General features: G+C 42.4%; 2 protein-coding genes across 2 annotated transcripts; both read left to right on the forward strand.

The window, feature by feature from the left end:
- The first annotated feature begins 45,673 nt into the window (after positions 1 to 45,673).
- CPEB4 (cytoplasmic polyadenylation element binding protein 4) lies at positions 45,674 to 88,854 on the forward strand. The gene is made up of 8 exons (XM_017822905.1): positions 45,674 to 48,367; positions 58,248 to 58,329; positions 77,098 to 77,271; positions 79,600 to 79,689; positions 80,184 to 80,302; positions 81,165 to 81,279; positions 81,469 to 81,650; positions 84,446 to 88,854. The coding sequence occupies exons 1-8, from the start codon at positions 47,246 to 47,248 to the stop codon at positions 84,671 to 84,673; spliced, it is 2,112 nt and encodes a 703-aa protein (XP_017678394.1). The 5' UTR covers positions 45,674 to 47,245; the 3' UTR covers positions 84,674 to 88,854.
- Positions 88,855 to 97,531: 8,677 nt separating this feature from the next.
- Positions 97,532 to 104,007, forward strand: CUNH5orf47 (chromosome unknown C5orf47 homolog). Its single transcript, XM_017823014.1, has 5 exons — positions 97,532 to 97,851; positions 98,541 to 98,632; positions 100,075 to 100,177; positions 102,370 to 102,416; positions 102,789 to 104,007. The coding sequence occupies exons 1-5, from the start codon at positions 97,623 to 97,625 to the stop codon at positions 102,813 to 102,815; spliced, it is 498 nt and encodes a 165-aa protein (XP_017678503.1). The 5' UTR covers positions 97,532 to 97,622; the 3' UTR covers positions 102,816 to 104,007.
- The last annotated feature ends 8,730 nt before the right edge of the window (positions 104,008 to 112,737 follow it).

Raw genomic sequence — 112,737 nt, forward strand, 5'->3', positions numbered from 1 at the left:
GAGGTAGGGGCAGGAGCAGTCTCCAGTCAGGTTCAGAATTAGAGCAGAGATGGTTTTCTTATGTCTTTTTAATTGCCCCTACTTCCCTGTCTCAAGTTAAAGCCTGTAGAAGGCACAGCTGACATTGCCTCTGTTTGCAATTTTCAGGCACCCGCTGCTTTTATGCTGTTCTTTTAATCCACCATTCCAACCTAAGTTCACAGAATTTCAGTATCAAGTATCTGATCTGATGTTGGTGTTTTCATAGGCCTGGACAGAGTCATGGCTTTGGAGTCAGGCTGGGGCTAGAACTGCAAACCTTATGCCCCATCCAGGTGTCCGAGACTCACAGAGGTGAAAATGCAAACTTGTGGGTTAAGAAATTATCCCCACAGTTCCCCCTCTGGTAAGAGGACTCTCTTGCTGCAGTCCAAGGCAGCAGAATTCTTAAATAGTGAAAATACCTCTGGATAGTCACTTTGGAAGCACAGCCTTATGAGAACACCTCAGACTCGTGGTAACATTGGACATAATCATGTGTTCTCTTTTAGACCCGAGCATGAATTCATTTGTAATGTAATTTTGTTATGAAGGTCTCAAAAATCAGCAAACCATCATCTCTGACCCAGCTCCAGACAAAACCTGTGAGAGCCAGGGTTTCGTGTGGTGCTGTTGTAACCCAGTGGAGCAGAGGGAGGACAATGGGGTAGGACTGAGCAAGCCACTGAGTGCAGCTCCTGAGAGAAAAAGAAAACTTCAGCTCTACTAAGAGATTTACATAATGTCAGGAAAAGCGATTTAAATGCAAATAGCCTGGTAAGATTGTTAGAAATTTTCCAGTGGCTCTGGCAGCCAGGTGTAGCATAAAGAGAATAAGAGCTAAACAAATATTTCCTTCCTCTGTGAGTTCATTTATTTACAACCCAGGTTCATTTCTTTGGCAGGTGTATTTTCTCCTTCATCTTAAAAAAGCCAAACAAAATAAAAACTTACAAGAAGGCCGGCTAACCCCTCTGTCCTAAACACAACACACAGCCCAACACGCACCTATCTGCAGACAGAAAATAACCTCTCCAGGTGCTATGTAATACATATATTTATTGAATTTGACATCAAGTTCCATGAGGTGAGGCAGACCCTAGTGTTTTAAAACAAAATCCCTTCTCCCTCTCTTCTTGTATCATAGAATCACAGAATGGTTTGGGTTGAAAGGGACCTTAAATATCATCTCGTTCCAACCTCCTGCCATGGACAGGCCACCTTCCACTAGACCAGGTTCCTCAGAGCTCCATCCAACCTGTCCTTGAACAATTCCAGAGTTAGGGTATCCACAACCTCTCTGGACAACCTTTGCCAGGGCTTCACCATCCTCACAGGGAAGAATTTCTTCTGTAAGTAAAAGATTTCTTCCAGATGACCTGAGGTGACACTGCTGATGTTGTATCTGCAGCTTTGTGGTGGTCACAGGTTCACTCTGTTAAGACTTGAGAAGGTCATTTAAAACTCCTAAGGGTAAACCTTGGCTGCACTGAGATCCAAAGGTCTTTCTGGCATTGATTAGAGTCAGTTAAAATCTCGGTGTCTCAGTTTCCCCCACTGTACAATGAAGATACAAACTCTTGCTAGAATTCTGTAAGGGCCTGTTTGCTGCTGGTACAAATGTCATCTGAGGACCTATTCTTAAAAAACCAGGAAAGATAATTATACAATTTGTATTAATTAGCTACCATTCAGTGTCAAAACAGTGCTCAGTGTTGTAGCCTTCCCACTTCAGTTGCTGTAGAGAACACATGCATTGGAATAATTGCAATGGAATTGCTGGTGTGAATCCCTCCACAGCAAACATTTCACCTGCAGGATCACTCTCTTCGTGACACTGCAAATGTATTTGTTCTATTAGAGATGCATTTAGAAATTTGCTGGGCCTCCTCTACATCTGACAGTATGTCCTCCAGAAGTAAATTATGAACAATTTCTAAATGAAAAGAATAAGCTGGAGAAAGGATCTATTTCACTTTGCTTGTCTCACAATACCTGAGCAAATTTAAAGTACCGTATCCATCAGGCAAAGAGGAAATATAAACATCTTCAGAGCTAAAATCATGTAGCATCTGTTCCAACTTCTGTCAGTAGAAACACTCTGTGTTTCCCAGAAAGGCTAGCTGATTTGTTCAGAATAGCCTTTATCAAGATCAAAAGCAGCCTAAATTTGTAGTATGGAATATTTTGGGACTTAGGAAGGACTCCACAGTCGGTCTGTCTGTCTCGCTGGCCACGTGTCACCAGTGCAAGGGCTGGTGGGGATGGAGTGGGAGTGAGCATACTTGGAACATCTCCCTGTGCCGATAGGGATTCACACTAATGGGTGGCAGACTTCTCATGCAATTTCAAAAAACATTTGTTAAGCAGAGAGTTGCATCCCAACTTCCTGGATAGACTGAATATAGGCTTGAAGACAGGCTTGGGCTTGTGCTGAGAACATTTGTTCCCTATTGCAGACCTACCCACGAGCCCGACCTGTGGCAGTAGCCAAAAGTGGCCAAAAGTCTGGTGTGTCTCTAGAGAAGTGAAGTTTGGTTTTTGAAAAAACCCTCCCTGCTAGGAATTTTTTTCAGCTTGGCCAAGAAGCCAGTTAGTGCCCTGGCTGTGCTTGCTGTGCTCAGGGTCCCTGCAGAGGCAGCGAGGCAGCTTTCCCAAGGCTGTTCTGGTCATTACTGGTCCTGACTGGGTTTGAAAGACCTCCAGGTGCTGTGATGTTTCCATGCCATAGGACTGTTCTGGCACAGTGAGGTTTTCTGGTGTTTGTTTTGAGATTTTTCATAGAATTGTTTCCCCCATGTGAACTTTTTCTTTCTCCAGACTCTGCATTTTGCTTGTTGACCTTTCAGTCAACTGGCTCCAGTCAGAGTCACTTGGCTCAGAAAAGCATGTGAAGGTGTTAAGATAAGGAGTTAAACCTCCACCTCACTGCTGACTGTATTTACCCTTTAACAGTCTTTGCAGTCATCCATCCCTTTCCCTCACCGTAGATCTCAGCAAGACCTTTCCCAGTCCACCCTACTACACCCATACGACTGGAAAAAAACATCCATGAGATCTGCAATATAATATATGTGAGCATTAATCTAACCTAGCAGTTATCGCCACTCGTGAGGGCAGATGAGATTACTCATAATGAGAAAGGTCATAACGACAGAGATCATCTATCATGTGGTGTTTGCACACGCTGATTGTTGGTTTATTGCGAGATACTGAGACACAGGAGGAGGGGTTATCACCAAGCTGATGTGATCATAGGTATCTGCCTATTGTAATTGGATTTATCCTGTTAACAGAAGAATGTTTTTTGCAAAGGAATCCACATTTGACGGTGCACTTTTGCATGTTCCATCTAGTCATGTACTTGCTTTCATCTCCAAAGAAACTGTGGCATTAGGAGCAGTAGTTTGCCCTTTGTTAGCTCTCGGATTTTAAAAATGGTCAATTAATGTTCTAATATAAAATCATGAGGCAACAAGATCATAAAATCTTGCAGAAAGGTCTTATTTATCCTATTTTTAAGCATTGTCATAGTTTTTCTCAGATGCTCAATAGGATTTTGTAGTATTTTTTTGTTTTATTTTTGTTGGAGTTTTTTTGTGTGTGGCTGGATCTGTTCCCTCAGTGAGGGAGAAGGGGGGAGAGAGGCTTACTTTTCTTGGTAATAATCTTTATAATTTTTATATGTTTAAATCCACACAAATAGCCAAGAGATTATCAAGCAAACTCTCAAACTCCAGACCACATACTGGAGGATAATCTTGTGTTTAAAAAAAGAAAAGGACACAAATAAAATTTAGTCAGGAGCAAATCACTGAAGAGATAAATTACCCTCCTAGGAGAAAGGTCTTTGTACCATGCTGAATGGATTTCTATAGGTACAGTGTTGCTGGCTGAGAATAAATAAAAATATAGTATCTTTACAAAGCAACAGCCACTCACTCATAATAAAATACGTTCTGCTACTTCTAACCCAGATTTTGCTGTCAAATACGCTCTAAGGCTTTGCTTGGTTTCATTTTTTTCTCTCTAATTCATTGTTGCTTCCTTCAGACAGGTTAATCAATACTCTGAAGGCTATTTTTAGATTCAGTGACAAGCTGACTACATCCTCAAAGGAAAGGATTTTCAGGATTTTCAGAAGGAAAAGTTTTCAGGTCTCTCTCAGCCCTTGGTGGATTTTCAGAAGAGCTTGGTAGGAGAGGGAAAGCGAGACTTTCCAACAGCACAACATGTTTAACCCCAGTTTGTTACTAACAGGCTCAGATTTTCACTAATGGTGGATAAACGTGATTGAAACTGCCATTATACTGGAGGGAACAGTTTTAAACCTTGTTCTCCTGATTTTCAGTGGTTCTGATGTAGGTGTTGTTTTCCAGCTGCAGTAATCTCTGAGTTGAGTATCTCAGGGAGCCCTTAGGCCCCTCACCCCAATCATATCCCTGCCCTGCATTCCATCCAAGCTTCCAATGCCTACAGACACCCAGATCCAATCCAGCCTTGGTGCCCAGCCGTGGCCCCTGGACTGAGCAGCCCTTGGCTTCCCACCCAACCTGTTCTGCAGCTCCAGTTGCCCACTGGCTGCTCCTCCTGGCCCCAGACTCCTCTGGGCTCTCCAGGCCATCCAGGGGGCCTGCTGTGAATCCAGGTCTGACCAGGACAGGACAAGAGCTGCACAGGACACCCCAACACTCCCACGATGTGCCTGAGAGTGTTGTCCAAATGCTCCTTGAGCTCTGGCAGCCTTGGGGCCATGACCACTGCCCTGGGGAGCCTTTTCAGTGCCCAACCACCCTCTGGGGGAAGAACCTTTTCCTAATATCCAACCTAACCCTCTCCTGGCACAGCTCCAGCTGTTCCCTCGGGTTCTCTCACTGGTCACACAGAGCAGAGATTGGAACTGCCCTTCTGTTGCCCCTCATGAGGAAGTTGTAGACAGCTGTGAGGTGTCCCCTCAGTGTCCCCTTCTCCAGGCTGAACAAACCAAGAGATGATAGGACACAGGTCCAAAGTTTCATGTCCTAAAGGACAGGGGCTCAGCATGTGGCCATGCTGTGCCTGCTCAGCCTCTGCAGCAACTCTGCAGCTCCTTTTGTCTTTAACCTCTACCTGTTTGCTTAGCTGGGATTTGAACAGATCACTGCATCCTTGTGCTAATTACAGTTTAATAATTAGTGCCTATCAAAACACTGCCTTTCAACTGCCATTCATTTTGCTCTTTGCTTGCCAAGTAACCTCACCTTCCCTCGCTGCAGACACTGTGTTCAAGGGTGACAGTTTGCATTTCTTAATTACACATCCAGTTCCTTCTCTGTCCTGTACTTTACCCCCTCAGTGTTTTCAGTTTTACTTCCCAAGATAAAAGATACAAATCACTCTCAACATGCAGAAAACACGCTGCGAATAAACTGAGCCCACAGTTTCTTGCACAGATGCAGAGCTGATCCTCCAGCAGAACAAAAGCAAAAGAGGTGGCAGTCAGGCTTGTCAGGGCCATTTTAGGTTGGGGAGATTCATTCAGGTTTAAAGTGTTTTTGCAGGAATTACAGTGAGTTAAACGTACAAGAGGCTAAAGGGAGCCAGTTCTCTATTCCCAGGATTTTAGATGCACTGAGATGGAAGAAAGTGGCTGAAGTCAGAGGAAAGTGACTTCCTGACCTTTAGCCCGGTGATCAGATTTGTTGGCAAAACCAAGAAGTATTTGGAACCTATGCTAGTGGTCTGATGACTTTGAAGCCTGGGTAACTGTCCCTTCCCATCTCTTTGTGTGTCAATAGCCAGCATCCTACGTCGCTGCCTCTGCAGCAAAATGCGGTTGCTGCTGAACGACTGTGAGTGTGTTGGGGAGTGACTGTGCACCACCAGCAGCTGGAGAGAAAATGGATTTTGCTTGCAGTGTAAATCATGGACCAGAAAGAAGCTGAAACTTGATTTGAACAGTTTTCAAGGATTTCTGTGCTACATCTCATTAGTGTTAATTGCAAGCTTACGCCGGTGATTAAGCAAACATTAGAAATGCTGCAGACCACGATTTACATTATGTGAGCTTTGAACACTTTCATCACTTCTTGCTGGGGGATATTTGATCAGTTCCTCTTCGTTTTATTTTGTTTTAATCAGCACAATCAGCCTGTCACTGACAGTAATGTTGTAAAGCCCCTTTATACTTCCACTGGTGGATCAATAAATGTTCTCTTCCTGCTGGCTGCCCATTCACACATTTGTCCTCCAGAAGTGGAGGTGTCAGGACTTCACCCCAGGGCTGCTGAAGTTGCAGCAGCCCAGAGTCGTGTCTGCCCTGTCATCCAGAAGAGCTTCAAATAGTTACTGAGCTGTCACTTTCTGTACAGTTCTAAGGTTAAAAAAAGATTAGAAAGGTGTTCCAGCAGTCATTAAAAAAAACACCAAACGACCAAAAAAAACCCCAACAGAAACCTGATTAACACTGTTGCAGTAGTAAAGTGGATATGTTAGACACAAAGCTGAGGACTGAGGGGCTGACAGCCTGACCCTCCCTCCACTGACCCCATGGGGAAATGGGACTAACCTTCAGATCTGTCTGTCATCAGCACTTGAAGCTACAGAGCTCACCCACCGTGGTGCCGCTCACAGCAGAACGTCACTGGGCACAGTGAGGCTGGGAACCAAAGTTGGATGGACCAGGCTTTCTTGTGGCTGCAAGACAGCTCAGGAGATAGATGTGGAAGGGACTGGTGATCAAGCCAAGCTTTGATACATCTCCTTCCTATCGGAGGAAGGGAGCTGTATAAATTACTGATAGATCCACCTCTGGGGCATTGTTCTGACTTACATCCAGTACATTTCAGAAGCAAATAAAATTTCCTACTGAAACAGCTATAGTTTGGCTTAAAAACTTAATGCCTCCTCAAAAGGTTCATACCTCTGAAATACATATGCTAATCTGCTCTTTTCAACCACCATTATGTACACAGGAAACTTAAAAAAAACCCAATTGAGTGAAGATGTATTCAGATCTTAGTTTGAGACAGAGCATTAACCAATTCATGGCCTGCTTTTATCACCAAGGGATTGCCCAGCTCCTGCTGTCCTGAACACAGACTTGAATGGAGAAAGGGAAGACCTAACAAAATACAAATGATAAAAATCTAAATTATCACACTAGTAAATACTAAGCTGATAGTGTAAGAATCTCCCTGCTTCCTGGAGATACTGAACTGCACTAACGGAGCAGGACAGATAAGGGCTGTTCAAGGAAGCAAGATGTGGGTTCTACCCACATCAGCTCAGCAGCTGTGACATCCAGCACAACCTGACCCAGCTCCTTCTCCTTCCCTCCTGCTCCAGTGGGGCTCCCTTCTGTCTCAGACACTGGAGACCATGGAGGGGCAGAGAGTAAAGAGTCCATGGCAAACCCAGGCTGTTCCCCAGAAGGGAACAGATTTGGGGGCAACACACATGTACTTTCATAATCCTAATTTTTTCTGCAATGTTTGTTCTCACATTAGCATCAACAAACAGGCTCTGACCTTGCCTGTTGGTGCTTTAAATGCCTTGTTACACAGCAAGCATGGGAATGAGTTAGTCACATGGAAAGTACTTAGTCTCACATGGGCTGTTCATGTGCAGAGAGGAAAAAAAAATCCAGTCTCACAAATACAATAATCTCTGCAGGAATCTCTCGCTCTCCCCCCCACCTCTATAATGATGAAATACAGTCTGGATTTTTGCTATAAGGCAGAATCATATCACAGTTTCAAGTTATTTCGAAAACACAGACAAATCAATACTTTATTCTTCTTAACAACCATGGCATTAACTTTGTCACAAAGGCCACAAACTGTCCTAACAGACAGTTAAGAACCCAGCTTTTTAACACACAATGCTTATGTACCTCAGCTCAGGGCAGGGCAAGAGTCTAAAAAATGAAAGCCCAAAAACCTCTGAAGGCAGACATGGGTAGAAAACAGCCCAACATATTTCTCCTCCTGGCTGGCTGCTCCCAGGCCAGAGGTGAGCTGCCAATGCATCTGGAATTCGTGGAAATGCAAGAAAGAGGTGGGTTTTTTGGCTGCAATGTCTCATTCCCAGAAACACACACTCAGCACAGACCCAAGCCAAAGCCACTGCAGTGTGCTGTGATATGCTCCCAGACCCTTTCCTGACTCTCTTTACCAAACAGACACGAATTTTAACCACACTTAAACAATTAATCTGCTTTAACCATAAAAATCTGCATGAAGCAGCAGATTTGGGGTAGGTTGCATGGGCACTGTTGGTGCATAGATCAGTCTGGAAAGCTCCATCAGTTCTTAAGGATTTCACTCCTGTGTGACGACTCTGCCAGGCAGAGAATTTACTGGTGACACCCAAAAAATTCTTTCCATATTTTGGGGAAACGACAGCAGGTGCACGGACAACATAACCTTTCCTCAGCTGGGAAACCTTCCTAAACAACTGCAGAGGTATTTATTTGGATGGTGAGAGGATACTCTGTTGTTCCAGCTCCCAGAATTGCCTCTGGCAGCAGGGCTTGGCAGCTGAGGCTCACGTGTGGCGATATCCCTGCAGGACACTGTGCCTGGGGGTCAGAGCCAAGCCAGACATCCGTGGGCCCACCTGGGGCCTCACTGCTGGTCTTGTTCCTTCACCTCTGCATGTTCCTGGCTGAGCAAAGCCACGAGGCCGAATTAGCCTTGGTCTGGTAACGACCCCTGTGCGTAGGGTCTGTCACAGCACCTCAGCTGCTGCTCTATGTCCTGGTGCTTCTGAGTTCCAAGAGTCCCACGTTGCTTATTCCTCCGGCTGTGTGGCTGTTTTAGGCAAGGTAGACTATATCACAACAAAGTTAACCAGTGGATTGCTGCTACAGTAGAAGAGTCACTGACACATCTGGTAAAACTTGGAAAAGTATACAAGTACATCATTACCTGTGTGGGTCACAGAGGAATGGAACTGATCTTCACACAGCAAGCTCATGCTTCTGGGACATCGCAGCTGATGGAACCTGCACAAGTGAAAAGGGAAAACTGAACAATGCTGCATTGTCCATGTGTTTGCTGTTGCTATTATCCTGTAGCTGACTGGAAGATAAATACAAGCAACCCTGAAACCTTTAGAAAAAAAATCATCCAAACATATGGCTAAATATTTCAAATTATTTTTTGTTTCTGCATGAGGAGCACACAGCAGTTCTCTACAGAGAGCATACAGTCTAAGCCAGTTCTCATAGATTAGTTATCTGAAAGATAGCAAAAAAAATTTAAATATGTATGTATCTATCTAAACAGAAAGTTTTAGCAATTTAAATATTCAGAAGTATGTTAATGAGAAGATGCCACAAAGACCAATACAATTTATGTCAAACTTATATCAAAGATATTTTATTCAAGAGGAACAACACACATCAAATCAAAGGAAACGTGGCTGCAGCCCTTCTGATGGTGACAGATTAGTTGGCCAATCTTCCCCACCCAGGTCAGAGCCCATAACTCCGATCCAGGCTCCACTGGTGTTCCCTCTCTTGCGGCCAAGTGCCAACATCAGTCGTCCCTGTGGGATTTCGTGGTAACCCTTCCTTTGGCTGCTGTCTCCATTCCTCATTTCTGCTGCCAGTGGGGCTTCTATTTATGACTCCAGCTGCCTCTTCCCTCTGCCTTTCCCAGTCCTGCACCTCTCTGAAAGCACAAGCACTCTCTGCACCCACCGCTCCCAGGAAACTGGGCAGGAGGATGGAAAGAGCAAATCCAGTGTTCATCTCTGTTTGGCTAGAGCATTTCCTAAATCTCCCCAATGTGTGTCCTTGCAATGACTTCATCTCTTAAATCCCTGAAAGAGTAACTTCCTTGGAAATTTGTAGTTTGAAAGTGTCTTTACCTGTGATGCTTGGTGCTGATGGCTCTTTCTGGAACAGAGGAGCCAAAAAGCCGCGTTAGCAGCGCAGCGGCTGCCACGATTCTGTGCTGCAGTGCATCAGGGAACTGGCAATTGCTCTTGCTTTCCCATCCTGCCTAATGCCAGCTGGCCTGTAATATTGATTTTTTTTTCTTCTGGTGTTAGAATATGTATTTATGTGACTGCAGGGCTTGCTCCTGCTCCGTGGTGCAGATCCTCATTGCAGGATTGATGGGGTTTGTGGACAGCAGGGTTTGGCTCTGTACTGGTTGGGCTCATGTGGAAGGCAGGAGAGCTGTGACACCATTATCTGCCAGAGGAGTCTGTAGAGAGGTTGTACTTTTTTTGGAGCTGCTGGGCCACAATGTCAGCCTTGCCTCCACAAGCATTTATTCAGAAATTGTCTCTTTTCACTCTAGCCCTTGAACTGCTTATATCATGCAGCAGAACTGAGGCCTGATCACTTTTGACAGTCCTCTAAAAGTGGCTCTGGCTGTAATTTCCCTTAGCAAAGGGTTCTCCCCTACACAGGCTCCTTCAAAGAGACAGATGGGTTTGAAAAATGAAAAGGGAAATCTAATCAATTTTTAGTAACGATCCTCAAGAGTGATGTGCAACTCCTCTTCCTCAACAGGTATTTACATAAACAATGGAGCAAAACTGAAAATACACCTCGGAACTCATGAGGAAACATGACAATAGTTGTTCATGGCGTTCACCTATTCCCACTATATTTACCATTCAAGCAGAGAGAATCCAAAGGGTACCTCCTACCATTTTTTTTTAATATGTCATTTTAGTACAATTGCTGTATAATCAGACTATGCATTTTGTCTACTGAACTTGCTGGGTACCACAAAATAAGTTCTTGAAAGACCTCATATAAATGCAAAGCCTTTCCCACACAGCGTTCTAAGCACTCAGAAAGGGGAATATCAATGTTAACATAAACAATATTCTATCGAATTGGAAGAAGGCTCTTCTTACTCTGGGAACATACAAGTGCCAATATACATCACAATGAAAGAAAAAAATTGACTTTTCACAGGAGATGGAACTGTTTTCTGATTACACACTGCAACTGAACCCAATTTCTGACCCTCTGCCTGTTGTATGGAATCCATAGACAGCACTGTGTTGTTTCTGGTTATTTATTGTTCAGGGCAGAGGGTGCTGCTTTCTGTATAATTACTGATGAGCACAAGGTGAAGCTGTGCATGGCTTTCCCTGCTCACAGGCTGCAGAAGTGGCACAGTCCTGTTCACGTGTACTGTGCTGCAATGGCTCAGTTGCTTTTAGCCAGTCTTGACATTTAGCGTCGCCTTGGTGATTTTCTGGGTTCTGTGAAGTTAGCCTGAGCTTATAAAACATTGTCTTGGATGTGGAAAAAATTAATTTTATGAAAAAAACTATGTGCTAAATCAACCTTTATCCCTTCTTGCTGCTCTCTCCTGAGCCAAATATGCTTTGCAGATTCAGCTGATAGGCAGAGGAGTTTGCTGAATACCAGCAAATATATTTTAGCCTCTGAATTGTTTGCAAATTGGGTGCTTTGATGATCTGTGGTGGGCGATGGGCTGCCAGAATCTCAGTGCTACTAACAGGGAAAGCATCTAAAAAAACCGCTTTAAACTGGAGAATGTTATTGGACTATAACAGATGACTCGTGCAAAGAATAATTCTCTTATGTACTTTAAAGGTATTGGATTTTGATAATTATTTGAGTTGTATCTTATTCTAGATTAGGTCTCAACAAGCACAGAGGCTGGACTTTTTATTGGCACTGTAGCCAAAGATAACAAGTGTTTTGGAGAAGCAGTCTGAAGTGGAGGATTTGCTAAGAGTATGGAAAGGTGCAGCCCGAGAACTATGGTACCTTAAACTTCCCCAAAAAGTTGGCAACTAACTGTTTGACAGTAAATGATAGAAAGCTGTTCTAGAGGAGCAAAGGCTCTGTGCTGTTTGACCCAGTCCTGAGGAAGCTGGACAAGCCCCTGTGCAGCCAGCCGGTCCTTGTCTGACTGCTGCCCATCACAGGGAGCACCAGGAGGTAAAAGAGCTTCCTTTGGACCTTCACTTTTTCTCCTCAACTCCTCCAACCCGTTGTGTCTGATTCTCAAGACCCCTCATTATGTGGACCCTCCACTTGGGCTGCTCTGAGCAGCATTACAGCCCCGGAGGGCCACACCAGACCCCTGCAATGAGCTGCAGTGTCAGGTCGTGGGGAAGATTTGCCCACTGTGGTCAGGCCTCAGCTCTGCAGAGCAAAGTCTGGTGACTTGTCACATGGAAAAAATATATATAATATCTCTTTGTCTTTTAAATAATATTATTAAGAAGCTTTTGCTAATGAAATCGCCATCCCCATAATCCAGTGCTCTGTGCCTTGCCCCCCACCAGGCAGACCTCCCCAACTTGGACTGTGCTTAATTTCCCAGGGAACTTTTTGTGCACATCCTAATCACATGCATTAGTGGAAGAATAAAAACTGCTGTTAGCTTGTTTCAGGACTGTTGGTGTCCAGAGCAAACTCCCCACTGTGCTGCAGAATAAACAACAGGGCCCCCAGTAACACTGATGTGATTCTCTGGTTGTTCAGGGGAATCTTGCCTCCACAGGACCATTCATATGCTGTCTCCCAGTCATGTTTACCTTAAGTGACTGTCCCTCCTGTCCCCTCATACCTCCTTGGAGTATCTTATTCACTCATTAGGCTTTTCACTTGGAGCCATTGAACCTTGCTGCTTTGATTTTGTAACAGGACAAACTCCAAGTCCTAGCAGGATAAACAAGATTGCATGGCTAATGATTTGTGAGCTTTGCCTGAATGCAATTTACTGCAGAAATTCCAGCCTATGAGACTTTGTGACCTGCTAATAAAGCACTTTTGGCAGAGGCTGTACAAATACAAAAGGGTTTCGTGGCCTCTGATTCCGGGTTCATATCACTCTCCCAACTTGCTGAAATGCTGGTTTAATGTACAGTTTAAAAACCTAGTGACAACTGTTGGAGTGAGGCAGGGTTTCATCCCAATTTGATTTCACTTACGAGGTGTAAGGGATGCTCATTTTTTTATTTTACAAACTGTCTGCTTGTAGCAGAGTCACAGAATCACAGAATATGCCGAGTTGGAAGGGACTCACAAGGATCATCAATTCCAACTCCTGGCCCTGCACAGGACCATCCCCAAAAGTCGCACCATGTGCTCAAGAGTATTGTCCAAACACTTCTTGGACTCTGTCAGGCTTGTGCTGTGACCACTCCCAAGCAAAATGGGATCCTGTCCTTATCAAGCACTAAGCAATAATAAGCATCATTACATACTAATGCCAGACTAATGGATGTCAGGAACTGTGACTCAGCTTTATCTCAGTTTGGTTCCCTGGGTAGGGAACACGGGGCAGTAGTGCAGTGTGTCACATGAGGGTAACCTGCTGGGGCAGTCCCTTGGATTAGGCATTTCCTCAACAGTCTGGATATGTAACTGTGGCTCTGTTCCTTCAGATTTGACCTTGGGCATGGCAGTATGCTTGGAAAGAGGAGACAGTAATTCTTCTTTGTGAAAAGAAGAGCCTTGAGAGTCTCACAGTCATTATTTTAAGTGGTGGTCCCTCTCCTGACCTCCTGGTCTGGTGAAGTTCCCACAGGCGCCAGGAGAAAAAAGAGGATCTACAGCCAAACACTGAAAATCATCAGCCTGTCTTCTCTTCTTTATACTGCTGAAAACCTGAGGGCTGACCTGGGATCATGGTTTTGTTTATTTGCTGAGATTCCGAGGCCAGCTTCATTTTATTGATTGCAGAGTCTCTCCTCTCATTCATGGATGCTGTTCACTCCCAGGTTTTTAGATGGGATGATGAGGAAATGTCTGGTTATCCATTTCTTTGTCAGAGTCAGAAACCTCTTCCAAACACAGCATTAGCTGACACAGGCAGACTGCTAGCTAGACAAACACTGGTCTGCATGTTGTGTTCGAGTAAATACCTGCATTTGATTCCAAAGGGCTCCATTGATTAAAACCAGCTCCCCCCGCAGACCCGGGGAACAATCGTTACAATGGGACACTGAGCCATTAAACATTACTACACAAAAATGCTGCTGGATCCTTTCATGTTTGTTGCTGTTCTTATTATTGTTGAGATCTGGAAAATTACCCATCAATCACTCCTTAAGCTGCTCGTGGAAGTTTTGCTGAACGCAGGGTCTGAGTTTGCTGCTGAATTTGTTAATCCTTGCTCCTGAAAAAGAAATAAAGCCATGGGAAGCACATTGCACTTCCATTAGGTTGTCTCAATAGCTGTAATTTCCAGCCTGTTGCAAATGCACTGATACTGCCACATGAGATAAGGCACATGATTTCAGATTCTTTATTATAGCATTTCCTACAGATGTAATTTTTTCAGCACTTTGGGTACATTTCCACGATATCCATACCAACCAGCTTTCCAGCCTTTTGTTGCTAGGCCATAGAGCAAAAGCTTTCATAAAAGCCTAAGAACAGAATGCAGTTTGCCTGAGAGCAGGTGTTCATCTAGCCCAGTTTCTTCTCTTCAGCAGTGTTTCAAAGTTGATGTAATGTATGGAGAAAAGTATAAGAACAAGCCCAACAGCCAGTGATACCTCCTTGGTACATTCTTTTAGCCTCAAGCAAATTGTGGCATAAGCATAAATCCCCTGCAGTTGATTTTGGTCTATAAAACTGAAAACCAGAATAAAGAGGAAAGCCATCAAGCCATGGAGTAATAGAATCACAGAATCATTAAGGTTGGAAAAGACCTTCAAAACCATCAAGTCCAGCTTTTGACTGATCTCCACCTTGTCAACCAGACCAGAGCACATCCGGTCATTTCTTGAACATTTCCAGGGATGGTGACTCTACCACTTCCCTGGGCAGCCCATTCCAGGCTTTAAAAACTTTTATTTATCCTTTGGCATGCATAGCCTGTAACACATGGAATTTAGCAGAAAAGTAGTCATGAACCCTATCTGGCAAACAAAATGCTTTTGGGATAAGGTGGATAACGTAGGAGTTGGATCTAAGGCTCTTTAGTGTTGATTTTTTAGGACTCCATCTTGCAGTGGGAGGTAGGTAGGACAATTATTGGGATTGATAGGTAATACTAGAGGAGAGTCCACCTGCTAATTGCAGAATGATAAACTGGGACTGCAGTCCCTGCAGGCATACAAAACTCAGGGAGGCTATTTCGGAGAGCCAGGAAGGGAGGGTTTGGCCACACAAGGAAGACACTCATGCTTGGGAGTGGCTTAGGCCAGAGATGTATGAAACTGGCTTGAAGGAGCTAAAAGTGATTGAAGGCAATAGAGAGAACATGGCAGGAGAGCCAGCATTTGTTTTCCCAGGCAGTTTTATGCACTCACAGTGAGCTGGATAGTGTTGGAGTGGCTGAAGAGCTGAACTGGAGGTGGAGAAAACCCCCCCGTGGTTGGAGTTTGGATCAGAGGGAGACATTTGCTGTAGAGTCTTGAGATTTGATTTTCTCACTTCTGAGTTCAATCCCAAAGCAGAAACTGTTTGTTTCCTTGTTTACATGTGGCAAAAGCCTCATGGCAACAGCCAGTCCTGCAGGATGTGATATATGATACTGTGGAACTTATGAGAGCGGTGACTTGTGAGATTTCCAACATTTTGTGGCAGGATCTCTGAGATCAACTTTTATGATAATAACAGCATTGAATATGAACTTGAATTTTAGGCTAGATTTGGTTCCAGATCTTTCAGTCATTCTAAAATTAACTCTCCTTTTCAGCTCACATATATGTGCAGGGAGGAAAACAGAGGAATAAAAAGCTATCATGAAATGTTTGCTAATAAGGGAACGAAGCACCTGTGATCTCACATGCATTATTTCTATTTTCAAAGACAAATGCAAAGTCCATTGGGTGGAATTTAAACCGCTGTCACTGAGCTAACTGCAGGAACACGGCGTTACTATGGAAAATTCCTGATTAAAGTCTGCAAAGAATTTCCTATGCAGAGGCTGTTTATTAATAGGTACCTCAGCCTCGCATCTGACATTGACAATTCTGCCCTTTAAACGCATCATTTTGCAAGCAGTGTGATAAAATGCTGCACTACTTTTTTTTTGTAGGAAGAGAGAGCCTGTCCCAGCCCTCCCCCTCAGGCCTCTGCCAGCTCTGACCGCTACAGTTTGCTTTGCTAAGCACAGGAACAAAAACTGCAACCATGAAATTATTTTAACAAGACCATGAAAAAAGAAAAAGGACAGCGACAACAACAACAATTTGCCCAAGTGATGCTTGAAAAAAAAAAATAAATTCCTCTCTCTAAACTAATTAAACTGTACTATGTGTCCTTGTGCAGTTCCTGGCGTTTTTCTGGTTCACTCAGTTTCAATAGATGCACAAGGACCGGAGCCAGAGCTCCTGAGTGACTAGTTCAGAACAAAAGCAGGTCTCCTGAGTATTCTTGAGCAGCCAGCAAATTGAGGGAAAGTTATTTTGGGTTAATCAATGTACTTCAGTTGCAATCACATTTAGCTTCTAACAGAGGAGCCTGCAAACAAGGAATTACTGTTCTGAGCTCAGCAATGGATGGGACTGGAAAGTGTTACTGGCTAGACTGTGCTCTTCTCAATGCCTTTTTTCTTTTCTTCCTCCTTTTTTCTTTCGCGCCCTGAATTTGGTTTGGCAGTTTTACGTGTCCTCTCCATTTGCATTTCCCCCTCGTTTATTTATTTATTTATTACTGGCACCGGGAGCATGGGAAATTATTGGCAGTTGCTTAAAAGTCCCCGCAGGGGAGAATTCTTGCCATGTTCTAGCCAGGCCTACTGTATGGAGCTAGAGCAGTTGGGATCTGTGCTCAGCTTCCTGGCAATAGATCCCTGGTCTATGTGGGTGTACGTTTACGTAGGCTGGCAACTGGAATTGCTGAGGTGTGGCAAGGCAGGGGGAAGGGTGCTTCCAGCATCCCAGAGGACAGGCAGGGTGGGTAAGGCTCCCAGGTGTGCTTAACAGCTTAGGTGTGTAATTATAAAATGGCTTTCAACTGACAGAGAGTGGGCTTAGATTAGATGTTAGAAAAAATTTCTCCGTGTCCAGGTGGTGAGGCCCTGGCACAGGTTGCCCAGAGAAGCTGTGGCTGCCCCATCCCTGCACGTGTCCAAGGCCAGTTTGGACAGGGCTTGGAGCAACCTGGTCTAGTGAAAGGTGTCCCTGATCATGGCAGGGGGTGGAACTGGATGATCTTTAAGGTCCCTTCCTACCCAAACCATTCTGGGATTCTATGCAAATTATCTCTTTTGACAATTGCTTCTCCTCTTGAGGATCTCGAATGTTGGAAAAGGCGCCTTCCTTCCCCCACATTCCTTTGCTAATCTGCCACTGTGAATAAGGTATGAGTGCTCACAGGGACCACCTAGGTGGGGGTCCCAGATGAGACTGCATGGTGCTGCAGTCTTGTCTGCCTCCTGCACCAGTTTTGAAGCACCAAAACTGTGCTGCTGCAGTGCCTGGACCAGCCTGACCAAGGCTTTCTGGCCATGTGACCAGAAGATTTCATAGGTATTTACAGCCCTGAAAGCCATCGTGTCTTAAATGGACTCCTAAATTATTGCTCCTGCTGCAGTGTTTTATTCAGTCAGCCACTCCTTGTCACTCATGTACGTGCTGTTACACTACAAAAACGCCAGTCGTCCGGGCACTCAGGCTGTGCTGGAAGAACCAGTTCAATAGATCCATATCTACCAGTTCAAGCACAGCACTGCTCTCAGTGCAATCCCCAAATCCAACTCCTCCATCCTTTTGGATTGCAGACTCTCCTGCCCCCAGTGAAGGTCTTGCCTGTTCACATTCCAGTAAGCCCCCAATACTGATGTTTCATTCAGCTGTTCAGAACTTGGTTGGTTAAGAGGTTGAGATGCCCAGACCCCACTAATTCATGCAGGAGTTTGGGGTACCTGAAACACAGGCAAAGGGTGTGTATGTTACCTAATCTCTTGCAATTAAAGGTTTATACGGACAGACAAAAATCCAGGCAGCTTCCCAGACAAGTTTGGATGTTCTACATCCCATCTGTCCTCTTCATAATATATATAACACCAGTATATATCACCTGTAAGTTTTCACTTCATGAGACTGCTCTTCAGGTCAATAGAATACTGTTACTGGGGACCTTTCTTGAATGAAAAAACATGTTTTCTTTCTGGTTTGCACAAGAGCCCCAGTGCAGGGCTATTGTGCAACAGTGTTCAGACACTGCCTGTGCCTCCTCCCCGACCTATGCCTCCTCAGACAGGTCAGTGGGCTACACAACAATGGTCCAGCTCTCCCTGAATGGTAGAGGTGGCCCGAACTGTGATTTCAGCGCCAGATATCAGTGAACTCTGGATCTAAACCCCTGTTTTGCAGCTTTATGTACCAGGATGACTTAAGCACAGTAGGCAGGGCCCCGCTGCCCCCCACCCTCATCAGGACAGCATCCCCCATTAGGCACATGGCCCTACAGAACACCTTGAATCTGACTCACAGTGGGGTTTAAGTGATGAACTGTATAACAACCATAGGTCTGGGAGCATGGCAGCACCCAGCCCAAGTGGTTAAACCTCCAAATCTGTGTGTTGAGGCTCCCAGTCTCACCGAGGTAAGTGAACACGAGCACATCCAGATCTACAAACGCTGCTTTTGTTGTTGCTCGTACTCTAAGGATGGGTAGAAACTTCTGTGGGTGAGACCTTCTGTTTCAGAGACTTACAGTCCATCTGCTCTGGAACTACATGTGAACATTTTCTAGTTCAGCTCCTTCTGTTAATTTTTGTTTTGAGGGGCTGTTTAAAAATGTCTTTATCTGAGCTTGCTTGTGCCATGCTTGTAGGATTCTTGGGTGGAAGCCATGTCTTGGAATCCCATAACTTTCTGTGGCATGTTTTTCAGTGCTTACCATACTCTGCTGCTGTTATTTTCTTGCCTTTGAAATGAGTATTTTTATCCTTTCCCCATCCTTTTCCTTTAGCATCAAAAAGCACTTTTCTCCTATCTTCCTTGATTAAATGTATATTCAGACATCCTGTTTTCTGGAGTTGCATCTGAACCAAGAGTATAGACATGAGTGCTAAGCATTAGGCTGAGACAAAACACTGCTTTGTCTTTGGCACCCACATTTTCTGAGACTGTTTTGTTGAGACCACATCAAAATGCAAAACAGAGATCTGGACCTGTAAGTGTGAAAACTTGCTTACTTAATTGCAGGTGGTTTTGAAGGGCTGTTTATAAACACTTGAAAACTGAGTGTTACAAGAGTTGCTCTGATTTGCTGTGCCAAGTAACAGTTAAACTTTGAAAAGTCTCAGTGATTGAGAGAAACTAAAGGTTTTGGCATGGAAACCAAGCTTTAGTACCTCTAGGCAATTGTATAAGACCAAATCTGTTTGGCCTCCAGTTCATCTCCTCGGTTTCAGGGTTTTACACTCTGCACACAGAAATCCTTGGTCTGCCAAAGCAGTGTCAAGCCCTTCATGGTATGTTGACGACACCAGCCCGAACCTCTAACACAGCAAGAAATTTGCACAACCAAGTCCAAATACTCTACACATGAATCTGAAAGCAGGAAAACTTGAGTCTAATTTGGGAGATGAGAGGACTGACAGCCAAGAGCGATTGCACGTGCTCACGCGCTGCCTCCTAAAGCCCGTGCACGTCGTGCTGGCTGGAGCAAGGAGGTGCCAGGTCAGGCAGGATCTGCTCCCAAGGGCTCCCTGGGTGACCGTGGGACAAGTCACTTCACCTCTTTGAGCTACAGCTTTTCTATCTATACTGTGCTAGCATGAGCCTTAAATAATCAATGCCAGCAAAGCTCTCCTAAAGCCTTGATGAAAAATGCTTCCCGAGCGTGGGGTGTTACTGCTGCTGTGCTGGCACAGTCCAGAAGGCAGGAACAGCAAACAGAGGTGCCTGTCCTGCCTCTGACCTTGCAGTTTCTCACTTTTGGCAATTTAGGTCATGTCCCTCTTTTCCTCTTCCTCACATTATCCTCACACAGTTGTCTGTGACTCTTACTACAACAGGCATCTGTTTTATTACAATAAGTAGCTCTAATTAAATTAAGCTGCTTCTATGACCAACAGGTCAAATTTCTCAACTACAATTGACATTTACATTCTTACTATGTCTTCCTTATTGGATTAAGTCTTGATCAAGGAAAATCATTTACTGGGGCAGCATCCAGAGGGACAGAACAACATTCTGTAGCCTGTTCACTGCTTGTGTGGTTTGAGAGGCACCACAGACTGTAGGGTGATACAGAGCTGTTTTCCATAGCTGTTTGCTGACTTGCTGGCGAGTGGTCAACTACAATTTTTCTTGACTGAAAGCTGTTAGCATTCAGGTATATTTATTTATAGGCTTGTATGTTCTGACTGCATCATGGATGTTTATCATTTTAGCTCCTCTGTTCTCTCCAAGAATGTCCCATATTCCATCGGCAGTTTTCACAAAGGCCAAGGGGAGAACATGCCTTGACAATAAATTCTCTGTCAGAAACTAGGAGGGACTTGCAAGGTCAGACCTGAAATATATATTATGTATATTGTATTATGTTTATGTTTGATACTTCTATATATTCTGAATGTTAGTTCTGCAGCCCCCAGCTTCTCCCACAATAACAAAAACCATCTTGTTAAAAAATGTCATAAGCTCTTGCTTCTCTCTCTCTCTTTTTTTTTTCTTTAATAGGGATGTTTGGGCTGAGTTTAAAAAAGAAATTATTTAACTTCTGATTTATGAGGCTTAAGGGTCATGGTTTTAAGCTTTTCTTTGCAGTCATGAGACCTAGGAAAAAATGAAAGCTAAGACTTTCAGTTAATGAGAATAGTCCAGGAGTTTAGACTTTATGAAAAATACTGAATTCCACAAGGCTTGCAGGAAACTTGCTGGTGTTGTGAACTCCAGCCATCCCCTGGGGAGGGTGTGAGGAAACCCTGACTGGGCTTCTACTCCTATTAAGTGAGGATCTTGTAGGGGAACAAAGAGAAAGGCTCTGTACCTCCAGGGCAGTGGTACACCCCAAACCTTTCTGTCTCACTGTAAATGAGGCTGCATTAGTCATTGTAGCCCATCCTAAGGAGAACACAGGTTGTCACCTCCACCACAGGCTGGCACAGATCCACAGGCAAACCTTCAAGGCCAGGTTGGATGGAGCTCTGAGAAACCTGGTCTAGTGGAAGGTATCCTTGCCCATGGCAGGCAGGTCAGAACTGGATAATCTTTAAGGTTCTTTCCAACCCAAACCATTCTGTGTACAACTTCCCCTCCTCCACCTGCAGCAAATCATTCTATGATTCTATGATACCAAATGAGGAATGTAAAGCTCTTGGCCCTACTCTGCACATCCTCTGCCTGACAAGGTGTTCAGCTGTCTGTCTCCCACCAGCCTCCTCTATCCCTGGCTCCGTGGCAGGAAGCAGGGCTGGTGCTCCAGACCCAGCTCCAAAGCCTGTTTCCTGGATGGCACCAGAGACAGCACTTCTGCTCCTTCAGCAGAACTTCTCTGGCCATTATCAGAGTTCAGTATCAGTTCTCCCAAGTGGCACCAGGAAGGATTGCTGAGCAGCTGAACACCTGCACACCCAAAGGCACCACCACCCTCACACAGCCCCGGGGCTGAGGCAGCACCCCGTGGCAGGGATGCTGATGTGACAAACGATGTCTGCTCAGGCAGCTCTTTATTTCTATGGTAACGCTGTTCCTCCTCCTGTTTATGTTCATCCGCATGTGCACGCACAAGTCTGGCTTGTTTATCCCCATCCACACCGATGATTACACCATTCTCAGCCCTTCACCAGTTGGCCCAAGGAATTAAAAGCGTTCCTTCTCTTGTCACATTTTACTGTCCTGTAACAAAGAGGAAACACGAACACTCAGGCCATGGGATTTCTCTGAATTATTAATCATGGGAACAAAGGAGCAAGAGGTTTTCTTGCCAGGAGTAGGGCAAGCGGAACACGACTTCTCCTTGGGACTATGCAGGAGGAAAAAAAGGTGATGGCTCTGCTACTAATGGACTGGTTTAGCCAGCTTTTGATTGTTTTGGATACATTCAGAGATGCTGCAATGACTCAGACAAAATTGCTGCTTTGTCTGAGAGACACGTTTTCTTCTCAGGGTAATGAGTTGATCTCCGCTCTGATTAGATTTCACTGCAGTGCTCCTTACCAGTGGGTGTTGGCAGAAATGGGAGTGGTGGAAGGTTTAACTCAAAGAGAGGAACCTGCTCTGCAAAGAGATCTTAAAATAAATAAATAAATAAAAGCATTAATTGCAGCCTGAGCTGATCATACATAATGGCACCTCTTCCCACCTTCACTCAGCTTCTTCTGCTTGAAGCAGACTGATCTCTGTCAGCTCTGGAGATCAGCAGGAAGCAAACGTGATTTACAGTCCTATCAACACCACATTCTGCCCTCCCACCACAGCTGTGCCTGGCAGACTCATGGGTCCTACTAGGGTGGTGAAATCACTGGTGTAGAGGGTGCAGAGAGGTTCTCCCCACAGCTCGTGCCCTGGGAATGTGGTGTGGGGGCTGTCTCTGAGCAGGCAAGGACTTTGGGAAGCTTGAGACAAGTCAAGTTGAAGCACATCCAGCTGCAGCTGGGAGAGAAGCCTGGTGGAGCTCCAGCTGCCGAAAGCCCTGGTGAATGTCAGTGCTGCTGTGTATTCATCTTAAATATTATGATTCATTACAGTACATGGGAGAACTTTGTCTCAGGCAAACATGACATAAGAGTACAGCTGGGTGAATAATACCGGTGACATTTTCTACAGCAATTAATTAAAACCGAAATTCCAGTTTGATCCAGCCCTCTTCAAAGGCCTTCTCCAGGCATTCCCACACAGCTAAGTAAGTAGTCCTTGCACCAGCACGGGTGGAAATACTGAGCTCACGTACGCAAGTGCTTGAGGAGGAACAAACTTTATATGGGCTCACCGTGAGTTTTCACAGCGGGAAAACTCCCCAGCAGTTTTATTTCTCACATTATAAAGCAGGAATGAATTCCAGCTCATACCTAGAACATCAAATAATAATTAGAGGGTAAAAAATATATATCTTGTGAAATGATTTTGAATAACAGACAAAAACACTGTTCATTCATGGGCTATTTCAAACTGAGGGAGAAAAGAATTCTCTTGCCAAGGTCTCTCAGCCCATGTGTGACAGGTCAGCACTTCTGCAGGGTCCTTGTAGATGGGTTTGTCAGCTCAGGGAGAAACCACAACGGCCTGGTCAGACCCTCTCATGGGGCCCAAACTGTTGGTCACAACTCCCATGTGACACTCAAATTAACTCCTCCTTAGCCTACCGGTACTGCAAGTTCCTCTTCTCTGAACCCTTCATGCCACAGCTGGGTTGTTCACCCTTCTGTGCTGGGCTGCTGTTCCCTGCTGGGTAGAGAGAAGCAGAAAACAGGAGTGGAGCAGGAGGATGTAGAGCTCTACACCATGTATGGTGATGCCCATCTCTGCCAAGGGGTCTCTCTGGTTCCACCTTGTTTGGAGCTGTGGTCTGTTCTAGCTCCTGCCATCTGTCCCAAACCTGCCTGATTAATAATATTGCAAATGCTTTCCAAAGCTGCCTCATTCCTCTGGTAGCTCCTCACCCCTGCACACATCTCTGAGAAGGTTCCTCTTCCCATCTCTCCCAGAAAACATCTGGTGACAGCAGATGCCCTTTCTAACCCTTCTAAGCTGTCAGGGAAGGTGGTCCATGTCTCCTTGCTCCACTCACCACTGATGGCCAGGTCAGCTCTCCCTCCACTTCTGCCTCAGTATCAAACTTTCCACAGAACCTCCACAGCCTCCGAGGGGTCCGGGCTGAGCATGAGTCACACAGCACTGGCTGGCGCCATCACTTCGAGTTGGAAATTATATTTAGTCCCTTGAGCTTTCTGAGACATGCATTTTCTGAGTGTGCATTTTAGTCTCAAATCCTGCAAGACACGGGGATCAGTTTCCTGGCTCATCAATTGGGCTGGAGCATTTCTCACCCTGGACTCCCCCTTCCCCAGGGTATCCCAGAGAAATAACTGCCTTCACACACTATCCCAGTCCTATCTGTCATGTCTACTAGGATGTAGAGTGCTCAGATCCCTTCTCTGTTTTGCCTTCCTTTTCCATTTTTAAACATTTCTACCCTTCACTCCCATCTTTTTTCCCCTTATACTGGTAGGTACCTTCAAGGCTTCCCTCTCCCTTTCCACATTCTTCTTCAAAATCCTCCTCAGCCCAGCAGTGCACTGAAAACCACAGCAGTGGTTTGGCAGCTGACATGAATCCAGATAACCAGGCTTGTTTCCACGTGGTCTTTGCAGGGATGAGATGCTTTGCCTCCAGCCCAGTTGTTCCTTCTCACAAGAAAAGATTTGGAAGAAAAAAACTTTCCAAAACACTTTTGGTTTAATGTTGAAAAAGGCACAAAAATCTCCAGTCCGTTCCACTTGACATTCAAATAGGACTTTCATTTTTTTTTAATCCTTGTTTTGATTCAGGCTGACTCTTCATTTAAAAATGTTCTGGAGTTTGGTTATTATGAAGTCCAGAGGGAAACATTTTTTGTCCAGTGCCAAGCTGTCTCTTTATAACTCTAAAATCTCAGACAAACAAAATTACTCATTCATGTTTACAGAATTGTCAGCAAACTGAAAACTCATTTGCTCTCATGCTCCCCTGCCTGGTGTGTCTGTACCCACTTGCTCCTCTCATCCATCCTTGCCACATTTTTGTTGCAAAATGCTGATGCACCACAGTGTAATGGAGCTTCTTTTATTTCTAAGGCCCATTGGGCATTGTTGTGTTACAATAATAATATTCAACAGTTAGATCCACTTCCCTGTGAAGTCAGGAGATGTCCAGCATAGTGCCTCTTCCCCTTTCAAGCCACATGATTAAAGATCATAGGAATTCTTGCTTTACTGTGGCGTTTCTCCACCTGTGCTGCCCAGTGCTCATTAGCTGCTACCAGAGGGGTGAATGCTGGCTGGGGAGAGGGCTGAGTGCCAGCCTGTCAGATAGAAATGGTTTCCAATAATTCTCCAGAGGGTGTTTTCTGAGAGCATGCAGTTGTTTGCATGGTGGTACATTCATTTCAGTTTGTATCTGGAATGGTACATTACCAAACCAAATCTTGCTATTGGCTCCTCTGCGCCAATGGGAGTTGCTTCTATAGCATTTCAGAGGGCATCCAGCAAGCTCTAGCTCTGGAACTCGGTAAAAAAGAAAATAAGAAGTTTTATTAGGGTCAGGGCAGCAGAGATGATCCCTTTCTCTCACAAAATGTACCCGAGTTAGGGTGTTCCTCCACGCTCAGTACTGCTGTGACTGGCCACGCTGTATGAGCCCAAGATGGGAGAACGGTGCCATGCCTTCAGCTGAGGGCATGTTCCTCAGGGCAGGGAAAGACTTTTCTCCCTCTCCCTCTCTCAGCACGTTCTCCCTCCGCACTGACAAACCCACCACCAGCCCTTCCCGAGAGAGTTCTGTGTGGGAGCACAGGGGATGTGTTTGTTCGCCTGCAGAGAAACAAGTCACAGATTAATCAGGCTTCTACTTCTTTCATTGCCTGAGGAAACCTGCAAACCTTAAATAGCATTTCTGGTCTTGTTCTTTACATTCTAGAGGGGATTTTTACAAATCGCTGAGCATTTTGCTTTGGTGGGCAGGTTAGTTCATGTTACAGTATTACTGGCTATTGCTGTAATGGCAAAGGATCAATAGCATTTTCCACTGGGAATGTGCCTCCCCTCCTTCTTCCCGATCCCCTTTAGCCTTTCTGACTTTGTGGACTTTGGCTCCAAGGCAAGTGGTTCCCTTCACTTGAGGAAGCAGCATCTTCTGTCACAGAGAAAATCAGTTTATCTTGTGATTTGCAGTGCAGCCTAAGATGTGTAGGTGCCCAAACCCCCAAATTAGATTAATCTAAATCCCTAAGCAGCTTTGAAACAACTCTGTCAAGGTCCCTTTTATCACTAAGGAACTTAAAAGCAAAATAAGTTGGTGATGAGTTCAGATGCCTGATTTAATGTCTAGAACATGTTAGTTCCTTAGCTTTTATGTATTTTGGTGGAATGCAGGGATGCCTCAGTAACAAGTGGGTTAAGCACTTAGTCTGCCAAGCCAGCTGACAGCTGGGTTCAGACCTATGCTGATGTTTGGGCAATAGTGTGAGAATTTGGAGGCACTGAAGTTGACATGAAAAAAAAGCAAAGCTGGGGGAAAGCAGACCAAGTGTATCAGCTGGTTCTTTTTTTGCATTACCATGTCTGCACATGACAGGAGAGGTGCCAGAAGCCCCTCTTCTGCTGGAGACAGACCTGAGTGGGTCAGACCTCTGCCAGGCTGGGCAGAGCAGGGCGCTCCTGTGGGCGGCTGAATTGGATGCAGAAGTGCAAAGCAGCAGGAGAGGTTCTAAGCAAGGACTAAGGCAGGAAAGCTTATTACAAAGGTACGGCCAGAGGCAGGTGAGGAGAGCATTACTTTCCCTGGCAGAAGTGTTTTGACAGCTGTGGGAGCTGGGAACTGGAAGAGCAGGTAGAGCTGTGCAGGAGCTCAGGGCCGGAGCAGTGGTACCTTGGCAGGGCTGATCCAGCACCTGCTGCCAGCAGTTCTGTGTTTCACTGCCCAAAACTTCCTATCCAACCCCCTCTCCTCACCCTGCATCTTTCACCTTCTTTTCCACAAGCATTGCATGCAAAGGGCATGGACGTGAGGGTGTGATCGGTGGGAGGCTGTGGAGCAACAGGAGGAACAGTCTGAGTGGCTTTGAACAGGTAATACCGATGGTGTTGTGGCAGAAGGGAGAAGCTTGCTACAGGCAAGTCACAGGACAATTTGTGTTCAGGTTATTTTTCTCAGTGTGGGAATAGAGGAAAGGCTAAAATGGAACATAAAGCAGAAGAAATGACGCGCTCAGACGTAACGTTGAGTCAAAGACTGAGTCAAGGAGGAAGCCAAGGCTCGGGCTGGTAGAGAAGGGACATTAATAGTTTCTAAAAAAAAAACCACAACAAAACCAAAACATGAGAAGGGAAGGTTTGGGAGAAAAGATTGAGCACATCCTTGGATTCTTGGCATATGAGGACAGTTGTCCTGTGCTATGATTGTGTTACCCAGGGAGGCAGGCCCTGGCCTGTCTCAGGGTAGGAGTTACACGTTGTTGAGGTAGGTAAAGAACACCCCTGTCCTAACAGGGCTTGAAAGAGAGAGAGGCAAAACCAGAATCTCACCATTGAGTATCTCCAAATGCAGTCGCTCACAAAACACTTTCTGAGTCCCTTGGAAAGTTATTTCCAGAGGCAATATTCCTCAGGGGACTGTCACAACACACGCTCACTCACTCGCTGAGTTCACTTGCACGTAATAACAGGTGAGGAATGCACAGAGCAATGTTTTTTCTAAAGACAGATGCGAAATGTGAGTTGTTTCAGTGTGGATCTGCAGTTTTCTCACTCAAATCAACAAAGCCAACAACAGGACCTGAATCAGGACTGTCCTGTTTTGAAAGATGAGCCCTGGGAACAGGAACAGGTACGTAACCAAAGTGGAAATCATTACAGTACAGACTTGCATGTGTATGGTTTAAAGAAGGCATTCAGGTCAGTCTCCACCCAGGAGGGATCCAAGCACAGCCTGTACTGGGAAGGGAAAAGTCTGAGCCAACTATGTAATCATTCTCCACCTTATCATTGCCCCAACATGACTAATGAGCCAGGGACAGACTGGAGGGAATGAGGAACATGGAAGCAGCAGCAAAAACAAAGTAGGTGTTTGCAACATCTCTTGTTCTGAACAAGTGCACTGAAATCATGCAGCCATGCAGAAATCCTTCCTGCAAAGCAGAATAAATAGCTCCAGATTAGACGTTTAGGTGATTTTTTAACTTGTCTTCCAAATTATCAGTTGATTTTTTCCATTTGTGGGGGAGTGAGAGTGGAGGAGTTATTTTATATTTCAACTTTGATATGATTTTCTTGTTTCAAGACTTCAAGTACTTGTAGCAGACTCTAGAAGTTGAAATGAGATTAGTTTTATAAGCAGAGCTGCTGGTTATGTGCATCATGTGCTCAGCACATATACATGGCCCTGCTGCTTATTGCTTTGAAGACCAGGTCTGAACCAGGCAGGTTTGTGTGAGCAAATCTGCAGGGCAGGGACGTGCTATGTCTGCCAGGCGTCAGTGCTCCTCATCTTTCTTTTCAAGTGGTAGATCCCACAGGTCAGGGGTGAAGATCCTCATCTCCAGTTATTTATAAAGTGTCTTTTGACAGAGCTGTGAGTGAGGGAGAACTTGGCTGTACTGCCAGTGACCAGAGGTAAAACAAAAATAAAATAAAAAAAAAGCCCTTGCTTTCAGGCACACTAAATTAACGGTGAAATAAATAAATAAAATGAAGAGCTTGCTCTCGTTATTGTGCTGCAGGCATCATTTATTAGATGCTGCTGTACTGTGGAGTCCTTATCTCTCCCTCCAGATAGTGTAAATCAGAACTCCTGTTGCTGACACCCTGAGAGCGTTCTCATCTGTCAGAGATTTAGCTGCCCTTTTCTTGTATGTTTTCCCAGAGAGTGATTTTTTATTTTTACTTTAACCCTCAGCACACTCATCATTCATGGCTTACACACTCAGGAAATAAAGGGCCAAGGAGGGATGCTCCAAGGTCTTTTGTTGCTGTTGATGAACGTTCCTCTCTGTCCTCAGTGAGAGCATCTCTGTCACAGGCAGATGCTTCACCCACTCTGCTGCTTTCTGCAGTTGAAGAGTCAGGGCTCACACACTGGTTTCTCCCTCTCCTCCCAATCCAGCTGAAGCCATCAGGCCTCACCTCCCCTGCACTGTGGCTTTCAATATTATTCCTTTAATGGGCTTAATGATTTTTCCACTTCTGAAACATGAATCAAACATACAAATTACTCTTGAAGGCACTTGGAAAAAGCTGTGGTTTTATTTAACTGCAGTGACTTCTCTCACTGAGAATCAGTGGCACCTAAGCCAGAGGTAGGACAAGCAGGTCCCATGTGAAAGGGTGATCTATCTCAGCAGGCAGCAGATTTGATGATTCATCGCTGCATTACCTTGTTTAAATACACTTTCCATTCATCCTGATGATTTACTGTGGTGATGGGGCCAAAAAATCTACTTTGAATTAGTTAATGGCTCTCAGACTACAGTCGGACTCTAGGAAATATGCCATCTTCCCTCCTCAATCATAAGGGATTTTGTGCAAAAAACTAATGGACTTTATGTGATAACTCTGCTTTTTGGTAATATTATTTAATTACTTGTGCAGGTACATACTTTATGACCTTTCTCATTCTTCTTCCCTTATGTCTCTCTTGTCAGCGGGTGATTTGACCTTATTAAACTTTATGTCTTTCTCTAAAGTTAATCCAGGGCTCTTCCCTCCTTTACCCATCATGTTTAGAACATTCATAACTTATCTGTAAAAACTGGCACCAAGGAAACAGTTGAGTTTTAAGGAAAAAAGTTACAGTACCTTGCCTCCAGTAAGGCTGTATGGTAACTATTTCGGTAAAAGCCACCAGATTTTGATTAGAGCAAAGAAGTGGATTTAGTTTGATTCCTCCTTTCAGCAAAGGTCCTAAGTAAACAAGTTTGCTGTATCTATTTTTACCTATTTTTAATCTGTTTGTGAAACAGAGATGTCCTCAAGTTCTACTGTCCAATCAGAAAAATAGAAAAGACTTTTATGAAGAACTCAAACAACTTAAAATAAATGTAACATGTTGAGAAACAATCTGAGTTGTGATATAGACATTTAAAAGTGTAAATTGATCGTATGTTTTTGGCTCGGTGATCAAGGAATGTGAAAAATTAGGTTGTGCCCAGCTCTATTGGAAGTGTTATGACAACTAAACCACAGGCATGAATGTGGAAGGAGGTTTGCTTGTATACACTGTATATACATGTATATACACACATCGCTGCAATGATGAGTACAAGTGTATATTGTGTGTGTGTTCTCTATACATTCTGGACTGAGATATTCTGCTCCAATCTTAGTGCAAATAAACAGTGTCAAAAAACCTGTTCTTCATTCCTGAATCTTTCAGAGACAGATTCAAACAGCTGTTTTGTGCCCAGAAAATATTAGTCTCAGGAAATGGAGGGTCATCAAATCCAATTTCCTTTTATGGTGATTTTGATCCAGCCGTATTTAGCTCCCAAAGTTTCTTAAAAATCCAAACAAAGCACATGCAATTTTAGAAGAAGTTCAGAAAGCAGCTCTGAAACCTCCTAGCAACAACTGCTCAATTATCTCTGCAGGTTGGTGTTCTTGTTTTAAGTGTTGGTAAAGGAATCTGTCCCCAGCCCCAGCACCCAGGGCTGCAATTCCCAGGCCAGCTTCTGGGGCTCGGCAGGATTTGACTGTTGCAACACATTTTGCACAAAGAGCAAGAGTTTGGCTTGAAGATCTATAGAACCTTGGATGAATTTCAGCCCACAGCCCACAGTAGTAGTTGACTCTGGGACAAGCCACACACACCTCAGGAAAGCTGCCAGAATTAAGTCAACGTTGCACAAGAAGAAATAAGCCAGTGGATTTTTACTGACCTGAGAGGTCACGTGTAACACCTTTACTGTTCTGAAGAACCATTTATAACTCTCCCCAACCATCACAGTTTGTTATTTTGGGTGCTGGCAGATGACCCGGGGACACTCGAATTGCTCTGCTACAGATTTATTGGGTGAACTGTGCCCAAGTCAATTGGGTCAAGGTACTAAAAGATGTTTAGATGCTTGAATACTGTTGATACCAAGACAAATTAGATTCCCAGTTCCTTTTTAGGTGCTCACCTAATCTGCCTCCATTCTTGCTTGTCAAATACATCCTACTTCATTTCCTTGCTCGTTTTTCATAGGGTGCCAGGGATAAAAGACTGTGAGGCACCTGCTTCAGGGGTAAACAGTCATTTAGAAGATGTGTGTAGGAAAGTAGGTCTGATAACTCTAAATTGATACAGCAGGAGATGATAAAACCACAGGTTAAATTGGGCTGGCTTAAAGTAGATTGGGACATAGATACTTTTCCTTACTAGTGTTGTTTTGTACTGTATAATCTGTTGCTTTATTTTTCTTTCTTTTTTTAAATTATGCTTTTAATGTCATGATTAAAAGATTATTTTCAGAAGGCAGATTAATTATATGCAGTGCAGTTGGCCAGGGTATTGTGAGAACTGGAAAAACATCTCAGAGACATGCCTATGGAATAGAGTGTACATGCAAAAAGTACCAGGACACCCATCTCAAGGATGGTGCAAGTACCCTGCAAGAGAGGACCTGCCTGTAATATATAAAATCTTGTTGACACTGAAGCTTAGCAAAGGTATTTGTAAACCTGTCAGCATGGTCAGGCTCATACGATTAACTACTTGACAGCATGTCCTGCTGTCACCTCATTAAACTTCGGCATTTACTGATAATTGTTGATTTCCATATATTGTTGAATTAACTATATTCTGCAGCTGAAAACATGGATAAAAGTGGAGGAATGATTCAGATGCAAGAAGTCAGCAGAGTCAGCTGTTGGTAACATAACCTGGAAACACAATACGGCTCAGAAATGGACTCGTGTGGCCCGAAGGATATAGATAGAATCTTTCATCTCTGTCAGATATAGGCCAGAGCAGCAAAGTTCAGATCTAGTTATGGATCACTGCACTAGTTCAATAATATCCAGCAGGAATCTGACCCCACCAGATACCCTGTCTGTTTTGGGAGTTTTGGAGATCTGCTTCCCTTGCACCCTCCTTAGGCCAAGCTACACCCATGTAAAGTGTAAAACTGGGTCTAGATCTGCCGTCCACAGAACCAGCGGACACAAAACAGAAAACCACAGAGAACATCTGCTGCCTTTTTAGTAAGTGGAGTTTAGACTGCAGTGATGGAAGACTCAGTTCTGTCAGTGCAAGATTTAATCATTGCATTTCTGTTTATTGCTAGTGGCTTTTAGGACATGTATGTTTTGGGTTATGTAGAAAAATAGGGGAAGAAATGCTCTGGAGAAAGCAGAGGGGAGAGAAGGGTTAGAATGAGTTTAAAGCTCCTCCAAGATAGAGAGGACACCATGGTTTGCAGGATGGGTGATCAGTTTAAGAAATACATGACACTGTGGTGGAGGACACTTGAAATTCCAAACTCTAGGACAGCAGATATTGGACATTTCATGTTTCTGATGGGTTTTTTTTTGTTCCTCTTCTTTTACATGGCACATCTTCCACTTGTTTTTCAGAATTTCAATTGTAAAGTTCTAATTCTCCTCCTCATCCTGCCTTTATCTTATTTACATCCCAGAAGATTCTGTGCTTCTCTGAGAGCTGACATGCCCTGGCTTAAACTGGAGCTGCCCTGAGGATGATTTTATATTTAGTAGCTCTTTATGAGCTGCTCTCATTTGAAGCAGCCCAGACTGCCTGATACAATATTTACTGCAGAAATCTCTCTCACCTCTCCTGATTGCAATGTAATGATAAGGCTGAACTTGAGAAAGGGTCAGGGCCTTACCCATAGTATGCCAGGGTAGCAGAGCCTTGCAGGGCACAGTGTCTACCCCCTTTATGCCTTCAGAGTAACCCACAAGATCTGAGGTAAGGGATGAAATTCTGTCCCACAAAAACTGCTGCCAGGAGAGCACAGCTATCACCTTTTTATCATTCACATTACACATGTAGGAAAGGCCTAACGAGTGCAACCTCTGATATTCCCCCCTCATAGGCTGATTTTTTTTCAGCATTTATTACAAGTTGGCCCCTTCTTAGAGTGGCATGTTAATTCAAAGGGCTTAAGATAAAGATGTCTTCTGCAGGAGTGGTACAAACATGAAGTCACCTGGCTTCTCCCATCCTTCGGGTGCCAGCTTTTTAACAGAGAGCTTTCAGGAATCCATTTCTCAATTTTTATACACAGCTCCTGGCCTTAGGATCCAGACATGACTATTGCCAAGTCCTTGTGATAGCAATGGAGTGAAGCTCTGACCTGCAGCTTTCCACTTTCCAATGGAAAAGTCAACACTGAAGGTTCACGGGACTGTGAAAGACCCCCAGCTCTCTCCAAACACCCCACTGGGCTCCAGGCTGCAGCAGACAGGGCAGTCCCTTTTAAAATGGTCCCTATTTCGAGCCTGTGATGCTTTTAAGTATGAGAGCGTGGGTGGGAAGTGATGTATCAGATGGAGCACTGCCTCAGCTCTGATACTGTGAGCCTGTGGAATAAAGGAACAGCACAATATTGCCTCTGGAGAACAGCCTTTCCTGGAACAGTTGACTGAAGCAGCAAGGTGGTAGCACAGACTCTGGTCTCTCTCGATTGTGTTCCTGGAAAAGCTGTTCAATTATTGATAAGGGTCGCACTGACATCGCCAAAAGACAACGAGGTTCTTGCTTGCCTTCAATAATTTCTTACACTGCAGATCTTTCTCTTCCAGCTCAGCAAAATCAGCATTGCAGGCACATCAGCTGAAATACAATATCCATGCTGGAAAGACAGACAGGAGACTGCCTGGCTGTTTCATCTGCAAACTAGAAGGGAATACAGAGCTGGCACCCTGGGCTGACCCTGCTCTGCACAGGGAGAGCTGCCATCGTGCAGTTGGCACTACCAGGTTTTCTTTCCTGCTGATAACATTTGGTCCTTGTTCATTGTTCACAGCTGCTCCTGAGTTCCTCCTCCCCCACTTATCACTCATGCTGGAAAGGAGGATTTCCCAATAAAGGTAAAGGGAAGGGATTGATACTAATGTTCCAGATGTGATTCAATTTAACAAGCACTACTCTAGCTAGTAAATCTGCTGCTGTTTTGTTCACAGTATAGTGCTGACAGCAAATGCAGGGAGGAGCATTAACCCCATCTGTTCCTTGTAGGAGGTTTAGTATTCCAAAAGAACTTTTTTAATTAAAGAGAAAGCTTTAAGCCTAAAAGTCCCTTTGAGACCCAGGACTGTCTGGGGTTTGTTTCTGTGAATGTGCCCTACAGGATCAGCACCAAGTGGGAAGCAGGGGGAAGTTTTGGAGGGCCCTCATGAGATTCTGCTACCCTAAACCTAAGCCCATAGCGAGTTTGGGTCAGAAGTTGAACTGCCACCTAAGATAAAAGCATATGAAGAGTTTCTTTTTTAATCTATTATTTTGTTCCTAGACATTTCTGAGTGTCCTGGTGGCTGCCATTCACCTAATTAATGGGATCAGTAGCTGCCTGTGACATAAGGAGGCTAATGATCCAGGTTCATTAGAAAATGGAAGAGAGAGACTCTTGTATCAGCAGATCTGAATGTCAAGCAGGGCTTCCCATCACTTTAAAAACGTGAGACCTGTAACTTCCCAGAAATTTCAGGTGGTGCTGCAAAATCAAAACTGTGCACCAGCGTCACGCCCAGGGGAAAGGTCAGCCTGGCCATGGAATTTCACTTCAACACCTCCACTTCGTCTGAGGTCTCTGCAGCCTCAGGAGCTGCAGAAGATCAAACCACCATTTTCCACTTCCACACAGTTTTAACAGTACATGGGTGTTTAAGGAACCTATTTACTCTGCACAGGTGAAGTGTCAGGTTCCATTTCCACAGTTACCCCTGTGCTGGAGGTAGATGCAAACACTGGGTTGCCAGCGCTTCTGCGTCACAGATGCAAACAATTTTCATCAGGGTGAAAGCCCGGATGATACCACCATGGCAACCAATTTTAAATAGAAACAATAGGCCAGCTCCTTTGCTGAAATAAAGGCACAGGACCCAAGGATCTGGTTCCATATTCCTACAACAGCAATACAATTTTTGAGCATTCATATATTCTGTGTTTTTATTACTTTTTTCCTCAGAGCATCTTAACATGCTGTTTGCAATTTATATGCAGTAAATACTAATGGAATGAAGCCATCTCTGTGGGGCTAGAAGCAGTCAGAGAACAGCATGGTGGATAAAGCAAGTTCTTGCCAACTTCTTTATCTTTCCACTTACAGAATCTCTAAGTCCCATGCAGAGAAGTCAGTCCAGTTTTTCCCTTGAAAATCTTCAAAAAAATAAACAATAAATCATTAATGCTGAAAAGTTGAAATGCTGAATCACGTCTCCCACATTTTAGAACCCGTGTTCCACTGAGTCTAACTATTTCACACTTGCTACCTCAATCTTTGAGCAGTCTCTTCCAAGAATATTCACGATGAGGGCTGGAAAAGAAAAAAGTTCTGATGAACAGTCTAACATGGGGACAATAGTTCTGGTCAAGCTCCCTGGAACCTAATGTTGGCTTAACTCATAGCAATGGGATTTTATTTGGCCCAAACAACCTCAAGCAAACTTGAAACTGTAGTGAGGATAGTACAGTCAATGTGCAGCTGATTGAGTGAACAGAAACTGCAAGGAAATGTTGAACATATTTTTTAGCATTTTAACCAGTGTCATTTGAGTACCTGAAATGAGGTGAAAATACATTAAATCTAACCAGATCTCTCTCTATCCCTTGTTGCAGCCAGCACATCCTTAACAGAGTCAGTGGGTGCAGAAATAAACAAAACTACCTTTTGGTTTTGCTTGGGTATTGGGGATTTACTATTTAAAAGATAAAAATAAAAAAAATTTACTAACCTACAGCACATTCAGGAAGGGCATGTATCAAGTATCCTCAGCTCTTAATCTAAGAAGGAACTTCAATGCTCTGGCACTGTTCTCCCCTGTGCCATTCTTATCTGACATGTAGCATCAGCTGCCAGAAACTATATAGGTTTATCCTGTACTTTGTATTCTAATATAAATGGAGTTGAATACTTGTCATAGTCCTTTGGGCAGGGCTCCTTGCTGCTGCAGAGTTTAATATGGAGATTGGCAGCACTAAGGTAGCTGATGTAATCCGTTCCATTACAGATATTTACGGTCCAACATATTATAATACAAAGGCAGAGGTTTAGAGACTAGGAAGATGTGACAAGCCAAAAAAGCCAACCCATTCAAAACCGAGGCTGACTCTGTAGGGGTCAATTCCCCTCACGGGATGTTCACAGAAATTTCTTTTAACGTCTTTAGGAGCACATGTGATGCAAAATTCAGATCAGGCATAAACCAGAGGGCAGTTTCACTGATGGCAAAGTCCCTGTTTCACACAGCGCATCTGACTGCAGGTCTGCCTTTAACATTAGCCAATGACTCAGGATCACCAGCATGTGTTGTCCAAAGTTGCTCTGGGGTTTCACCACTCTTTGGCCAAACATCGCAAGCCTTGGAGTATTGTAGGGCAGGGGGAAGGGGCAGCACAGAGGACTGTTTGTTCCTCTTTCTAGCAGCCTCCTTGTACTCCTGCAGTAACCCAGGAGCTGATACAGTGAGTTATTACAAGTCAGAAAACTGTGCAGCTTATTTATGTTTTCAAAGTCCAGGATATTTCCTCCTTCAATTTCTTGCTCACCTCCAAGTTTCATCAAACCCACAATTTCCTCACGAGGGGCAGCAGAGGGGCAGCACCGATCTCTGCTCTCTGTGACCAGTGACAGGACTCGAGGGGCCGAGCTGTGTCAGGGGAGGGTTAGGTTGGATATCAGGAAAAGGTTCTTTCCCCAGAGGATGGTTGGCCACTGAACAGGCTCCCCAGGGCAGTGGTCACAGCCCCAAACCTGCCAGAGCTCAAGGAACATTTGGACAACACTCTCAGGTACATGGTGGGATTGTTGGGGTGTCCTGTGCAGAGCCACAAGTTGGATTGGATGATTCTTGTGAGTCCCATCCAACTGAGGATATTCTATGATTCTATGAAAACTCCTCAAGCAGCTCTTTCAGATTCAAGGGTGGAAGCTGAGTGACTCCCTACGTGTTTAAGAGCCCATTTCTCTCCTACAGCTCTGCTGGAGGATCTGCAGCATCTCTCGTGCAGAATCAGCACTTCATTAGTCTTAATGGAGACACTTCTTGTGGAAGACACTGGAGAGGTTTCATATGTAACTGAGGAATTTCTATTCCAGACTGTTGAGGACATAATACACCCCCCACTGCCTGGTACTTGTGATTTGATGTAAAAATAATACTGATAGTGTGGTATGACTGCAGTGTGGAGTTTCCAACACAGACGGGTCCAACCCAAGAGCTTGTTTCCCTGAATTTCTTAAAGTTCAAGGGAGGTTGGAGCCAACTGAGCAGTCTAATTTTGTGTTTTATTTGCCATGGAAGTGGCAAAAATTGACTATATTAAACAAATGCTGTTTGCCATACCATTAAATCAGTTTCTTGCCTTTTGCAATGGCTTCTCAGAGCTATTGGTAAAAATAATGTTGCTTTTCCAGTATATCATGTAAAGTGATTTCAGCTGTGTTTTTTCCACTCCTGACCTCTGCAATGCTTGCATTTTAGACAGTTTTATACACTTATTGATTACATGAGGTACTGTTCTAATTTCTAGGAAGTAAGAACATAGCCCTTAAATCATCCAAACTCTGAAATGTTTTAATTTCCTCAAGTAAATACAGCATATTTTGCCAGGAATCTTAAATGCATGATACATGGATCTGATTCCACTTTTACACAGGTCTTGTATAACTCCCTTCACTTCAGTGAAATTACTCCTGATTAGCATCGAGAAACAGGTCCAGAATATGGGGAGGAGAGTGGGTTAATGCCATTTTTTCTGACATTGAGTGCTTTAAAAGCACTCTGAGACTGTAAACCATTACCATTTCTCAGTAAGTGCCCTTTGAGAGGACTGGGAAGGACTGAAGAGTTTTTAACCAGTAAGTCACCTCAGTTCTTTCACAAAAGAGTAGAGATTTAGCCATTTATAGTTCCTGGCTGTTTGGTGGTTATATATAGGTGGAAAGTTGGTGGTTTCAGTCAGTGGTGGACAAGTGTCCATCCACAACTCCTGCTATCAAATTAGTTCCCTTCCTGGCAGTCTGCTTCTCTTCCCAGTCTTTGCAAGTTTTCCTGTCAACCGGGAAGGAAAAGAGTTTTATAAAAATGTTTTCAAAAGCGTCTTTTTGCCTCATCCAGGGTTGTCATGCTTCAGCGCCCAAACACCAAGGCTGTTATTCTCCAACAACGCCGTCAAACTCCCACACTTCGATGACTGCTACAAGTTATAAGCACTCCCAAAATAGGGCTGGATTTTCACAGTGATAATTGAGAGCCATAACTTTCCATCAGAGAGGCTCTGTAGGTGGGAGCACCAGCAGAGACAGTATCTACAGAGTCGAGGCTTTTTACCAGGATGTTATTTAATTTTATTACAGTGTATACCCCATAATGCTATCAATGTATAACCTTTCTTTAAGGGATGTCTCCTGTACACAGTTTTGGAACCATCTTTTGCCTGTGTGAGAAGAACCCTATGGGAGCTAAAAAAAAAAATCTTTGTCCATATGACTGCCTTAAGCCCTGGTTCAGGAAAATGTTCATATTCAGGATTGGGCTTATGGAGATTGTTGAATAGTTCTGGATTCCGTGAACCGATGACTAGAAAAAAATGTTCATGCAGGGTTTTGCTTTCCTTCAAAAGAACTTACACTGCTAGGGAAAACCACTCATTAGCTCAGTTCTGATGCAAATATCAGGATATTTAAACACAAGATAAATAACAAAAAGCTAAACAGAGCAATATTCTCAGTCACTGTAAGAAACGATTGTTCCTCTTTTTGGGCTATGTGGCCAGAAAGACTGAATCAAAGAACACTTGGGGGTCACATTCTTACCTGGTTCACTGCCACCTCAATCAAATAACGCCAGAGATGCACTGCGGCAGTTGCTGTTGAGATCAGAATCTGCATATAGATATAAATATTCTGTCTCTCAAGTTCTAAAAGTACTGTTATATTTCAAGTCAAAGAGAAAAGAGAGAACAAATAACACAATTTATTGCTGCAGATTATTTTTATGCCTGTGTGCTCCACTTAAGAGAATACTCTGTAAATGACTTATTATCTAGAAAAGTTATTTGTTTGCACTAATCAAGCCTTAAACTTGGAGGCATAATATGGAACTAATTATTTTTAACTAACTAATCAACATGTTTCATTCATAAGTTGGGATTTATCAATATAGCACATGAAAGGAGAGAACATATTATTATTTCAATTTAGATAATATGCAAAAAGCACTGTGTTTGTAATGACCTGCTTTCACTGAATATAATCAAGCTCCAAAGCTCTATTACAGGCTGGAAATAGCAGCAGCTTACTTTAATGAGATTTCTGGCTCTGGGCCCCAGCTGTTCTACGCAAGGCTCTCCCTTTGCTCTATGACCTACCAATATGTGCTGTCACCAGTAATGAGACAGGACCTATTTCCTAACATGGGGAAAAACTGGAGAGCATGAGTTCATTCTACTCTGCCGGTGGAAACACACCCTCTTTCACCCTGCAAGGCAGAAGGAGGGGAAGGTGGAATATGCAACATTCCCCCCTCCCTTGCCAGTGGAAATATGACATGGAAGCCATCAGGTGTGGAACTCAAAGGAAAAACTGGAAGTCTCTTCTGAATTTGTTCCCTCAGCACACTGAAACCCAATATTCATTAAGCAGATGCACAATATCTCTCTTCCCTGCAAAGACCCCAACAGAGGACTCCCCATTATCTGCAAGGCACGGGAAGGGGGAACAGTAGCAGACTTGGGCTCTGAATTCTATGGATTTTGTGGAATTATACTCATCTCAAAGCCGCGCTGGGAATGTGCCAGGAGCCAAAGAGCTGCACTTAATTTACCTAAAATGGAGCAGATTGCCACTGCTCTCCTTTTTAATAATGGAGATGCAGCCTGGAGACTACAGATTCCATCAAGCAATGCTCCAAAAGGATCCAGCTGCTCCAGGTGCTGGGGGTACTGTGGCTCCCAAGTGGAAAAAAAGACCTACCTCATTTTGGTCACTCTGAATTGAACTCTTAATATTGTTCACTTTGCTTTTTCTATTATATATTCCACACTTCTCAGAAATTCCGTTCTAGAAAATGTTTGATTAGCTAACTTTGGGGGGTGAGGGTTATGCTATATTTATCCTTAAGCTGTCACTTGGGCTCATTAACACTTTGCACGTGAATCTGTTTTTTTTTTTTAGGACAAGAAGCCAGTGTTTTTCTCCCCTTAATAGCATTGTTAAGTATTTCAGGAATCTAAAATCCATAAACTATTTCTGTGCCCTGAATACAAACCTCTTTGGAAAAAGCCAACGAACATTTTAGTCAGAAAATTGGAAGGCGTGTGCTTAATGCACTTTCAAATTAAATGATTTGATGCTTTTCAATTTGTCTTTTTGCCCTTCCCAAATACCCAAAGGCACTAGCCCACTTTGTAAATGAACGGGCTATGAAATCTTACTTTGAGAAATGAAGGTGTCACCGAGTTGCAGTAAAAATAATACTCGGCACCAAGTGTACTTTGCAAGCCCTGACTAATTGCCCCCCTGCAACAGCCCAGCATTCCTCCTTTATTAACAGGAATTAAATAAGCAGTTATTTATCTTCAAAGTGGGGAAAAACTTCCTAAACCCCAAGAGACTGAGAAGCTAAGTCTCCATAGCATAAAAGGCCTCTTTCACTGAAGACCACTGAGTGGCCATTGCTTTCCAGATGCCTTTGGGACAAAGGGTGGTGCCCCTGGACAGGCTGTCCTGGCACGTCTGAGGATGGCTCATCCACTGGGTTCAGGTTCAGCCTCTCGGATTTTGAGCACCCTGGCTCAAAATTTAGGAACTTCTAGCTCCAGGAATCCCATCACAGCACAGAGATATGCCAGGCTCTCTGTGAAAGGCTACGGTGGGCAGGCAAATACCTCCCCGTGTGCTTTTTTCCTTCTACAATTTCAGAAAGAAAATTATAAAGTGAGCCTTCAAACTGGCCTTCTAAAACTCCGTGTCTGTGTGGAATTTCTTTTGTCCATCTTGAGGAAGCAGTATCCTTAAATGGAAAAAGAAAAATGGGTTTGCAAAGGTCACATCAGCAGATTTTGAAGCACAGTGGTAAGAATGCCACTGCCTTTGCAACACCACCTATTTCCTCTTCTAAATTATTTACGTATTTATTGTATTTTACATGAGCCATGGAAGCTAGAGGCATTTTTGCAGTGTCAGGTCATTCTGAAGTACATTCCATACAAAGAATAGGGCTAGAAAAAAATTGTATGTAACACTGTTCATTAATATTACATAATTACTGCACACAAAATAGTTCTCTGGGCAGTGATAAGGTTTTTTTTCATAAAGACTAAAGACTCCAAGGCAATGTATTCCATTAAGGGGTTGCTTAACATATGAGAGTATATCAGTATATAGTACCTTCACCCAGCTGCAGCAAAATGACAAAGCCACAGTAGTCAAATGAAGCCATTAGCATGTATAGTGTGTTTTACACAAGAGTTAAAAGGTTTATAAAATCATACTTTGATACTGCAATGACCAAGCTGAGATATGATCTAGCAAACAGCAGTTGCAGCTGCATCAGCACAAAACCAAACTGTCGGATTTTCTCTGCAGCCTAAAGAACATTTTCTGCAGTCTTTGAAAATTGCTCTGAAATTAAAAATTTTTCTGTATGTGTAGGCTAATATTAGCTACTGACAGCTTGCCTGAAGTTTTTAGCTCAGCCTTCCTGGAGCAATTGTTTAGGATAAAATGTTGATGCAGCTTTTCAGATCTGTTGGCTGCTTTTATTACCACTGACTGTGAGCAAGTCCTGTGTCTTCTGTGATACACTAGACCTAAAGTAATGTAGAGGAACATCTAAGTGATTAATAATCCCATAAATGATCCCTTTGAATTTTAGCATATCCCACTGCACTCTTCTTCAAGTCCCTGTGCTGTAAGTATAGTGTTAATTTTGAATTTAAATTTGATTTACTAAACCGTGTTAATATGCCATAGACCATTGTGTGGGCAAGATACAGCAACGATTTTTAGTAAAAAACTGGAGATTGGAACATCCTAATAGGCCTTTTGACATTCAAGAAAACAGCAGTTACGGTTTTTGATAAATAAGATACAGCTGAAAATGCTGCCCCTATAAAAGAGATTCTTATCCTCTTTCTGCTCCCTTTTTTTAAGACATGTGACTTTAACTGCACAGCAGTTAACTGAGACTTGAATTCTCAGTTTCCCCACCAACAGTGCAAAACAGGTGCATCAATGTGATGTTCCTCCAGTGTGTGCAGTGCTAATGTTTGACGTTCATGTGTTGAGTCACCGAGGGCTCACCTTTCTCTCTGGATGACACTGTGACAGCTGCAATCAGCAGATGCATGAGAGCTGACGGTACTTTGATTTAAAAAAAAAAAAAGAGGGTTGCTGGCAAGGCATTTCCATAAGGAGTTCCTTCTCAGCTCTGCAAGTCCTTTCACTTCTTAGCTCAATAGGACCTTGATTTGATAACATTCAGAGTGTTATCACAAAGGGCACATCTGCTCTCCTAGATTCTCCCAGGATGAGTCGTGTGACTGAGCTGGAGAGGCTTCTTGGGGATTCCATTTGCTTTCAGGTTTAGTTTATCTGTGAGCCAATCTATTAAATTATCATTAGCAATTCCACATCTCATGGGGCATATGACCTTACCAAGACTATGCAGCACACCTGACAAAATTGAAGACGTTCCCCTTTGCTGTGTTTCACTGTATGTAACACTGAAAGACAGAGCAGGCCCTGCACCAGACCAGAGCAAATCACAGATCTCAAGATTATTTCTGACTGAGCAAAAGTGAGCACACAGATTTTTCTACACCAGTTCAGCCATCCTCAATCTTTCCTGTGACCTGAGTCACAGTCAAGAACTTATTGCATGATGTGTTACGGTGATATTGTCAGAATAAAAGCAGGCTAAGAAATCTAATCCTCAGAGGAGAGCAATATGTTCCCACTTGTGATTTAGTCTCACAGTGAAGAGGTTGTTAAGGGTTTTGTGACCCTGGAGATTGATTCTGGGGGAGCCTGCTTAGTGCACAGAGCCATTGGCAGTCATCAGCTAAAGCTGCCTAATGATGTCAGCTGGAGTGGCCAGAGGAATCCTCTCCTCTACGGTACCCAGAAGAGTTGAAGTGCTTCCAGGAATGAATCCATTAAATGCTGGTAGTGATTAGTGGAAGGTACCATGATGATTTAAAGCACTTCAAGTGTCATTCAGTCTGAAACCTCTTTCAGGTGAAAAGCGTTGGATACATCAGGACTGAGCTGCAGGGACCTACTCAGTAGATGTGGCAGCAAATCTGGACATGAATCTCACCACTGTGTGTAAGTAAATGCTACTGAGAAAACTCTGCCCTTTCCTTCCCACTGAAAAATAGTCTTGGATATTTATTGTTGTGGTAAAGGGAAATTTAAGATTAAATTTCTAAATTAGCTAGATTCACATTACTTCGATGCCCAAGGATTTGGGGTTTCCTAATTATTTGGATCTCATGTTTCAAGTTTCATCCAAAAGTTAGGTCAAGGCATAAGCTACAGGAAAATCAGTGTGTAACTCACTATGTGATAAAGGGTTAATTTGACTCTACAAGGGCTCAAGCTCATGGCTTGAGTGATTAAAAAAATTGGAGCAACCTGGTCTAGTGGAAGGTGTCCCTGCCCATGGCAGGTGACTGGAATGAGATGATCTTTAAGGTCCTTTCCAACCCAAACCATTCAGTGATTCTATGACACTGTCATGCTTTGCATTCTTTGAGACTCTCGTTACATCATCCAGGCACCAAAGTGGCAACTCCCTCACAGGTTGTCTTATTTATAGACAGTTCTCACTTTCTTCTGTGTAACTATTATGGTGGCTGCAATCCCTGCGCAGTGTTCAGGCACTTTTTCTCAGAGGTTGAATAAATTGACACAAATGCTGCTGGGCAGTGATACCATCCCAGCGTTGGCTGTTAAGAAACCTCCCATGTTTTGAGCAAACCATGTTTGTCAAGCGAAGTGATTACAGTCAGATTTTGGAAGTCGTTCTGCTCGTATCACTCTAGTGGATCTGCATCTACCCTAATGCATTGCAAGGGTGTGCCTGAAATTAAATTAAGGCCATCTACTCAGCCTTTCCCAGTCTTTCATGGAATAGCAATCTGCTGCTAGAGCCAAGTTCATGGCATCCTGACAGAAGTGCCTGTTAACCCTGAATCTGATGATAATGATGATAATAACAGTATGACTAGAAAAATACAGAGAAAATAATACTTAGTATCAGATGGGCTCACATAGGTTGCAAGCAGTAAACAAAAGGGGAAATTATAACCCAGTAATTATATTTTCACAATGATGTTTTCACCATATGTAAACAAGTCCGTTTTCACACAATGAAACAAGGTATCTACGGTTGCATACAAAAAGCTTATTTAATAAAATTGTTGGGAAATACTTGGTTTGGTAAAAGACGCAAAAAAAAAAAAAAAGACGCATCATCCAAACCTACAATGAGATGACTGAGTGGGCAGAAAAGTCTTGGAGCAAGTAGTAGTGGACACCCCACTACTAAATGAAAACTATTGAGGGAAAGTTTCTGCATGTTTCCTTTTACAGTTGATTTTTCTACTGATGTATCTACATATAGTTATTTTAATTTCGCTAGATCTTGTTACTTATTTTGAACTATATTTTTATTAGCGTATTTTAATTTGCAAATGTGCAAAAAGAGCGCCCATCCCCAAATTGAACTCTTGTATAAACTGGACCTGCAGTAGATGGAACAAGATGGGCTTTAGGGTCCCTTCCAACCCAAGCCATTGCAGGGGATGCAGTCCAGGGGTGCTGAAGGATGTTACAAAAAGGCAGCCTTTCATGGAGTATTCAGTTGTAGATATTAGCCATGAGACTGAGAGCAGCCCTGAAGAGAAGGACTTGGGTGTGTCCTGGGCTGATCCCACAGCGTGGGCAGCAGGGGAGGGGATCCTGCCCCTCTGCCCCGCTCAGGTGAGACCCCCCTGCAGAGCTGCCTCCAGCTCTGGGGACCCAGCTGGGACACGGGCTTGGAGTGAGCCCAGAGGAGGCACTGAGATGATCAGAGCGATGGAGCACCTCTGCTATGAGGAAAGGCTGAGAGAATTGGGATTGTTCAGCCTGGAAAAGAAAAGGTTGTGAGGAGGCCTCACAGCCCCCTCCAGTATCTGATAGGGCTACAAAGAAACTGGGGAGGGACTCTCCATCAGGCACTGGAGTGAAAGGACAAAGGAGAACGGCCATTCCCTCTGAAAAGGGAAAATTTAGGTTGGATATAGGGACAAATTCTTCCCAGTGAGAGTGTTCAGGCTCTAGCACAGGTCGCCCAGAGAAGCCGTGGGTGCCCTACCCCTGGAAGTGTTAAAAGACCAGGTTGGATGGGGCTCTGAGCAACCTGGTCTGGTTGCAGGTGTCCCTGCGCATGGCAGGAGGTGGAATTTGATGATCTTTAATGCCCCTTTCCAACCCAGACCCCTCTATATCACACCACAGACACACTGTCAGCGCGGTGACAGGTGACGCCCTGCCCTGCACAAACATGGCGGGCGCCGCGCTCCTCACTCCAAGATGGCGGCCCCGCCGGCATCCGCCTGACCTCTTGCCAACACTCAACATGGCGGCCGCGCTGCGGGCGGGCGCACCGAGCACCGGGGCGGCCGCTCCAGCCGGGGTGTTCCTGCCCTTACCAAACATGGCGGCGCGCAGCGGACACCGGGCGGGCGGAGCCGGGGCCGGGGGCGGGCCGGGGGCGCGGCCGCCACCGCCCCGGAAGCGCCGCGCGGCCCCCGCCAGCTGGTTGTCATTTGGTGCGGCCGCTCGGTCCAGGCGGCACGGGCTGGGCAGCGGCCGCGCGGGGACCAGCGAGGCACCGGCTGCGGCGGACGCCGGGGGGGTGGGGGGCGGGGGAGGCGGCAGCAAACACACGGAAAAAAAGACGCGAAACGAGGCGGTGGCAGCGGAGGCTCCGCGCCGGGGACACGTCGCCGGCTACCGAAGGCTGTCGGTCTCCTGGTCTTTGCAGATCTTCGCAGCAGCGTCCCCGCGGAGAACCCCCCCCCCGGTGCGGCCGGTCCATGAGGGGCACGGCCCGCCCGCAGCCGAGCCGAGCAGCCGCAGGGCACCGAGCGCCCCGAGCAGCCGCCGCCGGAGCCCCGAGCGCTGCGCCCCGACACAGAGCCCGCCCCGACCCCGCCGGGCGATCCGGGAGAGCCGCTTAAACACCTTCCATGGGGGAGAGAGGAGCCCGGCCGGCCGCGCCTTCCCCTCCCTGCCGGAGGCTGCTGCGCTGCTGAGGTAAAACCCCTCCTGCCTCCCCCGGCTCGAGCGAGGGCGGGGGGACACGCGGGGCACCCACGGCCCGGCCCCGCTGGACGCCGAGAGCCTGAGGAGGGAGCGCATCTCCAGGGGCTCGCTGGGCTGCGGGAAAGCCGCGATTCCCGGGGAAGGAGGCGAGCCCCGCACCACAAAACACCCTCCCGGCAGCAGAGAGCGAGAGAAACCTCCTTCCCCTTCCTCCTGCGCTGTCCCCTCCCTTCCCTTCCCCGAACGGTGAATGCTGATTTCTGAGATGAAAACCTCCCTCCTCGGACAGCCGGGACTCTTATGAAGGACACGCGAATATTGGATCATAAATAAGAAGCGAGTCTGGCGAGCTCTGAAACCCAGCCCAGAAGGAGCAGCATCAAGAATCCACCCTTCTGCACAACTCACTCCCCACCCAGCACACATAGAATACTGATTTCCTGAGATAAGATCTTACCCCTTTAAACAACCACACATACACACACACGGTGTATGTTATTGCTAAATATAATAGGTTAAACCCAGCAGGGGGGAAAAGCCTCTTCTGCAACTCACTTACCCTTTTCACCCTCTGAATGCTGAGATCCTGAGGTAAATTTTTCCCTTGTCCACAGCAAAGACTCTTTTTAAACAGGACACAAATATATATTAGATTATAGAGATGTATTAAATTATTCCAGATTTAAATCTATTTTTTGCTGCCAAGGGGTTGAGGGACCAGACGTCATTGTATTTTTTTTCTTCCCTCTTAACTCATTTATGGGCGAGTCAAGGCTGCTGAGGAGGAAAAAAACAGCATAGTTAGAATCTCTTTATCCTTATTCGCCAGAAGCTTTTTCTCTCATTGCTGTGCATTTCCTTTCGAAAAAGGAAACCTCTTATTTTGTGAACCAAAGATTTATTTTTCCCTTCCTCCTGCCCAAAGGAAGGAAACGGACACAAATTGACACATTGAAATAGTTGAAGAAATCTATCTTTTGCAAAAGATAAAACATCTTTATCCAAATCTGAAACAAATAGCGTGGAGGGAGAAACTGGAATATCTAGTGAAAAACAGGATATTTGCTAATCTTGCCTCAGAAGAGGACAAGCTAAACACTAAACATCAACTTGTTCTTACAGGGAGGATTCAAACCCTAAATATAATAAATGGGGGATTACGGGTTTGGAGTGTTAGTGCAAAACAACACTGGAAATAAGTCAGCTTTTCCAGTCAGATTTCATCCACATCTGCAGCCTCCACACCATCATCAAAATGCAACCCCCAGCCCTGCTGCTTTTATAAATAATAACACAGCTGCCAATGGCAGTAGTGCTGGGTCAGCTTGGCTCTTTCCTGCTCCAGCTGCCCATAATATTCAGGATGAGATTCTGGGGTCAGAAAAATCTAAAACTCAGCAACAGGAAAAGCAAGAGTCCCTAGAAAAACAGCAGCTTTCCCCTGGTCAAAGTCAGGAAGCAGGCATGCTCTCTGAACCCGAGAAAGCTAAAACTGAAGAAAATCAGGGTGATAATTCTTCAGAGAATGGCAATGGAAAGGAGAAAATCAGAATAGAATCGCCGGTGTTAACAGGATTTGATTATCAAGAGGCTTCGGGGCTCGGTACTTCAACACAGCCCTTGACATCCACTGCATCTTCTCTGACTGGTTTTAGTAACTGGTCTGCAGCTATTCCTCCTTCTTCTTCTACAATAATCAATGAAGATGCAAGTTTTTTCCATCAGGGAGGGGTCCCTACTGCCTCAGCTAATAATGGTGCTCTGCTGTTTCAGAATTTTCCACATCACGTCAGCCCTGGCTTTGGTGGTAGCTTTTCCCCCCAGATCGGACCCCTCTCTCAGCACCACCCTCATCACCCCCATTTTCAGCATCATCACAATCAGCATCAGCAACAGAGGAGGTCTCCTGCAAGTCCTCACCCACCTCCATTCACACACAGAAATGCTGCTTTTAATCAGTTGCCTCATTTGGCTAATAATCTTAACAAGCCACCTTCTCCATGGAGCAGCTACCAAAGCCCTTCTCCCACACCATCCTCATGGAGCCCCGGCGGCGGCGGATACGGTGGGTGGGGAGGGTCCCAAGGTCGAGACCACCGCCGGGGACTGAACGGAGGGATAACACCCTTGAACTCCATCTCGCCCTTAAAGAAGAATTTTGCAAGTAATCACATCCAGCTGCAGAAGTACGCCCGGCCCAGCTCGGCCTTCGCTCCAAAATCGTGGATGGAAGACAGTTTGAATAGAGCTGACAACATTTTTCCCTTTCAGGTGAGCACACTCTGTTCTGTCCATAAGAAAAATGACCCCAAAGTGCATTAAAATGCTCTGGGAAGTGCAGTGTGTTGGAACAGCATAGCCTGGTTGTAGGATTTCTGTGCTTGCAACTTAAAAAAACCCCAAAACATATTGAACTTGAAATGTCATAATGGGAATGATCCTCCAAGCTGTGATTCATGTTGTTTTTTAATAGTGATGGTGATAAATATCTATTGCCTACCAGCCACCTGTATTAGCCACTTTCCCTTCAGCTTAATACTAACACACAGACAGAAATAGCCAATGAAGAAATTTAGTTACCAGCAGCAAGTATCTACAAAAAGGAATAAGGAAAAAAAGTGTTGCCTGTTGGAGTATGAAACATCTGAGGCCTTTTAAAATACTCAAGAATGTACCACATCTGAGAAAAGTGTATTTTGTTTTCGAGTATCACATGGACTTGCAGTGCAACATAGTTTGTGTAGCTTTTTTTTTTTTTTATTTGAAACTTTGATTTTTTTTTATACAGGATGGTAATTGGTGCAGTTTGCTCTCCTCAGTAATGGCAGCAAATTCTGGTTACAAACCATTAAATCATCACTAAAATTAGATCTGGACCAGTGTCAGTTGGTGGTCTCCTATATTTTTGCTATGGCCTTCTCCTGGCAGGAGGCAGTGGCAGTTCAGCCTCTCCTTCGGGGCTGACTTGTTATGAATTTGAAAAGAATTGTATAATGTTGAACCTAATTTACAGTAGAAATTAAACCAGAAGTACTCTTCTTTTCATCTGACCACTAGTTAAACCGAGTTTTTATGTGTGTGTGTGCCTTTTGTAAACTCCTTTAGGGTGAATTAAACAACCCAAGAGCTCTATTACATTTCCAGGGTTGTTTGTCAAGCTCTTCAAATGAGGGCAAAAGTAAAAATCTCAACGTGATTGCAGTATTTCTGGCCATGCTGCAAGACACCCAGGGTGACCTACTTTAAAATAATTTCGAAGATAAAAACTGTGCAATATGTCTCATGGTGTAAAGAAACAGAAATACTTTTAATAATGACTTTGTGGGTTTGTGGATAGTTGGGTTGTTGCAAACTGTTCTGGTTTTTGGTGCTGTGCAGGGCCTGCTGACAGCACAGCAGCTCTGGCAGTAACTTTCCTTTAGGGCCCATTTTTCTACTGCAGAGCTGTTGGCTGGTTCAATATCAGGTAGAGCCCTTCTAAATTTAGAATGCATATAGTAATAATTGATTTTAATGTCGGGATTTGTAATGAATATAGTCAACCTGTATCCAGCATATGGAATTTATACACTGAAACCATTAGAAAAAGGGCACAGCTGGAGCTGGTCTTTTTTCAGCCTCACTGCAGCGAGACTTGGCTCAGGGTTTGATTCACTCTGTACCCTGACACGTAGCTGATGTTCAGAGTGACAGAATGAGATCAAGTGTGTCCTTGCTGCTGTGTATAAGCCCCAAATATATACACAGGGATAGAAACGTGCTTGGATCGGCATCAAGGAAATTAGAGAAAACTGGCAAAGTCAACCTTGACTTGTGGATGCCGTTCCAGACATAAAATAGCAGACACATGTAGTTTGATCATGGTAAAGAAATGATTTTTGTGTAGCATGTTGGTGTCTGTTTACATAAACACTCAGATGAAGCTGTACATGTCAAGACCAAGTCTGACGCTCCTTCGTGCCAAGAAAAGGAAAGTGTGGAGTGAAGTGCTTTCCAGTCCCGTACTGTCACTTCTGTGAGGAAAAGGGCAGGGCAGCAAAACAGGACTTCAGCACTGCAGCCCTAGAAAGATGCTGATTAATTTTGAAGCCATCATGGACAACTGTTTTTTATTTTTTTTTTTTTTTTTTTTTTGTATAAAATCTTTAGCTCCTTTGGTCACTTAGCTGAGTGTTGAAAGCACACTGAATTCTTGAATTGCTGGAAACAAATGATGTAAAATTTGACCTTTGATGTCTTTTTATTTTTTTCTTGATTATGCTGATTTTATGCCTGCCTCAAAGCAGAATAAGGACTTTAGCATATTATATATTTGTGTTCATGCAGCTATTTATCTTTACATGAAGTATCCTTCATGTACTAGACGTGGTAGCAATCATGTACTGGACAAGGCTATTTTGTTACTGGAATCTTCTTAGATTCCTGTTTAGGAAATAGTTGAAAGCTGTCTTTGCTGCAGCAACATAATGGAGTAATTTGATACAACTATCCCTTTCATTTAATATTTATGTTTTGCTGCTTAAATCATTAACGAGTGTTGCTGCAATCTAGTGAAAATTAGTTTCTTTGGAAGGCAAAATGCAAACCAGCAACTGCAAATATTTGGGGATCACTTTCTTTTTTTTCACAGAGGTTGTCTCTACTCCAGAGCTTGCTGACACACAGAATTCTGTCTGTTTTGATGGGAATCTTAGGGTAACCAGGAGTAAATGCTCGTTTCCTCTTTGAAGAGGACGATGTTGCATAATATCCCTATAAGCCACTGATGTGAATTCCTGCTCACTTCAAACATTTCTGCCCGTGGCCCTTCGATTCTTGGGATGAAGTGGGTGCTCCAAATGGTTCAGATGAAAGGAAAATACTGTGGTGATCTGTTAGATAACCTTGCAATTTGATGATGCCTTGCTTGGTATGGAGGGCTGCATGCAAACCCTGTGCTTTCTGTTCTAAGTGTTTTCCATTTGGAATTCTGTCTCCTAATGTTTCAGAAGTAGCATGTCTGTAGGAATGTCTTGGAACTGAAAGCAAGGTCAGAGAAGACTTACCAGATCTGTTAATGAAATTAAGTTTTGATGTCGTGCTTTAGCCACTGGGCAGGCTTCCCCCTTCAAAGGTCTTTTGAAAAGAGAAAAGCCATTGTTCTTTGTGTGTTCGTTTGAAAAGGAAATGGTCTCCAAATGAAAAAATGGTTCCTGAATTAAAATTAAAAAGAAAAGAAATGGAGTCTTTTGGCTTTGACAGGCTTCCTTGAGATTTAATACATGAAAATGCTTTGGCTGTGACTATTGCATCTTTCCAAGTTACTGATTTTTAAAATAATTCCTTCTACTTGTCTCCCAGCAGCACTGACAAACTGGGTGCTCAGTAATTGTGTTTTAGGGCAGCACTGCCTTCGAGATTGTTTTGGCTTTCCTTTTGCTGTGTACTTGCACTTCCTCATGAGTGGAACATCCTGCCTGTTATGCAATGCATAAATCTTGCTTTGATAGGCATTTCCAGGTTCCCAGATCTCATCTTCAATGTGTGACGATGTTTTTTAAATTGGTCTCTGAAGACACAAGCAAGTGAAGCAATAGTGTTCTGTAAAAATGCTTAAAAATAATTTGTGTTTCTTCCCGGAATCAGGCTTGAAAATAACTGCCCATTTCAAAGAATTTTGTACATGAGAGCAGTTCATTATATCCACTTGTTCAAAATGTTTTTTCCTTTCTTCTACAGTGGCTGGTTTCCAGGTATATAACCCCTTCCAAATCCATCCAGGGGCTGTGCCAGAGAGACTTGCTCTTCCCCCAGGCAGATATGGAATGTTTGAGAAAACACATACGTGATTACAAAATGTGTTTGAATTCTGAACTGTACGTCAGCATTTGTTTGCCCACAGAAATGGGTTGGTTTAATAAGTGCATTAAACAAATTCGCAGGGAACTGGAATTAAAAAATAACCTCTTGAATGCACTTGCTAAACTTTCCTCTTGAAAAGATTTTGCAAGTAAATTTCTTTACCATGCCCCTTTATTTTAATAGTTGGTTTTGAGGAACCTTTTCATAACTCACGAGAGCTGGTTGCAAAAAAAAGAGGTTATTTGTTTTGCAGAATGCCATTTTTATTCTAGCAACAGCAATTATTCCAAGAAATCTCAAGCTATCATTTGAAAATAGAATAAATACTTAAAGTTGGATTTTTAAACCTGTTCACCCATTTTTCTATAACTACATCAGTTGTGTAGTAATTAGTGTTTTGTGTGCTGTTCCCCACAGCTACTGATCTGTGGGATTAGCAGCACTCTAATGTGGTATGACATGCACAAGTTAAGTGCTGTGGAAGTTAACACTGTTCTTGTTTTATAAACTTACTACTGACGTTAATACTTGGGCTTTGGCCCTCCTGTGTGTTTTTGACCTCAGGGTTTCTGTTTAAAGAGAGCTTTTGTTAGAAGCTATTTGAATTATGTTTGTCTTTTCCTAAGATTAAAAGGAGTACTCTTATTAAGCATTTTGCTTTGAAAGTTGCAGACTTAGCAGCCCAGCATAAAGAGTGAGAACACAAGATATTATGGGAAGTATTTTCTAGAAGATACATAGAAAACTTAATTTGTGGCTAAAATAGAATCAGACACGTTACTGGAAATGTATATAAAGGTCTGTCATTTCTAACACTTAAAAAGTTCAAGTTTGACTAAACCAGAATTGTGCCCTCCCCCAAAAAACTCCTGTCTGATGTGCCACTTAACTTTTCCAGCTCCTTCTTATTGTTCCCTGGTGAAGCTATAAAAGATGATTCGGGCAGAATACAGCAACATCCTTTCAGGAAAAACCTGTTTATTCAAAGCTTTTAATTCACTGGATACTGAACTGGAAGCTGGAATACAGCATTTGCAGGGTGGAGGGAAGGAGGAGAAGCTTACCCAGAAGCATAATCAAGTCCAAATTTGTTTTGCAGTTAAAAGAAAAATGTGGAACTTGTATTTATGATGATAAATATGATGATATTGCCTCGCCCTGTACACCTTACTGTGCCTGAGACACACAGCTTTTGAGTTATGGGAAACAGGAACAAGATTTCAGAAAGTTTCAGGCTTCTTGTGCTATAATGAGGGTACAAATGTAGTTGTGAGTTTTTTGATTTGACAAATAATCTGGTTTGACAAATATTTAAATGTATGAAGCAAGCCCCGCTTGCAGCTGCTCCATAAATACTCCTTAGTCACCCTCAGTAAATCTCTTGGTGCAATGGCATCTTTGGCATTGTTATTGATGCCCTGGCCTTCAGATAAACCTTATTTTAAGAGATCAGGCCCAGACTTAGCTACCAACAAGAGCTCATACCTTGCCAGGCTTGACTTTTTGTACATTTTGGGATTTAGCCCTGGGAGACCCTTCATGGGAAGTACTGAATAGAAACTCTCAGGTTCTGGAATCTTAATTGTTCAGGTGATGGTAGTGCTGTGGGTGCAGATTAAATATAATAAATCTGCACTTTCATAGTTAAGTTGAATGTACATCTTTCTGACGTGCAAGAGAATTTAGGCATGAGCTTTTAAAGTGCAAAGTATAGTCTTCCTGTGCATGAAAAATTCATTTAATTTCTTTTGCATGGGAGGATGTCCCAGTACATCTCGTACGTGCTTTGCACCAAGTGACTTTCTTTTTGGAATGAAATGTTTTTGGACTTGGAAAAATAAAATTGGAACAGGGATTAGAATTTAGTGATTTCCTCTGTACCAGTGGCTCCATTTCTTACAAGATCTCTAAACATAAAATAATCTGGGTGCCAGGGCGGAGATCGCTGTACTCACAGAGGTGAAGTGGTTTGCTCAGGCTGTAGGAGTCCAAGGACAAAGTCATGACATGAAAGCCCTGAATTCTTCTCTCTTTGCAGTGAGGTTGCATTATTAGGAACAGTCTACGCACTTAGAAATTATTTCTAGACAGTAGAAGAATCAGAATTATTTTATTTTTCTGTAGAAAGAGATGGCCAGTTTATAGTCTAAAACTGTTTTGTTTGTTGTAGAACATTCAGAGTCTCTATAGCTCGTTCTTAACCAGATCTGCTGGCTGTCACTTCTTGTATATTGTGAAAACAGCACTGTTTGTTCAAAATCATGTGTAACGAATGTCTTTTGAAATGTTGACTGAAATTTTAAACATAGTCATGTATTAAGACTGCAGGTTTCTTTCTTTTTGTTGCTCGGTGGTGTTTGTTTGATTGGTTTCTTGTATGTTTGGTTTGGTTTTCTCTTTTTTTTTTTATTTTTTGGTGGCCTTGTGTTTAACATGATGTCTGTCTGCCTCAGTTCTGTTTCCCAGGTCTAAATGTGTGTGTCCTTTGAGCCCTCTGATAAAGCAAAATTTTAGATGCCCTAAACAAACTTGTGTAAAGCCCAACTTATTGTGATCAAGCCAGGGAAATAATACCAGGCTGTGGTAGCCACATTTTGTTACTGAAGTTTGCACACTCTGCTTTAGTCCAGGGTAGTCATTACCCCTATTTATTTTCTAAATAAATAAATAAGTATCCAGTGAGCAGTTCAGCTCCATGGAAAGCACTGTAACTTCGTGAATTGATTCATTAAAACCACCACCATGTTGTTATTAATTCTCTCTGCATGAAGTCTTTTAAAGAAAACATCAGTTTTTTCCTAGGCACAGTATAGTTTGTGTGCTTTATAACTCATAAATAAAATGTATCACATCTAGTTACCAGTTCATGATCAGTATCTTGACTGTTAGAGCTATTTTTGATGTTATGGAGTGAAATGTAGAGTTAGGCATTTCTTCAGTGATATGGTCACTACCATTAGCCTTTACCAGCCTTTAATTTTACTTCAGGTATATAATACATGGATAGATTTCAGATGTGTTTCTCATAAAATGCACTGACCATCTTGGAAGTTAAGACTGACGAAATCTGGGCTACTGTTTTCAAAACATTTTTGCTATAAAAGGACCTGAATTTGCATAAAAATTCTAAAAAGTACCAATGGTGACTTTCAATATCTGGGCAAGCAATCAACTAAATTAATTGATTTTTTTGTTTTTTTTTATAAGCACTGTGCAAATCTCTGACCCAATTGAGCTTAGCTTTTTGGCTGGTCTTGATTTAGGACTGACATCTTTTCATTGCCTAGATGTACACAGGGTTAGTGGCATACCAAATTCTTGAATTTCTCTGCGTTTCCAGAGAGGGGAACTGCTGCATTACTTTCAGGAATATGTCAAAATTCAATAGTTGTGTTTAACATGGTTTGCTCTCTCCTAATTGATAAGCAAAGACACGGAGGAGCAAACTCCAACAAGCCAAACTAAGGCCGATCTTCCCAGGGGCCATTCAGCACCATGCATTGACAGTGATGATTAGAAAGGGAAAGTTGGAAAAATAGGCAAGAGACAGTAACATGGCAGCATTTTGAGGGTGCTCCAGCCTCTGGAATTCTCCAGTGCTGTGACAAGTGACTGGAACCACTAGAGAGTGTAAGTGTGGGCCACATTTTAGCCATTCCTCCTTTTATGGGATTGCCAATAGCTGCTGACCAGTTAATCTTTTGTATCGGTGCACAGGGTCATGTTTTAAAGTGTTTGCAGTGTGATTTGCAGCTTATGGACCTTACACTGAAAAAGTGACACCTTGCTGCTTCCCTCAGAAAGGGAAAACTGTAAACTCCTCACCACAAAAAACTTCTGTTGGAGAACGTGATGTCCCTGTTAGCTAACCAGTTCAATTCCACTTTCTCCCCTCAAATATTTAAATTCTCTGTTCTCAGTGTTGAAAACTTACCATTGCAGCAAAGCCTTTGTTTACAGCTCAACCCAACACAGACGTTTTAGGGAGAAGAGACTCGCTTTGGCTCACGTGTCCCAGCACATACAGGGCACAATAAACTGGAAATTACTTGGCCTGGATTACTCCCTTCGTGTCTCTCAGACAACTGAAATGTTAAGTGCCACAATTCCACAAAGACATGGAAATACTTAGGTTCTGCACTTTGTGAAATGAGAATTTTGTAGCTGTTCACGGGGTGCACTTGATGTTAATACAATGCACTGAAAACCAGAATGCAGGAAGGAGAAGCTACTGAGGGATGTCAGGTTTTTTCCAACCTGTGTTTTAGGCTATTTTCTGTTGTCCTGTTGTGAGGACTGCTGGAAATGCAGATATTGTCTTCTAGTGCCCATTCCTGAGTTTCCCAGCTGTTGAATCCTAATGGATCCAAGACCCCAGGACTTGTATTCAATCCTGCTAAAGGATTTTAATGTAACTAGAGTGTGAACTAAGTTATGAACTAGGAGAAGTCAAAACAATAAACTAAATACTGCTTATAAAGGAAGAAATGTGTAAAACACTGAGTTTTAGAATTTAAATGCTCGCAATGGTTTCTCTGAGGTGCCTCAATTATCTTGTAATAGAAATGACCACGGAAATAAATACTGAGGAGAGACAGGGCAGTGCTTTGCTTTTTATAGTAAATTTGATATTTGCTAGACTAATAAAGCAACTGGTTCCAAACCCTGGGCTTTCTAATGCTATTTGAAATGCAGCACATCCGGGTTGAAATACATCGCCTGTTCTGTCTCAGTAATAAACTGTTCTGAAGAGAGGAAAAATACCAGGAAATTTAATTGAAAAACAGTGGGTTTTTAGTGGTCGGAGTGTAACTTACAGCTTGGAAATGGATCAGGACTCTAGGAGCTGGTGTGTCATTGCTCTTCAAATAGTATGAGGTATTTAAAGTCCAGAATGACTGATCATTTTGGATCTGATCTGTGTGATATCAAGAACCCCCCTTGCAACAGGCAGTCGCTGCTGCTTCAGCACTGGAGTAAAGGCCATTATAACCTGATACACAACAGCCTGTGCAATACCCTGTTTTACTTCACCACTGCTTCTTAAAAATGTTCCAAGCGGGATCTGTGTGCTTTGGAGAAATTTCAGGTTCACAGCCAGTGATAGGGACAAAAAACATTATTTGGAGCTGTAATAACAATAGTTGTGGAGAAGCGGCTTAAAGCAAAAAAATGTCTGTTTTGAACTATTCATATTTTGCTTTCTTGTTAGAACAGATACTTTCTAATGCTTGATCTTGGTTCAGAGGGGATTCCTTAGAACAGGAATGAAATAAAATCTTTAGAATTGATGTTAGAGCGCTTCTTGGACAGAGAAAAACTAAATTAAAGGTGGATTAATATAATTGTATACTTTTTTTTCCAAATCCAAATGTATAAATACACAGATAACATGGATAAGTGAATAATTTTGGGAACTATGGTGACTTTTTGCCTCCCTTTGTGACCTTATAAGGTACTGTAAAGATTTCAGAGTTTACAAGAAATTTCAGTTATTCTGAATTTGCCAATTAAAATAAGGCAGTGCCAGGATATTTTATGTTGCTGTAACATCAGATTTATAGGATGTGGAATTTGTTGTTTGATTGAGAAAATGTGACCCATGTGTTAAATGATGCCTTTGGTTAATAGGAAGCAGAAATATGTAGTAATATACTTCAGGTGGCTGGAGGTAATGAAACAGTAAAGTACAGGAGACATTGTGCCTCCCATCTGTTGAGTCCTCCTTTAATTTTAGAAATGCTTGGCATGCCAAACTTGTGAATTCACAGAATTAAAAATCAAAGCAAAGTTGTCACCCAGTAAATGGGACTGTTTGGAACACTCCTGCTTGTGTGGAATACCTTAGAAATATGTAGAATTTGAACTGACTGCACAGAATTCAACTATTTCAGGTGTCGAGATGGTTGTTTAGGTGGAGGAAATTCTACATGTTTCTGGAATTTAAAATTTCTTAAATTTGGACCGAAATACCTGTTTTATGATTTGTCCTTGCAATTCTGTCTCCCAGGATATGATCTTTACTTCCTAACTGTGAAATTACTTTTAACAAAGTTTTGCTGTGTAGAAAGGAATGCAAACTAAATATTGAATTGGGTTCTTAAATGATTGGTTACAATAACTATAGATCAGATTTTTATTTAAGAATATTCTAATTTTTAATATTCCTTGTATCAGCCTGCCTTTGGTGTATGGTTTTTGCTTCATTCTGCTGTAGTAATGTAGAAGAAAACTGAAGTTTTTGTGTTTCAGATGGTCTCGTTTAAGGCTGTGTGTTGCCTAAACTGGCTCTGTTTGTATTTGCTTGCAGGATCGCACGAGGACTTTCGACATGCATTCACTGGAGAACTCACTAATTGACATAATGAGGGCTGAAAATGATTCACTGAAAGGTAAATTTAGAAAGAGACTATTTCCTGCAGTAAATAATTGGGAAGAGGTGCTTACTTAGAATAAGAAACTTTGGTTTTGATGAGGAAAAGTCACGTTGTGCACCTGTTGCATGGTCAGCTGGGGTGGGCACCCTCTTTCTGTAGATGAAGCTGTTGCAACACAGGTACATTTTTTTTTCAGTTCTGTGCTGCCTTAAATTGCAGATTCTTTTGGTACCATTGGGAAAGAAAAAGGGAGGTTGAACTGACATGCATCTGGAATTTCTCTCTTTTTATTTTTTTTAGTTTTTTGGCAAAGGTAATCTTGCTTTGGAAATACCTCAACTTACAAAGTATTCAAAGTATTGTCTGTGTATAATTTTGTCTGAATAGAAACTGCTTGTGGTCTACAATTCAGAACTTTAGTTTCTTGTTCTGTAGAATGAGTAATCCATTTCAGTTCAGTGGTTCCTTGTATGAGTAGAGAAGTCAAACTCTCACACACGCTTCTTATCTAGGATTCAGTTTTGTTACCAGTCATGAGACCACTAAAAAAACAAACCTGCACTTGTGGTTTCTGCAAGTAAATTTCTTTTGCTATCAAGGCTTGTGGTGATAATGAAATCTGACTTGTTTTAATACTGATTCTTGCTCAGAAGACCAACCTCTGATAAACTGGCAATAACTTGTGTTTGTTGCCTTTGCTGTGGTCTGGAAAGGCAGCTTGAGTTTCCCATCCCCAGTGCTGTGCAGCCATTCAGGGTGATGAGAAGCACCACAAAATACTCTTTCCTATTGAACTGACAAGGGGAGCCTGCTGTAGATAAAAGTAATGCCAAATGGATTAAAACCCCAAAATACATTCCCTCCTTACGTAGTGGGGACCAGGATTTTATAAGTGACACGTATGAATAGCTTTCATTTGGTTTATATGCTGTCTTGGCAGCATCCTATGGCTCCAGCATTGTATAGAGAACCAAGAATCAGGTGCCCTTCCTTGACTGCAGCATCTGGGATTTGCCCCAAGACCTTCTATTCAACTGCCAGGCCATCCCAAACCAGGTTACAGCTGCTGAAATCTGGCCCAAGGTGACATGGCCATAGAACAAATAAAATTTCCCTTTAAATTTGAATTTAACAAAGTCAGCTCCACGTGTATTAATATTCAGCAACTAAGTAAGGGGAGTTCTGTAAGCAGTGTGATTTTTCGTTTAAGTGCTTTGAAAGGATTCTTTGCATTGGAAATTTTTTTTTTTTTGAGTGCTTAACATGTTTTGAGAATGATGGAATAAGTATGTCAGCAAAGAATACAAATAGTTCTGATACTTGTTAATTCCTGCTTTAGCTTGGTTGTTAATCCCCTCTGCAGAGTCATCTGTGGCTTGGCCAAAGTTTTGTATGTGTTGTCTCAGACTGACTGAAACACAGTGATATCAACTAGGTCCTGTTCTGGGAATTATTTCTTAGGTTTCTTGCAAATTACTCTGTATCAGGGCTAATAGTTATATAACTATATAGAAAAAAGCCCCAAACTGAGATGAGAAATTTAAGTGATCCTACGTGAAATACTTTGTTGTGAAGCCTCATTTTCAAGAGTCTCCTCGGCAAGAACATGAAGTTTGCTTATAGTGAAATGTGCAGTACACTGAATTTGACTGCTGCTGCTCTGGCACAGCACACAGTGACTTAGTTCCTGTAATATATTTAGGAATGGATCTTTATTCAAACCAGCATCCGCTGTGCCGTGGTAATGCTGCAGAGATCATCCCTAAGTAGGGTGGGGTTTGTAAGGAGAGGAAATACCTTTAGTTAAACCAACTGATACAGCTGGAAAAAAATCGTGACTTGCTGGTACAAAACATTCCACACCAAGCCTGAAGTGGGGCTCGTGATCACAAGCCTTTTGTGTTTATTTTCCATCTGTGTCAGTGGCTGTATGATTTCGTCTTAACACAGATCCTGTCTCTCCTGTTTTCGCTTTTCTTGCCCCATCTTTATTTAAACCTTGGATCCAGAAATCTTAAAATAGGACAAATGATGGTTGTCAGCTAAATCTTGCTTGCCATTTCAAACACCTGCATTTAAATAAGCAGAGCCATAAGAAGTTTTTCTCTTTGCATTTTAAATGGGTTAATCAGTGCATGCAGTGCTTTGAACTAAAGTTGGATACTCTCAGAAAGGAAAAGCTTCTGGGTTTGAGACTTTAAAAATAGCCTGGGCAAGACACTAAAAACATACTGGAGAGAGCGATCTCAGAATGGCATGGAAATAATTTAGATGATCTAATAGGTCTCACTGCTATCTTGTGAGTCTGTGAGAGGCTTTAATACTGGCTCGAGATGAGTTTAGTGTGCAGCACTGGCAGCACCCCCTTCATACTGTAATGGACTTCAAGAGAAAGAGGCACTATGTTAAAATGTGGCTTCAAAACAAGTTAGGGTATGGACATGATCATAGACATCAGTCACAGTTTGGAACCCGCTGTCTCTTGGAAATAATTTCTATCTTTCAATGATATGTTCAGAGCAGCAGGGTGTGGGTTCTGAAATAAAATCATAAATAGGAATTCTTCAAAATGTAACAAAATCCATTTGCGGTGTGTTCCTTATGGCTGAGGTGATTAAGCTGTGCTAGCCTTGGATTTGTTTAGGACAGTATTAATTATGTTCTTGGGTTGTCTTGTTTTATGAAATAAATAGCATTTCCTGTGTGAGGCTAAAAGGTGAATCTTAAGTATCAGTGATTCACTACATTCACTATTACCCTTTAATGCTTTGGATAGGCATTTTACCATTTTTTCCCCCTCTTTTAAGGTATATTTTTATCCCTGCTCAAATCCTCTTCCTTTGCTGAGCAGCTGCCATTTCAATATGTTATTTTTATCCACCCGAGTGAGTGTGCTGAGTGCTGCACAGCCAACGTCAGCCTGCAGAAGCCTTTCCCCGGAGACTAATTGCATCTTCTTTACAATGTATTCGGCCTTCGTGAGCTGAGCCTGGAATCCAGAGACTGATTTTTGAATCTGGGTCTTCCAGATGGCAATTTGAGCATTACTGTAATAGTAGTAGATTGACTAAATATTTCCTTGTTAAGTGACACTGAAATGTCTTTAAATACTTTATGACCACAGGCTGCTTTATGACTGAAATATCCTATATTTCAGTTGAGAATATAAGGTTATTGCCTGGAAATGATGCAAGGTGGAATGGATTAAAGCAGCAGGCCAGTCCATCTGCTTCTAGCACTGCAAAGCACTCCTGTAAAAATGTGGGTGTGAACAGCTCAGTGTCTGCATGAGTGCTGAGAGTGTGACAGAGTCTTAAAAACTAAACATACTTGTGCACAAAAGGAAAGGTTTTACAAGCAGACTAAGGTCAGAGTTATACACACAGACACTGAGGGAGAGGGTCAAACAGCATTTTTTACTTTTTTTAGCTTTTGTTCTAGCTCTAAATTTTAGAGCTGGAAAGCTAGAATGATGAGAACCATTCAGGATTTCTCCAAGCAAGTGTATAGTCTGAGCTGTATTTTTAAAGCATTCATCAGCCCCTTAATATGGATCTGAAAAACTATGTCAAAATTGAAGAAAGTACGTAAACCTTATAAAGTGTTCTTGGATGACAGGAATCCAAATAGTTTTGAGAGCATTTTCTGAATGGTGTTTAAGAATCTGAACTAGTTGCTTCTTTTCTAGTCATATGGATTAGGCAGCATGTTCATATTATTTGAGTAGAACAGACCATTTGGTTTTCTATATTATCCAGAAAATTAATGAGAATCTGATGAGAATCAGTTCCAATTTTTGCAAAGGGCCAAATAACATTCTCTTTAGGGAAGTGATCCTTTATATATGCACAGGACAAAATCTGACCTACTTTAAAATGAAATTTAATATATTTTGAGGTTTTTCATAGGCTGCTGTGGTGGTCGTACCTCAGACTTTGGGGAGCAGCATCAGTGGTTGTTCTGACCAAGAAGGTCAGTCTTATCTAAGGGTTCTTCATTTGCAGCTTTTTAATCTGTAATGTTTTAATCCAGCCTCAAATAAAATGCACAAAACCTTTCCTTTCTGCTGCACCAGGCTGCAGACAGTTCAGGTTTGCCCTAATTGTCTTTGGAAGCTGTCATGAATTACTGTGTGAATGTTTCCTGCTCAGGATCTTCCTGAATTTTACCTCCTATGCCAGGAAAGGCTAATGGGATTTGCAGACTTGAGTGCATATTAATTAAGAGGAAAACCAATTGTTCTACTATCTCAAAATATTGCTGAACTGGGTCTAATAGCACTAAACTGCAACCCATGCTGAGGGAGCCGGGGTGGGGGAAACACAGTCAGTGTGTGTTTTATTTGAAATCAGCAGCTCCCATTCCTATTGCTGTCCACTGTTTTCAGGTGGATTGGAGTAGATGTATTATAATTTCTACTATTCTATATCCTAGAATATTAACAAGCAAGGGCACACTTTTTTCCAAATGTAGCTAATACTCAAAATTTTGGGGCAATACTCAATATTTTAGTTTTTTAATCTTTTATGTTTTTCCCTTCCCAGTCCTCCTGTGGCAATTGAAGTGTTTGTTGAGTTATCCCTGCCTTTCCAATATTTGGGGTTTATCAGAGCTTTTGTTTAGAAACAGCCAACAATCTTGTAAGAAAACAAAATCACCTGGGCAATAGGAAGAAACTCAAATCTTCTATTAATAAACACTGAGATCAGATTCATAGATTAGATTCTACCCTGACACAGAAGTAATGGACACAAGCCATACATAATGTATGATTTTACACTTATTTGCTATTACCTCATAAACTCCCAGCTTTCTCATTTAAATGGATATGTGGGTTTGTGGCTTGAACTAAATTCTTTGGAAGAGATGCAGAATTTGGAAAATTCACACACACACACACACACCAGCTCTTCCTGCCAGGGCACACGTTTTCCAGCCAGTCCCTCCCAATTCCCAACTCACCTGCGATTCTCAGGGACCTTGGCTGGTTTTGGGACTTATGCTGTAGGTGGGAGTGGGGAGGGGAGAACACCACCAGGTACAGTGAGCTTATTTGGAGCATGCCATCCCTGAGCTGGGATGGAAAGGTCACCAGGAGTGTTGTGCTTCCCAGAGCTGGCGTGCTCCTCTCAGTCTGGTGTTAAACTGCTATGGAGAGACTTTGCCATTAGTGGAGAACGTCCATCGGAGGCCACAAAGAGGATGAGGGGTCTGGAGCAACTCTCTGATGAGGAGAGACAGCAGGAGCTGGGCCTGGCTGGTCTGGAGAAGAGGAGACTGAGGGGGATCTCATCAGTGCCTACAAATATCTGCAGGACGGGTGTCGAGAGGATGGTGCCAGACTTTCTCAAGGACAAGGAGCAATAGCCATAAACACAAGAAGCTCTGCCTCAAATAAGGAAGAACTTTTTTCTATGGAGGGTGGCAGAGCACTGGAACAGCTGCTCAGGGAAGTCGTTCTCCCTCTCTGGACACATTCCAAACCCACCTGGATGTGTTCCTGTGTCATCTGCTCTGGGTGACCCTGCCTTAGTGGGGGTGTTGGACTGGATGATCTCCAGAGGCCCTTCCCAACTCCAACCATTCCTTGATTCTGTGATTCATAAGGCTGTGTTAAACCCCAGGCACCTCCCCCTTCCATAATTCAGGCTTCTGATTCCTTACCTACAACCCCCCACCGGCAGTGCGAGCTCTGGGTGTGGGTTTTGTGTTTAGCCAGAGAAGGAATGTGGAGCTACACAGGGTATTTTTGGCAGTGAAAGCCTTGGAACTAGACTGACTGCTAAGTTATCCAGTGATGGGCTGGGTCTGTGGTGCTTTATGCCATAAGAAAATGGGGTCAATTAAAAAAAAAGTCTTAAAATTTATAGCAGTCTGGAATTTTAAGTGGATATAAATGAAATGAGAATTTGCTGGTTCTTTGGAAAACATGTGGACTGAGATACAGGTTGCCCTGAGGCAAAGGTAGAGTGTAATTTAGGTTCATACTTTTGAGAATTTTTTCATAGAATAATACAGTCATTTAGATTGGAAAAGACCTCCAAGATCACTGAGTCCAAACTTTGATTGATCATCACCTTGTCAACTAGACCAGAGCACTGAATGCCATGTTTATTCCTTGACTTTTCACCTTAATTTTCTCTTACAAGTGACAGGAAAAAGCCAAGACCCATTTACACTATTTTAGAAAACATTGTGCAGTCCCAATAATTGCCAATAAATAATTTAAATGCTTTGTATGCATGTACAGGGATGCATATTGAAAAATAAAGCAGTAGTTAAGTTTTTGTTGTTAGTTTTATTATTTCCTGCAAATTCCCATATTACAATGCAAATTAAAAAAATCCCAGGATAGGGAAGTGACATTTAAGGTATATTAAAATATTTTTTCAATTATCTGGAATAATTTAGTAAATAGTAGCACAAGCCAAGTTATGTACTGAAATGTGGCAATTTAGTATTTGTTTTCAGTGGTGGAAAACAGCTGGAAGAGGTGAATTGCTGTTGATGTTAAATTACTTCACCAGGATTTACTGATATTCTTAATTTTAAGTGTGTGGGAAGTAGTTTGTAGGTTATGGTGCTGTTCAGAGTTTGAGGAATTTTTCAAAATGCTGACATTTATGTGCCTTTGGAACTGCATTCAGACCTGGCGTTTGACTTATGTTAAATATATATAATGTTAAATATAGTACTGGAAGAAAACAAGGTAAGGAAACAGATACCGTTGGTTACCTATGCTGGGGCACCCTAAGTAGTTTAAACTTTCTGATAATACCTGTGAGAAATGCTGATTATTATAGAATGTGGGTCTTGATAATGCAGATATCAAGTAACAATCAAACAACTCAATGTTTTTCCTTCACCACTGCAGGATTTTGAGGTGGGCTATTAATGGAAGAGCAATACCTTGATCTTTGCTCTGTCCAAAACTGAGCCACTGAGCAATAAACTAAAGGGTATTAATGCAACCACGCTTGGAGGCCAGGGAATTCCTTCCCCTGCCACCACAGAGCAGTACAGTATCCCAGGGCTTTCTGATCTTGATCCCATTGGGGAATCAGTGTTAGGATGCCTGTGAACTTCATTGGGGTAGACCTGACGTGCTGTCCCATCACCAGAGGCCATGTGGAAAATTAAATGCGTTTTGTACTCCTTAGACAAGATATTTCCTAAAAATGTATGTGCTGCAAATGATGTGGCATTTAGGGATCTTTAAAACACAGCAAAACATCGAAATACGGCTGAATATTTTCATGTCTAACTCAGTGATTTGATCTTCAAGAGTGGTACAGCCAAGAAAATCGTTCTGAATGCCATGACAGCAGCCTTGCTAATCTGATTAAAACCTTTCTAAGGTTTTTTTTGCTTTCTTTCTTTTTTGTATTTGCGTCTTTGTGAAATTAATTCCATCTCTTTTTTTAGAAGTGTGTTTAATCTTCTGCCTTGTCCACCGACTGGGTTTTGGGGTTTTTCTGTCTTTTCTGAATTCTTGCTTTGATAATCCTTGACCATTCTGGATCATCTTCAAAGCAGCCTTTAATTTGGAGCTGTATTTCATGAGTAGTGTCTGTTCTTTGTTTTAAAAGACACAGAACTTGCCTGCCTCCCTTCCCAAATTGCTCAAAATACCTGTCTCTTTTTCTTTTTGCTCACTTTGTTCACTTTTTGCCTTGATGTTGAATCACTGAGTCTTTTGTTAGCCCCATTTTGCATGCTCTCTACTGTCATGTTTATGAGGCTGTAAATGGCATGAAAGAACCAGAAAGAAAAGCCTGATGTGCTTTTCTTAAAACTGAAGAAGTGGGTATAGTGAGAATGGTGCTGAGTTTTGTGGAAAAATAAGGAGGTGAGTGCTGAGGTGTGAGTGTAAAGGGGAAAAATTTACTCCTAAGAAAGTTACAACAGAAACACTTTTTTAGTAGTGGGCAGTTATTGCATATACTCAGAAGTGACTATGCAGCACCCTGAAATTTGATTTTTGCATCAATTGTAGATGTGTTTAGAAGGAATTGTGAGGCATATAGAATTTGTGTATTCAGGATCTACTTATTTGAATTCAGCATTAGGTAGAATGATAAGAACTATTGCTAAGGCAAATTTGAAAATGCATCTCACAGTAGATTTATCTGTACTTGGTTTAATGCACTGTGTGTTGGAATGCAGATTGGTCAGCTGTTTTTTCCACTATAATCTTGATAACTGGGCTTTCAGGTGAGTGGGGTAGTGATGGGCTCTCTCTAGATATGCACATGTCAAGTGAAGTGCAGGGAGTGGTATTTCAGTGGTATTTTCATCCCATTAGCAAAATCCCAGCTCAGCAGTCAGATTGGGTGAGTGTGAGGAAAGGATAAATTTTGTGTATGGAATGTGGGGATACTTATATAAATACTGCTGGTGCCTGGTCCTGTCCACCATTTTTTTAATGGAAGCAGAAGAAATGAAGAGGTGATTCTTTTAAAGTATGGTTTTCTGTTTATCTTCCCATTTGGATTGGGTGTGGGGAAGCGTATAGTACATTTTTTTTCACCTATGTAACTGGAAAAATTAGTGTCTTACCTATGCTATTTACTGTAAAAATTAAAAATGGGGAAATGTTGTGCTGCAGAGACTGGAGAGTGCTTGATCGTAGAATCCCACATGGTTTGGGTTGGAAGGGACTTTAAAGACCATCCAGTTCCAAACCCCTGCTGTGGGCAGGGACACCTTCCACTATCCCAGCTTGCTCCAAGCCCCGTCCAACCTGGTCTGGGACATTTCCAGGGATGGGGCAGCCACAGCTTCTCTGGGCAACCTGTGCCAGGGCCTCACCACCCTGACTTCAGTTTGAAGCCATTCCTCCTTGTCCTGTCACCCCAGGCCCTTTTAAATAGTCTCTCTGCATCTTTCCTGTAAATTCCCTTCAGGTCCTGGAAGGCCACAATTAGGCCATCCCAAAGCCTTCTTGTCTCCAGGCTGAACAATCTCGATTCTCTCAGCCTTTCCTCATAGGTTGATGTTGACTTGCTTGTGTTACTGTTCCTTTATTTTTTGGGAGTGAAGTAAGAGGATGATTTAAAAAAGGAACAAAGCCCTCATGTTGCATTCCAGGCTGTCTTGTGATCATTCCTTCCACAGACAAAAATAAATTGCGTTGAACCTATTATTGTACTTCAGGAACCCCAGGTTTAAATCTCGTGGTGTAAATCCAGCTCTTGCGAGTCACATGCAGGTGATTCAGTAAAGCACAAGGCAGAATTCCTGGTGTGGGAATTGGTGGGATGGTGTAGGCAGATACCAGCAGCTCTTGGGGTAAAATGCTACGTGTGAAGAGTCTGGGAACACAGTGATATGAACTATGACTATGAATGGGAGATGTGGGAAGTTTTTGCACCTTTTCCATATGGTTTCAGAAGTTGTTCAATAAATTCTATAATAGGTGTGATAAATTGTTTTGTCACTTAAAAAATACATTTTTTAGCATATGTCATCCCATTCTTCCCTTTCCTTCTGTCAGAAAGTCCATCATTAATATGTGTTTTGGAATTTACTGAAGTTACCACCTTTGAAGTAGTTTTGTGGCTGAGAAGCTGATTTGTGTAATGCTTTTCCTTCTCCCAGTTGCAAATTCTGCCTTCATTTTTAAATTTTAAAGTGAATGTAGTAACACTTTAAGTGTTCAAAAGATAAATGCTGCCAGTTATTCTATATCATAAATTGTAAGATGTATTGAGGCAAAAGATTGGATGTTTTTATAACATCTTGTCTATTCTCCAGCAGTCATACATGAATATAAAATAAAGCTCAGTGCCACCAGCAGTAGGGTGCCTGCTTTCCTGAAATACAGTATAATTCCAACAAACATCCAGTCTCCAGCTGAGGGTTGTGCTACGATTTGTTCTTCTGCTTTTGGTTTCTTATCTCAGACCCTGTGGGGGTTCCCGGAGAAGAGAATGTTCAAATACATATGATATTTAAGGGTTTCACTTAAATTGATTTGCAGTATTGCACTGTAACATAACTGGAATTAGGGAGAAAATACTAATACCTTGTAGACAAAGCTGTAATTATGTTTAGGAATTGTTTAGGATTTATAGCAGGTTGGTTTAGGAGAGGATTTATTTGTATTTTGATAGCAAAGAAAACTTCAAAGTTGGCTTTGAAGCTTTTGTATTTTTGAGATGAAGGAGACTGTATTTGGTTTGTCACCTTTCAGGAGTAGTTAAGTGGTTGTTGAAATGTAGGAAAATCACGTCTTGAGGTTCAGCCCACATGGCCCTGTGTTAGTCTGACAGACCTGAGAGCATCAGCAGCAAAGCAATAATAGTGGTGGTGGGTTTTAAAGCCCTCACACAGACTGAATTTCATAGTTAACCTTTTTTTTTCCCCCATTTCCCCTTCAGACTTAGGCTTGAATTGTGGAGTCCCCATCCCTGGAGGTACTCAAGGAGTGACTGGACTTGGCACTCAGTGCTCTGGTCTAGTTGAGAAGGTGGTGATGGGTCACAGGTTGGACTTGAAGATCTTGAAAGTCTTTTCCAACCTCAGTGATTCTGTGGTTCTGTAATTCATGCTGGAATCATGTCTAGGATTTTTTGTCTCAGTTGCCCAATCAAGTTCACTTGAGCTCCTGACAAAGGTGGATTTGCAGCTGGGCTGGGCTGGAGTGGCCGAGTTGGAAGCAGGTTGTGCCTTCTTGCCCCTGCCTGCCACTGCAGCTGGGATGGGCAGTGCATGAGAATCAGGGAATCCCATTGGAATTGGCAGGGTTGGAAGGGACCTCTGGAGATCATCCAGTCCAACACCCTGCCAAGGGAGCGTCACCAGGAGCAGGTGACACAGGAATGAGTCCAGGTGGGTTTGAAATTAATCCAGAGGGGGAGACTCCACACCCTCTCTGGGCAGCCTGTAAAAAATGAGAGCCTTTAGTGTGGTTTTTTTTCCCCCAAAGATGATTCTTTTCTGACTATAACTGCACCATCTCTTCAGTGAGGCAGTTTTGCTTTAGGCAGATTAAAGTCCCAAGAATTTGAAGCTCATTGCACAAGGCTTGGGAACTGTAGTTTTCCCTTTGAGTATTTCTCAGCTTTTCTCCTCTTCCATCCCCCAGTTATTTGATGTATAAAGTTGTCAACACTCCCTGTTAGCAGTTATTATGCTGAGAATCTGCTTTGTGCCATTCACTCAGATTCTACCTTTTTACCATGTGAACCCAATTAATTCAACATAATCACAGGTAAAACAGTGTTACTTACCAAATGATTGTGTAGGTAGATTCTCTTCAGGGTTTTTGAAGAAAAGAAACCTGTTTGCTTTTTGTTTGTCAGTTGTTTTGTGACAGTGACCTGTAATTTAAAATTAAAGATTCTAGTCAGACCTGTACTTGAATGCTGTGGAATAACACAAACTTCATTTTGTTACTGTTCTCGACAGAAGGAATGGTAAATACTTGTCTTCAGGCATCTGGCTTTACTTGAAATAAAGCATAATATTTGCATCTACAATAGTACTCTTGTTTTTCAGCATTTGTTTGGACATTTTGGACATAAACTAGAGCTGTATTTCTTATAACATGCTTTAAAAAATTTCTTTTTACATTGTATTTCTTTAAAAATATATTAGGAAGAGAAATACATGTTTTGGCATCTCTTGCTGCTTAATTTTGCAGAATCAGTACTTCCAAAGGTGCAAATCCTTGATTTTACTCTGCAGCCAGATTGAGGCTGCTTCGCTGATTTAATACTGGCTTTGACATTGCTAAAAGTGTGACAAATACACATTCTTCAGATGTATATATAGAGGTGCTTAATTTTCTTAAGGTTGTTTTAAGATTAAGAAAGTACTATTGGAATGTTTTTCATTCTTTGAAGTTTGGTAGTGTTTGAAATCTACCAAAAAAAGGGAATCTCTTATATTCCCTTTTAGTGGCTTACTTTGGAGAACAGTTTTTAAAACAGGAATCTCATTTGACAGTGTCAGAGATGGCTGTGAGTGTAAGGTGCAAAGGCCTGACATGGAATAAGTTCAGTGTCAGTGTAGATTTGTTAAAAATTTTGTTCAGTTTATTCTGTATTGATGGAATTTATGCTGGATCAGGTATCCTGGGTCGGTGCCACTCTCTACCATGCATTGGCTGTTGCTCCACAGTCAACATATCATGTGCTTGGGAGAATTTGACTGGAATGAGATTAAGGGCTTGAACAGGGCAATGTTTTTGCACAGAGGCACATGGCTCATGTTAACAGTCATAGAACTGGAGCCTAATTCTTTTGTCCATACTATTTTAGAACTAAAATCAAAGAATGCATAAAAAAGAGTACCTTTTTTGCCTGCCTTTGAATCCCACAATGGTTTGAGTTAGAAGGGACCTTAAAGATCATCCCATGGACATGAATACCTTCCATCAAACCAGGTTGCTCCAAGCCCCTCCCAACCTGGCCTTGGACACTTCCAGGGATGGGGCAGCCACAGCTTCTCTGGGTAACCTGTGCCAGGGCCTCACCACCCTCACAGGGAAGAATTTCTTCCCAATATCCATTCTAAGCCTACTCTCTGTCAGTTTGAGGCCATTCTCCCTTGTCCTGTCACTACAGTCAGTTATCTGCTTTCACGTTGAAAATGTCATCTAAGACTTAAGTTGTAAGGCTCTATTAAATAGAAAGAAATACTTTTGTGTATAATGCAGGCAGATAAGATTTTTATGTTCTAATTTAAGAAACTATATATACCTCTCTGCAAAATATCTGTTTGGGTGTCTAAATTGCACCCTAATATAGAGATAATTTAACCAAAGGTATGTTAAAAATAGATGTTCTTTAGAATTTTTCTTTTTCTGCTCTTGGTTTGGTTAAGGAGATGTTTATAGAGATGTGAAATTGGGCTGGAGGTGACCTTATAGAACCTCTTGTGAAATGTGCTCTTACCTGTGGTAGAAACATGTGATCCATGCATGACATCTGAAAGGCATTGTGAAACATGAAATGATGATAAAATCGCTCTCTTGAGTTACAGTCAACCCTACCTGCCCTCAGGGAGTAGTGGGGAAAAAGGAAGTAAAATATTATAGTTCATATTTTAATGGCCTTGTGCACAGCATTGTAAATCTTGCTATAATTGCAAAACATAGTTCAGTGAAAAAAAAATGTAAAAATAAGGCTTTGGTGTTGTAATGGCTAAACCAGATTGTATTTCAGTTATTTTTCTATAACTTAAAAGTAAAACTAAGGCAAGTGTAAATGTTTTCTCTAATAGATTCAACAGATATCTAGCTCACTTTCAGAAATAATCCTGTGGAACTTTGATGCTTCTGTTTCTGTAAAAGTTAAGTCCTAAGAGAAACAGAAAACAGCCAAGCAACAAGTCACCTTCCCTGCTTCTGCTTAGGGGCAGAAAATGCCTCTCAGAGTATGAACAGTTTGAGTGAAAGCTTTAAACTATGTTTGGTGTTGGTCATATTTGCTTTTCAGTGTAAGCAACTGGTCACCTATGACCAGCTACCATTAATACAGAAAGGTTTCAGTATAAACAAAACCTTATTATACCCCTTAAAAAAAAAAAATCTGGATTCTTACACTTTTCTCTATTTATATATTTAACCATCAGCTGATGGTAGTATAGATATAAAATACACCTGAAATCACTCTGCAGGTGGGAAGGCAGCAAGAACCAGGTGCTCAGCCTGGACACACTTTGTGCAGGCCAAGCTTGTGGGAAGTTTGGGGTTCAGGATTTAAGATTCCTGCAGATATTTTTCATGCTTTTTCAGCAGAATGTCATTGGGATGTGGGATTATACACAACATCCTGACAGTCTTTTCAGTGCTTCCTGTAGAGGGAAGAAAGCTCAGCATATTTAATTGGAGGTATGTTAGACACAAAATATACGTTTTTTTAAAAAACAAGGGTGTGGCAATGGATTTGCCATATGCAGGATGGAAGAAGTCCTGTCAGAGATGGGCTAGTGAAGAAAAAGAAGAAAACAGCTCAAATGTTATAGAAACAGAAGTTTTTAATGTGGTTTAAACATGTTTCAAAATGGCTTTTTGTATTTTCTGTAAAGTCACTGCTTCTTCTTCCCGACACCCCCTGTGAGGGACTTGTCTCCCATACAGGAGTATCCTGGGAAGGTGTCCTGAGGTGTTTCCCATTGGTCCTTGTTAACCCCTTCCTGTTGGCTGTTGACCCTTTACCTGATTGGTTTTTTCTGTGACCCTGAACTTGGGATTGGTCCCCCTTTGACCCTCCTAAAAGCCTTATAAACCCCTTCCCCACAATAAACTTCCTCTTTCGTCCGTCCCTCCCCGGTGGTCCGTGTGTGCTCCTTGCGGGGTCGCCGGCCACGTGCAGGGCAGGGGAAGGGCACTCACCTCGCAGGTTATGGGGCCAGCATCCTAAGGCCTGGAGGTCTCCCCCATCCCACTAATCCGTCGTACAAGGGAGAGAGGGAAATGGGCTCAAATGAGGAGAAGACACAAAAATTTGAGTGGGTTCCTTATTCATGATGTTCCTTAAAATGACAGACAGTAAAAGCAGCAGATTTTTGCAAAAGATCATTGACTTTCTGCATGGCTTTATTTCTGACATAGAAAGGAGTGTTGCAGGGAGGGCTGAGGGGACAAAGTAATTGTTATTAATGAGCAGATGAATTAGTTACACAAACACTTTGTGTTTTTTAGGTTTTGTAACATAATTGTTGCTGAAACATCTTGTGAGATAAGTAAATCTCTCCTAGGCCCTTTATGCAATTATTTGAAACACTGAAGAAATGGGAAAGGGAAAAACAGATCTGAGGAATCCAAACCAACTTTGTAGTTGTCTCTTTTAGGGGATGGTCAAGGGTTGTGGTATCCTGAATTAAATCTTTTTCTGTGGTTGGTAGCATTTTAAGGCTTCATTTGTGTAGCAGCTGAGCTGGGTATTCCTGTAGCAAAGATTTTTCTTAATATGAAATTATGAAAGCCAGGGACAGAAAGGGTAACTCAGCTGCTTTCCTGGCTTGCCAAAAGAACATTCCTTCACTTCAATGCTGTTTGTATTTCACAAAGTTTCACATTGTGTGAAATTAATGGCGTGTGATGAACTCTGCATTCAGTGAGCAGAGAAAGTTTGTATCTGTGCTGTACTGGGATAGTTTATAAACTGTGGCTCCTGAGAAATGTTTTGAACTGTCAGATGTTGATATTTTGCGGGTTAGATGAAGCAAATGCAGAAAATAAGAAGCAAATTAGGTAGAAAAAAAATCTTAGTATTTGGTTCTCAAAACCTCTTCAGTAGTATTTGGCACTGGAAATATGTCCTAGTTGGTGGCTGAACCTTTTTTTTGTTGTTTTTGATTCTGGTAGAGCAGAAAAATCCTCTTGCCTTGAGTGCCACAGGTGATGAAGGTGTGAGGAGTCCTCTGACCTGAATGGTGGTCACAGATCTGCAGTGGGAATTGGGTCTGTGCTCCGTGCTCTGCTGCCAGGAGTGGGTGTACCGAGTGAGGGAGGCTGTGTGGTTTTGTTAGTAATTTAGAAACCACAAGCAGGATTTTTTTGGCTTTATAGGCAGAGCTGGTTTTGAAAGTGCTTGATGTTCTCTAAAACGTGCAAAGGCTGCTGACTTTTGTCAGGGATGCAGTAAGATTGTGATTGCTTTCTGTGAAAGAACCTTAAATTTCTGCTTTGAGGACTATATCAACATCCTGGATTTGTATAATTCAAAATTACCATGGAAAAAATTATACTTGTAAAGGCTCTCAGCCTTTAAGATTCTCCCCTAAAACCTGTGCCTCAAGAATATGCTCCAGTCCAAAAACCGAGGCTTCATCATTTTCTGTTCTTGGTGTTGTAAGTGCCTCTACCTGCAAAAGATCAGAGGAGTGAAATGATCTTACAGATGTTAAATAATCATGAAGTAAATTGGACTGATACAGTTTTTATTTTGAAAGAGGAAACGACTCCTGTATTGTTGTGGTTTACAAATATTTAAATGCTTAAATTGTCGGCCTTGGTTTTGAATGGGGAAGCAAAATAAAACACATGATGTGCTCAGAGTTTCTCACAGTACTTGCCAGGAGAATCCAAGTTTTGAAAACACTTGGCCTGCTTTCAGAAACAGATTTTAATGAGATTAAAAGAGAAAGAATGTGCAAGTTTGATTAGAAAGTTTGGCCATGCTCTGACAATGGGTCCTGGAAGCCAGCACAGAAAATGTTGTGGTTTTTAGTGGTAGAATTGATTTGTTCTGAAACATGAAAAGTAGGAACCGGTGGGTAACTTGAATTATTCCAGTAAAGTGTACTGAGTTAATATGAGATAATCTATACTGTTGTACACAGACTGCAGAGGGTCTGGAAGGCAATTTTAGTGGCCCAGACATTTTCTCCTTTGACTTGTCAGTATTTCAGCTGGTTATTTGCCAGTAATAACTTAACCAAGAATTTTGTGGGTTGTGCAAAGCTTTTACATCAACCTAATTTCAAAACAGAAAGTAACCCAATAGTCTTTCCCTTTCTTTCTGTTGGGGCTTTTCCTCCAGCTCAGATGAAGATCAGTGTTAGAGTATTCTGCAGCCTGGCAAGGCAGAGAACTTGGTGCATGAGAAAAGATCCATCTGCTTATATAGGCACACACCTAGACACAGATTAAAATAAAGAAATAAATAAAAATTAATGTGCAAATTGAGGACTAAAATTGTTTTCAAAAAGTCTCTTTCATTATCCATATCCACTTTGTCAGTCTCCTGTCAATGTGTTTTATCAGTAAGTAACAGAGATGGTGTGAGGAAGTCGTGGGGGGTGGGGGGGTCAGCTTGTGAACACCATTTTAAATGACCTGGATATGAAAAGGCTTGAGAATCACTGAGTCAGTATAAAGGCGATAAAACAAGGTCTTTTGGTCCTTATAACAATGATTGAAAGGCTGTTTTCTTTCTCATTTAACATGCAGCAAGGACATATGGGAGAAGGCGAGGTAACAATATTCCTATTTAATTTTCTAATGTTGACAATGTCTCATGGGAGAAATAACCTTAAGTTGTTACTAGAGGGCAAAGTCCAAAATTTAAGATGATAAAGGAGCAGTTTCACATAAGTTTACATAGTCTGCATGCCATAAATCAACATTTTAACTGAATTAGGGAGTACTTGAGGCTGAAATGGTCACAGTTCTCACAGTGGACATCACCTGTATGATTTGTTACCCCGGGGGGCTGTGTTGCTGTTTGTGTGTATGTTATGAATGCCAATGCTGGAGAAGTTTATTTTGGGTGCTGATGGAACATAGTCTATAGTGAATGTATGTCCTGCTGGGTTCAATAACCAGATCCTGCAAACGTGAGTGTTGAGTTACCCAGCAGCAGCTGATGAACCTGAAAAGGCTGGTTAGGTCTGGGGAGTTGCTCCCTCCCACCGATACCTGCAGGACTGAGATCTTAAGACATGAAACAAATGACATGTGCAGCAGTTCATTAGGGAAAAGCAATGTTTAAGTCAATATTACAGTATTTTTCTCAGAGCAGGAAGCAGGTTTGCCCAGCTACAGAAATAGGCCTGATTATACGTGACTTTTATTTTAATTAAAGGTGTATAAAATATTATTGAAATTGTAAATAAAGCAGCCTGATCAAGCCTTCCATTTTTTTATTCATGTAAATTCTATGGACAGTGGATTTTATTATATTTTTTTTCTTTCACATTGTTAGCTGTTTGATTTTTTTGCATGGCAAACGTCTGGATATTGGTCAAATTTTCTGTTCTCAAGATGTTTTCTTTTTTAAAATCAATTTCTTTCAAAGGAAGGAAGCAAGAGCAGGATAAATTAACCTCACCAGTACATTTCTGTGGTAGACTGTGACGAATCCTGAAAAAGCAGACATAGTATATCCCATCATAGGCAAAAGGAAATGTATCCTAAAGCTTGTAGCACACCTCATTGCTTACTTTCCCTATATATATTTATTCTTAAAATGCTCCTTAAATGAGTAGAAACCTACTCAGTTTGTTGTGTAGCTCTTGAATACTGTAACTAAAGAGGGAATTCATGGAAGAGAACAGCAGGTGCTCTATTTATGATGTTATGCAATTGCATTTATAATAAAAGGATATTATTTGAAAGTAACAAATATTATTAGGAAATCCGTGATAAAGGATTATCATAGAGGGAAGCTGGACTGTGAGGGGAAGCTCACAACATTTTCTCTTAGAACGATTCCATTAACAGAACTCTGTCATAACATCAAAGTAAACTTGTAGGGGGGGCAGTTTTCAGTCTTTGCAGTAAATGACAGTGGGTCTTCCTGTTTTCCTGTTATTTACAAGTGGGTGGTTTATGATATGCTTTGATATCAGTTAATTTAAATGTGTGATGTATTTAGCTGGTAGGATTCTTGTTTTCCCATTTGCACCATGAAATGGTATTGACTCACTGTAAGAAGCTGTTCACTGGAAATTGCGATGTATGGCTTGACTTGCTTATATTCCCTTCTCTTTTTACACTTGTTAAAAGAAATCTAATTGGAAACATGAAATATAGAAAATGGTCAACTTGAGCATCTGTTAGAAATACCAGTTTGTTTCAAGTCTGTCTTAGCAGCAGCGCAGTTCTGAAGGAGGTAGGAAATAATGCATTTGAGCTGCTGAATGCTATTGAAAACCAAAAGGGTCATCTGAAATTGAGAACATAACTGCTCGTTCAGAGGGCGGATTGCTCACAGTTCTGCTGATGCAGCAACTGGTGCGTTTTTTCCAATTATTTAAACAGTGTGTGCTTTGTTCTGTTAGTATGGTTTTTTTTTTCCTGTTTTTTTTTTTTAACCCCCTCTTCAGGTCAGTCTTCACTGTTTCCAATGGAAGACGGCTTCCTGGATGATGGACGTGGGGATCAGACTCTGCACAGTGGTTTGGGATCACCTCACTGCTTCTCCCACCAGAACGGAGAGCGCGTGGAGCGATATTCCCGTAAAGTCTTTGTCGGGGGACTGCCACCGGATATCGATGAAGGTACACCCGGAAAATCTCACCCAGAAAAGCTGCTTCTGCCTTAATGGCAAAACTGGGGTGTGAAACCTTTTGTCTGTTAGCTCAGGAATGATTGTTTTCCAAACTCTTTGATACGGAAATGGATCTTTGCATTTACCACTTGCAGTCTGTGCCAAATGTGAGATAATTCAGGTCAGTTTAGACTGTAGCGTCAGGTTACCACATATTTACCTGACTTCAGCAGTATGAAAAGTATAAAAGTGCAAAAATAAACAAGCAAATATCACCTGTTGAAACTCAGAAATCTATTGCAATCATTTTACAGGCCCCTGAAGTCAGTAGTAAGAAAAGTATTGCTCAGGGTTCTACAAAATTTATATAGGACAGTAAGTCCTAACTCTCTGTTTGGTTGCTCATGTGTAGCTGTTGAGGTTGTTTCCAGCAGTGCTTGTGTCCTGCAGTAGCTTCAAACATGTGCGTGGTGAGAACCCAGACAGGAGTGAATCTGTGCAGGGGCATCCCGTGAGGCACCAGGAATTTGTGGTGGGTCCATCAGACAGACACAGGTGGCAGAACATTGCAGTTGTTATAAAAAAAAAATAAAAAAAGTCATGCACACGTCATAAAGCTTTGTTTCACCAGAGCTCTGTGTTCTGTATGTCTGAGTGTGCTGGGTTAGTGGTTAAAAGAAATGCAGGAATAAATCTGAGAAGTTGCTTTTTTTTAATCACAGAATCGTTTAATTATGTCAGAGAGCTCATAATGTGTGGCAGTGTGCACTGCTGTGACATGGCAACCTGAATTTCAGGTCAAACATTAGAGCTACTTTATTATTAAAAGGTCACATATAACATGGTGTTTACAAGAGGAAAAATGACCTTGTTGTCTCTCTTTCTTTGTTGTTGTTGTTTGGGTTTTGCTAGTTTCTTAACTTTGTCACCTTTGTGAGTTTAAAAGCAGAGGAGTATGTCAATATTTTGGTCTCTGGACCCCAAATATTGAAGAACAGGATCTTCCTGTATGACGAGAGTGACTTGAATTTCCGAGTTGCTTCTGTCAGGGCTCATCCTGTTAACTGCACGAGTGTGAATTAGAATAAGGAGTATCCAGTTTAAAATCTGCACCACAGTTGAATTTTTAAGGTTTTTCTGATCCTGTTTCTAGAATGCATTTCATGTATGTGCTTTGACATTAAATTTGGGTTAAGTGCTGCTCTTCACTGAGATTAATTTTAAGAATAGATATGTAGTGCAAGTAGTGTTCTTCTTGGTTTCTATCTTCATTAGTGTGTAACCCTGACACACAACATTGCTGGAGGTGTTCCTGAGGATCTGAAGGGCACAGAGAACCTTGTCAGTCACTATTTCATTAGCAATGTCATCAAATTGTGTAACCAAACTGAAAAAGACATAATTGGCAATGCCTTTTCAGCTTTCTAACTGCATGTGATGGTGAAAATCTGCTAAAATGTGTATTAGGAACCCCCACAGTGGTGGTACAGAAAGATGGTACAGAAGCAGAGTAGAGCTTAGCAGTTGCCAGCTGAGGTGATGCTCCAGCAATGTGAAGTTTATTCCTTTTGTTTCAGTTTTTGAATGAAAAATTTATGTCCAGAGAGCTTTAAGTGGTGCTGGTTCAGCTGTGTCTGTGGAGAAGGAAAAGGGAATAATTACTCAAATTCAAGAACAAAATCCCAAGTAGAAGGCTTCTGTGGAACTAGCATATGCAAATTTCTACCAGGAATCTGAGGTCAAGGGCAGAATTGAAATGGATACAAGAATTGCTCCTTGCTCCAGTAACATGTTTTTGCCATTTCACCTATAAAATTCCATAACTGTCCTCCAGGTTCACTCTGCTTTAGTTTGAGGCCAAGCTCAGATGGTGTGTGCACATATGGCACTGGCATGTGATGGGAACAGGTATGGCTGGGTCTTGGGATAGGCCCTTTATTTGTTTCTAGTCCTCCACAATTATATTGGCAGAGCTGATTGCTTACTAGCGAGTCAGCAAATTGCCTCTAAACTCTGTGGGAGAATAGCTGAAGCTGGATTGTTATAACTGTATAGATGGAGGGACTCCATTCCTGCAAATTAGTGGGTTATGAACTTTTATTTGTAATTAAAAATAGAAAGAAAAGCCTGATATTTGGTCTGTCTTGTTTCACAACGGGTGTTCTCTTGTTATAAAGGTTCCTCATCAGCTACTGATCATTGCTTTGAGCAGCTGAACCTTGAGGGTCACAGAATGTTTGTTTATAGGATGAAGCTACCTGAAATCAGTTTTCTTCAGATGTCTTAAATTCAATTTATTTTGATTTAAATTCATGCCTTTTCCTCTCTCCTGTTACAGATGAGATCACTGCTAGCTTTCGTCGCTTTGGACCTTTGATTGTAGACTGGCCACACAAGGCAGAGAGCAAATCTTATTTTCCTCCTAAAGGTAAATAACTGAAAACCAACAGCATATGAGCATTTCAGAATAATTTTTCTTTATAAGACTCCATTTTAGACAAGGCTGTTTTTACAATGACACAATGTTTAGGGGGAAAAAATCCAAACAATTAGTCCTTGGGATTGTTATAAACTGGTGAAGTTTAGAGTGTGGCTTTGCAATTATTATTCACTAAAAGAACTCTTCCTTAGCTTCCTGTTTTTATTTTATTCCATTTTGGTTTTTCTCCCCCTGTTGTTCTTCGTTTTTAACCTAACCCTAAATAGTTCTTTAAAGGGACTAAATGGCTTCCACAGAAGCTGGGAAAGATTTTGTCTCTTATATGATCAACCAGAGGGCTGTAAATTTGTGAGAGCACCTTGAAGCTCGTCCCTTGCTGTGTGACAGTGTGATGACATGGTGTCAAGCATAATTCTGGGTTAAATTATTATCCTATAGGCAAATAGGCAAAACCAGTTATGTGCCTGTTTTCCCTTTGGTAGGATATGCATTTTTGCTGTTCCAAGATGAAAGCTCTGTGCAGGCACTGATTGATGCATGTATTGAAGAAGATGGAAAGCTCTATCTCTGTGTTTCCAGCCCCACTATCAAAGACAAACCGGTAGGTGGAATTGTCAGGGCCTGCACAATTCCTGGGTGATAACCAAAAACTGGCCTCTTCAAATGCATCTTTTCTGTCTTCAGAATGTTAGTGTTTAAAATTTTTAAGATGTCAAATTGAGTTTTCAAAGAAAAGAGACCAACTTACTTATTATTGAACTAGACATGAAATTTTTTAGTCTAGTTACAGTGCATATTTTTGCTAGAAAAAGATGTGTTTCCAGACAGGTATTTTATGCTTGTTATTGATGAAAATGTAGAATTCATAATGTCTTTGAGTGTTGTAGGTAACATGTTTTGACAGAGACAAATCCTAAAAAGCACAGCGTGGCATTGAAGTATAAATTATTAGTACAAATGGCTTGGGGGCTGATGCAAGCTTGTTAAGAGTTTGGAGGGAATTCTGCTGTATTCCTGTGCTTCAAATTTGGCCAGCTGTAGACAAATATAAAGCAGCATAGTAAATAAACAGGCAACTCTGAAGCCTGTTGCATTGAGATAAGGCTGGTCTAGTGCTCACATTTGGCTGGGACAATATGAGCAGGGTAGATCTGTGAGCACCAGGGGGGAGTTGTACAGAGCAGTTCAGTCATGATTAAGTAAATGTGTAAGTAGAGGGTGAGCTTTTTTTCCCAGAAATTTGGCTAACAAGGAAGTGTTGAAATTTAGTACAACCAAATGGTCTGTCTTAAGAGAGCTTATTACCACTTCATTTTGAGAAATGATTGCTGAACAAGTAGAAACTGAGTTTACAAAGTACGGCTGTTTAAGAAGTTTTCTTCTTTGTAGGACACTGTTTTAGTTTATATTACTGAGATACTTTGAATTGTGAACGGTTAAAAAAAAAGGCTTTTTGTCCATAGGTTCAGATCCGGCCTTGGAACCTTAGTGATAGTGATTTTGTTATGGATGGTTCACAGCCTCTTGACCCAAGAAAAACCATTTTTGTTGGTGGTGTTCCTCGGCCTTTACGAGCAGGTACACACTGCGTGTTCCACTGGGCATGTTGGATGTGCAGCCTCGTTTGGGGAGCAGTGGGGGAAACGAGTATTTCAGCAAGGGAATATTAAGTGGGGGATGTGAACACAACCGGACCGATCGATTTGATGCTTTTGGAAAAAAACCTGCCAATTCTACAGCGCCGTTTGCTTTTCCTTTGTGGTTTAGTGGAGCTGGCGATGATCATGGACCGGCTGTACGGAGGGGTGTGCTATGCTGGGATCGACACGGACCCCGAGCTGAAGTACCCCAAAGGAGCTGGGCGGGTTGCATTCTCTAATCAACAGAGTTACATTGCTGCTATCAGCGCTCGCTTTGTTCAGCTGCAGCACGGAGAGATTGATAAACGGGTAAGGGCTGCGCTCCTCCTTCCGCGCTTCCTCTGGAAATGCTCTTCCTTGTAAACACGTGTCACTGCGGAGGCTGTAAATGTTAGATCAGATTAATTGCATATTTAGGGCTGGATTGTGCCACTTAGATACAACACGGAATAAAGATGAAGGAGTGGTACAGAGCTGCTGGTTCTGGAACGTGGGAGGCAACTGTGAAACAGACTTTCTCGAATTGCTGAGCACAGTGGGAAGCGTGTCAGCTGCCTTGCCCTTTTATAAGAATATTGCACTCATCATATGCTCCCACTGCAAGTATTTGTAGTGTTTGTGTAATGCAGGGAGTGAGGTATCTGCCAAAGATGGAGCAGTTCTTACTCCTGCTCTGCATCTTTTGGGAGAAGGGCAGAACCACCCCAGGGTTACACGGTGTGTGCTGCGTGTCCAAGACCATCATGGTAATGCCTTTTAAACTTGTATGTGTGCATTGCAGCCTCACAGTCATCCCCCACAGCTTGTGTAAAGGCTGTGTTTAGTTATTTTATTCCTTTATTATTTTATTCCTTATTTTTTTTAAATTAGAGGAATATGCCAAATGGATCTGCAGTTTGCTTCTGCCCTCTTCATCTCTATGAAATGTACGTGCCAGTTACAGTGATCTTCAAACCACAATTTTGAGAAACTCAGATGCTCACATCTCCTGTTCTGTCTAATTCATCCTTTGTCCCTGGATTTTTCCTACATGACTGTCACTACTGATCTTAATTTTATAGTTAATACAGCGGAAACCCTCCAAACTTGGCTGATTAGCTCATTATCATTTCACTCCTGCTTTGGCTATAAAGCTTGGGTAGAAGAATTGTAACAACAATTTGACTGTGGGCCTGTGAATTGGAATGTCTTTGTTCTAATCTTGGCTCCGAAATAAGTTCTGAACAGCTTTGAACAAATAATTTGGGCCGCCCTTGTGCAACTTGTGCTTGCATAAGCAGACACTTGGGTGAATAGGTCCATTGAAGCTGGTGGGACTACAAATTTAAGTAAGTACTTGTGAACTCTAGCAAAGATTTTGCAATCCATTTCCCCTTCCTTCTCTCCTCCCACCCTCCTTATTTCCTCATTTTTTTGTGTAGTTCAGAATAAATGTGTGGAGATAAGTGCTCAGAGGATTCATTGTAGGAGGGATTGGGTGCATGAGGAAGGTAAAAGTACAACAGTGGCAATGCAGCTTTTTATTAATAAGGTACTATTTATTAAGAATTTTCTAATGATATTCTTCTGTAAAAATATAAAAAAATAATTAGTAACTATAAGGGATTTCCTGTAAAATTAGGCAAGGAGGTGCTGCTAAAGGGAGTGCCCTCACAGAGATAATGCAAATGAAGTGTTCAGTGGCCTGCACTGCTGCCAAGTGCTGCCACCCTAAGTGGACCTGATGAAGCTTTTTCTCTGGAGCTGGGAAATCTCTCTGTAACCAGCTCAGGGAGCAGTTACAGCTCCTATCACACTCTAAATAAATGTGCTGAGGACACCTGTGCTGTGGTTTGGCCTCTGAAGGTGGCTGAGCAGAGGTAACAGAGCAGAATCACCACGTGAAGGAGGCCTGTGTAGCATCTTCGTCCTTTTAGCACTTGGAGAAGCCAACAGTCCTCAATACATTCCCAACCTTGCCCTACATAGCAGACTAGGGGATGGAGAATATTTGTCTGCCTCTGCTCTTCTACAAATTCATTCTTCTGAGCTGGCACAAAGGGGTTTTGGGAAATGCAAATTGAGCACTGGAAGAGGAGGAAAACTGAGGTCATTAAAAAGGCTGCTGTGCTGTCTCTAAGTAGCTGATATTTCCTGTAAGCACAAATGACATCAAGCTACTTCAGTCTGGACTGTGTTAAAATCGGGTAAGTTTTAAAACACAAGAACTTGTGAATGTCCTTATTTGACTGAGGTATTTCAGAGGCTTGTGAGGTGCAGAGAGGAGCAGCCCGGGGGCAGATGCAGAGATAACAGATGCAGATGCAGAGATAACAGCAGAGATACCAGTTGAAGTCTGGATGTTTGAAAATGTTTGTGAATACATCTAATTAAATGGGCTTCAGAGAAGGGTCACAAACACTTCTAGAGCAGGAAGTTGTACCTATATTTGTTTCTGTTGCACTGAATTACAGGCCATCACCTGGCCCTTAATGCCAACAGCGTAGGCGGGAATCAGTTCCCTGTTAAGCTTCTCATTGTATCCCAACAAGATCAGGTGGATTTCCTCTGCTGAGAGGACTAAGTCGTGGAAAAAAAAATACAGACATGAGCTATTTATTTAGATAATAAATGACTTTTTTTAATGTTGGGAATTCCGACATTGCAATTTGCAGACCACATGCATATTTAATCTGCAGTTACAGTGTTGTATAGTCTCCATTCCTGCCTGAATGGGGAGGATCTTAATTGGGCATCACCGTGTTTAAAAATAACCCCTCAGGATTTTCCAGGGGTTTGATGGCAGTCTGTGTATCAGCAATAGGTTGATTGGGCCTTTCTATAAATCAGTGACAGCATGTGTGATGCTGATGGTCAGCATTGGTTTCTGGGGTTTTTTTAAGGATAGGGATTGGGAGCAGAACTGTTCTCAAGTGACTGGAGTTTTGGGTGTTCAACAGCCGTGATCATGTGTAATCAGGGCGGAAATTCTTGAGTGTAAACTCCCTGCTACAGAACTCTTGATGGCCATCCTGCTACAACACAGAGAGTAGGTGCTGTGGAATTGTCGTTATCTACATTGTGATTAAGCACTGTGAACTTTCTTCTCGTTTTTCTGAACGCAGGTGGAAGTTAAGCCATATGTCTTGGATGATCAGCTTTGTGATGAATGTCAGGGGGCCCGTTGCGGTGGGAAGTTCGCTCCGTTTTTCTGTGCTAACGTTACCTGTCTGCAGTATTACTGTGAATATTGCTGGGCTGCTATCCATTCACGCGCTGGCAGGGAGTTCCACAAGCCCCTGGTGAAGGAGGGAGGAGATCGCCCGAGACATATTTCATTCCGCTGGAACTAAAGGATCACTGCAGTGCTCATTTGCAGGCCTCCAATTAAGTGCACTCTTCTGTTCTCCCGACTGCCCCCAGCCCTCCCTGCCCTTTCTCTTACTCACACAGCATGTCCTTTTGTAGTAGTCTGTAATTTAACAATAGTATAATGAAAGAATTACCTATAATATGGGTATTTTATAGAACCTTGTCATTGAAAACTGTATTGGGAACTCCTTTTCGTATCGATAACATGTTGCAAGTGAGTTGCATTCTCTCTACCGAGAGAACACTTAATTTCCTGCAACGTTTTCTTAGAGGAGAGAAAAATATTAAGAAAAGAGAATTGAAACAATAGAGTATTTTGGTTTTTTAATTAAATTATTGTTAATAAAGAACATAATAATACTTTTATTAAATAACCATGTAACAATAACACTATCAGTCTGTTCTGACACTTTTCCCCCAGGGAAGCCTGTTTTTGCCTCTCTTTTTTGTTTGGACTTTGGATTTTTCCAGCAACAGATGAAGTTAGCATTTACCTACCAACAGGAAAGAGCATGTTTAAAGCAACAAAAATGCATGAGCAAAGTTGAAGCAGCGCTATAATAATGATTTTATTTTTTTTTTTAAAATCTCTTAAGGGTTTTGAGGCTGAAATTTTAGCTCGGTGTGTATCTGACCGTGCCTCTGGCTACCACCCGCATCCAAATTACTAACGAGATAGGCAGAGCTTACTATATTTTCATCAAAATGATTACATTTTAAGAATTCCTGAATGTAAAAGTTGAGTAAAGTTACTACTGAGGGGGGAGTGCACTTTTTTTTTCTTTGAGAGAACTCAATTGTCTGGTTACAACCCTAGATATTCTACCAAAGCTAGAGTAATGACAACTAGTGAACTGGCATTTCCTCTCCTGAAGGATAAATATATAGATTTTATTTTTGATGGCTATATATAACTCTATATCCTAATATACTAACATTCATCAGGGGCCAGCTTTTGCTCTCCATTTTGACGTGAAAAAGTAGAAAACCTAAAGATACCTCAAGGATATCACTGATTTTTACTGAAGTTTTGATATTCCATTGTGGCACACAAACTCAAATTGGCTGTTTATTGGTTTCCCATGTAAAGTCAGTTTAAAATCCCCTCAAATTTATCGGTAACAGACGGCATGAACTGAAGGAGTTTTAAATCTTGTTTTGCACTATTTTCTGAATTTGTGCATGGAATGGTGCAAGTGTGCACATGCCTTTCTTACTCTTCCTGTAGAAGGATCCCGACTAAGATTCCACCTGTTCAGAACTAACTATGGGGAGATAAAGACACGGAGGTGCTTGAAGTGCCAACCTTGCGAAGTTAATGCCGGCTTTATTGTAACTGAGTTCTACCTTGAGAAGCATTGACCCAGTCCATGTGAGCTGTGCAGGGGGTTAGTTTGAAATAGTCAAATGAAGGAGTAGTTCTGAAAATTATTTTTATTACCTTTGAACTAATTCCCTGGCCAACTTCTCAAATGATGATGTAGCAGTGTGCAAATAAACTGATTTATTGGCAATCTTCTGAGTGGCCTGGGACTATCCCAGAGTCTCCCAAACCAAAGACTTGCCTCAGCACTGCTTGGAAAACATCTGCTCCATTAAAAGCCCTGGTGGGCCCCCCTCATCCCCTTCCCCCAGCCCCGATTATCTGTATGAGAAGCAGTTTTTATTTTCAATACAGGCTTTAATGAACTTATACCTTACCAAGTTCCAAAGGTCAAAATGGAGACATTTGCTGTCTACTAGTCAAGTATAGCAAGGGAGCTGCTTTTACTGAAATCCCTGAAAATATTGACAACAGTAATGCAAATGCAGAGTGCTCTTGTGTAGATTGTCAGGGACTTTTTTTTCTCTGAAGTACATAATTATAGTTGGAATGTTCCTTTAATTTTTTTAATGCTTGTAGGTGGCTTGGGGTGTGCTATTGTGCCGATCCTACCCAGCAAACAGGTGAGGTGGGTTTCCATTACAAGAAATAACACTGTTTGAGAACTAGCTTTGAATAATAATTTTTTCCCTTTGTACATGACCTGCTGAATTTCGGTACAGTGTTTTTGTAGCTAACTTATTTTGTCATGCACATAATGTATATTTGTTATGCACTACTTTTGTATATCTTGTTTTTCCAACAGTGAGCATTTTTAGGCACACTTTTCACTGACGGGATATCTCTTTATGCAATACCTCAATTTTTCATATTGCAAAGAGTAGCTTTTTGTACTTTTATTACTGAGAGATCTTCATATACTTCATTTTTTAATATAAATAATTTTAATAAATTTTATTTTCTTATATTCTGCTTTTTATACATTTCAGTGCTCTGCATACATTTTGAATTATGGATGTTGTGCACTGGCAATGCTATTTTAGAATCTGCAGAGAAAAGAAAGCATGTTGCTTAAACATCTTAGCCCAGCACCAGGTATTTGGTGTACATATAATTTAAGAAATAGTATATGTAAAGTTGAGAATTAAAGAAGAAAAGCATGAAAGTGACAAATGACACTTGTCTTTAGACCCATGAAATTTAAATGCATAAATATAGTGTAGAAATTTAAAAGTCAAGAACCATCAAAATTGTCTACCGCTTCTTACTGAGTTTTTAAAAATTATACACAAATGCAGACGTTTTTGGTGAATGTTTAGCCATTTTTATTATTAATAAAGAATCGATGTTAGGTGTTTGATGCAGAAATGTGTCTGCTCTTTTAAATTATATTTAAAGAATAAAAGAGAGCCTGCTGGGTGGCAGGCATGTAATGTTAGTATGCATGACTAATGTAAGAAATTGTTATTCTACTAATATTCACTTGTGATTGTGTGACAAGCGTGTTTACAGATCCTTTGGTTACACTTCGATTTACAGGGCATAAACAATTATATACATTACTCTGTGCTTCAATAGTGATGACATGTCCTTCTGATTCCGTGGGGTTTGTAGTTTTGGGGTTACCATGTAGCTCCAGACGTGATTAACGTGTAATTAGGTACCAGTCGTGGGGTGTCCCTTCGATGAGCAGCGGGGTTGGGGAGCGTGGAGTCGGATCCCCCTGGCCTGGCACCGCCCAGGCATTTCCAGTGTAGTTACAGAGTAATTACATGGTTATTTTTGCAATGTAAAATAAAGTGTTTCTGATTATTTTATATGTAAAGGAACCCCACTGCCCCGTGCTTTTTGGTATAGTCTCTACTTCTCCATACACAGACCTCTGCAGAATGCAAATTTCAACCTTGCAGTGACTGAATTTAGCGTTTTATAAGGATGCTGTTGGAAAGACTTGATAATTCACCCCTTGTGTTTTTGAAGAGTTAAAACCTTCTGTTCAAAGGTGATTTAAAACTTGAATGTGATGAATTGTGGCAAGTTAACTTCAAGTTATGTGCAATACCTATTTCAGACTTCTGGAAGATCTTTGCAGTGTAATTCTTTGTTTTTAATTGCAGACATTTAAAAATGTCATTTTCTACTGTTCTAGTAAATCCTCTTTCTTGCTGGTGTTTCTAAAGAAAAGAATCAGAAATCAATCTTTCTACTAATGTAAATTTGAGATTATTTTTAAAAAAAATGGAATAAAAGGTTTTGGTCATTTGCTTTATTTTATTATCTTATTTTAAAGCTACTGTGATAGCATTGTAAGAATTGGGACAATATTGTATTCAACTGTTTTATTTTTTATATTTTTAAATTTTAAAGTATAATTAGTTTTTATAATTTTCATCAGATTTTTTGTTATATTTTTTGGAAGTGAAACTTTTAGCAAGTGGGTGTCTAGTTTTTACTAATCCCTAATATGTTTTTCCCCCAATGTATTGCTCATATTATCAGAAGGAAAAGTTATTTAAGTATGTCAGTTAATTGTACTACTTGGCTGAATTTCCATATAGTTTTTACTGTGTATGGGGAGGTTGTAGTATTTATTATAGCATTTTAAATAAGGGTAATTCATTTTTTATTAAAGTCATTTTCACGTTTAAGTTCATATTTTTGTATGTTCTACTCTAAGTTATATAACACAAGTTACTTTTTTTAAAGAGTTCATTTGTTGAAGTGCTAGTGAAAATTAATGTTATTAAATAGTTTGCAAATGACTATTTATACCAGTATGCATATAATTTTTAAATATTTGTAATGTGAGATGTTGAATGAATAAAACTTTTAACTCAATGTTTCTCCTTAACCTTTTTATTTTGATCTTCCTGTAGACAACTTGTTCCTTTGTGGCTGAAGCTCGTGGGGCTTGGGGACGTGATTTTGACAGAGGTTACGGTGGGTGCGTGGCTGTGGGAGGTGAAAAGGGCTTTAGGGGAAGTTCTGGTGCCCCGTTCTGGTCACAAAAGTGCAGTGAGGTTTCCTTGGGGAGAGGAAGGAGGGTGAGAGATGCTGAGAGCCCTGAACGCTGCACCCAGTCAGTACCAAATCCATGGGCAGAGCTGCTCACTGGGAAGGGCTGTGTCTGGAGGGCTGTAGAGCTGCTCTCTGTTGAATCGCGCTCTGAGAACCCTCTCTACTGCTTGGGTCCACGTGTTGCATGCTAAGTGTTTAATTTTGTGAATTTGGTGCTTGTTGAGCGTTCAGTAGAAACCTCGTGGAGCTTTGGAAAAGCCTTTCAGCAGTTCCAGCACTGCCCTTCCTATTCTTTGCACAGCCTTAAGTGTGTCACCCTGGCCAGGTAATTGTAGTTTGGTCACTTGTTTGTGCTCAGTGTTCTCTGCAGCTCATCCAGAGAGGTGAAACCCAGAACACAGCTGGGAAATCCAGGTGACTGTTCAGTGAGGAGAGAACCCCTGAGGCACAGGTAGTGCCAGAATGGTTTGGGTTGGAGGAGACCTTAAAGATCATCTTGTTCCAACACCCTGCCCTGAGCAGGGACACCTTCCACTATCCCAGGTTGCTCCAAGCCCTGTCCAGCCTGGCCTTGAACACTTCCAGGGATGGGGCAGCCACAGCTCCTCTAAGCAACCTGTGCCAGGGCCCCACTACCCTCACAGGAAAGAATTTCTTCTCAATACCTAATCTAACCCTACTCTCTGTCAGTGTGAAGCCATTCTCCCTTGTCCTGTCACTCCAGGCCCTTGTGAATAGTCTCCAATTTCCTTGTCGGCTCCCCTCAGGTACTGGAAGGCCACAATTAGGTCACCTTGAACCCTTCTCTTTTCCAGGCTGAACAATCCCAATTCTCTTTAGCATATCAATCAGAAACCACTGTGCAGCTGGGACAAGCAGATAACCACACTGGGGCCGGGGCAGAGCCCAGCAAGGCATGGACAGACAAGGATTCTTTTTAAATTGTCTCATGGTTGTGATCTGATAGAAACAGAAGGAGGACAACTGGCATTTTAAAGAGCTTGCTAATTTCAGTCTTTAATTTAAAATATCTAAATTTTAAAATTCTGAAAAGTTCCACGAAGTGTTACAACCTTATGTGTTTGCTCTTCAAGGATATTCAGCAGGAACTGTGCTGAAAGAATTCAAGAGTTTTGTCGCTAATCTCATGTGCCATCACAGAAGGAATGGTGGTGTAAATGTTAAATAGATGGTGAGTATCATTCTTTTGTGTGAGTGCTCCAGGAAATGCAGATCTTGCAGCGATGGGATTAGTTCTGCCAGAGGCTGATATACATCACTTGCCATTTGCTTCGATTCCCAAGTAGGAACCTTTTAGAAACTAGTTTTTAATGAGAATGAAAAGTTTCCCTGGTGGCTCGGTGCAGGTACTTCCAATCCCTTAAAATGAGAGTGTGTAAACAGAAAAGCTGGGATGCTTTGGGTGAGAAGGAGAGGCTGGATCAGTGCTGCCCTTTGTGCCAGCCAGGCAGCACCAGACAGCAGTGACCAGTGTGACTTGGCTGGAAAGAGTTATCCCTTCATTCTCTGCATCGGGATTGTTAGGAAATAGTCACAGTTCAGCCTCTCCGATGTGTTAGCAAATTCCTGTCATTGTTTTCCAGTGCAAATGGTGCTTACCAGAGGCTTATCTGATGTTTTTTAACAATTATGATAGACTTGAAATTTGGTCCTGGAATATGGAGGGTTTAAGTCTTTGGATGCCATGGTGGTGGAATCAACTATGTCCTTCACAAACAAGGCACTCCCTGGCTGATTTCAGTTCAAAGTGCTGTAAACTTAGAAGTGTTTATCAGGATCCAGTATCTGATTTACAGCTGAGGATGTGCATATTCAGTCTAAAATTCTTTTGTTCTGAAGATTGCAAAATACTTTGTGAATGTTTAATAAATGAAATTTTCTTATATAGGCAGAATCTAAAACATTCAACTCAGTAAGGTGAAATGCCAAAGCTCTGGAGCATTCAAAACTCCAAATGGTCACTGTTGGTAGTGATCACATGATGGCCTTTGCTGATTCTGAATTGCTGGGAAGTAACTTTCTAGGACAGATGACGTAACAAATCCCTTTTGGGTTCCAGTGTGTCCTGAAGCTATAAATAAATGGTGCAGGCAGACTCCAGAAGGTGGAGGTTGGCCTGCTGGGTGAAATTCCAGAATTTCTACGGTATGGAATCCCAGCTCTTTCCTTTCAGCAGAAGCTGCCCCAGCACAGTCACTGCCAGCTCTCCCTGGTGCTCCTTGCACTAAATGAGCTGCCACATTCCACATTGGTTGGAGGTGGATATAACCCATCTCGTGCTGATTTAAAGGCTGAGGTGTATCTTCCAGACAGTCTCTGAGCTGTCATATTGTTGCTGGACAGTTTCTTCTGCCAGTCCAGATTCTCCAGCTGCTGTTTATTCGCTCAGCCCCAGCCCAAAATGCACAGTGCCTGCCTACAGGAAATCTAGGACAAGTAATAGCCTCAGAAAGGATAGATGAGGAAAAACACTGGCATCTCTTCCTCTGTGTAAAATAAGCTGATTCAGTCTGTCAGTATGAAAAACAGCCTGTGGGATAAGAATATACTCACAGCTGTCTATGCAGTCATAGAAATTGAAGGGGGTGAATCAGTGCTCTGAATACATCACTGAAAGTCTTCCCGAATCTCAGATATCACCTGTTTTCATGACACAGGAACTATAATTTCCTGACTTCTTGTAGAGCTTGTCAGAGAGACAATTTGATACTAAATGTTGATTTATTTGAATATATCTATCACTAAGGGAAGCTTTCTCAGTCACCTTGTTTATGGAGCTTGGGAGACCGTGTTCTCTTAAGGTTCTGTCACAAAATCTGCTGGTCAAAAGTTCTCAGTACTCCTGGTATATATGAAACATAACAATATATAAAGTCTGTGTTTGACTATGCTTCCAGAAATTTATTTCTGGTAAGTCATGAAAGCTAGATTAAATCCTCTGAACACAGTGCAGGTAAAGGGTAACTCTGAGGACACATTTTTGGGTTTCTGTTATTCTTAATGTTTAAAATGGACTTAGTTTTATTGCTCTCACCTATGTGGTAGTTTTTTTATTCCAAAACTGTAGCAGGTTGAATTGATTTGCTTTTCATGGGATTGAAGAACACAGTTTTTAAATGGCAGAGTGATGGGGTAGATGCAGTGGACACACACTGTGTGCCTTAATAACAGCCCAGATCTGACATCTGTGGAAGGGTAGCAATGCACTAGTAGGGCAATGCATTTAAAGAAAAAAGAAGTCTCTGCCAGCCTTCTCCAAGCCAAGGCTTGAAAAAGTGTTTGCTCACTATAAATCACCATCCGACAGTGCTGCTGACTCATGGACCAGGATCAGTTTGCTCAGGGACTGTTTAGGCCTTGCTATGCATTAAGTTGTCAATTCAGGAGTGTTGCTTTGCAAGACAGTGCTTGTGGCTTTAAGCTCATGCCTAGTGCTGGTTTGGGTTGGAGGATGCTCATGCCAAGTGTTTCTGAATTTTCTGTCAGTGACTTAAATGCAATTTCTTAGGTTTTTGAGGAATTCTCATCACTAAGCAGCAGGCAGTAGCTCCCAGCTTTGCTTCAGTGGGCCAGCTGTGCACAGGCAGATGTTGCTCTGTATACACTGGCAAAATCAACTCAGCTCTTCAGTCAGTGGCAAGAAAATTTGCTCAAGCATTGCTTTTACGGGGGGGAGGGTGTCTTTGGAAGAATGTGATGGTGGAACAAAGCACTGACTGCTTCAATTTTCTCTGCAGAGTGAGCAATCCATGGAGACAGGAGCCCTGCTCAAGTTCCTTTTCTGGCAGCATCCTGATCCCTGCGGGTATGGAGGCAGGGAATGTTCAATATCTGAGTTCTGCAAAGGCCCCAGTGCTATCACAGAGAGGCCTCACTGCTGAGAATCACAGAATTGAGACTGGAAAAGACCTGCAAGGTCATTGAGTCCAACCTGTGACCGATCCCCACCTTGTCACTGAACTTTCTCAGCAGTGTGTTCACACAGGGTCTGACTGCTCATTCCCCAGGATAGCAGGAGTAACTTTTAATATTTAATTTCATAGTCTCTGCAGCCTAAAATATGGTAAAGTTTTCCTGTCTCTGATTTGGAAACAAAGGATGTCATCCCTTAATACTGATAACTTGCATTTTTATTTGGGAAAATTAAATCACAGCAACTGAAATCCTTTCCTGCTTTTTGCTTTATCCACTTGACTACAAACCTTCCCTGGAAATCAGGCAGTTCACTTCTGGTGTTATTTCAGGGCTTGTTTTGTCTTTTTGAGTTTTCCCCATAGTTTAATTTCCAATTGGCAATCTCTATTTAAATATTGTAACATGAAATTCTTCTAAACCAAGGGTTTTGGTTTCATTGACTTGGGTTTTGATTATAAAGCCTATGGATCTTCTCAGTGATTTGGAAATCTCTCAAGGGGAGGCTCAGGCTTTTATGTAACAAACTTAGTTTACAGTCTGCTAAATAATTTTATGTGCAGCATGAAGAGATGGGAAAATAGGCCTCTCCATAGGAGTGGTGTGGAGGAAGTGATTCCCATGTGTATGGTTTGTAAAGCAGTTGGAGATGTGCAGGTTCATTGCTATGAAATCCAGGTGCATTCCAAGGGCAGTTGGCCATTTTCTCTCTCTGCTGCCCAGTCATTGCTCACACAATTAACTGAGAGCCAGGGTAAATGATGAAATTCTACAAGTAAGCAGAATCTGAAGGCAAATGCATTGCTTTGACTTACCAGAAGTGGTGACTTTTGTTTTTATAATGATTCCTGGTTACACTAATAAATGGTCCCCAGTGTCTTCTGTAGAGTAACCACATTCTAATGAAATACCTCATGCCAGTGACTCTTATTAAATACTCTGTGAAAATGAAGGTGATAGAATAATTGTTTGTGCTACTGCTGAGGGTATAATTAACAAGGTTTGAGTGTAGCTGTTGTCAGAATAAGCACACTTTTCATGTGAAAATCCCTGTTCACAGTGTTAGATTCCTATTTCACATGTATTCACTTGTTTGCAGTTGATCAAGATAATGTAACAGTTAATGAGCAATTGGCCTTGCCTGAGTTATATTGAATTTTAGGGTAAATTCAGGTTAGATGTATGGAAGAAATTCTTCCCTGTGAGGGTGGTGAGGCTCTGGCACAGCTGTCCAGAGAAGCTGTGGCTGCCCCGTCCCTGGGAGTGTTCAAGGCCAGGCTGGAGGGGGGTTGGAGCAACCTGGGACAGTGGAAGGTGTCCCTGCCCATGGCAGGGGGATGGAACTGGATGGGCTTTAAGGTCCCTTCCAACCCAAACCATTCCCTGATTTTATGAATTATGTTGAATCATGTGAGTACTTTGTTGAATTCCATTGCAAAGAAAGCTCAGAGAAAAACAAATCTCTACCAACAGCAGAAGGGTGGGGTTTATTCAGGGAATCACTGACTGCGTGTGCAGCAATATCCCATCAACTCCTTCCTTCCTTCTCCTTGGCATGAGCTGTAGGTTTGCTACCACCAAAACCTGCCTCATTTTAAAACCTTTGTAAGGGTTCACAGATGAAGGCACATAATTGGCCAAAGTAAAACTGAAACAATGGAATTCAGGAACCAACGTAAGTTCTGAGCTGGAAGAGCTGACATTGGAATACAAAACAAAGTCGATGAGGTGCAGACTGAAAGCTGGAATCTGAGCTATTTTTAACTAGACAGTTGCAGCTGTGGTGAAAAGCTGAGATGTTTGTTCAGTGATAAATACAGAGATAGTGGCCAGCTGGTAGTCAATTCACACGTGTGGAAAGGTGGATGAAGAGCAGCGTGCAGTTAAAATAGCTGAACTTGACAGATCTGCAGATAGATTTTAGGTGTCGTTTATTTTTCTGAGTAGCAACAGATCCTAAAAGGGATCTGAGCTGAATTTGCATTTGAGATCAAAGTCCTGGCAATGTGCTGTTGGGAAAAGTGGACAAAATGTGCCACACGAGGCATGTGTGTTTGCATTAGCAGGGTGGAAGCATATTCTATAAATACAGGTGCTGAGAAAACCACTGATTTGGCAGCTGTGATGCCCTGACGAGGCTGGGGGAAGGAAGCATCCTGCCAGCTGGCAAAGGCAGCTCCTGCCCGGGAAGATAAAGCAGCAAGTGTCCCTGCACAGTGTGGGGACAGTCATGGAATGAATATGGGGCTGGTCAGGTTTATGTGTGAGTATTCAGGGGGGGTTGTGGTGTGGACTGAGGTGTATTTCAGCTAAAGGAGGGATTTTTTGGCCAGGGCTGTGTGAGTGATGGACCTGGGGAAGTTTGTACACCAGGACTGGTTTTTAATGAAGGTTTTGGGTTGCTTCTCTCTGGGTTTAATACCCCCAAATTGAACTTGCTGGCTGCCACCTCACTGGGACAGTTGGTTAGTGCAGGTCTTTGCAGAGAAGGAGGGAGTTTTGGGATTGGGGAGGGGTGGAGTTGAGAATCGTAGAAGCATAGTATATCCAGAGTTGGAGGGGACTCACAGGGATCTTCGAAGTCCAACCCCTGGCCCTGCACAGGACACCCCAACAATCCCACCATGTGCCTGAGAGCATTGTCCAAACGCTCCTTGAGCTCTGTCAACCTTGAGGCCGTGACCACTGCCCTGGGGAGCCTGTTCAGTGCCCAACCACCCTCTGAGGGAAGAACTTTTTCCTAATATAGGAGGTCATAGTTGATATTTGAGGTCACAGTTGATCTCAAGGCTCCTGACTCGGTGGCTGTGTCATATCTATAACCTCCTTTTTAGTCTGTACCCTTTGGAGCCTGCAGGAGATGCCCTTTTATAATTGGGAAATAACAAATTACTCAGGCGAACTGTCAGGTTGTGCCTCTGCGAGTTGTTTTTTCTCTTTTCCAGCTGCATACACAACATGCCTTTTTATGACAGTGTGTACAATAGCTGGGAATCCAGGGATACTTGGCAGGACGGTGCCGTGGGATCTTTCCCGGCCCGGAGCTGCGGGCCCGGGACAGCGGCGGGTTCCGTGGGAGCGGCCGCCACCTGGCGGGGCCCGCCCGCACTGCACCCGCCGGCCGGGAACACGGGATCTGGGAATCACGGAGTCACTGGGGCTGCAAAACACCTCCGAGACCATCGAGTCCAACCTGTGACCGATCCTCACCTTGTCACCCCGCCCAGAGCACTGAGTGCCGCGTTCCTTGAACACCTCCGGGGATGGGGACTCCACCGCCTCCCTGGGCAGCCCCTCCCAATGCTTGACAGCCCTTTCCAGGAAGAAATTCCTCCTGATGTACAACCTAAACCTCCCTCAACACAGCTTGAGGCAGTCTCCTGTTGTCCTCTTTTCTGCTTCCCTTGTTCCCTGGGAGCAGAGCCCGACCCTCATCTGGCTCCCCCCTCCTGTCAGGGAGTTGTAGAGAGTGAGAAGGTCCCCCCTGAGCCTCCTTTCCTCCAGGCTGAGCCCCCCCAGCTCCCTCAGCTGCTCCTCATAGGACTGACTCTCCAGACCCTTCCCCAGCTCCCTGCCCTTCCTGGACACACACAGGGACCCTCAGCCTCCTCAAGTCTGGGAAGGACCTCAGTTTGCCTCATGGTCTCTTTGGATCCATTCCCAAGGGTGACACATTGTCAGCACCATTCATATTGCTAGTGCTGTTACAATAATTAGAAAAAAAGCATTTTCATAGAATTTATTGTTTCTAATTCGCAATACTGCCCCTCCTCCGGGCAGCCAAAGGTGCTGAAACTCTGGGAAATAATCCAGAGAAGTATTTCAGTGTCAAAGAAAATGCAAGTGGAACTTGATGTAAATTCTTTGCCGTGAGGGTGGTGAGGCCCTGGCACAGGTTGCCCAGGGAAGCTGTGGCTGCCCCATCCCTGGAAGTGTTCAAGGCCAGGTCGGATGGGGCTCAGAGCAACCTGGGATAGTGGAACATGTCCCTGCCTGTGGCAGGGGATTGGAACGAAATGATCTTTAAATCTCTTCCGATCCAAACCAATCTATGATTCTATGACTTGTGCTCTTAAGTTTCTGGTTTCAGAAATCCAGTTGTCACTGTCCATATGCAGCAAAACCCCACTGCTGCAGTGGGACACGTCTCTGCTGAGCACCTGCATTGGCTGGGCTGACCACGCCGGGCGTCCTCTCGGTGTCGCGCAGCTGCTGCTGCCTGAAGGACAACACGACAACAGGTATTTAATGTTTCATTACTGTTCAGCAAGCGGCTGGAGCAGGCGGACTGTCTGGGGTGAAATTCACTCTGTCAGTGCAGGATCTGCGGCAGCACCCGCACCAAGGAGGTGCCGCTGGTTCCTCTGCTGTAGAGACCAACAATGCACCAACCAACCCTCAGCCCGGAGTCCGCCTATCGCTGGCGGGAATAGATCAATATCTTGCATGAAATGTATCAATACATGGCTTCGGGCAGCAGCACTACGTGCTAAACCCTAGCGCTGGCCGGAGGAAGGGGGACATCCACCCCCCCAGCCCCGGCTCCCCTCACCGACCCCCCAGCTCCCCTCACCACCCTCAGCCCCGGTTCCCGTCACGGACCCTCAGTCCCCGGCTCCCCTCAGCCCCGGCCCCCCTGGCCGCCCCCGCCGCAGATGGAGCGCGGCCGCCGCAGCCGCCCTCCCGTGCCCCTCGTGTATGTGAACAGCTTCGGCTCTCACCGCTGCGGCTCCGTGATCCTCCTGGGCCGGGGCTCCCGGCGGGGCTCTGAGCAGAGTCCCCCGGGCTCGGCCAGGAGCCCGAGGGCCGCCCCGGAGCCGCAGGACGAGCCCAGCCCCGGCCCGGGGAGCTGCCGTGCGGGGAGACCCAGCAGCCGCCCCCCCGGTAGGTGTCAGAGATCCCGGGCCCGGCACAGCTCAGGGCTGTGCCCCCCGTGTGTCGGGAACCCCTTTCCCAGGGGTGGGCTTTGGATATTGTCCCACCGGGGCTCCCCTCGCTCTCTGAGGGGTGGAGGTGGCTCAAGCATTGTCTTATTGTCTGTATCAGCAATAGTGGGACTGCCTCAAGCTGTGCCAGGGGAGGTTCAGGTTTGACATTAGAAGGAATTTCTTCCTGGAAAGGGCTGTCAGGCACTGAAGGGGCTGCCCAGGGAGGTGGTGGAGTCCCCATCCCTGCAGGTGTTCAAGGAATGACTGGATGTGGCACTCAGTGCTCTGGTCTGGGTGGCAAAGTGGTGTTTGATCAAAGCTTGGACTAGATGATCTTGGAGGTCTTTTCCAACCTCAGGTATTTTGCGATTCTGTAATTTAATGTGCCCAGCACAGTTAGACTGGGTGTTAAACTTACATCGGTGAAAAATTTATTAGGAATGTACAATCACAGAATGGTTTGAGTTGAAAGGGACCATAAAAATCACCTCATTCCAAACCCCTGCCATGGGCAGGGACACCTTTCACTAGACCGGGTTGCTCAGAGCTGCATCCAACCTGGCCTTGAACACTTCCAGTGATCAAACGCTTTCTTAGGAATATATTGTAAGTACTTAAAAAATGCTTTCTAATTTCTCTTTCTAGGTGACCAAGAGGCTAAAGCTAAGGCTCACACCTTTGACTTTCCCATCCCTTCAAAACATGTTGATAAAGTCATAAAACGAAAGAAGAAAAAGGTATAAAATGGGGGAGCTGAATTAGTTGCCTTGGCATCTGAGAAAACTGCTTCCTGTTTGTTCTGTGCGTGAGAGCGCATGAGGGAGATTAAAAGATGGAATTGGTAGCCTGTTACTGAAATCCTTACTTACAGAAAAGAAAAAATGGCATTATTTTCCCTCTCTGGAGGCTTTAAAATCCTGGCTCTTATTCAATAAAGCACTTAAGTGTGTGCTTACCTTGAAAAATGAGAGTACGCTGTTGACTTAAAGCCTGTACTGAAATGCTTTGCTGGATTTGGGCCAGGGCACTGCACACCTTGTGGGTGAAACCCAGCAGGAAAAAGCTCTGCAGCTCTTCTTCCTCTCGTGTTTTAAACAAAGAACTCCCACAGGTTACAAATAAGCGAAGGCAGGAATCAGAGGTATTAACACCATCCTTGTAGCAATGCAAAATTGCTTTCTGCTTCACAGATGTATTTCTGTTCCTGTTCATTAGTTTTTCAAATGCTTGAAATTTTGAAAGGGACATTTATTAAACAGTAACTTGTTATGAGATTTTGTAATGTGTGAAGTACAAGTAATCAGCCAGACTGGAATAGAGTAATGTCATAGATACTTGATTTGAAAACAGTAAAATGCTACTGACTGCAGAGGAACAGCTAATAACATCCTAGAATATCACTCTGCTGGTACATCTAATAGTCTTCAAAAAGAATGGGGAATATGTGATATGTTTTAGCAATAAATACCCACGAGAAAGGAATTATCTTTAAACTAGTTTCACAAATGGGGTCCAGCAAAAGTCCAAACTTCAGTGTATCAACAGCTATTTCTGTTTGTTAGGCCATCTCTGTCTGGGTGCCTTTATCAACAATTCCAATTTAATCTTTTCAAGGCACAAGTTTGAAATGTGCCAACTACAGACAGAGCTTTATGCCTCTAAAATAAAGGTTATCAACATCTATAAAACAGATTAATATGGATTTGATATGAAATAAGCAACACCATTCTGGAAGCTGAGCATGGGGCCTGAGTTATGCTGCTCTTGAGGGATCACATGGGAAAGGTTTTGCTCCTGGAAAAATAAACAATCTTATTTTTTCCCCCCATTTTGGATGGCTTTGAAGAGAGTTTAATGGCTCTACACACATTTTCCTAAACTTTACTTATCTAGAAGGGCACTTCTCAAGTCCTGGATAAACACAGAGTTCTAGGCAAGAAAGGAGGAGGAGATCTCATGTGGAAATTTGTGGAGGCATTTATGGCTTTAACTTACAAATAGAAGCAATTCTTCCAGTATTCCACATGTATATCCGTTCTTCACTTCTCCTCCTTCCCAATCCTCAACAACAAAACAAAAAACAACAGCTGGGCTTCATAGACATTGTGTAGAATTTAAAGGTCTGCCCAATAGATGTTTTAATGCAAACTTTTGATATGCTTCACATTTTATCTTTCAGTCCAAAGTCTGGCATAAGGTCTGGAAAGTCATTTCGAAAATGCTTGAAGAAAATGAAAGGTTCAGAAGTCGACTGTTGGCCTGCAGTCAGCTGGATGGAGAAGGTAGGAAATAAACTGATAGTGTTTTATTTTACTAGAAAAAACAAATTATTAATACAACTGGTTTGACTCAAGATCCCAAGGTTTAAGGTCCACTCAGCTGTTTGTTTTGGGTAGTAGGTTTTACAACTCACAAACGGAATTCATTGCATACTTTAGACACTTCCAGCCTTATTTGAAAAGCCCCTTATGTTTCATTGAGGGTCTTCTGTGCATTAATTTGGAGGAAGGATGGTGGAAGTGTTTGCTGCAATCTGACATTAAAGACATGAACATAAAACATCTGCAAGTTTTACTGAACATGTGAAATGTGTAACTGAACTTATTCACACATCGGTCCAAGGCACTACTTGTGTGAATAACAATTTATTTTTCCACGTAGGAAAATAGCAGTTGCTTTCATACAGACAATAAATAAATGAGATGCTCCCCAAAGGCTGCTGTAACACAATTTAACATAACCATCGAACATGTTCTCACACTGTGCACTGAATTCAGCTCTTTCATTACTGGAAAATGACTCGGGAATTAAAACTGGTGCTGTGCATTGAGCCAGCTTCAATTAGAGACATTGTAGTTGCTGCACAATTTAAGATAATACAGTGTATGCTTACAAATGGAATTGGAATTTCTGGCCTCACAGTCTGATGAATTTTTAGGAAAAAGAATATGCTAATCCATGAAGAGTTACCAGGCAAGTTACAAAATGACATGTTCACCCACAACACTTCTGCTTTGCTTGCATTTGTGTTGATGGAAGTTTTCCACATGGAGTTAGGGTATATCCCAAAATGTAGGCAAATTTCTGCCAGTATCTTATCTTGCAAAATGTTAGATTAGATTTCCACGTAGGTGACAAGAAAATACTCCCTCAAAAATTTTCTTCATGAGAACAAAAGAAGTGCAATTCTGGTTCAGAACAGAAATCTCTACCCCAGTGAATGTCCCCTGCAATCCACAGTGGATGTTGTTGGAACAGGAGAAGAAATTCCACAGTACTTCGACAATGTATTCTGCAATTATTTTGCAAATATTCTGCATTATGTGGAAAAGCATTTCTTTTGTTGGCTTTAAAACCAATTCCTGATTAATTCTGGAATTATGACATGCTGGCTGTTCATTATGTGCTATTCATATTCTTTATATCAGTTGAGATTCCATTGGCCCCTGTCATATTTCTATGCTAAGAAGTTCCAGGCTACTAAAATCTCTCCTCGTATGGAAACTGTTCCACATGCTTCCTCCTACAGCTTAGATCATTGCAGAAGTGTTTGTGCACAGCTATGAATGTATATGTTGAACAAAGACATATATGTAAGACACACACATCTATGGATATGTAGGATAGTGAATTAAAAAAAAAAATCTTCCTGGATTTTTGTTTGCTATCAAGAAAAAGGAGAACAGGGGACAAGGAAAAAGGAGGAGAAATCTTCAATGGGTTATTGCCTCAAACATTTCAAATTATTGTAAAAAAAAAAAAAATCCAAACCAAAATTCTGCTTATATATGACATCCTGGGTGGATTTACAATCTTACCATAATGGTTTCTCTGTTTTTTATGGATAAACAATGTGCTGCTTAAGCTTGTATTTATGGACAGGGCCTGTTCCCTTCTCAGACATTCATTTCTTTTCTGAGGGAGAGCATTTTCTTTATAGATAATTTCCAGTGACTTAAAAAACCCCACCAACCAATCAACCAACCCTTTCCCCTCTCCACTTACTCTGTCCTTAATTGTAATTGTAATTGTAATTGTATCTCCTTTTTCTGGAGCTTCAGCTGAGAATCTACTATTAAGCCCTATTTAGGTGAAAAGCATCAAGTCTAATAACTTCTTTCTAATTAGCAGATTTTGCACAACATCAAATCTGGGAGATAATTCTCCTATTGATCTGAATTTTTCATTAATCAAGAAGCAAATGGAATCATACGAGCAGACATTTAGATATGGATCAACAAATTTGAATAAAGTGGGTTCATTTTTATCTTTTTTTTTTTTTTTACTGGATTAATAACGCTTGAAAATTAATGTTGCATTTTACTGTCTATATAAATGGTTTTCTTGAGGACAAAAAAAAAAAAGTCTACTTGAATTCTAATGCTCCCTATTTACCCCTCGGAATGTTGCAATTAAGATTAGATTCAATGTGACTGAAAATGATGATTTGCCTCCACATAATGTTCTCCTGCAGGCTCTGGTGTGAACCAAACTTCACAGAATGGGGCATACCTGGACAGGGTATGTATACAGTCCATTAACTGCCAAGCAAGCTTAAATACTAAAAGAAAGAAATTAATATTAAAAGAGACGCATTGATCTTGTTTAATGTTATAATAATAATTGCCAGTTAGAAAATTAAGTATTATTGACATTGAACTCAATTTTTTTTTCAAGATTTCAATGGTGTTTGGGGACTAGAACAGCTCCATCCTCACAGGAAGGACTGTATGCTTTGCCAAGGGGGGGAGGTGGATTTTGTCCTATTATTGTGCTAAATCCTAAAGTAAAATCTGAGGAATCTGAATATTCTTTATTTGACACACTTTAAATAGAGACTTTTTTTCTACTGAAGGGAATGCACCACTTCACTTTTGTCACTTTTTTCTCCAGGAGGAGTCCATCTTTGGCTGGGTGTAGCAAGAAAATAAAGGAAGATTCAGTTGAAAAGGAAATGTGAAAGTAGTGAAAGCTCTTATTTTGATCTAGTTCTTCCTGAAGTCCACGGTGAGACTGCCAGTGACTTCAGTGAACACAGGTTCTCTGTTGTTTGGTTGGTGTTTGTGCTTCTGCTGTTTCAGAGGTTTGTTTTTATAGTGGCTTAAACAGCTCTGTTGCAAGATATTTATTTCCAGCCATTAAGTCTAGTGTTTCACTGAGCTATTATTTTTCGAAAGCTTTTTAATGAGCATAATATTGTGACAGTTTTCTTGCAAAAGAAAAGATACACATTTAGTGTTGTCTCTGTATTTATATCTTTTATTTTTGTAGCTTGTCAGAATAATAAACAAACACAAATTCAGTAAGGCAGAACTCCACACATGATAGAACCCTACTTTTTTTTCTTACTGATTTGAATAAATTTGACTTTCTTATATTAAAATATTACACAATAGCCCTCTCTGTTCATTCATCCATTTATACATGATTCTCAGCAAGTATTTTGAATATGAAACCAGGTGAATGTTTTCTGTGTTACTGTTCACTGTGAGGCACACAATGGTACCATCATAATCCGAAGGTGTTGTTTATCTATCTGACTTCAATAACACAATATAATGTTTTTGTGTTATGCAGTTTAGTACTTGAACTCTTGATTGACTGTTAAAGCCTTTTAAACGAGCAATTTGTGTAAATGGAACATGAAAACTGCATAAAAATAGTTATGTATATGAATTTCATCTCTCGAGCTAAAACATTCACCTGTCACAATTAGACATCCTTAGTTTCAATAAAAGAATTGTTTTCTCATGGCATAATATCTTGGTGTTTACAGATATAGAGACTGGAATGTCAGAGTGTTGAGCTTTAACAACATGCTGGTGATTGTGTCATTAAGCAGTAAAGCATTTGGAAGGGTTTCATCTCTGCTTTTTAACAGTAAAACTGAAGGTGTATCACTGAATGTGCCTTTTTGAGGACAGCTCTGGCATCAAGGTTCTTTTCTGATTTGTGGTTGAGTAATATTCTGATTTTACTTAAAATAGTTGACATTTCAGCTTGGAAAAGGAAATGAGAAGGCAAAGTATTCAATCAAGATGTGATCATTTTTCTGGCAGAGCAAAAATGTCATAGTTCTTTGGTATTTTCAAAATACAGGTTTGGAGTCACACGTGGGGTTTCAGTGTTATGTTTTTTTTTTTTTTTTGACTAAATGAGATGGTTTCCCTGTCCCCACAGTTCTATCAATGAAATATTTGTGTGGGGAGTTTTTAGTTTATAATCCTGGTTTGTAAATTGGAGAGTTGTTGCTCTAATGTTTCTTTTCTTGTAAACCACAGCTGCAGATGGTACTTTTACTGGCACAGACTTGAGGGGCCTTGGAAACAGAGCTTTTCTTCCAGATGCATAATTGCTACTTTAACAGGATAGATGAGGTGCATTAACCTGAATCTAAATACAGACCTCTGTCTGTGGGACTGTGCAAAATCATTTTAAAAGGAAAAAATTATAAAAGATGGATATGGCCCTAGATCATCCCTATCCATTTACCTCTTGCAGTCTAAAAAGGTCTGTACAGTGATGATGATATAATTAATTGGTTTGGATCTATTAATTGAAAAGAACTTTCAGCTGGCAGTACTTTGAAAGGACTCTTACATTTCAAATCACTTTGGGCCACAAAAGCTGTTTGCAGCGGGGCAAAATGCTGATTCAGGTTCCATTTCTAACCTGTGTGATGAAATGCAGCTTTCTACTGTAGTGACCAGATTTCAAAGGTACAGTTGGGAACAAGGGTAGTCAGAGCAGTTAAACTGCTGAAAAAAGGGTCTGGAGAAGAACCCAGCTCAAGCTTTACAAACCAGACAGCCATCCCCATCCACCCAGACCCCTGGGCATTCTTTTTTTAATTCATGTGACCACTGAAGTGTAAACTGCAGAAAAAAAGTAATTATAATGTTGCATTAAAATATTGTACATGGTCCAAGTAAGTAACACAGTTGACAAGGAAAAAAAGAAGGTTGGTTTATACATGAAAAACTTTATTTAAGCCCTCTTTGTTAAAAGGAGTCAGAAATAAATAAGGGAACCTGAGGGCACTGGATCATATAGCAGAGATTCAGAAAACAACTGTTTCTCCTCTGAAGTCCTTAATCATCACTGCAGAACCAAAAGCAAGTGTCACATCATACTGTCCTGCTGTGGTTCCTGGGCAGCAATTGTTGTTCCTTCACATTCTTCAAAACACAGATCAGTCACCTGAAGTTTTTAATAACAAATCTCACTTGGAGTGTGAACTGAAGCAGATGTGCAAATACAGAGGTCACACTTTGTCTTTGCCTTGCTCTCAGTGCATAATTTACCTTTCTACAAGGAACACAAACTCTAGCTTATTCTGAAAGTTTGAAATTTTTTCATCTCAGCTCAGTGAACAGTTGCCAAGAGATCTGAGGAGGTTCCTTGTGGTACAGAGTGGGGGAGGAAATAGCCAGGGCACACAGAGGAGCTGAAGGCATTGCTGTTGAATTCTTGTTATCCATAAACAATGGTGTAAGTCACTTGTCTCAAGGTCTAAAAGTTGCTCTGGATAAGTGCTTTTTTACCTGTGTTTCATAAATACAAATGACTCTGTATGAAGGTAAGCAATGGAGAATAAAGCCTTTGGGGTTTATATCCCTATTCCCTGCTAGTTAGAGATTTATTGGACACAGTTTAGCTGGAAATAGCACATCTTCTGGGCCTCAAATATTTTGGTTGAAGTTATCCCATTTGGGGAGTTCTTGCCAAAATGAGCTCCTCTGGTTCCTGGAGCACTTCTTGGCAGGTCAACCCAGGCAACTCAGTCTTGGAGTTCTCTGTCCATTGTCACCAAGGACTGTCCAGGGCTTTTAGGCTTGAAACTCCAGCTGGTGGTCTTGGGCTACCACTTCCAACCTGCTGTAAAGCTAAAAGCAAGAAAGTCCTGGGAGCTTGAACTCCATGCTGATTTCCATGTCTGGAAGTGGTAAGAGGCTGGGCTGAAGCAGGGCTGCAGGAGCTCCTGCCCTCCCTGACATGGAGCTGTGACTTTGGGCAGGCTTCCCAGGGTGTCCTCAGCATCCAGGCTGCACGGGAGCCAGAGAGGCTTGGGAGCTCCCACAGCTACTGTGTGGAGCTGGTGTTTGCAGATGCTGCTGCTGTTGCCAGAGACTATGTCACTGATCAACCACAGGCTTGGGAACTTGGGAATTGTGTTTTGGAAGTGTTTGGATGTTTCTGAAGTGACCTTTCTGGGAATTTCCAGTTTGTGGGCATTTTCAAATGGATTTGTTTCCTGCTTGATTTGGACCAAAGCCACCAATTCAGATAAAACCACATTTCCTGCAGACTGGAGGCTTGGCTTGCCGGGCAGTTCTTCTGCTCATGCCCCATCTGCTCTGGAGTTGGGATGAAACAGATTTCTCTGCCCCAACAGTTGAGGTTCTGCCATCCCATGACCACTGAGGTTATCATAACTTGGCCATTACAACGTAGTCAATCACCAAGGTTAATAATATTTCCCTGCTGATTCCTTCAATGAAAAGATTTCAACTCTTAAGCAAAATTGAGAACAGGATGTGGAGTTTCCAACATGGTCAGATTTTGGGAAAGTATAAAGTGACCTTTGTCTTCACTGAACATTTACATCCAGTAAATGTCTTTGTCTTTAGGGCCCTCTCTGGTAGTCAATGTTCATGTTTTAACTTCAAAGCTTCTAATACAATTTTGCATGGACTCTGACTAAAGAATAGCCTTCAGCAGGCAGTTGAATTCTAGTTTTCTTTTTTTTGGGGGGGAAGTGGCTGAAAGCGAACTTTGGGCTTATATGACATTTTGTGTGTGCAGTAGGTCCTTAAATATAAAGCAAAACTGGATGAAGCTTTGATTTATGGCTCTTGTAAATAATTCTCAGTGACATGGGCAGGTTTGTGTATCACGTATGTTTTTATTGCATAAGCACTTATATAACTGTGATGGTAGGAATTTGCATAAAAACCAAAGCAGCCATACTTGGAGGGGTTTAACATGGGCTTTCCAGCAAACTGAAGTATCAGGAGAGCCTATCACTTAAGTGGAAGTTTACTTTAGGGGGAAAAGAGCAAATTTTATTGAAGTATATTAAAGCCACAGTGGATTTTTAATAAATAATCACAGGACGTTTCTCATTTATTAGTGAAAGCATCAGGAGCCTCTGATCTGATGCAGAAAAATCCACGTTTGAAAGTTACTGCCTAGTGAAAATTAATGTGTGAAGCTGCACTTTCATTTTGTTGGAAGCAAAAGTTATGGAGGCCCCTAAGGAAAAAGGGAGGATGCCTTGATCCAGGGAGGCTGAAGGTGCTGAGTGCTTCGACCTCCTGTTGACTGTGGCACCTCGTAGACTGGGCTAGGTCGTGTCTCTTGTGCTGAGCGTGTGGAGCAGATTAATGAGAGGATCTCCTCTCCTTCCACTAAATGTGGAACCCACACATGTGTCTCATCTGAGTGTCTCAGCTGAACTGTGGATGTTGTTGGGCTGCTTGTGAACGTCTGATTTCTGTCATCTCCCAGAACTCATTTGTGCTCTGACTGTGTGAGATTTATTGCCTCCTGCATCCAGGAGGAATAGAGGCAGATCCAAAGAGCTGTGCAGGAAGGTTCAGTAAGGCACTAACAAATTCTCCTTCTCTTCCAGAATCTCTGTAATCTCTTGTACTCTGAAATGAATAATAAATTAACATGGCTTTTTCTTTTTTTTCCCCCTGTTCTGCTCTATGATTATTTTCTTGTTCCTAATGAGCGTGTGACGGGAAGTCCGTGGTGCTGATGTAATTCTGTAAAATGGATGAGCTCCTCACAGCAAGGACTATGAGTAGTTAACCCCAGCTTAAAATGGACCTGATCACTTTTTCCCCCCCTGGATATTCTAAATTCCTTCAACTACATAGAAGGTGAAAAATTTTGACTATGATGTTAATTTGTCTGTGAACTGATCTGGAAAAGAACATAAATGCCCTCCTCGCTTGACTTTTTTGTCCTAAACTAAACCAAAAATGGGGGATGAGCAGTAAGGAGCAGTTTGGAACATGGACAAGGATAAGAGACTTCTCCTTTTACAGCTCTGCAGTTCCCCCAGGCAAACATTTTAGTGGCAGTAGTCTCACGTTTTGGGTTTAGGTTGAGGTTGTGGTGAGATTCATTCCCATGTTGCTGTGCTCTGTCTAAAGTTACTTTCCATCCACATCATGGTGTTTTCTCCAGGAAAATCTGAATTCTGACTGTATATATTTGTTAAGTCACGGAATTAAGAGCAGGGCTGGATTTGGCTTAAACCATCTCCTGAACTTCTGTTCTGGTTTTCACTGTTATATTAGACTAATTTTTAAATGAATTACTGTGAATGTTTGAGGAACAAACAAGATTTTTGGGGTAGAATAGGCCAAGGTGGATGATGTTACTCCTAGGATTGCCCTACCTCAACTATTGGGACTTCCTGAGGCTTTGTTCTCACCTGGTGTCTTCAAGTTTTCTAGTTGCTCTTCTTAGTAATTCCTACTTCCCGTTCACACATTTTCCAGTTCTTTCACTGAAAGCCTGATACCAGTTTTTCAATATATCAAAACAGACAAAAATATTGTTTCTTGTAATAATGAACAGGAACATTATAGGGAAAAATGCATAGTGTGCAGGAAATGTATTTTATGAAGTGAGACTGAACATAAGAGTCTCATACATCAAGGACCAGGTAAGTAAAATAATATTCATTAATGCTGAAGAGAAGTTGATTTATGTGTTCAGGCTTAGAGTGGGGAGAGGCTGAACTCCACTTTGACTGACATTTTGTTTACAATAGAATAGTAGAATTTACAATACAGTGAAATGTTGTACCCAAACCCTGTTACCCTCCATTCTTCCTGTACTCAACTTCACTCCTGAATTCACTACCTTCTCTCCCCCAGAGGCACAGAGGGACAGAGAATGGGGGCTGTGGTCAGCTTATCACCCTCTCCTTCCTCCTCAGGGGAGAACTCCTCCCTCCCTCCTCCAGCATGTGTCCTTCCCACGGGATGCAGTCCTCCCTGAACTCTAACGTGAGTCCTTCCTGCAGTTCTCCATAGACTGCTCCGGCATGGATCCCTCCATAGTTCAGGAGGGTTCAGGTACAGGCTGCTCCAGTCTGGGTCACTCACAGGGTCACAAATCCTTGCCAGCAAACCTGCTCCAGTGTGGGCTCCTCTCCATGGGGCCACAGGTCCTGCCAGGACCCTGCTCCAGCATGCGCTTCCCATGGTGTCACAGCTTCCCTTGGGCATCCCCCTGCTCCAGTGTGGGTCCTCCAGGGGCTGCAGGTGGATCTCTGTACCCCCATGGACCTCCAAGGGCTGCAGGGACACAGCTGCCTCACCAGGGTCTGCACCATGGGCTGCAGGGGAATCTCTGCTCTGGTACCTGGAGCACCTCCTGCCCCTCCCTCCCCACTGCCCTGGGTGTCTGCAGGGTTGTTCCTCACACATATTCTCACTCCTTTCTCCTGGCTGCAGTTGTGCAGCTTCCTCCTCACCCCTCTTCTTAAATCTGTTATCCCAGAGGTGCCACCCCTCAGAACCGGTCTGTCGGACATGGGGGAAGCTTCCAGCAGCTTCTCACAGAAACCACCCCTGTAGCCGCCCCCCCCCCCCCACACACAAACCCAATGCATTAATATATTGTGAGAGACTTATTAGAGGAATAAAGAGAGGCATATATTTTTGTTGACAGAAGAAATATATTGTTTATTCCTCTGGAGTCTCATGTTGCTCATATTGCTGCTGTGTCTTATTGCCTGTCACCGAGCTGTGCTGTGTGGGCGGAAATGTCAGGCTCTGTATTGGCTCTGCAAGAAAATCTGTGTGTTACTCTGATTTCTCATACTCAGTTGGGTTTGCTTTAATGTTGTCCCTACAGAATGTTCACTTTTGCTGGCAACTTTAGGCATCTCTTTTTTCCACGAAGCATCCTGCTGTATAAATTTACTCCTGGTAGTTTGTTTGTTTGTTTTTGAAAGAGGGATTTTGCAAAGAGGTATTTTCAAACTGAAATGGGCCACACTGACCCTAAGTAGTCACAGGGCTGGTTCAGTTTCATGGAGGAAATGGAAGTTTCTGGATGTAAGAGGATTTGAGAGTTTCAGTATCTCCCTGCACACCTCCCTCCACCACACTGCCAAAATTCTCAGATGGTGCCACTGACACACGTTGCTTAAAATGTGCTTCTACTGTAAAAAGTCATAAGGTAAAAGCAGCCCCTGCTCATCTCTTGCAGGTTCTTGCTGCTGGTACTCGGAACTAAAAGCCTTTTAGCGGGAAAGTGGCTCCAAGTGCCAGTGCTCGAGTGCTGGCCCTGTTGAGCTGCTTTCTCTGGGTTATGTGGAGTATCTCCAGCAGAGTTAAGCTCTGGTTAGTTATCAGCAGATTTGCAGCTACATGAAAGGTATTTTACAGTGTTAGCAATGCACAAGAGGGAAGGGGATTCACCTCATTGCCCTTTAGCTTTGTTACTCTGAAGAGTATTCAAGTATAGCCAACAAAAGTTAATATACTAACTCTGTGAGCATATCAGTGTGTTCAACGGAGTAGGGATGTGGAACAAGCAGGTAACCTTATTTACAGCCTTATTTTTCATTGTGTAACCAGTTTCCATAGGTTTGCACAGGTGATTCTGGAAATTTCACATCAGTGTGTTTGTGAATTGTTGCTCAAGATCTCATGTCAAAGGATCTGCTTAGGTGTCACTAATGTAATATTTTGGCTAAGCAGGATATTCATTGCCAGTGTTGATGTGGATGAAAATGGTTTTCAGATCACAGATGCATCTGCAAGCTATGAAGGACATAAATTTTGTTCTTCAACAAAGCACTCATTTGGTAATTACCAGATAAAGGTGGAAAACCACAATGCAATTTTTATGGAGTTACAATGCACGGATAGCAATAGATCTGCGAATCTCTTTGGATGGTCAAATCACTTCAGATTACATAATCTGTAATATATTGGAACTTTGGGAAAGAGTTGCTGCAATTGTGCTGTCTAGCTTGGATCTGGAGAGTTGACAATGCCTGGGACGAGACTGGGCTTCTCTCATAATTTGCAGAGTCTGTGCTTTTGGATTTTCTTACAACCTCTGCATTTTGAAGGTCCTAATGATGACTCTGAGCCAAACCATCATCTCTGTGCAGAGCACAAGACAAGGGCTTTGCAGGGTGTGTAACTTGCTGTGCATTTGCACAGATCCTGGCCCAGGTGGGCATGGATGAATGATTTCTGGTATTACTACAATATTAAAACATTATATTGTAGTAATTTAATCAATAATTTTTAGTGAATGGGTTTTTTATATAATTCCTCAGACCTACAGAGCACAAGTCCTACACTTTCCCATATCTGTGGGATGCAACCTGCCACCTTTCTTTGCAGGCCTCTACACCTGGTCTAGTTTGCAGCAACCTGGAATTGTAGTTTCAGTGGAAATTTTGTTGAGCTGAACACACCTCTGATGGATTAGATCTGCAGGAGTTCCTACTACTGAGCTAAAGAAATCTTGCCTGGATGTGAACTCCCAAAACCTAATGATTTTTTTCAGATGATTCTGAGAACATCAAAAAGCTGCTTGACAAAAATTTATAATGTTCCAAGAAAAAGTTGTTCACAGTTGAGTTTTATATATGGCAGAGCCTTATTCTTAATCCCAGAAAAATTCTCTTGGATGAAATTTACTGTAGAGGTTTGGTCTTAAGCAGAAATGTGGCAGAGAAAATTCCAACCCATTAAATTCCAAGCATTAAAAACTGGCAAAACTATTGGAAACAGGACCTTTAATGGACCATGTAAGGTGATGTTAGTAGCAAGTAGTTTTAGATGCCTCTCAGCTCTTCCCTCTGTACTGTGAGCAAGCTTTACGACTGCATTCAGCACTTCCCCTTGCTCTGCCAAAATATGGCTTTAAATGAGTTTTCACGAGTCAGTTCTAAAAGGCTTTATTATGGAAACAGTTCACGCCTTAAAGGAGTATATTTAGGTCTTGTGAAAGATGCCAAGTAGCAAGCTCTGGAGGCAAATTCTATATTTATAAACAAATCAGGCAAAAGTCATCCCAAAGTATCCTCTGTCTCCAAGTGAAGTGTTCAGCTTCACACTGCAGGGGCTGGTGTTTGGGGGGATGCTGGTGGTGGGACTGTGACTGCTCATGGTGATGTGACACCAGTCTGGCTGCTGGAAATTGGAGGGGAATCCAGTACAAAGCTGAGCAGGGCTGGGGGCTTGGTCCTGTCCTGCTATTCCATCATTTGAGAATCATAGAATCATTAAGGCTGGAAAAGACCATCAAGATCATCGAGTCCAACCATTAACCCAGCACTGCCAGTTCCACTGCTAAACCATAAGTGCCACATCTACATGTTTTTTGAACACTTCCAGGGATGGTGATTCCCTGGGCAGCCTGTTCCAATGTTTGACCGACCTTTCAGTGAAGAAATTCTTCCTAATATCCAATCTGAAGCTCCCCTGGTGCAACTTGAGGGTATCCTCTTGTCCTGTCTCTTGTTGCCTGGGAGAAGAGGCTGATCCCCATGTGGCTCCAACATCTTTTCAGGTGTTTGAATGGGCATCAGGGAGAGAGACTGACCTTTGAGTGGGCACTTGGGAGCCGTGACCTGAGGGCCGTGAAGTTCCTAAGGAGATTGGGGAACCTTCTTTACAGGGACATGGGGCTGTTCAGCCTGGAGAAGAGCAGGTTGTGTGGAGACCTGACAGCCCCTTCCAGGATCTGAAGGGGCTGACAAGGAAACTGGAGAGGGACTCTGCATCAGGAACTGGAGTGACAGGACAAGGAGGAATGGGTTCAAAGTGAAAGAGGGGAAATTTAGGTT

This window comes from Lepidothrix coronata, unplaced genomic scaffold (genome assembly GCF_001604755.1).
Source record: "Lepidothrix coronata isolate B3197 unplaced genomic scaffold, Lepidothrix_coronata-1.0 Scaffold100, whole genome shotgun sequence".
Lineage (NCBI taxonomy): Eukaryota > Metazoa > Chordata > Aves > Passeriformes > Pipridae > Lepidothrix > Lepidothrix coronata.

What these genes read in the sequence shown, in the direction of transcription:
- CUNH5orf47 (XM_017823014.1), top strand. Translation starts at nt 97,623, where the DNA reads ATGGAGCGCGGCCGCCGCAGCCGCCCTCCCGTGCCCCTCGTGTATGTG. An exon ending in TAAAACGAAAGAAGAAAAAG is followed by an intron (nt 98,633 to 100,074) that starts GTATAAAATGGG and finishes TTTATCTTTCAG; the next exon opens with TCCAAAGTCTGGCATAAGGT. An exon ending in CAGTCAGCTGGATGGAGAAG is followed by an intron (nt 100,178 to 102,369) that starts GTAGGAAATAAA and finishes GTTCTCCTGCAG; the next exon opens with GCTCTGGTGTGAACCAAACT.
- CPEB4 (XM_017822905.1), top strand. Translation starts at nt 47,246, where the DNA reads ATGGGGGATTACGGGTTTGGAGTGTTAGTGCAAAACAACACTGGAAAT. An exon ending in TGAAAATGATTCACTGAAAG is followed by an intron (nt 58,330 to 77,097) that starts GTAAATTTAGAA and finishes CCCCCTCTTCAG; the next exon opens with GTCAGTCTTCACTGTTTCCA. An exon ending in TCCTCGGCCTTTACGAGCAG is followed by an intron (nt 81,280 to 81,468) that starts GTACACACTGCG and finishes TTTGTGGTTTAG; the next exon opens with TGGAGCTGGCGATGATCATG.